Source organism: Xiphophorus hellerii, chromosome 2 (assembly GCF_003331165.1).
Source record: "Xiphophorus hellerii strain 12219 chromosome 2, Xiphophorus_hellerii-4.1, whole genome shotgun sequence".
Taxonomy (NCBI): Eukaryota; Metazoa; Chordata; class Actinopteri; order Cyprinodontiformes; family Poeciliidae; genus Xiphophorus; species Xiphophorus hellerii.
This window is the reverse complement of record NC_045673.1, coordinates 28,358,347-28,502,525: the sequence shown is the minus strand read 5'-3', so window position 1 is coordinate 28,502,525 and position 144,179 is coordinate 28,358,347. Positions and strand designations below refer to the sequence as shown.

General features: G+C 40.0%; 3 protein-coding genes across 4 annotated transcripts; 1 reads left to right on the top strand and 2 right to left on the bottom strand.

Annotated features, from left to right (window-relative positions):
* Nucleotides 1-48,726: 48,726 nt before the first annotated feature.
* Nucleotides 48,727-54,390, bottom strand: dusp6 (dual specificity phosphatase 6). Its single transcript, XM_032545745.1, has 3 exons — nt 53,413-54,390; nt 52,756-53,202; nt 48,727-50,350 (listed from the first exon to the last, which is right to left on the bottom strand). Exons 1-3 carry the CDS (start codon nt 53,813-53,815, stop codon nt 50,037-50,039), a joined length of 1,164 nt encoding a protein of 387 aa, XP_032401636.1. The 5' UTR covers nt 53,816-54,390; the 3' UTR covers nt 48,727-50,036.
* A 32,371-nt stretch (nt 54,391-86,761) lies between these two features.
* poc1b (POC1 centriolar protein B) lies at nt 86,762-131,643 on the bottom strand. The gene is made up of 12 exons (XM_032577329.1): nt 131,538-131,643; nt 130,521-130,605; nt 129,016-129,187; nt 128,698-128,877; nt 127,026-127,133; nt 126,818-126,933; nt 126,177-126,310; nt 125,491-125,559; nt 124,584-124,742; nt 124,366-124,443; nt 88,855-89,100; nt 86,762-88,076 (listed from the first exon to the last, which is right to left on the bottom strand). The coding sequence occupies exons 1-12, from the start codon at nt 131,550-131,552 to the stop codon at nt 87,918-87,920; spliced, it is 1,521 nt and encodes a 506-aa protein (XP_032433220.1). The 5' UTR covers nt 131,553-131,643; the 3' UTR covers nt 86,762-87,917.
* A 908-nt stretch (nt 131,644-132,551) lies between these two features.
* Nucleotides 132,552-143,822, top strand: cep41 (centrosomal protein 41). Of its 2 annotated transcripts, none has more exons than XM_032550674.1 (11): nt 132,552-132,663; nt 132,946-133,009; nt 134,492-134,539; nt 134,676-134,737; nt 135,012-135,075; nt 135,556-135,700; nt 139,820-139,983; nt 140,055-140,122; nt 140,217-140,331; nt 141,960-142,175; nt 142,882-143,822. In XM_032550674.1, the coding sequence occupies exons 1-11, from the start codon at nt 132,631-132,633 to the stop codon at nt 142,998-143,000; spliced, it is 1,098 nt and encodes a 365-aa protein (XP_032406565.1). In that variant the 5' UTR covers nt 132,552-132,630; the 3' UTR covers nt 143,001-143,822. The 2 variants fall into 2 exon arrangements, with proteins under 2 accessions (XP_032406565.1, XP_032406564.1); XM_032550673.1 differs by having other exon boundaries at nt 135,003-135,075.
* Nucleotides 143,823-144,179: the final 357 nt, after the last annotated feature.

Sequence of the window (144,179 nt, the reverse complement as noted above, 5' to 3'; positions counted from 1 at the left end):
CTTGGAATACCACTCAGATATACTGGTTTGAGAACTTTAGAAACTGTTGATAAACTTGGGTTTTTGGTTGGTGTTGTTTTTGTAGACAATTATCTCACTGGCTTATAGGAAAACACTCAGGAAATAGCAGCTGAGGGAACAGAAGTGCCTTGCTGCTGTTAGAGGTCAGCGGAGAATAGACAGACTGGATTCAGACGATACAAAAGCAACAGTAGCTTAAATAGCCGCTCATTACAACTAAGGAATGTGGAATATAATTTCTGAATGACCAGCATGCCAAACCTTAAAGCAGATAAACAGCAGCAGCAGCAGAGCACACCAGCTGCCATTTCTGTCAGTTAACAACAGGAAACAGAGATGCAATTCTCACGCACTCGACAATGTAAGACAAGAATAGATTAGAAAAACATCATCTGGTCTGATGAGTCTTTATATGAGCTGTAACATTTAGCTGGTAGAGTCAGTCAATTTGGCGCAACCAAAATAATTCTGTGCATCTGTCCTGCTTGCGTCAATGGTTCAGGCTGTCTGGCGGTGGTTTAATGATACGGGGCAGTGTTGTGAATGAATGTGTTAGCGTGGAGATCGCGTTTTGAGAATTTTGAACAGGGCAATGCTCTTGTTTTACATGACAAACTTGACGTGAGCACAGCTCATGTTGCATTGCTCTGCTTTGGCGTGAACATTTACGCTGTGTTTTTCACTGGTCAACTTTGGATATTTTAGGAAGAGAAAACCTAAAATTTCTCTTAGCATTTTTCCTCAAAGCAAGCCGGTTGACTGCTGAGCAGAGACGGGGAGTAACTATAGTTACATGTACTGAAATGTTCTAAGGCCAAGGAGATGGTCTGTTCACGTGATTTACATATAAAAAAAATATTAGAAATTGTTTTTCAAATGGACATGGAGACAGAAAAGCATGGGGAAAAGAAAAAAAATGAAAGGGAAAGAGGTCGGGCAAAAAGTTTAAAGGCAAAGAATGAGATAAAAGTTGAGGAGAGAAAGAAGGATGACGTGAATGCAAAATAACATCCTAGTAGTCTGCTTCCACACCTGCAGAAAGAGAGAAAAAAATAACAAAGAACCGAGAAGCCACAGTGACAACATCAACATCACTGAAAACTACATGTTACTAACTGTTAAAGAAGCCCAATATGGAGTGTATCTGTACCCACCTGAATCCAAACACCTGGCTCCCCCGCCTTCCATAAAAATTATACAAATGCATAATCATCACAATATTTACCAATATTATCAACATTGAAAGACTTTCTAATGTCATGAAGCCCTAATCTGGTGGGATTCACCCATATAAGATGCATTTGTTTTTGTCTGAGAGAGAATACAATTAGGGTTGTCCCAATTTATGCCTCATCACAAATCTGGATTTTCTTTGTTACATTTTACAGAAAATGTTAATAGATATGTTCTTCAGTTTTAATTGTTCATTCATTTTACTTGAACTTTTCAGCACTCTTTCATTTGTGCTAACTCAATTCAATTCATTTTGTTTTTATAGCGCCAATTCACAACAAATGTTGTCTGAAAGTACTTTAAAAAAAAAAATTTCAATTCAATCACTCAGAAACTTTTTAATCTGCTTTGAGTAATTAATTTAGCAGATAACCAAGATCAGTTGTCTAAAGAAAAGCAGTAGATTGCATTGCGTAATTCTAATATGACTATATACTGTAAGTTACACATTTTGAATCTAAATTTCACTTAAGCTTCACTTTTTGAATTTCATTACTGAAATAAACCGTAACTTTTGATCACTTTCTAATCTTTTGTTATTCCCCTGTAAACGGCTGTTTTTTCCTCATCTCTAAAGAACAGCTTACATTTCGAAACTTATGCAGGAAACCCTGCCTGGGTAGCCATCCACCAACAGAGCCTTTGCAGACGGACAGCACATGTTTGGAAACCAGTCGCGCTCATGTTCACGACAGATGTTGCACAGCATGTAGAGTAAATGAGGTCATTGCGATTCCTGTGATCACTTGCCATTCTGTAAGGTTTCTATTTCCTCCGTAACAGGATGTTCGAAACACAAACACACAAACTCAATAGTGATGCAAACAAACACATGGATCCAGGAGAGAAGTCAATTTACCTCCTACGCTGACACACGCATGCACTTCCCGACCCCAGCTTTGACCTCTTTGCAATCAGTGTGTGTCAGTGGATGACCGAGCAACTTGTCAGCACGGATGACCTCTGGAATTGATTACTTTGACTGACCCAAATGTGTCCACTTAGCAATGGTTAATTCACTCAGAAAGCCCTGATGAACAGAGCAAATGCTCTGTTCTTATAAAAATAAACAATAAAATACAATATATTTGTCCCCTCATTAGTATTGGCAGTCATCAGAATATTACAAAACTGATCAAATGTTCTGATTACAAGAAAAGGAAGCTCTGAGTGGAAAACTAAACCTTTTAAAATTATTTTCGCAAATTCTTCCGGCTGCTGAACTGCTTGCCTCTAAGAAAAAATAGACATTTAGAGCATTTCTAACATATTCATGTCCCTCAAACCTTTTCACATTTTCTAGTCTGAGGGCAAGCACCTGGTGGTTGCGTGCGGACTTTTAGGCGGTCTGTACCGGCAGACGTAGGCTAATCAATCAAGTTTATTTGTTCAGCACATTTCAGCAGCAAGGCAGTTCAAAGGCTTGTTGCTGAAAAGTGCTTTACAAGACAACTGGACTTGGCTTTGAAGAAGAAAAAAAATCTTCACATTTTCAAATCTGAAACTTTAATATTTGGATTTCTTACCTGGATTTTTGACAGAACAGCAAAAAGAATTGCAAGACTAAAGTGAATATATGAGCTGGCCCTGCTGTTACTATGATACCCCTAAATAAAAGCTAAAAACGAATTGCCTTCAGAAATCACCTATTAAAGAAATGGAGTCCGCTTGTGTGTAATTTAATGTCACTATAATCTATCTGTCATAAAATACATACAACAGATTGAGGTTTATGGTTTTAATGTGATAGTTTTGACATGTCTTGCAGGAGTTCATACTTTTGCAACACACTGCAGCTGCAACGGGAGTGCCCTCATTTTTCTATTTGTGAATGAACATGCACGTTTCCCCTGATGACAGCATCTCGCCCCTCCCTCCATGGCTCAACAGTCTCCCTTCCCCCACTTTCATACAGTGGCTGCTTTTTTTTTTTTTGTGAATGAGTGCCGACAGTGTCATCATCGACCGCCGCTGTTGCCGTGATGCAAGGCAAACAGAAATCATCTGGTCCCCTGCAAACACGTACGTGCACGCCCACTCACGCAGCCGCTTCCGCTCATTTTAGGATTACGGGATTTAATTTTTACTGCCGAACAACCGCCGGATGCTGCTGCAATCCGGAACCCATGGGTTAGGGCAACGGAGATGACAACAGGAGTGAAAGAAGCTGGAGCTTATTATGAGGGAAGAAATAAGCGCACCCACACAGAGAGGCTGCAGACTGTTTCATATTCATGATGACAGAGAAGTGTGGAATGCAGGGAGGTAGAGACAGGATTAAGAATGGCTGATTATGCATTCATAATTCTGTCCTCATTCAGATCGCCTGGCAGCCCAGTGAACAGTGTTATCACCCTCTTATGTAAGAGAGGGAGGGGGGTGGAGGGGTGGAGGCGTGTGGGGTCTACAGTAGCAGGAGGATTGGATGTGTGTGTGTGACGGGGTGAGGGGAAGGGACAGGAGGCTGCAGGGTCAGGTGGAGCAAGGTTGGACTTGTAAGAGAAACAAAAAAAATGTTATTAAAATCACAATATTCTGAAATCTCGGTATTTTTAAAGAGGCAGTAATTATGTGTTTTCCCAGCCACATAGTAGTGCCATTTTATAGCACAACTATGCTATAAAATTGTCTTTTTATTGTTATAAAAACGCTGCATATGTCAAGTATGACTTAAAGGAAATTTCACTCCGCACTTTATCATCTTGAAATTGGGCCTCTGTCTCTTTCTGAAACTCCGCCTTCAGGAAGTCATCGTGTCTCTCCTCTGTAAACCCTTTAACGTTTTTACCAGCGTTGCACTGAGAAGTAGCTCCTATAAAGAGCTCAGCTGATGCGCAGTACCACCAAGTGTTTGCTAATTGCTGCTGGCTAGTCTGAAGGAGCTGAGAGGGAGATCAGTGGGGGACGGGTGCTCTGTAATGCAGAGAATTGGAAGCCGCAGATCCAAGGAGGAGCTTCGTCCTCTAAGGAGGTGCTAGGTACCCCCACTTGATTTGCACAGCTGAATGGTTGCCACGGCAGATTATGGGATTTCTCAAACAGGCATGAAAGAATCAAAGCAATACTCTGGGTATGTTTCTGGTGAGTGGATGACATTATACCATAATGTAAAGTTCAAAAAAATGGATTTCACAAAGAACTGTCCCTTTAATATACTGTGAGAAAATGATTTCATATCTACACGGCGTCTTCCTTTATGAATCCCAATGAGTTGCCCACAAAATTTGAAGCTAAGGGCTAGTCAAGTCCAAAGCAAACTTCAATCATCTTAGTGTTAAAGAATGGAGTTTTTCAAACTTTGCTTGACATTTTTTTCGCATGTGTTTCATGTTTGCATTTTGGGGTTGTTACCTGGCATTTACTCTAGTCAAAGATGCTTTTTTACATGTTCTGTTCTTTTTACAAAGGAAAAGGCTTGGTGTGGCACCAACCTTCATTTCCTGTGTAAATAATCATTAGTTTCTGTGTGGATATACATGTATTTGAAGAATGGTATCATTAAAAAAATGCATTTTAATACATTTCTATAATCCTTTTAGAGATGGGAGTTGTTTTAAGAAGAGTATGCCCTTTTTTGATAGTAGTTAGCTTTAGCCTGTGGTGCTAGCTAAGCATGATGTATGCTAAGTGAAGAGCTTTTTGCCTCAGTCATCATGTCAGGTCATGTTAGGTAAAAGGAAACAGCGGTACTCAATTCTACATTCTGAAGGAGGCCTAAGAGGTGAATGTCTTGATTGCGAGCCACTAAAACAGGTCAAGCAAACATTAATGCAATAGTTTAAACAGGCTAAATTACTCTTTCTAGATCTCTAAAGAGTCAAGATGCAAGAAAGTTTGACCTGGAATTGTTTTGTGGCCTTTTTAGTGGGGCTCCGTAAACTACAGTTTCTGTTTAAGACTTGTGCTACGTAAACTCATCATTAATTGGGTTAGGGTGGACCTGCTTCTTTGCTGTTCTGTCTTAAAACACGCTTTTGACTTGGGTATGTTTCTAACCTTACCAAATTCTGAGTTTCTCTCTATATCTAAAGAGGGTCGTTCTGACTGACTCACAGCTTGTACCTCTACTGGAAAGAGTTCAGGTTGAGGAATTTTAGGGGGGAAATGAAAAAGGGTGAAGTAAGAGATGAATCACATCATAGTGACTAACCCCTTGCATAACAAAGTCTGTGAATCGTTGTGAATCGTCAGCAAGTGCCTACAAAAATAATGTTTTGTAAGCCACCCACGGTGCCTTCCTCAAAATGCTTTTCCTGCAGACACACTGATGCAGTTTGGGATCTTGCACTCAGACATGGGAAGTATTCAACACATGCTAGTTTGGTATAGCTTGAAAATGTAAGTTGGTAAACTATGGGTTGGCAGAATGAAACTCGGTAACACTTTATTTGGTAACATAAGATAGTCATGACATAAAAACATGACATAACACCTGTTGAAGATGAAAGAGTCTTTGTGACTGTCTATGTCTGTTGTCATGAAGTGTCATCCAGTAAATAATGACACTTTTAATGCAAAGTTGCTCTAAAGGTTGCCTTGAAAGTCCATTAAAAGGGCAATTTTGCATAATTTTGTAAATAATGACACTTTAATTAAATGTTCAAGTGAAACGGTTACTGTATCACAATAAGGGAAACTGCAAAAAATATTTCAGAGGTGTAACACTGAAGTTACTGAGAGAGAGTAAACTGAAATATTTAGTAATTAGAAAATGTATGTTAAAATCTGAATATTCTTTTGAAAGTATGTAGCTGAAATCAATTTAAACTACTAGCAGACACAGTACAGTGACTTGGAAATTTGCTCATTTCTAGCAGCGCAAACAGGATATTAAAAAGATTAAAATGAGAATTAACAGAGCTTCAAAATGGTCCAATAAGCCTTTAAGAAAGCCAAAGTGAAATGATTTATAGTTTTGCTTCAAACAGTGTTGAAAAATACAACAAATAAAAGGGTCAAAAATCAGTGGATGTGCAATATGTATAATACCATGAAAAACAATTTGCTGCTTCACAAATTTCTTTTGTTTTTACTTCTGCTTGTCACACATGAACGTTTCAAATCATCAAGCAAGGAACCACAGGAAAAACAAACAAAAATAATTTAAAAGATGACTTGAATCATAAAACGAAACTGTGTTATTTCTAAAACTCTTTCCTTGAGTTGTATCTGTTGCTTTCTGCTATTTTAAATCGTTGGCCTACTTGCGATGGAGGCATCCCTGTCTGCCTCCCTCCCAAACACACATATCCCTTTTGCGTCACACAGCAGAGCAATCCAAACTTGGACTGGATTTTGTAGTTCCGGCTAACCAAAATAAATTGCCTTTGGGAGAGGATGAATCAGAGCACCCCACCATCAGCAGCTAGCTCTGCCCCTTCCTCTTTTCCTCCATGTCGCTTTTATTATGCCCGTCTCCTTTCTCTTATATTCCACCCACATTTATTTTTCATTTATATATCCCCTCTTTTTGCATTTTGTCACCAGGCAGAAAGTTAGATCGCTAATTAAAAGATTATCATAATTCTATTTTTAATTGTTTTTTTCTATGGCATTTAAAAGAAAATATGAATTTGTTGCATTTTAGTGTGTTTAGTTGCAAAAATACAAATTCCATGCAACTCAAAGGATAAAAACAAAGTAAATCCTTTAAGAGTCTCTATGACATACTGTATGACGTACAGGAACTTCTGGAGACAGCCACACAAAGAAACGCCTAACTCATGATTCATGAAGTAAGAATGGAAGTGTCATCACTTCTTATGCAAGTCAATCAAAAACATTAAAAATGTCTAATCCCTGACAAATCAACTGGGTTTGACTGCACAAGTGCTAATGATGCAACATGGATGTTTGTGCAAATTCAGTGAAAGAACAAGAGCCTTAGGAGCAGGCAGAGCGTCATAATTAAAAAAAAACACTTTTGATTTCTCACTATGCAAATAAGTTCAATTAAGTTTATTAATTTAGAACCAATTTACAACAAATGTATCATAAAAAGTTGCATATCCAATCATAAATGATTCAAATTCAACTCCAGCACGAGAAGTCCTGCTGAAAGATCCTAGACCAGGATTTGAACCAAACACCTTCTTGTTGCAAGGCAACAGTGCCTGTTGTTTGAGATCCATGTTTGACTGGAAAATAAAAAAAAACAACAAAACACTGAGAATCTTGAAAACTGAAACTAAAAATAGAATCACACTTCAGCATCATCTCACACTTTCCTGTGAGGAAGCGGACAAGCTGTGAAAGCAGGAAGGAAAGAAAGGAGAAAAAATGTCAATGCTTTCCTGCACAAAAGAAATCGGCAAGTTGAACTGTTTCAGTTCATTACTCTCCAAACCTTTAATAAGCTCTGCATTTATTTAATCTAGTCCGAGCTAATTTATACTCGACTGAGAGTGTGCTGGTTGAACGATGGAACAATTAGTACCACTGATGCCTTGCAACAAGAAGGTCCTGGGTTCAAATCCACGGAGTCCGTGGAGTTTACATGTTCTCCCTGTTTTCTCCAGGTCCTCAGGCTTCCTCCTTCAGTTCAAAAACGTGACATTTGGGTTAATTGGTTGTTCTAAATGTTCCATGTCAGTTTGTGTGGACATTGCTGTGTGTCTCTCTGTAGCCCTGACAAAAAAATCCTGAGTGTACAAAACTTCTCAGCCAATGACTGCTGGAGACAGGCATCAGCAACAAACCCCCATAAGCTCGGCTTGTACTCACATCTAATTTTTTTTCTCTGGAAAAGAAGAGGGGGTTTTTTGGCACTAGTGGGTTTTCGTGAACAGTAGGTAGACAGGAAATATGGTTGAGAGAGCAGGGGGGAAGACATCCAGCAAATGATCCAAGATTGGGAATTGAAGTCAGGACAACTGTGTCGAGGTCTACAGCCCCTGCACATGGTACATGTGCCCTACCACCTGAGCCACCCAGTGTGCAATAAAAAGTAAATTACTGACGAGCAAACCACACAAAAATGTGCCTTTTTTCCAACCGGAAAAAGTTAGGACACCATGCCTCACAAAATGTGGCGTCAGGGCAAAGGTTTGATATAATTTCAGTCAGGGGCCTCTTGTAGCCTTCTACCAGTCTTGGAAATCAGCCGGAGGATGCTGGAAGATGTCTGTCGTGTTTCTTCTGCTTCAAGCCACCCCACAGCCTATCAGTGAAATCAAGATCTGGGCTTTGACTTGGCCCCAAGGCTTCCCACTTCTTATTTCCCAGCCAGCACTTGGTGGATTAGCTTGTTTTTTGGTTGACCTAGTGACTCTGAGTTGCAGGCAGATGCAAGCAATGCAAAGCAATGTGACCAAATTACTTCTTCTATGGTGTCTACAGGTTACCTTAAGATTTTTTTCTACTTTAGGATCCTTTGTAGTGCTGTAATAGTTGTTGGACTTTGTGTAGCATGCTAGCAGCAATGCTTAGGGTGTTTTCACAAGTGAGAGTCCGGTAACATGGTTTGATTGGGAACCAAAATTGCAACATTTGTAACATTTTCGGCTGCTACAGTTCACTTTCACACTGCACTGTCAAACAACAAAAACTAATTGAAAAGCCCCCCTGTGGAAACCACCGAAGAAGACATGAGAGGAAAAAAATGGAGTTATGTGGGATTTTAGTGGTTGTAGGATTTCTCTTTTGTTTTGGTAAAATACCACAAGTCATTTTTCCTGCTAGCTCTAGACTAGTTTGTCTTGTATTTAACCAGAATGCCCTATGCTATAATCCTCTATCTGCTTTTGGAGTGGTTTCCGGCCTAGATGTGTAGGTAGACCAGAGTTCACTTACTTTGGTTCGATTATGCATTCACACCTCCCCAAACGAACTGGACTTTCTAGGCAAACGAAGAAGAGTTCGACTAAAGCGGACCAAACAGGGCTGGTGTGAATGCACCCTTAGTTTTCCCAGGTAAAATTCACCAACCAAAAATATTAAATCCCTCATTTTTCCATTACACTCCTGCAGTATCAACGTCAGCATTAAAATGCGATCAAACTTTCTGCGTTACCGTAATTCAGTTTAGAAGCAGAAACTGAAATGAAGAAAAAATATTAGTAATATAACTGAGATATTTCTACTAATCCTTTTAAGGAGTTCGATACCCTGGAGCAGAGAACATAATGCCATGTACCCACTAAACTGTCAAGAATGAAAAATATGAGCCAAGCCTTACATAACATGTTCTTTTTGGAGCTGCATTTTACTGACAAATGCGCCAACATTCTGCTTGACAGCCTCATGACAAATACAAACATCCAAAATGAGAGAAGAGCCTGCACACATAAAATGAAACATCTGAAATATTGATGAGGACATCAGCATGTTGATATTTATCAGAAAAGTAAGGCTCAGCATGAACATGAAGCCAAGACAAGCTCATCTATTATTCCACTCTTTCTTTTCTTTTTTCTTTTTTTTTTGCTCATTCTTAAATCTTACATAAACATGAAGTCATGAAATCAGATTTGGAGCGATTATACAGTCATCCATCCTGAGTTCACAGCTTGTGGCAAACAGCAGACGAAACATGAATTCTTAATGTCTTCTGAGAATAAATGATGCTTCGTGCTGACTGCCAAACATAATGGAGAACGTTTCTTCAAAGTAGCTTTGAGCTTTAAGACCTAACCTTATAGCTTCGGTCTAAAGTCAAGCTTACCACTGGTTATAACCCAGCTGCCTTTTGTCATTCACAGAAAGAATCTGTGAGTAAACAGGAACTAACTCTGATTAAGTGACCAACAGCAGACCAGAAGCATCTGTTCATCACTGTGTTTTCTTTACCTCTGAAGTTGGACTTCAGATCTGGGTTTTGCGGGCTGCTACGTTCAGTGACCAGGCTTACGACTAAAAGCAATTTCTTTGCATTTTGTACATTTTTCAACATGTTCTCTTCATAAAGTTGTGTAATAACGTGAGTTACCAACAGTCAGAAATCCAAATAAGCTCACATAACTACACCGAGTCCTTGTACCAATCAAGCAGTGCCAGTGGACTTGCTGTTTTCATGAAAAGTTACAATTCAAGTCCCGTTGCATTGCTGTTTGCTATCAGGATGGTGGTATTTGAAAAAGTTATTATTTACTGTGGTGGTGCTTGTTGCAAAATATTAGAAAACCCACTTGCCTAAAGTAACTGGAGTATTGCAAAAATGTTACTGTTTTCCAGTAAAGCATCTTCAGATTAGGCTACATTTACACAAGACCGCTGTCAGGAAACTGACGGAATGTTTGGATGGGGAAAACGTTCATGTTTAGTCCAGACCGCCAAAACGCTTTGAATCCGCTGTAGTTGTTGTGACAAGTCACAAGATGGTGTTGTGATTTTAGCATGTTGTTGAAACCTACATGCGCTCTTGACCCTGACCGTTCACCTCATGTAGAAAACAGTATTCCGTCTCCGATGAACCAAGTCGTCATGTAGCATACATCTGTATCAGAACATGTGTTAAACAGGTCATGTCGCGCACGCAGCATAATGCTAGCCGCCATTTGTGTTGTTGTTAACTTCCTCCGTTTGCTATTCATTGACAAAGTAAGAGAAAGGAAAAGTTTCCGGTGATTGCTTCAAGTTTAGATGCCTATTGGTGATCAACTGGAAAATGATCCTACAGATTAAGGTGTGTCAGATCTCAGTACAGCAGAAAGTGTTATCTTGATCAGACATTTCCAAGCTTTGCAGGCACACCAGCTTCCTGCTTAGAGTGCTATCAAAAGAGGCAGCTCAATCAGATTAGCAGGCGAGGCAGCAAGCTAACTATCACGTTGCTCCGTAGACATGAAAGGAATGCAGCAATACAGAAAAAGTAAAAATATACAATAAATAGCTTCCTGCAATTAGATCAAATTCTCTTTGCCGGATAGCAAACTGAGACCCATGTTTTCAGAGCTCCCCTGATTAGTTTCGAGGAGCTTTCACATCTGCCCACATGAAGGTGACTGTCAAAGTAAGCAGCAGTGCCCTGTGCCAATATTTGCTATGTATCTCAGTCTTTTAGGCATAAGTGTAGAAGTGACTTTCATAATACACACCAATTGGGTTATTTACACTGAAACTGACTTTGCAGCAGGCGCTAATAAAGCTGCCTCAATGCCTCTTAGGTTTGGGCACCAATTTGTGAAAGCAGTTTAGCGACTTCTACAATATTACCGTAATACAATTAGTTTTTGTGCTCAAACTGGAAGTTTTCTCTTAGAAGGATTTCAGAAACCTGCGGCAAGCTGACATAATCCAATCAAAATTTGAGACATAATTCTCTGCATGACTCTTAAATGATATCATCCAACCTATACATCATTTATCCACCTTGCTGGCACTGAAGTTAGCATTTTGCTAAGACAGCTACTTGCTAACTAAAAAAATGCCCTTGAATTTTTAATGGCCCGATGTTGAGGTAACATGCTTTCTAAATGCTAAAGTGGGTGTGGGAGGTACAAAGAGAGAACTCTCCAACTACCTGGAGACCCTTGAAGTCACCAGTAAGACCGTCAAATCAGTACGCTTCCGTTTTTATGCAGTCTGACTAATCCAAGGTAAGACTTTGTAATATGTGTCTGAGTCAAGCTTGGTGTGCTTCCTGTATTCATCATTTGGCAACAAAAAGTGGTTTTAACCTTCTGTTACTGTTTTATGTTGGAAAATCTGGGCAGACTGTAATTATCTAAAAGTATCTTATCATACAGTAACACATCAGTGAAGATTTCAGGAAGGCCAATGGGAGACTCATGCCATTTAAGTCAGAGAATTATGTTAATTCTAGATTTACATACATTTTTTAAGGGACTCACTAGTCTGTCTATTGTTTTACCTCGTTAGGCTAATGATGTTCCTCGTTTTCACACAACCTCATCAGCACTTATTTCCTCAAATATTACAGTGACTCCCAAAAGACTACAGTGGTAAAGTTCTGGACTGTAACTTTTCCCCACTGATTCACCATCACTGAGCAACATTTCAATTTGAGTATCAAAGTCTCAGTTTTCACAACTTTGCCGTGTAATGAGAATAATTCGGAGCACCTTGGAAAGGAAGTGACTCATCTGACAAGTTAACAGCAGTGAGCAGTGATTCAGTCTATTAATTGTTATAAAAAAAAGAATCTTATTCAAATTTTAATGATTCACTGTTTCTAAAGATGCTGCGAGGCTCCATTTACGTAGTCTATAATTAGATGAATGCAGAACACTTTTGGAATACAGTAGATGGATTATTTTTGAAGCTTTCGCACTCGGCCTGCCGAATATCTCGGCCCGTGTTAAAAAAACGCTTCTGTTGCCGTCGGTGCCTGTTTATTCGTCCTCTGCATTTTAGGTGCTTAAAGTTTCAAAGTTCAGTCTGTACATGCACTGGTTCAACAGAGTGTGCGTGTCTTCAGACAAATACTAAACGTTTTCATTTTTCAAATTGAAGCTGGAAAACTGCAGACTACACAGACTGGTCCATTGAGACTTCTTGAAAAATCAACATTTCTAGGCTTCAATGCAAATACTGTTAGAAGTTATTCAGCTACTCCAATACCGACAAGAAGTATCTCTTGATATCTTTTAGGTCGCCTGCTAAGATGTCCAGATATATAAATAAATTTCCCACCAGGTGCACTGTGAAACTTCCCCCATAAATAGCTTTACCTTAACATACAAGGCAAAACTCCAGGTATGTTTTTAATGGGGGAATGTAATGTGATTTAAAGCTAAAAAATGTAGATTTTATTTACTGCTCCTTTAACAAAACACTGTACTTATAAATAAGTGATAGAAATCCCAATTTTTCAAACTTTAGAGATTCTGAAAATTTGGTTTTGCATTGTTTTCATAATCATCTCCTTTTTTCCCTCATGATAATTTTTTTTTAAACTTTGCAAATTAAGTTTCTTCTAAGAGTGAAAAGCACAAAAAAAAAACTAAACAGAAAGAGATTTTATGTCACTAGGGGCAAAATCACTGCATAAATGGACTTGAAAGTAGAATTTCTTTGGTTGTAGCAGAGCGTTGCCAAATCTCAGAACTTGGCGCGTTTCACAGCATCAATATTTGAGTCTTCTCCGAGCCAGGCTTCCGCTGAGCCGTGACACCACGTTGAGTCATCCGTTTGACTTTAACAGTCTTAGATCATTTCACAAGGGCTGTGAAGGAGGGTAAATGAGGGCAGCACAGAAAATACTGTCATCTTTACCTCACTCTGTTCGCGGCTTTAAACCCATTTGTCTCGGTGAGGGGAGGGGGGAGGGGTCAACACAGGAATGAGGTCCAGCTGTCTTATTTAAAGGCCGCAGGAAGCCGGCGTTTAACATTACAGCCACGAAGCATAGTTTCACACTGACAAGTGAGGAATTATGCCATGGACATTGGAAGCGATCGGTTTTATGACTGTTGGCGATGGAAATATGGTGTCACCATGCCTGCATTATTAAATTGGTAAGATTTGTATTTCAAACGTGCTAAAATCCACGTTAAATGGATGGAAGCGCATTTAATGTGCACTCAAATCTCTATTTGTTTTTAAATATGTATCGCAACAAAAATCAGAACCATTAGGTCCTATGCGTTATGACTTTGGTGTGTGGTCCCTGGCCTGTGTTTCAAGAGTTTAAAGGTCACAGAGATTCTCCCTGAGGGATGAGTCTGTAATCTGCCTCTTATCATGTGTGTGAGATGAGACTCCACCGCCCCTGTCAGCGGTGACCTCTTGAACTTCCAGCTAGGATGAGGTCAGACCCCTCAGTGTTTACCAGGATACTCACGAATTTTTTTGCCACTTTTAAAAGGACTGTTGGGAATTCCACAAGTGGCCCATCTTTAAAGAAGCTGCTCTGTCTCCCAGGGCCAGCAGGCTTGTGGCCCCCAGGCTGAAAGGTTAAATAAATAACGCTTTAGGGCAGCCCATGAGTGACGAGAATGTGAGCTTTGCAGGGACTTTGTGTTGCGCCGTCCAGCTAACAGCAGTCAGCAATGAGGACTACAGATCATCACCTTCCGATAAAGTTTTTTTGTTTGTTTTTTTTTTTTGCTAAAAGTGTTTTTGTTAAAAAACAAAACCAAAACAAACATCATAGCGTCTTGTTTGCCAAAAGATAATTTAGGCAAAATAAATCACTTTTCTCAAAAAAATGACTTAGTCCATTATTTTAGGAAGTTGCTTAAATTGATGCTGCTAAAGAATATACGGTACTTGCTCGGTCTTGCTGCCTTTTGTTGTCTCGTTAGCGAACATAAAACTAATTTATTTATTGGGTCCTAAAACGTTTCGCAGTGTTTTTGCAGGCGCAGTCTTAGTAAACGCTAAAACATTATAACATCTGGATGAAATGTCTTCAGAGTCATGTGTTTTGAGTAAAGTGTTTACTTTGTGGCTCTACCTCAAAAAGATTCTTAGCAACGAGCCATTTGTTGCTAAAGATTCGATTAGCAACGAATCTTTAGCTCGTTGCATATCTACTCACAGTTGCTCAAATTTGTTGAATCTGTACCATAATTAAACATGTTAACTGTCGATGGCTGTGTTTAAATTGAAATTTTTGAGCTACACTGAAAAAAAATGTCTCTAATATACGGTAAAATCCGTACTTATACGGTAAAATTCTGGCAAACCAGAGCTGTTGGTATTTTACCGTGGATTAGAGACGGTTTTTCTTACATTGTAGGATGACATGGTTTTTCGGCCGTATCAAGATACATGTATTTTGCAAAACTGCAACGGAAATTTGGTTTTTTCACATCACCCACACACGTGATCAACAGCTGGTTGTTACTGACGAATACGACAACGTGACGTGGTAGGAGGATGATGGTTTGGTTTTCTTTGTTTTTCTTTATTAGTAGCTATTTTAGCTGCTGTATAGATTTTACATAGATGCCACTTTTTCAAATTAGGTCTTACAATGAGTCAGAAAGAGGGACAAAGGAGAACATGAAATATTTTAAAAGGAAATCTGTAGATAAACAGGCAGAAGAGAAAACAGAAGGGGAGAAAATAAATTATTGTATGGACAAAAGTGAGGTAAATGAAAAAAATGACTAAATATATACAAATATAGAAAATGGAAAACAACTGAAAAAATAAATAATGAAATCATACATGGCAAATAATAAAAAAAGATAGAACATGAAAAAAATGACCAAAAAGTGAAAAAAAAAGATTGAAAGTAAAAAGTACATTTAAATAATAGTGATAATGTTAAATTAATACTGCTGAAAATCCTAATCAAATATTTTCATTGCACTAAATTAGAAAATGTATTTGTTATTTTCTGGATGCAATATTTGGCACATTATTTACTTTACCAATCCTTGTTCTTGTTTCCATAACTATTACCAATTTTGGCAGGACCCGTCCTCCATAGGTGTGAAAGCTACACAAATGTTCATGATGATGAACATTTGATCAGTGTATGTGAAAATATATGTGAACATATATTTCACACACACTGTGAAATATATTTAGCTTTGATTTACTAAAAGAGTGTTTGAATCGTTGTGTTTGTTTATTGGTCATGTGAGCATCTCTGGTTATTTTTGGCTTCACTGAATCTCGTGACATCAGAGCACAAACTCTGAGCTGACGGCGAAAATAATCACACCACAACCTCACTGAAAAACACAGATCAGTCCATTGAACTCATGGACCGGTGAGGAGCAAAGCCAGTGGCATGGCTACTATATACGGTCAATCATATATAAAATTAAACAAAAGGTCAGCATTTAAAACAGGGCCAAAGCTAGAATGGAATGAATTCAATTAAAGCTGCACTATGTAACTTTGATAAAGAATGTTGTTGTTTTTTGTTTTTTTTTTACATATTTGTTTTAAAGCTGTCACCATGTTGTGACTCTATGCTATGAGAAAGATAATCTGTGAAAAGATCAATATCCTCCATGTCCTCCCTGAGTTACTACTGCGGTCTGAAGAAATGCACCCACCAAAAACAACCAATCAGAACCGAAGGCGGGTCTCAGCGCTGTCAGTTAACCTCATGTACTCAATGTTCAATCTGCTAAAGGAGGAGAAACAACTTACAGTTACAGAAAAAACATTTATCTGCCATCATCGGTGGCTATGCTAACTAGCTTTACCCTTCACAACATGCCATGCTAGTGTATAGTGAAGTGCAAGGGGAAAGGTGGGATTACCAGCGCCACATGAGATTGTGATCGACAAAGCTAGTTCCCGCCTCCTGAGTCTGATTGGTTGTTTCTAGCTGGCAATTGGAGAAGGCAGAGGAGCAAATATTTTTCACAGATTATCTGTCTCCACACTGTCACCACATTGTGACAGTTTCAACAAATATGTCCAAAAATATGTACTTTTTTACCATAGTTACACACTGCTGCTTTGAAGCATAAAACTGGGAACAATTTCACTCTTTAGATGTGCAAAACTAAGAGAAGCATGCGAAAATTGCAGCAGTAGCTGTTGGTTTCTGTATAGGTGCATGCCAGACTTTTCAGATTCTTTTGAAAAACATTGGCAGAACTAAAAAAATTACAAATTACTGATCAATCGCATGAAAGTCCAATGACATATGTTGAAATTTGGTTGTAATGTGACAAGATGTCACATTACAACCAAATGTGCAAGACATTTGCAAAGCACTTTGAGCTTAATAAGGGAGCGAACAGTTAAGAATTTTCTAGACTCCTTGTGAAGTTGGTTCTCTCGGTTTCCGGATCACAAATCACAAATTTGAAGACGTCTATTGTTTCCTCCACTGGTGTCACGTTCCCCCCCCCCACCTCGGTGTGGCCCAGCGGCCCACGCAAACCCGACTCACTCTGTCCGGCGCAGCGGATGTAGCGGCTCCTTTTAGCAAGGTCTTGGCATTCTCTGGTTACTGAGAGTGCGAGCAGACAGGTCCCTGTGTGTATCCCTTACACTTGCTCAGGCAGGCAGGAAGTTCCTGTTGACATGAATGAACTGGCCTTTCAATAATGCAGGAGGAGCTCAGGGGAGAAGGGCTGCCTCTCTCTCAGGGCCATTACCTCAGAAGCTACCCTGCTTTGGCTGGTGTGGGTGTGTGTGTGTGGGTGGGCGTGTGTGTGTGGGCGTGCGCGTGTGTGTGCGTGTGTGTGTGTGTGTGTCAAGAAAGAAGAAAAAAGAGGAGGAAGAAGCTAAGTGACCTTTAATGTCATGTGGGTGCATCCTCACATGGAGAACATTAGAAACCATCTACAGCCTCAGAGATATTAGTTTGTTTCCATTTAAACTTAAATCAAAAGGTCTTTATTGGGCATGTTTTCAATTTCATATGCATCCAATAGGAAAATTAGAATATTTCATTTTACAACACCGTTCTTAATTTTACCTATTTGGAAATAAATCATTTGCTTACACATTTTCCATTATGGTTCCTGGTAAGTTAGTCCTTTTGACATTCCATACTTTAGTATTTTTGGTCGATTTCTATCCCAGCATTTCCCATCTAACACAAGACATTTCAGTTCATACCCACTTTGACAATTTATAATTTATTAAAATTTCCTTATGTCCACATTTCCTCACTCTGCTGTAAGGAAATGTGAACCCAACAGATAATATCTACCAGCAGAAAGTCACTTAGAGTTATTTAGATTTGATCGGGGATCAAATCCCAGATATAAGTAGCTGGTAAGGTTCAGCTGGGAGGAGAGCTCACCGCAGTGAGTTTGTTCATGCGATGCCCTATAAAAAAAACATGCCATGTCATCAACCTCCCACCACTTCAGTGCACTAACCTCACAAATGTACTTCTGGAATTATGGTCAAAGATTTCCATAAACACACTTAGAAACCTTCCCAGAAGAGTGGAGGGGTTGGAAAATCATATTAAGAACTGGATGTTACTCAATTCATACATATGTGAAGGCAGATGAGAGAATACCTTTGGCTTTGTAGAGCATTTGTATAGCTGATAAAGGCTTAAAGGGGCAGTATTGAGTAAAATTGACTTTTTTGAGCCTCCCTTCCCCCGCGACTCCCCCACTCAGCTCCTTCAGACTAGCCAGCAGCAATTAGCAAACACCTGGATTACTGGGCTTCTGCTGACCTCATTATACAATCTACTTCTCAGTGCAACTCTGGTAAAAAATAATAAATAAATAAAAAAACTTTCTTAAAGGGTTAATAGAGGGGTCATGTTGTGATCACTTCCTGAAGAAAGAGTTTCAAAAAAGAGCAAGAGTTTCTTAAAGAGACAGAGGCCCAATTTCAAGACTTTAAATATCAAAGTCAAAGTTCTTTTAAGTCAGATCTGATATATTCAGCATTTTTATAACAACTGAGGGCAACATAGTTACTTGTTTGTGCTATAAAATGGCACTATGTGCCTGGAAAGCACATAATGCTGTTCTTTCTAGAAACATTGCATTTGTTAGCTTATCTGCTGGTTCTCACGGTTACAGTAAGACAAAGACCTCTCACAGCAATCAAATTATTTCGAATTGGGTAACTTAAACCAAAGACTATTTCTCCTTACATTTTCTCAAGCAAGCCATGCATGAAGTACACAATGATACCAGGAGCCATGGGTAATGATCCCTGTTATATGACCAGACTAAACAAGGCCGACCATGTAAACATTCTTGTTTATGAGTGCATGCTCCCCTTCCTCTCCACTCCTTCATTTGAAGTTGGCCCCCACATCTCTCGCCTGTTAGCCAGCCTCCCGCCTGCCTGGGCAAAGCAAACTTCATTTCCATCCGCACAGCTGCTGCCATCATAGGTTGAAGGACAGCACAAATTGTAACGTCTTTTTTTTGTAGGTGTTTTTGAACAGAATCTTTTTCAGAGTTCTTTAGAAGGACGTTTAAATATTTTGCCAGCAGGCCTCAAAAGAAGAATTTGACCAAAAAGCATAGAATCTGGCAAAAGCCATCTTTAAAGCTTACAAAATTTAAGTAAGCTATGTGTTGATTGTGTTCTTTGTCCCGTCTGTCTCTGTGTTGCCCTGCGACAGACTGGCGACCTGTCCAGGGCGACCCCGCCTCTCGCCCGAAACATTCGCTGGAGGTAGGCACCAGCACCTCCCAACCCCATTAGGAGACAAGGGTGTTAGAAAATGGATTGATGGATGGATGTGTTGATTGTGTCTCTAGTTTAAAAAAATTACAAATTTCAATCAGATTATTTGCTCAGTTTTGAATTAATTGGGTTGTGGACACCAAGTCACATCACATATTGCATTAGATTTTACAGAAAATGTTCAAGCCCAGACAGATGCAACTTTCGCCACTATGCACGCTTATGCATTTTGCAGTAAAGTGAATTGCGGTTTGCAGGTGGAGGTGTTGTGTTGACTCGCGTTGGATGTGGTCTCGGTGTTGTCTGGACGGTGTGGCTCTGGAGATGGATGGGGAGGTTTTGTTTCTATAGCCGCGTTCCCACAACAAACTTGCGCAAAACTTTGTTGATGTTCCGCTAATGTTTAAGAAACACAATTTCGCATTTACTGTTTCCATTAAATGACAAATGCCGTTAAAAAACAAATGTGAATAAGTTTGTTCATGCGATAAGTCATTAAAAAAACATGCCACTTGCCCACTTTCTGTCTTCAGCTATTACACCAGTAGTAACATCCAGTCCCAGTCGATCATGCGACTCATGTAATGCGATAAAGGTATTTTCGTTGCAGTGTACTAATTTCAAAACAGCCAAAAAAAGAAAAACCTCATCCTAGAGCAGAAAATTTGTGTTTAAAAAGCTGAGTTTTTTTCTTAATTGACATCTTTCCATTGCATATTATAGTTTGTCTATTTTTTTTCTTGCTGTTGACTCTTCACTTGTGGAGAATGAATTTAAATGATTGTTTTTAAGTGGTTGTAGAGGTCATTTTCTCTGTAAGACGACATCCTTTGACCTAGAGTCAGCTAGATAACTGTAGACAGGAAACAGGACAACCGTGTTGAGGACTACAGCCTCTGTTAAATAAACCAATAAACCACTTGACGCCCCATGATTTTTTTTGTTGTTGTTTTTTTGACATCTGCTGGATGAAGAACAGAGGTTCAGCTGAAGGTACAGTACGCCTTGCTCATCTTCACCTGGGAAAGGAGGAGTGTGAAAGGGAACTTCAGCATCCCAGAGAACCAGAACTGAGAAAACGTGAGGAAGGAAAGAACTGGAAGCCAGAGTCGTAGAGATGCTCAGGTTCTCCTTCTCCTGGTGTCCAGATGACTACCTCCTCAAACTTTGGCGTAACAAAACGTATTCCTCCATTTTGTGACTGTGAGGTTAAGATTTACTTTAGTGCTTTTGAGCAAATTGCTGTGCAATTAAATTAGCCCATGGTTTATAGGCAGCATTTTGCTGCACTTGGAAAACCTCTAGGCCAAACCCGTGACTTCAATCGATGGTGTGCAGCTTGTAAAGTTAAAGACCGAGCGTTCCCATGCAAGTTACCTCAACATGTAGCAGTTTATCTTGCCAGCACCATGCAGGATGTTTCTGTTCTCTCACACATACAAATCTACTTTTGGTAAAGGTGATAGTCCCTTCCATCGTCAGTCTTCACAGAAAGCTGACCAGTCTTGACCTTGGCTTTCCTAACACTCGGTTTGTGTCAATATTCAGCCATTGAAGAGCACAAACACTATATCAATACTCTACTGCCAGTGGATGTTTTTCTTTTTCTTTTCTGGTTTTTAACAAAACAATGAGCACCATACGTAGACATTCAAGTCATACTTGAGACAGTACTTTGAAGAGTAAACACAAACTAATAAATGACAAAACAAGAACCAAAAATGAAACAAGACACACAAACAAAAACCCAGCAATTATTTCCATAAATGTGTGGATAAAAAGTAGTTGACTAAAAGATAAACAAACAGAGGTAACAGAAAGTAAATAAAATATAAATTAGACAGAAAACAACTAAAAAGGGGCACCTACAGGGCCTAATGTATTCTGTGCTACTAAAATTATTATAAGACTTATATGAAGGGTGTATGCCATTACAACTGGGAAGGAAGGGGAGCACCACTCATGGGGTCACATCGAGTGTCATAACATGGTCCAGAAACAGTGACCAGATTCTTGAAAATGTGATTTCAGAGCCTTAGAGAGTATGCCTAATTTTTTCCAGTTTCATGAACGAAAGGGCATCTTTTACCCAATGAGAATGTGAGGGTGGGACAGGATTCTTCCAATGCATCAGTATAATACGTTTAGCCAGTAGCGTGAGAAAGGCCACAAGGTCACCCTGATGGGGTGACAGTAACTGGTTTTTGGGGAGGACCCCAAATAAAGCAGTGAGTGGTGCCGGTGGATGTTTGACTGAACTTCTTATGTTCTGGTATTTTTTAAAATGGAGGTTACAGAGCCTCAACAAATGAAACAGTTTCATTCATTAAGGAGGCATATTGTGTGCTTCTCACCATTCAGGCCATTTCTTTCTTAAGCTGTAAAAATGTTATTCTCTATATATCCAAATTGCTTTTATAAACCAAATGAGTCCATAGCTCCATTTCAGGTTCAGTGGTTAATACGAGGGCTGGGAATCTTTGTGACTTGGCGAATCGATTCAGTCACGATTCAGAAGCCTAAGATGTGATTAGCCAATGGACTTTTGATTTACATTTTTCACTTCCAGCTCAGGGTTGAAGCCTGTGATATTATTTATTTTCTTTATTGCATTTCAGTAGATTTTCTCTCAGTTTCACACGTCCTGCAAAGCACAATGGGTCTGGCTCTACTTGAAATTCTCTTTGCCGTCACCATCGACCGTTCAGGTGCCGCTCTGACACTCTTCAGAGCTCCGCCTTATTAGTCCCTAAAAATGAGATCACAAGTTTTCCTTTTCTGCATTTTTACGCACCTGGGCGTTTGCTGAGTCCCAGCATTTTTGTCCTTTTTAGGGAATTTTTATTGCAAGTGCGCAACAGAGCTAGAGCCTTGCAGTCCTCATTAGAGTACTCAAAACATATGTTTATGCAGCAGAAAGCATTAATCCACCACTCAGCTATGCCGTGTCCAATATGCTGTATCTCTCTTTTGTGTTTTCATATGTGGGCTTGTAAACAGATGTGCTGCCCCTCACCTTTCCTTCATTTACTGACTTCCTCTCACTAAGCCAGTAAAAAGACTTCAGTCCTCATTATTCTTTCAGTTTGTAGTTATTCCAGACAGCAGGATCAATGGAAGTTCAGCCAGGATGCTGTTCGCACACGAGCTCAGGTTATTGGGCACATTTCCCATGTAGACTGCAAAGAACCGAGGTCTGAGTATTAGGGGTTTATATTCTTGGTTGATTCGGTGTTGAAGTGATAGCTATGAAATTAAAGCGGTCACTGCGATGTGAACTCTCGTGAAACTGAATTGCGTGGCTGATCACAAACATAATACGGCAGAAGAAAGTCAGAGTAGGTCATCTTTAATTCCACAGCTGGATGTGCCTGATTACAATGTTGTTGGACATTTTATTCAAAAACATCTCTAACCCATTTACAAGCATCGACTGCATTTCTAACCGCTTTCAAACTCTCACAAAAGTTTGAATTTTTTTATTCATATTTTGAGTTATTATTATTATTACTTTGTGCTGGTTATGGCTTTGAAATTCAAAGGAACAAATGGCAGACTGCCAACGTTTAGACTTTACTCTGCACTGCAATGTCACTTTTGCCATGCACTTGAATGCAGTTCAGGTTACTTTTAAAAAAAAAAATCTAGTTTAAATGTTATTTCAAATGACTTTTTATACAAAGAAACAGACCAATAAGTTTGCATTTAAAGATAATTAATTTGTAGCCATATTCATATTTCAGATTTGAGGTATTAATCTTTACATAAGTGTTTATCTTTGAGGTGCAATAATATTGTTTTCAGTTGCCTGAAGTGCGTATGGGTGAGTTAAACAGCTTGTAAATAAAGGAAAGCAGATATTTTGAAAACATAAGCTCCAGTTTGGCATTTTTATTCCTTCATATCCTGTGAGGAGCAAAAAACATCAAACATCTTGATTTGTGAAAAGCAAACGGTTTGGTTGGACAGACGCATTTTTGCATTAACAGTTCCTAAAATGGGGACAGAATTTCCTCCCGGACAGTAAATCTGCCTCTCCAAGCCTTCATGTGCTTTTATATAAAGACTCAAACAACTGTGGACAGATTTGCATGAAAATTGCCACTCATAAAACCCAAATCTGGTAGTATTTTTCCACCCCGTCATTGTAGATACATGCAATCATTTCTTGTTAGAAAAGAAAGAACTCTATAGATATGTGTGGCTTGTCGTGATGTGACTGAATGTAAACTGTCTTTCAGTGCCTTGCATCATTCCAGTTCCATCAGCAATATGTAATTGTAAATCTGTAACAGCTGATTTATTCCTTCATCTACTGCATTTATTTGGTTTAAATTGGTGGCTTTGATGCTTTAGAGTGGCTGGAGCTATAGTAAAACAAATCGTCTACAGATCTCGCTCAACGGCACCTTACATCATGTAGGTGTTTTTTTTTTTTTATCTTGACAAAAGTGACTGTAAAAAAAAATGACGTTTTCCACAAGAATGTGTTTCTGAGAGAAGTGCGAGAGCATCAAGCATGGTTCCTGTGTGAAAGTAGAAAAAACGAGTTTCCCACATTCCAATATTAGTCATTCAGCGCGGCCTTTCGACAGTTTTCATACCCTTTGAACAACTCCACATTTAGTCATGTTGCAACCACAGCTGTCAGTGTAATGTATTGTGGATTTCCTGTGAACGGATTTGATGTGGAATCTTGAAGTGACAGGGGAAAAAAAGCATGGTTTCATGTGTGTGTTCATTAGTCAATATTTGTTTTGGGGGTTATGTCTCTACCAGCTTTATGCATCTAGAGAGTCACTGACGATATGAGATTGACACCACATAGCTATTCTTTATTAGTAGTATTTTAATATAGTTGAACTTGACTGATTTCACAACATGTTTTTTAAGGCCAAGAAAATTTTTAATATCGATCTTCTTCCCTATTAGCACCACGTTGTTATTCTGAGGACTTTGTCACAGATTTAAAGCCAGACGTGATTTGGGTCATCTAGGCTACAACAGAGCAATTATCGCCCTTTACCTGCAGTTTCCTCAACTCTGTTTCTTTGTGAACTCAAAAGCTCACCTTTTAACCCCATGGTGACCTTTGCCTCCCCCACCAGCACAATAGAAATGCAAAGTAAAAAAACTATTTGCAGGAAGCCCTTAACCTTTAACCCCAGCACTTTTTGTCACAGAAAGGGCTGTGAGCTATTTCCACACCATTTGACCAGGTACTCCCATTAGCACCCTGACATTAGCAGAGTATTAACACTTCTGGCACCTTTTCCCTCTCACAGTTTAACAAGTTAGCAGTCTGTTTCAGTGAATGACTATATCATATTCAAAAGAAACTTGTTATGAGGAATTTGCTGTCACTATGTAGCAAACAAGCTATGTTGTGAGCTACTAGTTGTAGTTTTAAGCGCATTGATTCCTGACTGGAAATTAACTAAACGCGGTAAGATGTTTGAAAGTAACATTCTTTAACCATGTTGTCAGAAGTAGTTCCCTCATCTATTTTCTGTGGATAAATGTTGTTTTACAGAAGGTTTGTAAAAAAAAAAAAAAAAATTGTGGTAAAAGTACTTTCAGTTTGAGTTTTTTTTTTTTAAATGGCTAAAATTAGAAAAAAGAAGGATGCTAGCTGCTAGCTTCCCACAGTGGACCACTGCCTATTTGCAATGCAGTACTTGTGTTTTTGTCTGTGTATTCACGTTTCTATAACACATATCTAAAATATTCCAAAAGAAAATGTAGCTTAAGCTAGAATATTGGGGTTGACAGGCATTTGTAAAGCAGCCATTCCAGCCACTCCATTGTACTGTGAACTGTAGATATTAGCTTCTGCAGCAGTGCTAAGAGTTTCTATCGTGTTTGTTAATGCACATTAAGATGTATTTGGTGTGTGAACTATTAAAATAGACAGTTTTATGGGGGTCTCAATAAAAGTAATAGAAAATAGAAATAAAAACAAGCCTATATAGTTGCATCAAAAGTCCAACTTCCACTTCAAATGTTGATTCTTCACAATAGATAAGTAGCAGAAGAACAGCGGAAAAGTGAAGTAAAACTAATATTGCGAGGATTCAAATTCTACACCTTCAATAGCTCGTATACATCAGGTGTGCTTGAGATGTTACACCTAAAATTCCAGGACTGTTGATGGTAAAGTTTCTTTGCATGTTAGAAATATGACTAATTCCAGAAATTGTCCAAGAAGTTTAGATTGGAAATCTCTAACTTTCACAATTAAAAGGTCATTTAAAAAGAAAAAAAGACCTTTTAATTGTCACTGAAAACCTGCAGCATGTGAAGAGCATTATGGAATCAGTTAGGTATCAGAAAATCCTGAGAGAAAATGTCTTGCCATCCGTAAGGAAGCTGAAGCTGAAGACTGGACCTCCAAACAGGACAATGTTCCAATGTAGACATTCAACTTCATGGCAGCTGGTATCAGTGTCCTGGAAGACTCTGGTCCACCCATCTTAGTAATATCATATAGTAAAACAACAGACTTAATTTCTGTCAAACATTTTTTTGTGGATGGAGAACTACCACATGAGTCTAACAGAGTTTTAATCATTTCTATCCTCACTCGTAGAATAACTCTCATAAAATACCACTGAAATTCAATTGATAAACACTAACTGTGACTCAGACGCTGCTAAAAGTGCATGAATTTCAGAAGTTTCTTGTGATTCCCTACCGTTTTCTGTAATTTTCTTCCCAGTGTTGGTTAAACCACACATGGAGCTTTCCCTTAGATAACAATCTGCAGTTTTCTCCTGTAAAATCAACAATAACGTGCAATTTTACATTTATAGGATTCACCTTTGGAAATAAATAGACTTTATCTGAATAAGGAACGAAAATGTAATACTAATAGTGTGTCTGGGAATGAAAGGAAAAGATGAGAGAGAGCAGAAGGAACTGTCGGGTGGCAAGGAGAAGTAGGAATGAAAACTGGAGGATCTTCATTGTTCTGCTGTTAATCCTCCTCCTCTTCACACAGAAACCTTTCACACCTTTCTGTTGCTGAGAACAAGCACTTCCAGTTGCCGCCGCACACTCAAGGTTCGACGAGCTGACAGAATATCAAAGCACATGCTCCCACACTGAAGGTTTCTGAGTCTTTTCCCCTTAGAAAACTACTGGACCTCAAGTGGAAGTGCAAGATGAAGAATTATTCTCAGTAAAGCATTACCTCTGCCCCTTTCTTATGTCACCCACCTCCAACTTTGTGGCCCAGTTTTATATGTATATATAAAACCATAAACCGAAATGAATTCCAATGAAAGTAAAAAAAAAGGTCACGAATGGGAGATGGTATGATTACATTTTTTTTCATTTCCACTTCGTGATTTGGAAGGAGAGTGTTCAACATCCCATTTTATTTTAGCACTATAAATCAGCCATACCATTTTAAAACAGTCCGAGACGTTTACTTTCTTCTCACTACAACTGCAAGACAACTTTAAATCACAAATGTCTGTTTATATTTGTCTCCTTCATATTTTATATTTTAAGGTTTTGCATTCTTAGGCATAAATAAAAATACCCACAAGGTCTGAGGAACATTAAAGGATTTTTCAGAAACTTTGCTGCTGCATGTGTGTGTCTGTGTGTGTGTATATGCGGCCTTGCATTTGAAACACTTTAAGGACCATCTACCTAACACATACATTGTGGGGACCCACTGGTGCTTATGAGGCCCAAAGCCTGGACCCCATAAGACAAAGTGCTGTTATAGGGTTAGACTTAGAGTTATAGAAATGAATGAAAAATGAATGCCAATCAATGCAAAGTGCTTGTTAAAATAGAAAGACATACTATGTGTGTGTTTCTGTGAGTATTTTGTAAACTTCCTTTTTACTTTGAAGTGATTATGATTCCGTTTTAAAGTCTAAATACTGTGAATTAATGACATATTGTGGCAAAATCAAGAGTTTTGGCACTGACTGCATCTGTTTCTCCTCTTTTCTCCCTCTTGTTATTCCAACAGTGACAGAGCAAGTAAGTGAAATTTGTTGCAGTTACACCTTTCTATGTAGTTCTTAGCGACTCTACCACTCAGGTATTTTGCTGAACCAGCTGAATGGTTGTTGCGGGAGATTAAAGAATTTCTCAGACAAACATGAAAGAATCAAGGCAAAACTCCAGGTCTGTTTGTGATGAGTGAACAACATGACAACATGAAGTAAAGCTCAAAAAAGTGGATTTTACATAACATATCTGGATATCTGGGGTACGATTCTTGTCACTGGGACCTTATTGCATCTCGGCTTCTTCTCTTTCTTTCTCTTTTCTCTCTGATCACCGCGAATAAACACCAGAAAATTTCCAGAATAGCTTTTTTTGTTTTGTTCACAAGTTCTAGAGGACACACATCTTTGAATACCAGCTTTGCATTTGTGTTTACAGATTTTTGTGCAACTTTTTGAAGATGATGTCATAACTCCGCCTCTAAGAAAACCATTGGGCCCGACTGAGGTTCCTGTGCATGATCCACAGCTTCTTCTCTATTTTTCTTGTATTCCAGCACCACATAAAGGTCTGGCAATGCTAACCTTAGCACCTAAAGTTAAGGTCAACTGATGACAGTTTTTAGAAATGTTGCTGTCATTGTAGGGAACCTTTTTAGGAATGACAGACAGTTTTTGTTTACACATTGCCTAAGTCCAGACATGACTTCAAAAATAAAGTTTGTTCTGGAAACGATGGTCACTTCAACAATGTTTGAAGTGACCATTACTGGGAATTTATTCTCGCCTCGTTTTCTTTTCGCTGCCCTGTTTTTCACTCCTTCGATGACCCTCACCACCAGCCCCTCCCTCTCTGCTAGTTAGACCATAGCCCTTCCTCTCAGCTCGATGTTTTTTGGACCAGAGAGGAGAACAGGGCTGGACAGGGCACAGGAGAAATAAAGTGGGGAATAAAACAGAAGGAAAAAGCTGGGATAATGTTTTAGCTTTTCTGGGAAACTGTGGGTGTATTCCTAGATGATTTAAACAGGTGCTATCCAAAGCTTTTTTTTTCTGCCTCGATCCCATTGATTCCCCATGAAAACATCAAATTATAACATGACTCCTACACTCCTATTGAAAAACAGGAGTCATGCAACTTGGACTGAAAAGCCACATCTGGCACTTCACTAAAAGTTCCTTAAGAGCCCATACTATACACATGTTGATTGCAAAGGGTCATAATATGGTAACAACTTCTAGATTGTTTTTGGTATGTATTTTGTGTTTACCACACTTTGTAAAGTAATTCTGTGCCTTGCGAGCGTATTCAGCCTCCTTGAACATTTTCAGATTTAGTCAAGCAATCAAAAATTGCAACACATTTAATGGGATTTTATTTGACAGACCAAAACAAAGTTCCTGTGAAGTTTGTTTGAAGACAAATGAAAGTTTTCAAAATCTTTAATAAATCTCTCAAAAGTGTGTCTTGCATTTGTTCTCAGCCCCTGCAGCAAACCCGAAGAGTCCATTTCTGCCCCTGGGATTTTGTTCTGAGCCACAAATGTTTACGTGACGTTTTGGAAAAATAAAAGACTATAGGAATTTTGTTGTCACTTTTGAAGAGCCCCTGTTTTATTTCTATTTCTAGGTTTCAACATAAAGAAAAGGTAAACTTTGAGAAAAAAATGATGGATTTCCTTCTGTTGAATGTTGATGTTTGTGGAAAGTTGCGTTAAAGAAAAATTCAATAAAAATTCAGACTTTACAGACTGCAGTTAAGCCGCTCCTCCATGGGCGTGGCTTTAACCAGACTTGCCTCCATTTGCAGATCCCATTCGGTTCTGATGCTGGGAATTGCGCACAAGCGATTTGATTGGCAGCATTCCACATTCGTTGATCAGCTTGTGGATTTACATCAACAACGTCTCAACCACCATTATCAATAAGACTGTAGCAGTTGGCAAGATGCAAAGCGGTAACTCTATGATCAAACCCTGAGGTCCAAACTTTTTTATCAGTTGTGCACAGGAACACAACACCAATGGAGACACACCCAACTAAACATCTGGTTGGCGAAAACTGAACCAAAAGTTACTAGGCTACAGTGATGATTGACAGTAGAGAAGAGGCTTCAGAGACCCCCAGCTTAGGATGATTTGCAGAAGAGAAAGCATTTTACTTGTCAGTGAAAAACTTCTTCTTTTTTTTTACCAGAGTACATGTTTTTATTTGAGGAAAATGAAACTTCTTTTGACCTTGCAACAGTTTTGTAGGTGATAAAAGGTGTATGTGGATTGGACTGCTGAATGTTCCTTAGTTGCTTTGGAAGGAAAACAGGGAAGAGAAACAGAGTGACAAATGTTTCTATGTGATGGACATTCCCCTCACTAACAGCTGCTGTCCTCAATGTGTTTTAACAAGTGCAGGAGTACATAGTAGAGCTTTTACAACATTAATTCACTTTGCATCTCTTTGTATCTCTCGGACACATTAAATAAACACGGTAACAGCAGGTCAATGTGAGCAACATCCACCCCGCTAACCAGCTACCTTACCTTGACCAGAAGGGAACCACCATGAAAACTGAACTCTGTTTGGCCGACATCCTGTCGGCTACCCAGCCATCCTATCCATCTCACTCCTCAGGATCAATTTGGCCGAGTTGAATGTGGGGTCAAGGCAATTTAACACTCCTCCTGCATTGTAAAACAGGGGGAAGAGAGGGCCAGGGCCAGGCTGGTGGCAATCAACTGTGAGAGCGCACCCTACATTCCTCTTCGTGACTGTTGTGGAACAGAATGGTTAGGTGATGAAAGGAAGCTGAGCGCTACAACTGATCAACATCTTCAGAAAAAGCAGTCCCTTCAGGATGTGGAGACAGAGTTCATTTTGTCATTGATGTGGACTAAAATGAGTGACTTTACAGCACCTTTCTCACAAAGTTGAAACATTTTTTCAACCTTTAATTTTGCCATAAAATGTTCTTACAGAAATTACAGGTTGAAATTGCTGCTCATAACTTTCCCCAAAAAAAGCCAGTATTTGAACATAAGCTGTGTTTCCATTTCAAATGTGCTCAAAACTTTGTCTATGTTCCTCTAATGCAATGTTTCTCAACCTTTTTTTAGGCCAGTGCCCCCCTATCCATTATCCAGGTCCCTCACCGTGCCCTATCAAAGAATTAGTGGGCTACTTTGCACTGAATATTATTTTATTATTAATATTACTATCACTATTGTTTTAATTTTATGGTTGTTTCTGTATTTATCATCAAAAATAATTTCCCAGAGAACAAAAAAGCCATAGGAATAAAAATAATTTCTTGCATGTCCAGGTTTGTGACAGTAGTAACACTCACGGCTTTCTTTTGGAACTGTGGTTTTAACCATCTGGGACTGTGGCACAGAGCTAACATGTGACTTTTCATTAAGAATGAAGGATGACTTATGGGTAAGCACATACTCATCAGTAAGAACAGCAGCAGATGCCAGAGTGATCACCTTCTGTTCGTTTAAATATGACACCACCCGATCAGGAATGCACTTCTTAAAGTCTTCCAACAATATTAGCTCACGTAACGTGTCACAATTGTTGACCTTGGATGCAGCACACCACTTATCAAAGACAAAGCCTTTCTCTCTGGCAAACTCAACATGCGTTTGTCCAGCAGTTTTCTTTTGCTGTCGAAACTTTTGTCTATAAGCTTCTGGGACCAACTCATAAGCTTGTAAGACAGCAGCTTTAACCAGATCGTAATCTAAGCTGTCTTTTAAAGGAAGCGCTGCCAACACCTCTTGAGCTTTACCAGAGAACTTGCATTGTAACAAAAGAGGCCAGGTTTCCCTAGGCCACTGCAAAGCACCAGTAGCGCATTCAAATGCTGCAAAATATGAATCAACCTCAGATTCTCTGAAAGCAGGTACTAAAGAAATACTCTTACTGATGTCAAATGGCATAGCAGACATGGAGGTGGAATCTGGTGTGACAGAGGCAGAGGGCGCTCGAGTCTGGGCCTCCAGCTCAAGTTTGCGCAGCTGTATAGCTTTATCAACCTCTATTTCCAGCCTCCTGATCTCAAGCTCCAGCTGAGTTCTTCTGTCTTGGGCTTTTTCCTCAGCCTCCATTAGGAGACACCTTCAGACGAGCTCCATCTCGTCCTTCTGAACTCACAGAAGACAGTGGATCATAGCGAGGGAGTGTACAAGATGTCTTTCCCCGGTCACTCACTGTTGCCTCCACACTGGAACCATTTTTGAGGTCCTCCTTTTGGCTTGGCATTGCAACAGCCTCAGGCAGATCAGGCTCTTTGATCACACCAATCTCCATCAACTTATCCACTATTAGAGCCTTGAGGTCACCTTTAAGGACCTGTTTTGGGACCTGCAGCTTAAAATGCTCCACAATTTGCAGCAATTCACACTTGCGGCAGCTATCTACAAGCTCAAGAGAGGGGTCGGCTAAAACAGCTGAACCTGCATAACAAAAACAAGCCTCCACAGCCTCAAGAGGCCAGGGGCCATAATACTGATGTTTCTGTTGTTCTCTTGGTTTGTTGTACTTCATGTCAGATGGATTTCAGAATGACATAGTCGCTCTCTGTGGTGGTGAAACTTGGAAGCTGTTGCGGCCAAGTCTATGTTGTAAAGTTAAATTATCATGATATTATTTGGGTATAAAGGGCCCGATCATTAGCCCCGCCCCCCGGCCCAACGCCGACTTGTTCCGCTAGTGGTAGCAGGAGAATGGAGCTAACAAATACAGAAGCGAAAGAGAGCCAAGCATGTTTAAATGTTACACAATTCAGTTTTAGCAAGTTGCTCAAAGTCTAAACTGGTATTGTTGTGCATTTAAGATGTAAAGTTTACCTTCAAGCAAACGCCCCCCAAAGGAATCACAAAGCCCCCCTGTAGTAAAAATTTCCGTCAGCGCCCCCTGCCGTCCTCTGAATGCCCCCCCAGGGGGCGGTACCGCCCTCGTTGAGAAACTCTAATGTAAAAAGACACACAGTTTTGCAATTGCATCTCGTCCATTAAATAAATGGTAGAATAAGGTGGGGGGAGGGGGGTTAGCTTTATTCCTTTTGCAAAACTGCAATGGAAACGCTTTTTTTGCATCATGTGAGTCTCATGATCAACATCCAGATGTTGCCGCTGTTGCAAACCACAAAGAAGAAGACAACAGGATGTAGTTGAATCATCGTGGCATGATATGCTTTTTATAAGTTACCGAGTGAACAAACTACTTTAGTTCCAAAATTGTGTTGTTTTTTTTCTGTATTTTGACAAAATTTTGTAATGGAAGTGCATCTAGAGAGAAGAAGGGAGTCTAATTACCACTCGTGCACTAAGCAATCTTGCATCCACCTCAGGGAACCCACTCTTCTTTGGACTTCTCCTGATTGGCCTTAATGAGCTCCAGGTCACAATGACTTGCTGCAGCCACCGTAGCAAAAAGTAGATCTTCAAAACATTGACTCCATGAGGCTAAGCTGACATTTCATATTTCTTTTTTAAAAAAGTTTCAAGTATCCTTTCTTTTCCTCTTAACAGCTGTAGTCATTTTTTGTGTCTATTTATCACATAAATGCCTAATGAAACATTTGTGCAAATGAGCATCGATTTATGCGAAAAAGTTCAATTAGTGTCTTTCACACTTGCAACTGGAGATGCAAATGTTTTTAGTTACTGCTGCCCAAAATTATTTGAGTCTCAAAGTAGTTTGAAAAGTTCGAAGGTTTTTTGTAGGTTGAGAGATGTGCTCTCAGAGTTTGCAAAGTTTCAGAGCACGTAATTTAGTCAGCAAATGTCAGTCATTAGCGCCGGTCTCCATCAACAGAGAAGGAAGGAAGTAAAGCAGCAACAACCAGCCCTCACTGTGATTACAAGCACAAGAATGAGCAAGTATGATGACACACACACACAAATACACTTGCACACAAACACACCTCACCGGAGCTGGATTAAGGTTTAAGTCTGTTGTCATGACAGTGGGTTTCTCTTTATCTCTGCAATTTTCCTCCCACAGAGTCATCGGATGATGTGGTGTGAGAGTTTACAGAGACAACATGGAAGCTGCAGACAAAAACAGCGAGTCTGAACCACATGACAGATGGCTCAGCTTACTTACTTCCCTTTTACTACATATTTATTATACTGTCACATGGCCTATTGAGGGCTGAGTGTGTTTTTTTTTAGTTCTCCATTAAGCAGATATTAAACCAACAAATTGACATTTTGGGGACAGCTATACTTTTAAACGATAACATGCAGCACTAGCCAGATCTAGCCGGGGAATGCATGCAAGCGATTTGACTGGCAGCAGACCACATTCGTCGATTGGCCTGTGGATTTACGTCAACAACGTCTCAGCCACTTTCAGTCTGTGATGAGACCGTAAGTCCGTGGTCAAACACTGAGGTCCGAATCTTTCTGTCAGATGAGCGCAAATGGCGTCAACTGGACTGGGCAACCAGCTCACACTAGCTGCGTCTCTATTACAAATGTGTTCAAATGTTTGTCTCTGTTTAGTTAATGTTGGAGGGAAAAAAATACAATTTCACAATTGTGGTATGTCCATTAAATAAGAAATGAAATCAAAATCACATGTGAATAAGCTTGTTTACGCAATAAGTCATTAAAAATCAGCGTAGCGAAGGATGTAAACAGTTACAAGAGATATATTCCCAGCCCTCATCAAGTACATAAGAGAGCAATAAGAGGCGTTTTGAGGAAACTGTAGTCAGCAACTTTACAGAAGAGCTAAGAATTCAACATGTTGGAATGACAAACCTTTTATGAACTGTGTGATGCTGTGAGAGCTCTGGTGGAGCCAGCTGGATATTGTCAAAAACAAACCGTCATGCTCCTACCACTTCCTGTCGTCTTCTTTGTCATTTTCACCAGTAGTAATATCCGGCTGTTGATTTTGTGACTCGTGTGCTGTGAAAAATTGCGGTTTTGCAAAATACATCCATTTTGATGGAAAAACCAAATCGTAGCGCCACCACATTCATTTTTATAATTTCAATTTGCACAATTTCATGGTTAATGGAATCGCAACTACTGTTATGTATCCTCCCTCAGTTTCAATGCCACAAAAACACACTAAACCAGTAGAAAACAATTTCTATAGTTTTAAAACCTTAGCTTACCTAATGTGATCAGCTGGTAAGCTAGGCTATTTTGGACCAAACATTTAGAGATCTCAAATATATTTATGCATTATACATAACATATATGTACCAATAAGTGATGCAACTAAAATTGGGAAAACAACAACAATCAGTCATTAATAGCATTTCTTGGTCTCACTCTACGCTATACAGATGCCTAGCTCACCTTGGCATGCTGGATGCTTGAAAATGACAAACCGGGGGCAGGGGGTTAGCACGCCCCATGTTTGGAAGCCTTAGTCCTCGAAGTCGCTGGTTCGACTCCCGGTCCCGGCGACCTTTGCCGCGAGTCCTTCTCGCCCTCTTTCCTGTCTGCCTACTGTCGCAAAAAATACGAGCCACTAGTGTGACATAAACTCTTTGGAGAAAAAAATGGAAAAAATGACAAACTGATGGCTTGACCTACTTTCTAATTAATAAATAATTATAGTTCCCTTTTGGGGAAACTCAGAGCACTGAAATTTAATTCCCACTCGGTCATATGATACTTTAATATGAAAGAAAATACAGCAATGTTAACATCATGCCAAAAGTAACATGATGCAGCATAACACCATCTATTGTAAAACAGTCAGGCTCTCTTCAGAACCTGGCTGTTCCTTTGCACATCAAAGGCAGCACACATACTTAATGTCCCACAACTTTGATGACATACTAGGAAACTGTGACTGCCCTCCACCCATGTTTTTGTTAATTGAATTATTGCGTATTTTGTCATGGAAATGACTGATACCAAAATATCTTCGGAGAACTTCCAGAGACGGCTCGACTCCTGGGTTCTGGCACTCTGAGAGCTTGTACCGCAGTTTGAAAAGCTTTACAATTAAAGTAAAATAAACCATCTGAGTTAGGAACTATTAAAGCGAAGAAATATAGTCAAACAAACTCCTCAAAATCGAATGACTTGTTAAACATTACGTAGAGGTGTGACCTAAATTCTTTATAAAATCCTTTGAGGTTTAGCTCTTTCCAATGTGAGGAGGAGGAGTAAAGCTGAGCTAACTCTGAAGGAAATGAAGAAATTCTGTCCTCTAGTTACCCTTAACATAATTCTTGAAGGCCTAAGCTGTTTTGTGTGAACTCATGTTACCGAAAGCCTCCTTCCCTCAGCACACCACACAGCAGCGGTTTGCTAAATCTGCCTAATTCCATCATTGCTCAGGGGTTTAACGTGTCTGGATTCCGGCGGAAGAGGTGAGCTGTCGACACAAAGAGGATATTGATTTCAGTCGCCTTTCACCCAACTGTCAGTCCAGAAGACATAGGCACTCTGGTTTAGTGTTTTAAGTGTCACCACCATGATGAAGGAAAAAATTGAAGGATGAGAAGTTGGACTGTTTGTTCTCTATTTATAACCCAGAGTCAGCATGTCTGGTTGTTGTAGATTCAACCGAGGTATTTTTATGAGGTTTATTTGCACACAGGTCAGATTTTCTTCACCTCGGTCATCTTTCACATCACAGCGCAAAGAAAAACCGCGCTGTCTGTGAAACTGTTGTTCTGTTGGAGTCCTATTCCATGAAGGAGAATGTTAAATCTCACTACAAGTGGAACAGTCAAAGGCTCAAAACTAATGGGGGTTTTTAACCTCGATTGAAATTTAAAGGAACTCTTTCGGGATTTTTACTCTTTTCTGCAAGTTCGTTCGAGATTAGAGGAGTATAAAAGCTGAATGTTTCTTCATGTTTGATTCTAATTCTGGGAACTCAGCATAAATTTGAACCAGGAGACTGGAGTGGTCTGGATGGTTGATATGACAACAGATTTTTGATGCATTTTGATGCTAAACCATTCAGTGGTCTATGAACTAATGATAGCATTAGAGAAATTATTTTCTGTAATAATTTCTATAATACCGGAAATTTCAGAAAATAGATAATTTTCTGAAATAACATTAAGTTCTGAAGTCTGTAGAGACTTTAGAACTGGGGTGAAATGGTGAATTTTAGACGGTGAGCAGAAGCATTCTGGATCAGCTGCAGCTGTCTGATGTTTTTGCAGACCTGTGAAGATGATGTTACAGGAATAAACGCAACTAAAGATGAAGGAATGAAGAGTTCCTCTGGGCCTTATTGGGACATTAGTCGTCGATGAAAGGCCGACTTTGTAAACCATCTTTTGTAACCGTCTCAGACCCGACCTGACGGTTTGAGTCCATCACCACACCCAGAGCTAGAAACCAGCCTGACTGCTGGTTTATAGCCGACGCTGTAAGAAGAAACACTTTTCCAATTTCACCTTATTAAATATAGAATTTATTAAATTTATGCTTACAGTGAGTACTATAATGTAAAATTATGGTTTTTCAGCAGTAGGATTATAGACCAAGGAATATTGACGACATTTTGCATAAATTTGTAATGGAAATGCATCAACTGAGCCTTGTATACAAACAGGTTTTGTCTGCATTTTCTGTGTGTAGCCAGGAATTTTACTCACGTGGGAATATATTACTTCATATTAATGTCACTCTAGTAAAAGTAAAAAGTATGGCAACACTACCCATAGAAGTTTGTTTTATTCAAAAAGTTACTCAAGCAAACCAAGTAAATGTGACTATTGACCCATTTCTGCTAACATTTAAGAAGCATTTCACAAGCTAGCCTTATTGGGACTAGTGTCCCAATAAGGTTAAGGCTAATGCTGAACAGTCAAGTCCCAACTTACATGGAGATTTTGTTTTCTTCAGAAAGTCTTTGCCTTTTCTTTTGGGTCTGACATGCATATTTCCCCTCTAAAACACATTCATCCCTGGACACAGAACTCTTCTTCTTCTTGCTGATATTTGGAGATTTTCTTTGTGTTTCCACTCATATATAATTGTTGATGTCTGTGGCGCCCGTTGTCCTTGTTGTTGGAGCGAGGATTGCTGTGACTTTATTCAAAAATAGGTTTTCTTTGTTTGTAGCTTCTACATTTGATGGGGGTGTTTGCATTGCCAGGTCACCAGATTGTGCTTTCTTGTTTGCGAGGATGTTTGTGACTAAGAAAAACAACACTGTCTACAGAAATAAGTGTCACAGATTATATTTCGGTATTTAAGATTAATTGAGAAATGTACTGAGCCAGCAAAAGTTTAGAAAGTGCTTCATAAGAACGTGATCCAGTACATTTGGAAGTGGAAACAGATGTGGACATGTCCCAGCTTTTGCATTACAGTAACACTAAATCCCACTAACAGTTCACAGTCATTTCTCTCTTCCTCTTCGCACTTGGTGAGTGTGGGTGTTTTACAGAGCAAGGTCTGATCATTTCTATCACTGGTCTTTATGTGTTCTTTTGTTCCTTATGCAGTAATGGCTCATGGGTAAATGTGAGAGCTGTGTTGCCACCAGATGCTGCTATGCGGATAACAAAGCTGCACAGATTCAAAGGCGTCTATTTTTACAGCCTTTTCTCTAAATGAGGACAGCATAAAATAGCAAAGGTACTGAGGTGGTCAGAGTGGATGAAAACAGAAGCAAACCTGTTTTGGTCTGAACCAAAACATCCTTCAATGAGAAAAATTGTTAATGTGTCAACAAACAGCTTTTATAAGTCACTTTTCCTTATATCTAATACATTTTAGGTGTAATATGTTTGTGCATATGTACATTTCTTTACCTTGACAAACTCGGGTTTTTGTTTTTGCTAAGAATTCTGGGTACATAAAGAAATTGCTTTTTTTTTCAATTCTATTCCGTTCATACAAGTGCAGCTCCAAAACTTGAAATATTGTAAAAAAGTTTTATATTTTCACCACTCATTTTAGAAAGTGAACTCATATAACTCATATTCATTACGTATAGAACAAAAATATTCCAAGCCGTTATAGCTTGTTATTTCTATGATTGTGGCTTAGAGATAATTACAATCCAAAATTCTGTTTTTCAAAAAAGTTCAATATTATGTTAAAAAGATTTTTTTTTTTTTTTTTTTTAAATATCAGGTTTCTGAAACATATCCTTTGCAGCTACTGCATCTGTGCTTGGCTGGGGTTTCCTTTCCCAGGAGTTACTGTGTCAGTGCAACAGTACTAGAGCTACCTGCAGCGGACCAGAGAGCAGAGCAGCGCCGCATGAAGAGGTGATAGCGCTAAGGCTCGCCTCTTGGCTCTGATTGGTCGTTTCTTGTTAGCACTGGAAGCACAGAAGGCAAAGGAGCTTGAATTTTTTTGCACAAATTATCTGTCTCATACCATAGTGTCACTACAGCTTCAACAAATATAAAAAAAAACATTTTATATAAGTCACCTACTGCACCTTTAAGGCCTTATTGTTCCAAACGCCGGGTTTCATTATTATATGTCATATTTTATTGTGGTTTTGTGATTATTGCCCAGCATTTGATGCAGCTGCAAACTGTCTTTTAATGCGCTTTATAAATAAACTGGCATTTGACATTGACAAAAACAAACAATCTGACACTTTGGTCGCAATTAGCCATGAATGTCAACAGTTTTTCTAAGTAGTAGTAGGAGTAGAGTGGGAACACATTGGGTCTGTCAGTGACCCTGTGATTTTGTCTGTTGATCCCTAAATAGATTGTGAAATGTGGTGGAATCTTAACATGATGAAGCTCAACTTCCTCCCACTGTTTCCCTTATCAGCCCCCCTCGCCACACATGAAGTGGTACTGTTGTGTCAGCAGTATTACTCATCTATGTACTGAGTACAGCGGACAGCCTGGCCTGAAGCTGCCTTAATCACTTGCTCGCCCTTCCTGTTCCTCAACATGTCAGTAGCCTGTCGTGGGCGGACACTGATTACAGGAAGCAACATGGATAAATCGGAGTGGAAGAAAGACAAGGAAAGCCACCTGCAGGTTATTACACACGTCTTAAAGCAAAGACAAGTTAAAAACATCTTTGTTTGAAATCTGTAATGAAATGAAAAGAAAAACAAAGCAACCTCATCATAACTACTTTAACAAAAGTATCAGGCGATTATCAGTATTGATCTGATCTTTGCCAGAACCCCTGCTCGTTCTGAAACTCCGCCTTCAGGAAGTGATCACAACATGGCTCCTCTATCAACCCAACATTTTCACCAATGTAACACTGAGAAGCAGGTACTATAATGAGATCAGCAGATGTGCGGTTCCATCAAATGTTTGCTATTTGCTGCTGGCTAATCTGAAGGAGCTCACAGAGCATCCTTCCTCCACTAGGCGGAAACCAGGATGATCTGAGGAGGAGCTGTGTCTAAAAGGCGGAGCTAGGTCCAACCAGGCCTTTTCCTCAGCTGAATGGTTGCCATGGTAGATTACAGGATTTCTCAAACATGTAGGAAAGAATGAAAACAAGGGATAGGCCAAAATATTTGGATAAATATACTGGGTTGGTTTGATCCTGGTCCTTAGCCTTGTTAATTACGCTAGATTAATTAAAAATAAGGGATGCTGGATAACAAACCAAAAAACAGAATGGTGTTCCAATTTATTTTCAGAAAGATTTAACAGATAACATTCAGGACACGACGTTGTTTTCACACCTGGTAGTCCAGGTAGATTTGCAACGTTTGCTACATTTTCATCTTTCACATTGCTTTATGTCAAACCAACCAAACCCTTTGAAAACATGTCTGGAACTTGACTTTTCAAAACACTTTTTGATTTATGAAACCTTTACTGTATTTGAGACAAACATTTTTTTTTAAAGAGTTCATCTTTCCAAAATTCCAGCTAAAACCTCAGCCTCGACTCGCCCTGATGAGCCGGACGCATTGTCACATCTGAATTGTCTCTTACACTGCTGGCTGTTTACGAGCCTAAATTTTCCACCATGTCTGCCTTGTTTCTCATCACGCTGTTCATGTGTTCGACACATCCAGAAAGTGTAAACACTGCTCTGAATAGAGAAGTGAAAAACAAAATCTGCAGCAGTTACAGTAAGTGTTGGATAGCAGGTCGGGGTGTGTAGGCGGAATGCGATGTTCGCTCGCTTCGTCTCATTCTCTGTATTTTCTCTCTCTCTCTCTCTCTTTTTTTATACCCACTCTTCACTAATACTATTTATAAACCTGTAGAGCTGACTGCATGGGCCCGCTGATGATTCACGGCTGTTAGGACATCACCTTTTGTCAACACACTCCCCGGTTCTATACCCGTTTCTCTCTCTTTATTTCCTCTTCCTCCATCTTTCTTTTATCTGCACTGCAGTAATAGAAAGATTACTGAGCATTCTTTAGGTATGGGTTGAATGGCACAGAAGGACACGCTGACTTGAGGAGGAGCTGAAGATAGTTTCTGAAGGACAAGGTTTCATAAGTTTCTAGTCTGACTCACGATTTTCTTCAAAATGAAGCAGAGTGAAGCAGCAGCACTGGTTATTTCATCCAGGCAAAAGGGATCACAGCTATTTTTATTTCAGCTGTGATTTACTTGGAACAGATTTTTAATACAGTTTAGAACATTTCTTGGAACTCTGATGAGACATATGCCTGAAAAAAACATCTGAAAACTTTCATAGAAATGTAGTCTCTGTGTTTGAGTTGTAATGCTAGTAGAGTTCAGCAAACTGTATGACTTTGCAGGTGTGATGTTAGGAAGGAAAAGTTTTCCTTTTCTCTTTTGCACTCCAACTAGTCTGAGACCCAAAAACATCAACGATGGTGACAATGATCATTTCCACAGCCATAAAACGGTGCTTAAATAACATTAATTATTAGAGAGCATCTGTATTAGTTCAGATTAGCAATATTAATCAGTGTCTCTTCAGCAAAAACGTCACCATTAAAGCTGCAGATGAAACTATCTCTATGTTGTGACAAAATAAAATGAGACAAATAATTGTGGAAAAAATGGATCTCAGCAGTGCGGGCTATGCTATCAGCCTCTTCCTGATAGCCCAGCCTGTAGTGAATGCTAATAGGTGTTCGGTAGTGCAGAATTGTGAAGTGGGAGCAAAACCCCACAATTCTTCTATTGATGTGTGGATATAGAGGATGGATGGATGGATGTTCTAGAAAGGCTTGAAAATTGCTGTAAATTACAAAAATCTTCCGGAAAAATATGATTTGGAGCATCAACTAAGAGCACTCCAATGGTGCGTTGACACCAAAAGCGTTACGCTCATCAAATTGCTGCTGGCTCCTCTGAAGGAGCGTTGGAGGGGAGTTGTGGGGGTGGACTGCTCTGTGAGGCTGAAGCTCAGAAACTGCCACTCAGAGGAGGAGCTTCATCCTCGAAGGCGGAGCAAGATCCAACCAGGCGTGGTAGAATGGTAATTTAAAGCATTTCTCAAACATGCATGAAAGAATCAAAGCAACACTTAAAAATGTTTGAGATGAGGGAACAACATTATAGCACTGACGTAACGCTTTAAAAGTTGGTTTTGCTTGATATTGCCCCTTAAAAGTAGGTTGAACTACAATTTATTTTGAATAAGAAGCGATATATTAAGTGTTAGCGGCTAGCAGAAGCCACTTGCTGTATTGTGGCTGGTAATGTAAAGCGTATGGTTTCCGTCAACATTCCTCCCTGCTGTTAGTATTAGCCTTCGTGTCACTGGGATCTCTGAAGCCGCCCACACTCTCTGGAAGAATGTCTGGAGTCGGGGGTGAAGTCAGACTGAGGAGCCTTGTTCTGGGGCTTGGTGTGCTGCTCTTCTGCTCCATATGATAGTGTGTTCCTGTGTGAAACAGTATAATAATGTGCTCTGTGTCACGGGCTTTTCAGCCCACGCAGTTTCCATGGTAAGGCCGTTTTGTTCCTTTTTTTTGTAATTTTGTAATCCTGCTGAAACTGTTCCTCTGGAACATTCGGACATTTTAGCCAAAACCTTCAACTTGATCCGGGAAAAGGTGAAGGTATCAGAAGTGTCTTCTTCTTCAGTGTCAACAAAGAGGACAGACTGACTGTATGTAGATTTGTAACAAGATTCTAACTGTATAAGTTGTTGTAAAAATCAAGCTATTTCCTGGTTCTCAGCTAGCCTGCACTCCTATTCTATTCTTTAAAGCTGCAATATGTAACTTGTGTAGAGGAAAAAGGTTTTTGACATATTTAGTATAACTGTCTCCATGTTGTGACAGTGTCATGAGACAGATAATCTGTGAAAAGATCAATCTCCTCCATCTGCCTGAGCTACTATTTCAGTTTGAAGAAATCCCGACCAAAACCAACCAATCAGAGCCAGGGGAGGGTCTTATCGCTGTCAATCCGGCTTGTAAGTGCGGCAAGCTCTCACTAGTCTAGCCCCTTGAACGCGACACATTTCTTCTAAAAAAAAAACGAGGTCTTGAATCCGACGGTCATCTTTAAGTCTTTACTGAATTTAAAAGGAAAATAAAAAACAACAACCAGATTCAAAACAAATAGAAAGTGACGGTCAAAAGACTGTGTTACTCTCAAGGTGCCAGACTGCTACAATGAGCAAGTACTTTCAGCTTTCATAAACTAATTAGTCAATAACCAATCAAAAGACACCACGTCATAAGCTTAAGCACAATACAATTACAGTTGCTTATCTCTTTCAAATAGCAGAGTAAAAAATTAAACTCACGTAAACACAAAATAACATTTTGCATTAAGTTCCAAAAATGTATATATGGCTCCTCCACTGTTCATGTACTTGCTGCTCAATGTGCCAGTGATGGAGAAACAACTTCCCGTTATAGGAAAACTGTTTATCGGCCGTCAATGGTGGCTATGATTACTTATCTTGGGATAGGTAATCACCTGTAATTCCAAAAAAAAAAGGACAGTAAAGTTATTTAGTGTACTTGTGATCACTGAAAGTGTGATGGTGTAAGGAATAAATGGACTACAAATGATTGTCTGCTGTAATAGCAGAGTGTCTGCATGAATATGAGGGAGTATCTCGGCCTTCTTTGTCTGTGTGTTCTGAAAGTGAAATCACACTCACTCTTGCGTATGTGTGTGTCTATCTGTCTGCTTTTGCCGTTTTGGAACCTGTAACATGATCCACGGGGGCAACAGGAAATTACTGAGGAGGATGAGGGGGACGCAATGTGACATGAGACAGGTGGGTGGGGGGGTTGATGGACGGATGGATGGAGGAGGGAAGGATGAAGGGGCGGAGGCCGCTGTCAACACACTGTCGCTGCAGGGTGAGAGGGACAGGAGCCGTTAGCAGAGGATTAGCTGGCGCGCCGAGTTTAGCTCCACAACCGCAAGACGAGAGTCTTTAGTTTCTCAGCCAGAAATCCAGCGGAAAGTGGGGCAACAAGGTTGCACACTTGACCACACAGCCGGATGTCATTCATAAAACGGAGAGAACGTTTTCAACACGGGTGGTGGGAAAAAAATTAACCTATTCATCCTAAGTAGCAGAAAGAAACGAAAAAAAAAATCATTATATGCACTTGGTAGAACGTGTTGATCTCAAAGATATCCCACGCTTTGCTTTAAAAAAAATTAAATAAAATAAACAGGATTCCAAACAATTTGGCAAGATGGCCGCTCCAAATGGAAAGTGTAAATAGCTGCGTTTTCCATTCTAAATGTGCGCAGAACTTTTCCACCAATCTTTAAAAAAAATGCTTTTTGCAATTCAATAAAAAGCGCAATTAAAATCAAACATGAATATGTGTCTTCACCCGATAAATCATTAAAAAAAAACATGATGCCATCATCCTCCTACAACTTCCTGTCGTCTTCTTCGTCTTTCCTGTCAGTAGAAACATCCAGCTGTTGCTCACTTGACTCGAGTGATGCAAAAATGTTTTTCCATCGCAGTTTTGCAAAATATACTAATTTTCACAGAGTGAATATGATTTATTTGAACTGTAAGAGATATTTCTAATGTCAGCCACATAGAGAAAATGTGACTCCTGTCCCATCATTAACCCGACCGCATGTTTTGCGTTGCCATATAACATGGCAGCCCTCACTGTGACCCAGCCATATGCATTTCCAAATCCCTTTATGGCCCAGCTTATCACAGGGTCGCCACGCTGTGGTGATGAAGGTGCTGAAGGGGCCTGCCGAGCTCATCTGCACGCCTGTCCAAAATTAGCCCTGGTCGTTTCCTGTGCCCTCTAATCCCTGGGATTTAAAGCCACGCAACACTGAGCTATACAAACAGGAAGAAAAACCACGAGACCCTCTGGGATGCTTGCATACCTCTCATATCCTGGGCTTCATCTGTCAGTCTCAGTCCTGCCGTGACATCATCGCAGCCTCTTTCTGAGAACAGGATGGTTGGTTGTAGTCGGGTTGGAATTTGATTGATGATGTCCAGGTTGCTCAGGACACATGTGCTTTCGCTCTTAAGCTCACAGACTTGGTCACTGCAGGAGTCTTAGGTTCCATGTTTATCAGGGTGGCGTTATTAAGGAGAGTATTCCTTGCTGGGGGCTGGAGCGCTCTACTACTACAAGTCATGGTGGATGGATTTCATATGTCACAGCTGTGGTTTTGCAAATCTGTGTATTGCTCTGTTAATTAAGAGTCAAGCTGCTTCGAGGTTATAGGCTCCATTAGCACAAATCAGAACCCATTTCTACCTAGCTGATTAGCTACAGTGGCAGCAGGAGACAATGCCAGACTGGTGCCCTGGGCTGGGGAGTATTATTGAGGACTTAGGTGTATCAACAAAAAAATGATTGGTTAATTTGAACAAGTTTGTGATGCAAGTGTTGCATCTGTACCTTAAATGATTGAATTTGTGAATGTGACGGAGACTAGGAGCTCCATCCCTATTGATTATTCGTATTTATTTACAGAACAAATACTTTTTTTTGTTTCATTTCTTTATTTCAGTTTGTTTGGTGTTGGGTTAAGTGAGTCTTACCTTTCGGGTGCATCTCCTCATAAGGGTGGAGCAGAAAGGGAGACAAGTGCTCCAGGTGCAGTTAAAAAGCTCCTGGAACATACCATGTCAACTAAGAGGAGTAATGCTCTGAAAGTTATATTAAGTTTAATTTAATTTCTTGATTGACCTTAAGATTAGCTTGTTTCTAATTTGCATACATGTAAATATTTATTTGTACCCTTTATTTTGTGTTGGGTTTGTGCAAATTATTTCTTGCTTGTTTGTCGCCCCTTCACCTGGTGTGGGTGGGTGGAATTGGCCAAAGGATAAAGCCGGATTCTTTGTTTCGCAGTCAAAAATGGGTGTCGGTGTAATGGTGACCTGCAGCACCTAATAAAGCTACTCCAACTATATTTTGTTGCCTTGCCTCACCTCCTTTCGACGCAGTGCCTCCGTCGGTCAAAGTGACAGTGAACAAAGCGCAGACTTTTGCCAACACTGGGAATGACTGCTGATTAGATTTCCATGCCTGCACTGACTTCAAGACCTGTCGTCTAAGAACTGTTGCATTCAGATGGAAGCATCAAAATGGGTGTAAATAACGTAAAAAGCTTTGATCCATCCTGCTTTCTGTCAATGATTCAGGCTGCTGTTGGTGTAAAAGTTTGAGGTACATTTTCTTGACACACTTTGGGTCTCTTACTGCCAAGTGAGAATTAATTAAATGCCACAGCCTACTCGTCTATTACCCCCCCCATGGCCTATCCTATCCCACAGCACTTATAATAAGAGTTTACACTTACTTCACTAAAGTCACTTACTGACAACTGCTGGGTAGTGCTTAAAAAGTAACACTTTCTTTTGATGAGAATCTTAAGATCTCAACATATCACATATACTAAAGAGTCATTTTCTCTTTACTGAGCAATCCATCATGAAATGTAATTCTTTTTAAGCTTTTACTCTTGTCTTCTCCAACATTTTCATGTTTAACCATAAAAGAACGTGGTACCAGCGACTTTGACATAATTGATTTATTTCATTAACCTTTATTTGACCAGAAAAATCCCAAAGGCAGAAAAAAATATACATTTTGCAAGAGAGCCCTGGCCAAGACTGGCATAATAAAAACCAAATGGGAAGGACCGCTGGGATTTTGCTCCTGACAGTAATGGCCGTTAATGACACGTTGGGCACATTGCTACCTAGCAATACCGCCAATAAAAGTTCGATATTACATAATCAGTGTACTGGTTCTGTCCAGGTTCCCATGCTCAATGTTTGACAATGTAAATCAACCAGGAATTGCTTTATATTAGCCAGGCGGTAGATGGTGATATTATCATTCACCAGGTGGCACGGTTTCATAACTATGCCATAAATCTGACTGTTTATAGAGCGGCTTTTGTGGCACTATGGTAACCTACTCTGGTTGCATGGTTTCAGTTTTTGGTCAAATGCTGCTTTGAACCCTTTGTGTTCGAATATAATGTGAATAAGTAGGGAAATAAAATCCGTCGGTCATCAAGTGACTGAGAACTATAACTATGGATCAGTGGAAGCAGCAGGAGGAAACTGTCACCTAAACAAAGTTGGCATCAAGGGAAAGAACTGGTACCACTTGAGATAGAAGAGATTTTTTTAATAAATAATTCCTGTCAGAATTTTACTATGACAGGACTTACTGGACTTTTTAGTGATGTTACAATTGTTATTCCTGTAAATCCATATGTTGTTTGTTACTGTGGTTTCTCGGTTTAGTTATTTTTCTCTTTCTGCAGGTCTAGAGGCAGATTTTCAGGGAGCTGACTTGTGTTCTCTCTGTGGTTCTTTCTTTCCTCTACTGCTATCTCATTTCCCTTTAAAACTTTTCCCAACCAACCACATGAGGCACAGTATATTGGAGTTTGAGGTTTCGACAAGAGAAAATACAAAATTACTTAAACTTTTTGCTCACACAACTTGTTGTTTCTTTCTCTCCCTTTGGCTCGGACGCAATTGGGTAAGAAGACTTTTGTTCACTCAACTCCCTTATCCTTGAACTTTCAACAAGAAACTTTCAAATTGACTGAATTTCTCTCATTGAATCACAGCTGAATGTCCGGTGGACTCTGTTAGATTGAGAACAGAAATGTGCAATATTTGTCTCGTTTTCAGCTGGCACTCATACCATGCTGTGTCAAAACGATCCAAATTGAAAAACGTCCCTTTATCAGTGGTGGTGCTGCACTGAGAACCATTGAAGGAAACAACACAAAAACCTCTGAAGAAGAAATCTGGCACAACTTTCCATCCATCCATTTTCTTATACTCTTTTCCCCAGTGGGGTCAGGAGGGCTGCTGGTGCCGATCTCCAGCGAACGTTTCGGGCGAGAGGCGGGGTCACCCTGGACAGGTTGCCAGTCCATCGCAGGGCAACACAACTTTCCTTCTTCTCAAAATGTAAACAAATATGGAGTGGCATCAGATTTTATCAGTAGATTTCATTTTTGTCGTTGGTAAAAAGAAAACAAAAAAACAATCGAGCCATTTCTCCGCAAATACAACCAGCACAAACATGGGTTTTTTTCTGGTTGTATTTACCCAGAATTCCCTGCACTATAGTCTCCGGTTAGCTTGGTATTCACATTCAAGCCACATTAAGACCAAGGTTTTTAGGTGGACTAGAGCTCACCGTTTTGGAGTTACATTGCGCCTTCGCACCGCTCCAAACAAACCGGACTTTCCTCGCAAACCAACTAGAGTTCAATTAAAGTGAACTAAACACGGCTGATGTGAATACAGCACTAGTGTTTTCACAACCAAACAAAAAGAAATGAATGAAGCCAATTCAGTGACATGTACCAAGTTTTTTAAAGCTCTTAACTGTGCAACTTTTTGTTCCTGCCTCTTGACCAGGACTCCCTTGAAAAACCAAACAAACAAAAAAAAAGGTTTTTAATATCAATGGCATTCCATCCTGCTAAAGTGAAGAAAAAAAATTTAAAAAGTTGAAGGCCCTGCATGCACACACTGCAGTCATGTTTGGAAATGTGAAGCACGTGCAGCGACATGAGACGGGTGACTGCTGGTGTGAGAATGCAATCTCCTCGCCTGCACCGTGAATATCATCTTATCCAGACGCTCCAGGTCATCGCAGGTACACGCCGCAGCTCTCGCTATCGAATGACACAACATCTAGGTACTTTGTGCTCCCTTTCACGGCTGGACGCGCTTGGCCCTGCCCTCCGGGAGGAGGTGAACTCGCAGCAAACTGGCACCTGGAAAAACCAGATCGACTCAATTCACTTTGCACCTGTTCAGCAGCTCTGTGGTTTTTTGTTGTTGTTGTTTTGTTTGTTTTTTGGTGAACAGGGTGTTCACATCGACATGTCATGTCACAGGACATGCTTCTTCTCGAGCTGGGGAAGAAACAAACAAACAAACAAAAAAAAAAAAACAGGAAGCGTCTCAAGCGTCGCAGTTAATGGAAAGCCGGAGCTTGATGGAGGGCCTCGCGATTCGCTGCTACTGTTTGTGTTGTCGTGACCGGGCCTGCTGGTTAACACTCAGCTGTGAGGAAACACTTACATAAACGTGTGAGCGTGCGAGCAGACGAAACACCAACCACCATGTTGGTGGAAGAAGAAAAAAAAAAAAAAGGCAGAAGAGACAGAAACTATAGACAAAATAGCAATTTATTAATAACTTATCTTTCCTTTACATTCAGAATAGAGGAGCATGGTGGAGGGCAGGCGGAGGTCACCAACATGGCAACATCCTCCTGGAACAGATTTTTTTTTTTTGTCCTTTCTTATTTTATTTTAAGCTAAGAGAGTTTCACTTCTCTCATCCTGACAAATTCATAACTGCATTTCAAAGAGTTTTCCCTGAAGAAGCTTTGAACACCCAGCAGATTTAACCACCCGGACCACGCACGGTGGGTGGGCCCTCACGCAGCTCTGGCTATCTAAAAAGAAAAATCTGGCAAACTTGATCAGGGTCTCGGATGATTCTAAGATAGACAAAGCGGGGGGGGAAAAAATGTAATTCTCTTGAGGATAAAGTGAAGCAAACCCCGTGAGAGTAAGTAAGGCAAACGACAACTGTTTTGTGGGAGGGAGAGTGCAAAAGAAAATCCCCAAAAAACAAAAAAGGCCGGCTGGCTGAATTGATACATAAAGCAAATATGGAGTATATAAATATATTACAAATGTACACATTTCTGCACGATTCTTGGAAAGTCTATTGATTTTTGGCATAATTAACGCAAGAATAATGATCAATATGCGGTTGGTTTGCTTACAGGAAACTAGAATATGAAACAAATTCCTCAGTACACACTTCCAAAGGTATGTACTCTCTCTTACGTTTAAGGTATGAACACAATGTACAGTATAAATGTTTGAAAAGTGTAAAAATCAGTCCAGTACGTGGGGTGGCCTACGAAAGCTGAGGTGCTTCAACCCCACACAGGTGAGTCTTCACAGAAGATGAAGGGGGTCAACGCGCCCACAAGTCATGGGGGACGACCCCCAAAACAAACAGAGAACATTTTTCTGTCCAGTTTGAACGGTCGTGTCTCTTTGGCACACCAGCCTAGAATCTGTGAAGCAGAACGTACAGCTCTCCAGATCACCGTTCACCTTCACAAGAAAAACAGGAAATACCGCAAGAGTCCAACAGAAATATGATTGTAGAAAGTCTTTAAATGAGTCTGTTGCTTTATTTAACTGTCCGTCCTCATTCAGACAGCAGCAGGTGTGTACTGGCCAGGCCACTCTGGCAACTCCAGTAGTCACGCTCAGCAGCTGTCGAGCCCCCTCCAATAAAAACCGTCTGCATCGTCCAGAGCCAGGTCCGCACACCAGATGACGGGAAAACGAGAAACTTTTTGCAACTTTTTCAACAAGTAGAGGAGAATTCAGGGTGGTAGTCTTACACTCCCCCCTCACCCTCAGCGACAAGAGAGGCACTGATGTTCGGAACCTCACGTGGACTGCAGGGGGTCCAGCTGGAAGACGTTGTGGTTGGTGGGGGTGGTGAAGTACAGCTGCTGGCTCGGCGGATCCATGCGGTTGTCGCACGGGCTCTTCAGGCCCAGCGTGCGCTCAAAGTCCAGGAGCTGGCCCATGAAGTTGAAGTTGGGGGAGATGTTGGACTTCTTCATCTTGACGATGTCGTAGGCGTCATTCATGGACAGGTTGAGCTTCTGCATCAGGTAGGCCACGGTTACGGTCACCGAGCGGCTGATGCCGGCCAAGCAGTGGACCAGGACGCCGCACTTCTGACCCCGAGCTTCATCTGGTTACAAGGGAAAAAGAAGAGGAATTTTAGCCAATGTCCTGTGAACCTTTACTAGAACTTCTACTCAAAACCAAACAAACCAGCAGTACGATATCTTGAACTTCCATTGCCTTTGCTATGTCAGTGTACGCAACTGTCGCAATTGTGAGGAATTGCTTGGATGCAAAATTAGATGGGTGACTAAAATCTAGATTTTCTTAAACATCTTACAGTTCAGTGGTTCAAACCGTTGGGTGTTCTACCTTTTCTGGACAATGACGCTGATGATGTACAAAAGCTGTTATCTACCCTTTGAGACGCACCCAGCACAACGTGTGATAAAGATCCGCACTGTGTTTACAAGCTGGCCCACATCCAAGAATGGAAAAGTTTTTAATCCCCGACTATCTGTCAGCAGCGCCTGTCAACAACTGGGAGTCGCCGGAGAGAAACTGAATCAACGTTTTCCCTTGTTTTGTCCTGGAATAGCCGGCTGGGAAATTGACTATTAGTCTATTAAAGCATTCTTCCACTCGCCCAGGGTTGGTGTGACAATGGTGCCATTTGAGCGTGTAAATGTAAGAGTCATGAGGGCACCCTGTCAAGGCAAACAGGATGTCAACAGGCCCTGTAAATGGCTCCTTTTGTTATGCGGAGGAAGAAGAGGGATAGGGAGGGGGGGTAGGGTTGATGCCATGTCCTAGATTACTTTCAATGCCACTTCCTTCCTGTTGTGCTCGAATTACCGCCCTCCCTTTGCTCTCCCTCCCCCTCTCCCCTATTCTCCTGTTTCAACGCTGCTCTTTGTACTGCAATTACACAAGCCCCAGGACAACAGATAGGCCAGAACGCCTCCCATTGAAGTCAAATCATTTTGTACACAGTGCATTTTAGCCGTTGCGCCATCAGAGGCACACTCGCACTTCAACACAGTGGATTTAATCTGAGTGTCCCTGCTTGATTGCCTGATAAAGCCACAGTTGAGGACACCTCGTCTAATCTCAGTGGCCCAATATGAGCCTAAGTGATAAGACATATCATATTAATAGGATTATGCTGCCTTACTGTCAATTTCCACTTCCTCTGATGTGTTTACATCTATTTTGAATAATCAGTAGCTTTTCTTTTGCGTTTTTTTCCATGTCGTTGTTTAGCAAATGTGAGAATTGTCTTCTTCCCCCCCAGTCTTTATGGCTGGTTAAGTTTGGCTGTTCGTTGTCTTGAAATAAGGGTTGGTTGCCGACGACAAGCTTTCCCCAGGTTTTAAAATGTCAACATTATGTCGAGTTTAAAGGCCTGTTCAGATGCCATTTTTTGTTGTAGGTTTTTGCAGTAAAACCCTAAAATGCTGATGTGTTTTTACTCACTGTTGGAAGGTCATACCACCCCAACCCATCCCTTGTTAAAATGATGACTCTTTCAGCCTGCAGTCCTAACAGTTGCTCAAACAAGTGTGCTGAGAGTCAGATGTGGTTGGCCAATCTGGTCGACCTCAGCCACTTTTCACACACATTTGGACATCAGGAAATGTCTTTTCTTTGCCTTTTGCCATTGAAAAACAACTCCTTGTTGTATAAACAGGATTCAAATAATCTTTCCTGTCTATTCAAATACTTTTGCTCATTGAGAAAGTTGGCTAGTAAATTAGGTAAATGATCTATGAGTTGTTTATGTCACCAGTTGGCAACAGATTACTCTGCAACCTGTTGCCAACATGTTCTTTGGGAGAACCTTTCTGGTAAAACTGAGTGGCTTTTTTTTTTTTCTTTTTTGTCCCCCTAAAAAGAGTATGTAGGCTACTAGGGGACTTGCACTATATTACATAGATTTTAATGTGTTAAAAAAATTGTATTCAATTTTTGGCTTTAAGAAACAATATGATTGCATGTTGGGGGGGGGGGGAAGAGTACTGTTGAGTGCACATTGTACAAAAACAAGTTAGCCTATCACTGACAAGCCTGAAATAGCAACTCAATGCAAAACATGTGAAGTCCGATGCTAATGTCAGCATCCAGTTCACATTTTTGATTTTTTTTTTTTTCCCAAAGAAGTTACTTGAATATAAAGGATTCCTGAAACACCTGAAAGCTAAATGGAAATAATTTCACTTTGCACCAATATGATGGGTTTTTTAATCCTAAATAACAGACTGAAAACAGACTGTTATTTAGATGATAAATATCAATAAATATCTTTGTTGTCGAGCTCTTATGACTATTCAATAATTTAGCAGCAAAAAATGTTTTTTGATTTGAAAAAAGGTTGATTATTTTTTTCAGTATGTAGTTTTCCATTCAATTCGATTAATTGGGATTTATTACATACCCTGCGATATATATACTCGATTGAAAATGTTTAACCGAGCCCCACCACCACCAGCAGCAGCATGTGAACGAGCCAGATGTCCGCCGGGATTAACCTACCGATGAAGCTGATGGCCTCCGGGAAGAACTGCGAGAGGTTCTGGCTCCAGTGGTCGGAGATGGGGATCTGCTTGTACTTAAACTCCCCCGCGTTCTCGAACAGGTTGGGCAGGTTGGGCGTCACGTTGAGGATGTACTTGATGCCGTACTCCTCCAGCACGTCCAGGTTCGTGGAGTCCTTGGCGCAGCCCAAGTAGAGGTGCGGCAGGATCTCCACGGGGAAGGAGGGCTGCGGGTTGGACAGCGGGCTGCCGTCCGAGTCCGTGGCGCTGCTCGGGTCGAAGTCCGACTCGATGTCGGAGGAGTCCGAGCTGATGCGCAGGCCGCCGAGGCCCAGCACCTGGGCCGTGGTGGGAGAGCTGCTGCTGCTGCTGCTGCTGCTGCAGGAGCCGTCCAGGTTGGTTTCGCACAGGGCTGGAAACTCTGCCTGGAATTTACTGAAGCCGCCTGGAGAAACGAGGGGAAAAGGAATCCCAATGAACACCAGCTTCAAGTATTCATATTTACATGTTTTGCAAAAAAAAAAAAAAGGAAAGAAAAAAAAACTTGCACAAATATTTACACGCATTGAAAAACTTACAGTTTCCCCGTGTTTACACAAACAAATCAGCACAACTGTGTGTGTGTGTGTGGAAATGTGAATGAAGCTCAACTCACCCTCCAGGTAGAAGGCCTTGTACCCCTCGTCCTTCATCTTCCTCAGCAGCAGCCCCAACACAGACCCCCCGTCCACGTTCTCGTTCCACTCCCGGCTGTACTCGTCGTACAGCACGATGGTGTCCGTCTTGCAGCGGCGCACGAAGCTCTCGCGGTCCTCCCCGTCGGAGAGCAGCGAGCGCACGGGCAGGTTGCCCTTCTTGAGCCGGCGCAGCATCAGGCTCGGGATGGCCACGTTGATCGCCGTCTCGACGTGCGACGACTCGTACAGCTCCTGCGCCCGGCAGTCCATCACCAGCAGGCCGTCCCTGCGCGTCTCCAGCTGCTCCCGGAGCCAGCCCACCGTCTTGCTGATCGCCATAACCGAGTCGAGCTGGATGACGGGTTTCAGCTTGTCGAGCATTTATAAGCAGGAGTGCGAAACGCCGGGTTTGAAGGAGGGAAATAAGAGGGAAGTTTAGTGGTACAAAAAAAAAATTGAAAAAGAGAAGAAAATCTTTTTTTTTGTTTTTTGGTCCAAACCGCTGTTCAATGGAATAAATTAATGTGATGTAAAAAAAAAAAAAGTTTAAAAGAATAATAATATTCTTTCCACGCAGATATCCCTCTTGCGGAAAACGATCAGTCCGTCTTTCCCGACTGCGCGTTGCCTTCAGTGGCGCTTCATTCATGCATCAGCCTGGAGAGCCCGAGTTATTTCTCAATGAGTCACAGCCGCCCTGCAGCGAGCCCGACGCTTCCTCTGCGCTTATATAACTCCACCGTCGCGGGGCGCAGCAGCTTCCCCACCCGCCGTCTTTATTTGCAGAGATTCAGTCTGAAACTGCGGTTGATGTGGAGAGAGCTGCGAGCTTACGGTCAGCTCCAAGTCGACTGGCGGATGCGGCTCGTTTCCCCTCACTTCCTTTCTCCTCCGCTGCCGCCTCACCTCGGTGTGAATCGACGCCGCTCTGGCTGAGCTCTCTCTCTCTCTCTCTCTCTCTCTCTCTCTCTTTCTCTCTCTCTTTGCGGCGCCCGACTCCTCAATGACTGCACACACGGAGCGTCCTCATTGGATACGCTGCGCCGGCCGACCAATCGGAGGAGTGCTCAGCGGCGGTCGCCTTGGAAACGGGGGGCCGAATGGAGCGGCCCGGTGTTGATGAATTGTTAATGAGTTTGTCATTCACAAAAACGGAGAGGAATTTCGGCTCCGGATGGAGGCGAGTACAAACAAACAGCAGAACTGCAGGAAGGAGGGAGAGAGAGAGGGAGAGAGAGAGAGAGAGGAGGAAGAAAGACAGATTTTTTTTCCGGTTTAACCAGACCAGTACTAAATAAATAAATAAATAAATTTAAATACTTTTTTTTCACTTTCTGTTTCATTTGCTAAAATAAAAACAGTTGATATTATTTCTTGTGCATCTTGACAGAAAAAAAACAACAGAAATGTAGAATTTTTTTCCTAATTTTTATTATAAAACAAAAACCGAAATATCACAGACCCCCCCCCCCCCCCCCCCCCACCCCAACCCCCCCATATTGCTACAGCTGCTCCTTGGTTTCGACCTCTCTCCTGACTTACCGAAACAGAGTCAAAAGACCCTGAGTCCAAACTGACGACTCTGATGGCTCAAATTAGCATCCCTTCTTCAATTGTAAATGTGGCCGTTGACCGTCAGGCCAGAAGGTAGGAGTGTGAATAGTCCATGTTGGGGGTGGGCATCTATGATACCTACAGGAGATCAGATCTCCTGTAGGTAATGCTCTTCAGTTTAGTTTTGAAGCATACATGAAGTGTTTTTGGAGAGATGTGACCTTTTGCAGCTGATCCATGATGTTGTGCTGCATTATCCAGGTCATTTTGCCAAATGTACATAGAGTTTGCAAAACATACAATCTGTGTCAAGAAATATGCAAAGGTTTTTCTAAAAGAAATTAGTAATGTTTTTCTTTTAAATAAAGCTAAGTGGGTTTAAAATGACAGTTTAGAAATAAACTAACCAAATTAATTGTGTTGATCCACCTCAAAAAAATCATGCAAAAAGTGTAAGCAAAAGAAATCTGGGAGACTTTGCACATGCAAATTTGCATGCAGCCTTTTGTGCTGTGGAGGATAAATAGGTGACTGCTTCACCTATTTAGTTCACAAGAACTAATGGCATTTATTTCAGTCATAATCTTGCGGGGGGTGACCAAGGTTCCATCACTATGTGACAGCTGGTCAGCAAACCTGGCAAACATGATTGACATGGCAGCACTGAATGCACATGTGCTTTATCAGGCATGCATTGGGGTGCAGGAGAGACGGGTGGACTTCCTGGTTGAGCTTGCAAAAGAGTTGGGTAACTCTCATGTGAGTGAGAAGAAGGCACACAAGGAGAAACTGCTTCGGCAACAACCTTCCACACCCAGCTCAGGCAAAAGGGCGAAGTGTCAGGTCAACCATCGATGCAGGATGCGTGTCCTGAGGCCGAAACATCATCAGTGACCCCTCACACCCCCACCATGGACTGTTCTCCCTGCTGCCCTCTGGAAAGAGGTTCCGCAGCATCCGGTGCAGGTCCACCTGGTTCTGAAACAGCTTTTTCCCACTTGCCACCAGACTGGTGAACTCTTAACTGGACTGCACTCAAAAACTGGTCTCCACTTTATACCTTGCACATGTACAGAGCTAAATAACTTCTATTTTACTGTCAGTCCTGCACTTTATATTTTATATTTAGATTCATATTTTATACTGTATTTTATTTTACTCACAACATTGGAACCTCAAACATTGTCCTGAGCCGTATGCAACGAAATTTCGTTCTGTATACACCCTGTGCATGAAAAATGACAACAAAGTCAGTCTAAGTCTAAGTCTAAGTCTAAGGAACAATTGTGCAACTGTGAGATGTGTTTAGGCCATTACCAGGGTACTTATAAGGTAATGGCCTTATTTACAGAACAAAAGCACCTGCTAGATAAAATCCTTCAGGTCAGTTGGCCCATCTCTGGACTCCAAAGGTAGAAATACAAAATGGCCTTTCTCTGGTACTTGCAGTGTTAAGGAAATCTGTCCAACAGCTGAGTCATGACTCAAGCAGTACAATTATCTCAAAAACAGCAGAAAATTCCCAACAAAATGGCTGAGAAAGAATGAAGATGCATTGAAATGCCATAGAGGACTTCAGACCTGTCCAAAAATGAACAGCCCAAATCTCCATGAACTGAAACAATGTTAGAAAGAGTTGGCAAAAAAATTACCATGACAATGTGAGAGACTGACAAATCCATATACACAAACCCAAAAAGATCAATTCAAGTAAGTGGCATGCTGCCAAAGGCATCTATATGTGACACAATCGATAGGTGCACTTACCATTTTTTCCCCCATTTTACATAAATATTTCTATTTTAGCTTTGTATGGCCACACTCACCATTTTAGTGAGAGTGGAAAATGAAGCAAACAAACAGTTTAGGGACAAACTAAAGAATGAAGAAAAGCATTCACCTGGACTCTCAGGCTTTTCAGTGACAGCTACAAAAACAAAACAAAAAAAAAGCTGGACAAAATATGAACTAAGAGGCCAATTCTAAATGTTAAAAGTGTCAAACCAGCTCCACCGTATCCAGACACATTCAACAGTTTCTGAACTGAGGCGGGACTGCTGTGTCGTGCAACCGGGCTGGAGGCTTAGCCGTTCGTTAGCACATGAAGTGTGCAGCGGCTCCAGAGTTAACATTGGCCTTTGGGCCCCCGTCTCGTCGCCCCCACCTCCTCCGTCTCCTCAGGCATGACAGAAGTCGCTCTGAATGAAACCAAGCTGCTTCTATTCACCTTCAAATGAATTCTGGTCTCTTTCAGACCCCCATGGCTCCCGCTCCGCTTTTCACTCTCATCTCTACCTTCTCCCTCCTCCCTGCCACTCACCCTATTCTTCTACGTCTGCCCGTCTTGTTTTGCCCTCTGCCCCCTCTTTCTCGTCCTCTTTCATCCTTTGTTTCTCATCCCCACACCCTCACCACCCTCTGTCCTCTGGGCCTCTGCTAAGAAATCTGGTGCCTGAAAATTCACCATAGAAGTCTGATGAGAAGTCTGATGCTGTCCAAATAAAACACCCGCCATGTTGCATAGATCACAAGCTGCGTTCACCTTAAGCCATAAAATTGCGCAAATTGAAAAAAGCCAATTTTGAAAAATCTAGTTTTTCGCACTAGGATGAGGTGTGTGTTTTTTGGGGGCCATGTAAAAATAGATATATTTCACAAAACTGCAACACTATTTTTTTTTTTGCATCACGTGAATCATGTGATCAACAGCCGGATATTACTACTGGTGAAAACGACAAAGAAGACGACAGGAAGTAGTTGGAGGATGATGGATTGTTTTTTTGTGTGTGTGTGTTTTTTTTAATCTCTCCACCAGAGCTCCAACAGCATCACACAGTTCATAAAAAGTTGTGTTTCATTCCAACATGTTGACTCCATCGCTCTCCTGTAAAGTCGTTGACTACAATTTCCCAAAGCTTGTTTGTTTGTTTTTTTTTCTTTAGGGAAGTCTGGTTATGTGGGTCTGAGAAACATTCCCCATCAGCATGAGGTTAATCAGAGCTATTGTGAATAATATCAGGGGCCATAATCTTATATATTCCATGAGAATCATTGGAAACAGAGAATAATAAAAAGTCTTCCATTATCTGGTAGAAACTCAGTGTTACCGTGTGCTTTTGATCGTTTTCTTGGTAAAGGCAAAACAAAAAAAACACACGTTACCTTCCATCTATAGGTTGCCGCGACGGTAATAGACAAAAAAAATCTTTGCTCAGCGACTTTAACAGAGCACATCCATTTTCACCGTGTACTTTTTGGCACATTGTTCGGCTTCCGGTGAACGTCCCACGTCTCTCACCCCGCGCCGCCCCCGCCCCTCGTCACAGCACCAGCTGTGAAACGACTTGTCCAGAACAAAATCTCAAGCTGTGAAACGAATGTGTGACGAGCAACTGAAAGAGTTCAAACCAAACCAAACATTTCCACCAACGGTTCCTAAACATTTCCTGAACCGACGTAAAGATCAGTTGTTTTTGCATGAAGGTTGTGTGAAATATTGGTGGGCAACTCGATTGGTCCTTATACCTTCGTGTTGTACTCTAAACTGAATTTGTGATGTGAAGTCATACATTTAAAGGAATTCCTTTAGACTTTTTGTCACACAACACAAAGCAGTGCATCACTAGCTGCGTTTCCACTATAAATGTGCGCAAAACTTTGTCAGTATTCCACTCAATATCGACAAAAAGAATCGGGGAAAAAATTCTCAATTGCTTTGTTTCCATTAAATGAGACACGTAATTAAAATCACTCATGAATAAGTTTAATAAATATGCCGCACCATACTCCTCTTACCACTGTCGTCTTCTTTGTCTTTGAATGTTTTTTTTTTTTTTATTTCGTTGTGCTGTCTTGCACATTGACAGTAAAGGAATTCTGATTCTGAACTGGTTCTGTTTGGACATTGCCTTAATCCCACAGTCAGACTGTTCCATAGTTCCACACCACATCCTGAATCGCAAAAAGCTTCTTCATGTGGCTGTTCTTACAAGCTTTGAATTTGCATTTCCCTCTGAGATTATAAAGTCCTTCTTTCAACAGATTCTTCATGCAACTTTCTTTCCCGTTCCTAATTATGCACTACTTTGTGTTGGTTCATCACAGAAAATCCCAATAAACTCCACTGAGGGTTGTGGTCGAAGTGTGACAAAAGTTGAAGTTAGCAAATCTCTGCTGTTGTCATATGTTGTAGCCTCAAATGAAGACCGTCTCTCCTTTAATCCATCTTTTTCCATCACTGATCTACTCCACACTTTACCCACAAAGAGCCCTTTGACCCCCCCCTCCCTGTCCTTGCTTCCTTGCTACCAGCTGCTCATTTCAGATGGGAAAAGCCTTTGTCCTCAAACAAAGACTCCCAAACATGCACTAATCATGATCTGGAGCGAGGCCTTCCAGTGGGGGGGTGTGCGTGCGTGTGTGTGTCTGTGTCATGATGCGCATGACACACGCTCAGGAAGTGGATGCGGCTTCTCATGGTGTTCCTCGTCGGAGACAGACAGAGGCGGACAATGAGAGAGCGTCTGGATACGTGGACAGGTTTCAAAACACTAAAAGTCAGACACACGATGCACAGGAAGTCTGTGTTTGCACTTGAAAGAGGAACTAGGTATTAAATGTACTTGCAAGTCATTGCAGAAGAAGGAAAAGCGATCGCACAACACCCACGCTAAAGGCGCCGGGCAGAACCTGAGCCGGCTTTTTGGAAAAGTCGCTTGGATCTGCAGGAACAATAAGCGCACTCATAGACCGAAGCACCGACTCAGAGTAACGAGAACATGACTGACCACTGCTTCAAGCTTTAAGTTTCCTTTTTACATCTTAAACATTCTCACACCAGTTTTGTACAAAAAGTACAGACTAAAATCCCTTCGCTGTGATGTAAAGAGAGTCTCTGTCGGTGGCAGCTGCTCCTGCTGAGGCCGGTAAAGTTATTAGTTTGAGCAGGTGATTACTTTTTCACCAGCAGCTTTGGAGAGCTTCTCCATGATATAAATAAATTCATAATGTCCAAACTTCTTTGTGTTTGCTCAGATTAGCTTTGTTTGGAAATCTTAACTATTAGTTTGATTTTTTTTTTAAAAAGGAAAAAAAAAATATATCCCAAACGCATCCATCAGGGGCAAACACTTTTTATGCCACTGTATTCTTAGGTAATGAATTCATTCATCATATTAATTTACAGGAATACATCATATTTGTGTAAATACTTACAATATTGCAGTATTGCAAGCATACATCAGAATCAAATTACCTACCATGATCTCAGTTTTAAAGGCACAGTATGCGTTTTTCAGGCACATCATGCCATTTTATAGCATAATCGAGTAGCTGTGTTACCTTCAGTTGTTATAAAAATGCTGTTTACGTCAAATATGACTTTAAAGAAATTTGACTTCCTAATTTAGAGCCTTGAAATTGGGCCTTTGTCTCTTTAAGAAACTCTTGCTCCTCCTGATACTTTGTGTTCAGGACGTCATCACAACATGGCTCCTCTATAAACCTCTTAGCAATGTTTTTACATGTGTTGTGCTGAGAAGCAGCTCATATAACGAGATCAGCAGATGTGCAGTTCATTCAGGTGTTTGCCAATTGCTGCTGGCTAGTCTGAAGGAGCTGACTGGAGGCCCTGTGAGGGGGAAGGTCGGAAGCGTGGAAACTGGAGCTCCGAGAAGGAGATACGTCTCGAAGCCGGTGCTAGGTCCACCCAAGCTTTTTGGACAGTTGAATGGTTGCCATGGAGATTAAAGGACTGGCCAAACATGCATGAAAGAATGAAGGTAACACCGCAGGTTTTCAAAAATGTCAATTCTATACAACACTGCCCCTTTTACGAATTTAAAGGAGACAAGGAGACAGATAGAGAGATTTTTTTTCAAGTCTTTAATCAGCAGGGACAAAGCAGAAGCAGGTTCTAGATAACAAGTGCATGGATGCTTCTTTATCACATCGATTTTATCTGGACAGGGCACCACAGCAACACACATTCAGCAGCACCGGTCCCGTAATGACTCATTCCTTGGCCTCGGGTTTTCGTTTGGAGGTCAGCGCACAGACACGTGCAGAAACAGGAAGCAGAATGTCCATGTTGGGGTTGTTGTTGTTGTTGTACAGTGAACTTACAAACAGCGCTCCACTGATTGAATTATAAGAAGAAGCACACACACACGCACACACATGTGTAAGCTCTCATTTCCAGGCAGCCTTCTTCAAGTTTGTTTCGTGACAACACCAGACACACACACCCCCGCACACACAAACACACGTACAAACCAGACTCGGCTCTGTAGAGACAATGGCGGCTCCAGTGTTATCACGTCCGTCGCTTTGTCTCTGCTCTGGATCTGCTCACCGTATCTGTGTGTGTGGGAGACCTGGAGCAGAAAGGAGGGGTCAGGGGCCGCTGCGACGGCTCACTCAGCTTCATTAAAGTACCACACAGGCATTCTTTATCTGTGTGACACCCACTAAGACTACTTCCCCTTCCTCACAGGGTGTCCACGTTCCTCCAACACACACACACACACGCACACACGTCTTTTAACTCTCAGGATGTCATTGTTAGCCAAACTAACATCTGAAAAGTCGTCCTTGATGGGTCTCTTGCAATCAATGGTCAAAAGGCAGGGAACACACTCGACTGGTCTCCAGTCTATCACATGTAACACTGAGACGCACAGGACCAGCAACCAGCAACACACACTCATACCCAAGGACAATTTAGAGTACGTACTCAATTAAGAGTCAAGTTTTTGGACTGGGGGAAGAAGCCAGAGTATCCAGAGAAAACCCGCCCAGGCGTGGGGAGAAATTGCAAACACCATGTGGGAAGACACCATGCCGGGATTCAAACCCATGACCTTCTTGTTGCAAGACAGTAGGCTCAACCGCATTTCTTGAGGGCCAGAGTCCTGCGATTTTTAGATGTGTTCCTTGTCCTACACACTTGAATTTATTGGTGAAACTGCCTCATTAGCGTGCAGTCAACCTCTACAGAGCTCTGCTAATGAGCGCATATTAGAGCCAGGTGTGTTGAAGCAGAGAGACATCTAAAAGGTGCAGGACAACCGGACCTTGAAGAATGCAGTTTGAGACCCCAGCAGCAAGGCAACGTCACCACTGTGCATCACATCTGTGTGTCTTTGAAAGAGAAATGGGTTTAAATACACCCAAAGATTAAAAAAATAACATTATTTTAAGTGTTAAACAACAGTTGTTGATAGATATAGATAAGGTATGTGTTTTATGATTGGGCGAAAGGTTAGAACATCCTTCTCTCTAGAAACCCTTTGGTTTAAAATAATTTCTAAGAGTGTTAGAATTAAGTGTTACAAATTTGGACTTCTGTAAATTATATAATAAACACTGATAAGGGTAAGTACATGTAAATTGAACATTACGTCTTCATTGTGTAAAATTCTCCGTCTCTTTTCTGTCCTGATGGAATCTCTCCTCCTGCTTATTATTCATTGATCAGATTCTCAGGAAACCGATCCTGATGTGAGAACAAGTCCTGCATTTCGATGCTCATGTTGCTCCACAGTTCAGAAAGTTGATCTGATTGAGCAAAACCAATGTGATTTTTGAATTCAGCTCATCAAAATAACCCTAAAGCAGTTGAAAAATCCCAGACAAGTTTTTTGGCCGTTGACCAGTTATTAAGAATGAATACAGCTCAGTCAGGTTTCTGTGGATCGGACTTCTCTGGATATTAGATGCACGGCTTCTTTTAAGGTTCTGTGTGTCTCTGGTCAGTCCAACATTCTCTTGTCCAGCTGACTCTGCATCCACCAGGACACAGAAGACAGAGTCAATGTCTGAGAGTAAAGTGGTGTAAAATAAAAAAAAGTGGATCAGACAGTAACAGTTAACCCGACCAAAACTGCTTTATGTATCTTGTTGTTACTATCCAGCAGGTTCACTCAGAAAAGTCATTTCCTTTTTGAATAATTAAGGGTTTTACTTTAAACTGCCCCAAAAACAAACATGACAACCGTTTAAAGGTTAGCGAAGTAGCGCTTTCACAAACCTGTGACAGACTGTTGTTTGACAGGCAACAGGTAGCGACACCAACAACAAGCCTCAGCGTGTTTTGGTAACAGAGGCGTGTCGACCCGTCACTCAGTGTTGTTATGAAACAGAATCGGATGTTTAGAAAGTGAACAATGATCCTCCTGAGTTACATAACCCTATTAGCAGGCCACCCTGGAAACGCCTGAGAAAAGTTTTTACTGCATCGAGGGTTGATCAACAGGTCCAAAAAGACAACTTGAGTACCTGCAGTTACGAATATTTTCCATGAGACGTTTAGAGGCTGCATCCCGTTTGAAACTATGTTTTCAGGCAAACTGGTGAATAACTAATAACTGACATGGAAGAGCAGAAGAGGGAAATGTCAAAGTGTTTAGCTGCCGAACGGAGCGAACAGAGAATTTCTGCGGTCTTGCACTTTAACATTCCGAGGCGAGTGAAAACAGGAAGCGCCACACTGACGGGCGTCCTTAGAGAGCAGCTCCGCAAACAAACAGAAGCACATGAGTCCGAGCCTGAAGAAAACAGGAAACGCTGGTGGGGAGGACGCGGATGGAGACAGTTTCACAATGATGGGGGCCCCATCGTTGTGCCTCGGTGTTGTTAGTAGTTCCATTCATTTCTGTTAGGATATTTTTACTCTGCACAGCTACAGCAACCAGGACTGCAGCAATAAAAAAATGTTGCTGCACAAAAACGTATTAAGTTATCGCGATAAATGATAATATTGGTGTTTCAAAACCATTTTCAAGTAATGTACTGGTAATGGTATAATAACGCAGGAACGCATTCTGAAAGATTAATGAACTTTCAATTAAAATGGGCATTTAACCCTGGAACTGGAAGACATTTTGAATATCCAAAATAAATACAAAAAACAACATAAACAATAGATAAAATGAATAATGAAGTCTAATTAACAAAATTGTCTTTAAAAACAGGGACTAGTTGAGGCCAATAAACCACCCTGAAGAATTTTATCATCCAGGTTTTGGTAGAAAGAGAGAGAAAAGAGAAAAATTATAAATCATGCAAAAGTAAATTATTGAGTTTGCTTTAATTTATCATGCAATTAATTGATTCATTGGTTAACTGTTAAACTAAAAACATTTGGATGATATACAAGCTTCATTTAAAAAAAAAAAAGTCTGTTGAGCAGTTAAAACTAAAATAAAAGAGAGAACATTTTGGCAAAAGGTTTGGAGACTTTTGCACACTGTCATGTGGATGCAGAGTGAAGGAAATGAAGTGGTGAAAGGGGAAAATTGGAGCATTCTGCAGCACAAACAATGTTCAACAGCAGGGTGAGGTCATAGTATTAGTCTCTAGGCTTCCTGAAAAACATTCAGGAAGACATAAACACAGGAACACTGTTGTTGAAGGGCTTGTCTCTCAAATCCCAAGAGCGCCAAAACATCCTCCCTGTAAGCTCCGACATACTGACAGGACTGCATTGGTGTTTTTATGACTTCCTGTTTGTGTGTTTGGAATGAGCAAAACTCCTCTCAAACAGAAGGTTGAAGTCTCATTAAACCCAACTGGTCCTGGTAAATATACTCCTGATCTACCGCTCACTATGTAATCGCCCCTTAATTTCTACTGAAACACCAAGATGTTTAAGAAAGATGGGCAGTGTGTCGTCCACCAAACCCACTTGCGAAGGATTTTCTTGCTGTAAAAGCCATGAGAACAAACATTCGGCTCCTTAAAAAGGCATTGATCTGTTCTCCTTGAAAACCCCCAACGAGGAAAGCAGTTCAGAAGTGCATGTTCAGGCACGACCCGTTTTACTCGGCTGCAGCTGTTTCGGTCCTGCATGCCAACAGAGACATGCAGCCACCCATGTTTGGGGTCTGGAGCCCCCCATGCGAGGAGGGCTGAAGAATTAAAGGAATGTGGTAAAGCGCTGGGAAAGGAAAGAGGCCCAGAAGCATCATGGGTAATGACACCCCTCTTCCAGGGGCCGGAGATGATGGGATATCAAGCAGGATGAGGGTAATTATGTGGTTGTTTGTTGGAGATTTGCTGGCTGTTGTGTGAAGCGTGGAGGCCCCCCCTGTGTAATTAAGCCACTATTGCAGTTATTACTATCGGCATCTGGTTGCTGGCATAAACCACAAGGAGCAAACTTCTAGGAACTCTGGGTAGAGATAAAAGCTACTGCGTGTGTGGATGAATTCATACAGAAATCTGCCTTGCAGATAACAACCAATGTTTAGACTTTAGACTTATCAGTCATTGTCAAGTTACAATCAATATATCAAGTTATCAATAATATATAAAAAAATAAATACAACAATTTTTTTCTTTTTTTCTCGTCTTGAAATGTTAAATGCACATTCAATTATGGAATCATGTAAATATGTTCTTTAATAAAACACTGTGAAAGTGTGTGTCTGTTCATCAATGTCAATATAAAAATGATCAGGATCATTTCTATCAAATAAAAACATTGTGCTCTTTATTCAGAAATCCCCCAAAACAATTAAATAATCATATCAAAAGTTAGAAACTCTGTCTTTAGTCATTCATTTGATCACCAAATATGCTAGTGTGTGTGAGAAAATGTGACAAGTATTAACTTAAAATACTTTGTAGAACGGCATTTTCTGAAGTTCGGTCCATTTACTTGTATTAGCTTACTGGCACATAGGCCACATTCAATATGGCGGACGCTGTGACGTATCGCAGCAACGGGACGACCCGCTCAATGAGGCGTCTACGTATTCATGTCAGGTTGGAGCAACAAGCCCTGCCTACTTGGGAGAGGTTACATGTGCAGCGTTTTGGGAAATTTTGGTTGGTGATTTTACAGAACTATGAATTCAACATGTTGGAATAAAACATAACTTTTTCTGAACTGTGTGATGCTGTGAGACCTCTGGTGGAGTCAACTGGACATTGTCTGGAAAAAAAAAAAAAAGCAAAAACACTCCATCATCCTCCGTCCTACCACTTCCTGTCGTCTTCTTTGATGTTTTCTTTCTGGTAGTAACACCCGGCTGTTGACCACGTGACTCGTGTGATGTCAAAAAAGTGTTTTCATAGAGGTTTCGCGAAATACATCCATTTCCATAAGGCTGAAAAACCACCGCGTCCTAGCGCAAAAAAAAACTGTTTATTGAAAAACGGCAGCTGTTTTCAAAATTGGTGTGTTCCATTAAGCAAATTTATTTTCGGAAGCTAACAAAAAGACAAAACCTTATTTATTTATTTGGTAACTTCTGTCTAAATTCTGGTTCCTGGAAGTTATCCCGAGTGTCTACTTGTCTACTAATTTATGTTTTAACTACTCTTTGCTCCGCAAACAGAGGCTATCCAAATATCTCTCTAGTGTGCTTGACATGGATCTGCGGAGTATTTCTAGTACTCTCCAAATGTTAGGAAAAGGTTAAGGATTTGCTCTGTACACCAAAACAAGAACTGTCTGCACTGGGTTTAACCCCGGCAGCCCCGGTGTAGGGCAGCTATGGACCACCCAGGCTGTCACTCGGTCGCACAGAAACACACAGTGGCCCAGTATTGTTCTGACGTCTGGAGTCAGTCCATGAGAACAAGACAGTCAGAACAAGGGACGACCTTTGACCGACTGAGCGGAGGGGAAGAAATGAACTTCAAGGAATTCAGTCGACACAAAGCGACTCCTAAAAGCGAGCAATGAGCGTGCTCTTAAAGAGAGCGGTTAATTAGCTTCAGCAAAGCCAACGGCTGGTTTCCGTTTAGCTGTTCCGACGCCGGGATCGGTCGGAACAGCTAACCTAAAGGTTAGCCGTTCCAAAAGCCAACCTTTGGAACAACGCGGTGAAGGAAATCCTGTTATAAACCACCGAATGTCCTCTAACACCCACTTTTATGAGCTGGCAGTTTAATCATAAACCTTTTTATTAGCGCCTTCCAAACAAAACGGAACTCTGTTGTTGGAATTCATTCATGGTTTTGAATTTCCGTGTGGCTGCACAAAAGCTCGTGTAATCTTTAACATGAAGAGCCAAACGAGTTTCGTTATTGAACCAGACAACTGAGCGAAGTACTGGCTTCTGTATAAAACATATTTATTTGGCGAACAAATATTAATGTATATTGATTAATGAATGTATGTATTTGACAACATTCATTGGGAGGTTTGATTTCTGTTCTTAAACGTAGACGTTACAAAGATCAGAACAATGACATATCTGCCATATGTCAGTGGGTCCCTCTCTTACTGCCACTCCTGACCCGTTTGTTGCCGGGGCTCCCTCATACTGCATCTGAGGAGCTGAGCTCAGCTCTCATTGATCTAAAGGCTGGACAAATATTGTATCATTTTGTTGGCAATTAGGCCCTTCATGACACCAGGCCCGGGTGGAGCCATTTCCACAGAGAGCTGTGCAAAGAGTTGTGTGATTGGTCAGAAGTTTGTCGCCGTTTTTTTTTATGCTGAAATTTTCTTGGACAGAAACGTCGACATCTCTCCTGAACTGGTCCACTATGCAGTTCTTATGGCTGCAGAAGACATGTATGCCTTTGAGGAGTGTTTGTCTGACACAGTGAGGAATTTGTACGATTCTTCACTAAATAACTACCAGGACTTCAACAGTTAGTTGAAGTTCTGATTAATTACAGAGCTGCAAAGCAATGAATTGCAATCATCAATTCAATAACGGCGTGTAAACGCAAAGGACTGCTTGGATGTCGTATTTCATGGGCTATATTTCCTGTGCCAAAGCTTAGCATAGTGAAGGAACAGTGAGTTAATAGTAATTTAATACCGTCATCACGATATTCAACAATAATATACTAGTGTCATAAAATGCGTCGTAGCTTCTCCATGATGCAGACATCTTTGTCTTCTCCATCTAACAGATGAGCAGCAGTAATGCATTCTGAGAGCATAGAGTTACTGCTTGAAATACATTTTAACCTCTGATGTATGTCACTGCTCAGCCAGCTGTTTGATTCAGAAGAAAATGTCCTTCATCTAACCAGGTCACCTATTTTTATTTATGTTTTTCTCTACAGTCTCGCTCTGATGCTTTTGCCTCCTTTTTATAGCGTCCTCCATGTTTATTGACATGGTAAGGATGTACACTAAAGTAAAATACAAAGGGAGTTTAAATAATCCCCAAAAAGCTCACTGGACTGACTTCAGCCCGTTTCCATAACAACCACTTTACAATATCTAAATGCCTATCAGTTGATTGTAAGGCATACCAGAGAAAGGTTAAAAGAATTTGCTAAACACTCCTGAGACTCTGAATTGGTCAGATGAGAATAAAATGATCTTTTTGACAACGAACATTCCTGATGGGCCTGGAACGAATGAACAGGTGAAGTAGACATGTCTTGACACAAAATCAACTTTCTCCGATGGCGATTTCAGATTTAAAAAATGAGATTTAAAAAGAAACCCTATTGAGGAGTCGAACATGAGAGGACACAGAACTCAGGAGAACCGTCTCTGTTGCAGAGGGACTATTGCAGCTGACAAAAGAAAAATAAAGTATGCCTTTATTTCTTATTTTCAATGTAGAGCCTTTAAGACCTCAAAATAAAATCTGAATATTTTTCTAGAAAACTCTGGTGCTGAGCCTCCAGTTTAAGTTGTGATACTTCCCATATAGTCAATTTCTACATATTTATAGATTCTCAGTCATCCAGGACATGAACAAACAAAACAACAACAAAAATTAAAGTTTAAAGCAACTTAAGTTCTAATTTAAATAACATATAACTTGTATTGAGAACCACTGCAATAAATCAATATTTATGAGGCATCTTATTAAGTAGAGTAACTCATTAAAACTTGTCTTTTGTCAGAGCCTTAAATCTTTGTAAAGGTGTAGCAGAGATTAGATCAGTGACACTGAACCAAACTCGTATCTGCATATCGGTATTTGGATCTTAGTTTGACTTCTACAGGTGTCAACAGGTTGTTCACTGAGAAAAACACATTTGATATGCATTGCTACATACTAGTCAATTTTGGTGATGCAGCTTGAACACAATAAAAACCATTTTTAAACCACATTTTACGTTACATTTGACAGGAGCTTTGCCGCCCCCTGCCCCAAAATTACTCTTAAAAAAATTCCCTGTTTATGGTCTCTCCCAAAAATGAGATGGGATTTGCGCCCTTGGTTCAACACCCTGCTACTTCCTCAGCATGCCAATGATCTGCGGAGGCCTGCTGATGAGCCAGTATTTGATTTGGTTGTGTTGAACCAGGAAGAAAACTAGAACATTCAGGAGGCCGGCTCTTACAAATAACATTACATCTCCAGAGATTACAATAATTCTGGAGAAAATATTCCAATTCTCTGCAAAGAATGATCAAAGATCCCTTTTCTCTGTATTCCAGTTTTGTCAAAGGTTACTAGAGTAGTGCATAGTGCATGGGCGCCAACATTGCCTAGTAGAAGAAGGGAATTAAAACAAACAAACAAAAAATCCCCCAAACAACATGAGATTCCTTCTTTCATTGTAAAGGTTAGTCCAAAAACAGATGCTATTATTCATTCCTATGTTATTTTCACATGTTTTTCAAGGTCTTAAATTGAAATTTTGGTGACCTTCAACAAATTCCCTTCTTGTCACTTTCATTAGTTAAAGTCTCTCCCAGCGAATGTATGCCATGGATTTAAATCCACGGCCAGATTTTCCTTCAGCTCTTCAGCAGCTGTGACAGTGACACACTGTGACAGTGAGCAGACGGCCGCAAGACGCTAAGAGTCGCCGGCGTTCGGAGCCAACTGCCTGAGATGCAGCGATTATCACCGTCACCGCCCCGCAACCTGCACCGCCAACTGTCACCGCACTCGTCCACCTCCCATATGATGGAGCGACAGCAGGACACACGGAAAATATGTTCCGCGAGCATTCCAGGAGGGACATTGGAAATATTTACCGAGCTCTTGTCACCTTCATATTAAACATTTAAAATGAAAAACGTCTGTATGCAACTACCTCTAGTCTATCAATAGCTGTGCTTCCAGTACAAATGGCCCCAAATCTTGGCCTATATTCTGCTAAGGTCAGAATTTCACAATTGTAGTGTTTCTATTAAATAAGAAATTAAATTAAATTCACATGTGAAGAACCTTGTTCACTCAATAAGTGATTAAAACCCATGGCAGCCACGTATGTAAACAGATATATTCGTAATTCAGCAATGGCGTCTATCAGCCATCAGAGGAGAGGTATGGGAGCGGCTACGTATGCGGCGTTTTGGGGACATTGAAGTCGGTGATTTTACAGAAGAGTTGTGGATTCAACATGTTGGAATGAAACAACTTTTTATGAACTGTGTTTTGCTGTGAGAGTTCTGGTGGAATCAGCTCGATATTGTCTGAAAAAGCAAAAACAAATCATCATCCTCCTGCCACTTGCTGTCGCCCTATTCAGTGTTTTTGGCAGTGATGACGTCTGGCTGCTGATCACGTGACTGCTATGTTGTATAAAAAAAAATTTTTTTAAACTGTTTACATTGCAATTTTCGATACGGCTGAAAAACCACCTCATCCCAGCACAAAAACTTTTTATTGAAAAAACGTCTTTTTTTTTTTAGAAATCAGCTTGTCACTTGTTTTTTTGTTTGTGTTCTTTTAATTGCTCCACATACTGATGATGTCATTCATACCACCATCTTTGCTCGTACACGCCCACACACACACACACACACACACACACCCACGCACGCACGTATGGTTAATAATACTCATTCTTTAAAACACAATATATTATGTACCACACCAGGCATTTTCTACTTTGATATTAAATACATTTCTATTAAATAAAAAAAAGAAGAAATTGGCTTGTTTCCATTAAGCAAATACATTTTTGTACTTTCAATTTGCTCAATTTTAAGGCTAACGGAAACGCAGCTAGAGACATCACAGGAGCTAATCAGAGCTGGTCTTGTCAGTGCATCCCACCCGCCTCAGTCCCCATTCTCTGACCTTCTCGACCTTCCTTATTTCCACCCGCCCAACCCCCCCACTATCCGTCTATCTGTAGCCTTGGTCGACATTTCCTGGCTTCTACAATCCAATCAGCCCTGCAGAGGGCCAGGTGCCAATGGGTCTCGTGCCTGGCTGCACAGCCTTAGTTGCACTAATGCCGCTTAAGCACAAAGCTCTTGGGATGCGGAAGGCTCAGTGCTGACAGTATCTTCCACTGAAGATCAGACGTCACCGTCACACAGACAGATGCCTACAAGGCAGCAGAAGACTAATACGTCAGGATGGATTGGAGAAGTGTTGCAGGGGTATATGTCCAATGACAAGTTTTTATAAGTTTAAGAGTTTAGATGGAGATTTCACATCTAATCGTTTATTTCTATTTGGAAAATCCAGCGGTTACTTTAAATAAAAAAAATTAAAGAGTGCTGCCTATTTTGAAACCAACAGTGACCAGTAAGTGGAGTTGGATAGAGTAAATGATGCGGGTCTCAGAGTGCTTGGTGTTGGCCCGTTTGACTCATGGGCCAACTGCGACTCTGTGTACTTCTCCATGATGCTGTTTACCAGTAATTGTTAGGAGTCATGTAGTTTGTATGGTAATCTCAGCAGACACATTTTCACCAGGTGTTTGCTAAATGCTGCTGGAACTAGTCTGGTGGAGCTGTGTGAGGCAGACATTGAGGCATCCCAGAGATTCAAGGATTTACCAAACATGCAAGAATGAGTCAAAGCAACACCAAGGCTACGCTTTTGATGAAGGAACGACACATGACAAATCCCCAAAAAAGAAGATTTTGCATAACACCACCCCTTTAAGATGGAGCGGTTGGGTTACAGTATTCACTTATCGCGGCAACAGCTGGAAGAAAAAGTGACCTAGCTCGTGTTTATACGAAGCAAAAGGATTGATCTGTTCATTTGGTCTTTTACATTTTTGCCTTCCAAAAACAGCCCATCGCTAACTTGACTGGCTGTTATCATCTCATGAGTTTTATGTGAACCACCTGTTGCGCAACGTCCATCGAAAATACTGAGTTTGTAGTGTATTATGTGAACAATTCACTTCCTGCCTTCGTGGCGCCTGAGTATGACTTAGCCAAAACAAAAACCTTCCTTCCCATTTCCCATCCTTTCTGTTCAGGAAGCCTGGCGACAGCGTCTTGGGGCTACAACCTGTTTAGCTAATAAGTCCTCCACTACATCAAAGGCAAGAACAACACCTGGTTTATGCTGAAGTTTGCTCGACCCATCCCTTCTCGACTCTTTAGTTTACAGCACAGGAGCCTTTTTAATCTGCTTTAATACTTCCAACCTTTTAAGTTGGCGCTCCAATCTCTTTTTTTGAAACAGCAGCGTTTCACTTTGTGAATTGCTACTCACTTTAACATATTGCTGAAGTTTTTTTTGTTGTTTTTTTTTTTTTTTTGCAATATTCTAATTTCTGGTATGTACTGGTATTTGTAGGAACTACAAAAACTTTAAAACACAAACATACTGTAGCTGTACCACTTTGTATTATATATTAGACTAAATGCAGACACTAGTGAGAAGACCAAAGTAACATGGAAAACAGATATTTTGGTGGCCACGCGAATTAGTGAATAGCAGAGGGAGAAAATAGCTGCCTTAAAACTCAGAAATGAAGAACTGAAATCCAGTCCAGGGATTCCCCTCCTTTAGACACGGTATCGATGGATACCCGAGCGGATGGAAACCTTTTTCTCTATCAGTTGCTGATTGATCTCTGGTCTAGGGATTTCTTTCATGTGGAGAACAAAGGGCTCCTGTTGGGTTACACAGGTCACGATTGATGATGCGTAAAATGGAGGAAAACAGGAGTAGACAGATAGTTGGCTTCACGTGGGAAGTTTTGCTTTTCCCTAATGCTACAAAAATGTTGACATCTGAAAAAGCTGATGAACAGAGACAGAAAAAAACTGAAGATGGATGTTCTTATAAAAAAGGCCTCATGTGTGGAAGAGGATTAGGATTTTCTCAGAATTCTCACTTTTGATCTCAGAGGGTTAAAGTCAGAATTCTGAGAAGAAAAAAAAAATCAGATTTCTGTGATTTAAGTCAGAATTTTTTTTTTCAGTGGCCCTAATCCTGTTCCATACTCGCATCATGAGTTTAAAAAACCCCCATAATATATCTTTCCAGGAAGCTCATTGCACAGTGTGGACTGACCCAGACTCTGCTCTTGTCTCTTGTCTGTCACCTTATCGTTCGTCTCCCTTCCCTCCTTTTCCGCTGTCTGGGGAACAGGCATGCTGACAGATGAGGCTCGAACATTTGGAAGTAGCAGCAGGGAAAGTGAAAGGAGTGCAAGGAAGATGTGAAGATGTAAACCTCAAGAGAAGAAAGGCAATAACGGAAAGAATCATTGCAAAACAGAAAATGTTTTTTGTGACGTTGCGGACTAAGAACGATGTTCAGACTGTTGATAACCGCCTTTGACACATTGCAGATTAAAGTCTAATGCAATCAAAGATCCTCGCTTTAAAGGCTGCACATTTCTAAAAACAAGAAAACGCAAGATATTTTTAAATCTTAATGCATTAGTGTACTGATTTACTAAAAGATTTAAGAACTTACTCTGGAAGAAGTTTTTAAAAGTCAAACAAAAAGCCTATCAGCAGAGTGAGAGCTAGCAGGTGTCTCGGAGATTCTCTTAATTCCACTTTAAGAGGATGATGGGATAAAAGACGGTGAAAGAGATGAAGGGTCAGAGAGTGGACGTCAGGAAGACGCTGCTGTAGTAGGAAGTGGGCTTCACTAAGGGCGACTTGTTGGAGCTGACCCAGACACCGAAAATGCTAAACAAAGACTGAAAGTTCTTGAATGGTGATGATGCATTTTTACTTGACCCACATAAATAGAGGTAGGAGTACAAAGCAAAGTTATTAAAGGCGCAGCCACCAAACTACAGTCAGAGATGTGATTTATCAATAAAAAAATGTTTGCCGAGATGTCATGGCTGAAGATATCTCAACCAACATTGTCCACAAAATGGCCACTCCCCATCTGCCCGACCTTCAGATGGAACTTCTCACAATGGATGGTTTTACTGGCCCCTGAATAAATGTGAGAGTTTAAATACCTGAACTCACTGGTCTGAGAGACGATAGATTCAACAGTCCAGATTGACAGCTTTGGTGAATCAAGTCCTTTGAGTAGTCCATACTATTTCCCTACATCTTCTACACACTGATATTGCTTGTCTTTCTTTACATCTTAAAGACCAACAACACGCTTGATCAAACTGCAACATACCCAAGGTTTTAGAGGTAATGTCCGTCTGATTGGTGGGGTTCCTCTACATCACTTGTTCCCAAACCTGGTCCACAAGTCAAGTGCCCCAGTCCGGCATGTTTTAGGCGTCTCCTTGCTTCCAAACATCCAACTTAAATGGAAGGGAGATTAACAGGCTTCTGTGGCATTTGGTGGCTGCAGAGGAGGTCAAGCAATAATTTGAACCAGGTGTGTTGGAGCAGAGACACATTTGAATCATGTAGGGCAGGACTACTTGAGGGCCGCTGTTCTACATGATGAAACTACCAAAGAAATCAAGAACAACAAAAGGAGCAACCAATGCCTGAAAATGCCACAAGATACAATGGTTCTGCAAAGTCGCAGAAAGTTTTGTGTCAGTAGTGACCTGCACACTGGAGAGTCCAATGCACCAAATATGTCTTGATCTAAATCAAGCAAAGCAAACAACTGTTGACAGTGAGTGGAAAAATATCACAGGCAGCATCTGATGCCCTGCCAATATGATTTAGTCTTGTCCTCATTGGGCTTTGGTTGAGACGCTGTCCATCTCATTCACTTCCACTCTGCGGTGAACATCACATATGAGACAAGTGTGACTGAAGTCAGATCTTTACATCTTCTTCGGCACACAGCCGTACTTGAAGAAAGCGACTGGCTTACAGGTACGTTTGAGGAGTCTGCTGTGTGAGAAGGCACAGCCTGTTACAACAAGCCATGTGTGATGTCCTGGCATCCTACTAGACCGGTTGTGACAACAGGCTTACGGGGAAAACTATTAACTAGAAGCTCCTGAGGTTTGAAGCCAAACACATGACTGTACGCACACATGGAGACCCAGTGAGAGACGGAGCCAATGACTCAGTGACTCATTTCTTAGAGGGAGTCGCGTTCTCTCTGGATAAGCCGGGGATCTTGTCAAGGCACCCGGCTGGAGTGTGAGAGCGTTTACACCGGACATCAAGCAAGAAACCAACTGAGACTATGAAGTAGTTTAGAAACTCAGCCAGGCTGGAAGTGTGGGCTTTAATGTTGTTGAAGACAAACAGCAATTTCTCTATGAACCCTGAGTTTAAGCTGATAAGAATGTTTACCTGACTCTGTAAGCCTCTTAGTCAAACCATCTTAAAGAAAGTATTCCCAGATCTGTGAATCACTCGTTCTATGTGATTCTTCTCATCCTCCATTCAGTATGTACAGTATTGGCCTCACTGGCACGAACCCCTGGTAAATGTGAGGACTCTTTCTATAAAGAAGGGAAATTATCCCAGAGAAAGTAAACAATAAATTCTTAATCAAATTAACAGTGGAATATTACTGGCACTCCTGCTTTCAATGCTTTACATACGTCCTTCTACCAATAAGACAACTCTTATCCTCTCTTTAATATTATACAATGCTAAACTAAATTTTATGTTCTTAAATATTCTCTATTCTTTTCAGCTCACACCACAGGCATTCTACTGAGTGTACTGTAAGTCTGTGGATTGAGTCGGCCATGGACGAAGTTGATTTTGTGTCTGGTGAACCATTTCTGAGTTGATTAAGCCACATGTTTTACACCATTGCCCAGTTGAGCAACCCAGTGGCTGAATTTCATCAGACTTTTGTTTACATTTTGAGAAAGGGTTCACAAAGCTCTGCACTCTCTAAACTTTGGATGAAAAACTTGCTCACTGAATCTCACATCATCCACCAGATTTCAAAATGGGTAGGAGAAGATGCAGTTTTCATAAACATAAGACATTTTTAATGCACCTTTACCAAGGGTGCTACTAAATGTGGTGGGCACTATAAACATATAGATATATTTTAGGGAAATGACAAATGTTTCAGCTAGACTTTTGGCAAACGTTTTCATTAACAGAAAACAGCTGACGGTATTATTGAACGTTATGGGAAATTTTCTTGAGTTGGGAGTTCAAACACAACATTGTTTTTAATCAGCATGCTTGTTGACATTTAATGAGATTTTAATATTTTTTTTCTCTTCCTTTCTAATTTTGATAATAATGCACAGTTTTTTTTGTGGAAAAAAACTCAATCATTTATTATTCATCTATTTCAAAATTATGTTAGCGGGAGGGAAAACCTAAAATAATGCTACATTAAAAAGAACAGTTATCATGTCGACAGGTCCAACATAATAATAACCTGTTTAGTAATAGATGGCTCACATATTCAGAATTTGGTGAAATATTACAGTCTGGTGTCATAGAAGCTGCTGAGTCTTTATTTGCCATAAGATAACAAGCTAGCTAGGCTTCTTCTGGTACCGGTGTTCTGTTGGAGGGCTTGTAGTGATTTTCACAACAGTCTTTTTTAAAAATGTTTTTGTTATTTTGACTTTTGAAACTTTGAGATTCATGAAAATATTCTAGTACAGAGACACTATCAGACACCAAAGTTTTGATAAATGTTTGGATGCAGTTTGAAAACCAAATAAATTTATGTCAGACGTTGATATGCTAAATATTAACTCACAAAAGGAAGGATAGCAGCCAGGAAGGATGGGTGACCCTTGACTGACATGGGCCACTAACAGTCCAGGATGTCAGGAAGTCCATTGCTTCCTCAACTAAAGAACAGAGATGACCTGCCAAGATGTTCGGCCCCTTATTCCACTGAAAAAGGAACCGGATGTAAGATCCGTAAGCAAAGTCCCATAGGAAGCAGAGAACTGTCAGTGGCACTGTGTGTGTGGGGGCGTGCGCGCGTGTGTGTGTGGTGTCTACACTTTTTTCAGCTTTTCAGCATATGGACAACAGATCAGCTCTTATGGGTCAATGCAAGTCAGCAAACAGGCTTTTGCAACGCTGACCATCACACTTTCAGAGTCCTGGAAAATTTCATAATGCTTCCTGTTTGTACTAATCCCTTTAAATAACTTGTCGTGCCTTGTTAATACATTTATTGAACCTCCAGTCCTGAGAACGAAAAATAGTTCATGGTTACACTCATTATTGTGATCCTAAGACCAGGAAAAAGTTCTAGAAGATTTTGCTGCTAGATTGCAATGAGGTCCTACATAGAGCTTCCAAATGCAAAAAAAAAGAAGGAAGAAGGGTAATTCATTCAATACAATATTTAAATTCAGACATGGTTATTCATCAGCTGATCAAATTAACATTAAAACAGAACCGAAAGAGTCAATGATTTTGGTTTACTAAAAATAAACAATATTTAGACATACTTGATATGTTTCCAACAGACTCCATGTGGTTAATGTGACTTAGTGAAATACATCTTCAGTTCAGAATTGGCATTCATTCCAATCCAATCCATATTTCAATGTTTCCAATGAGATTTTTAGATCAGAACGTGCAGGAAGGTCAAAAACTAGGAGGTTATTCTCCTGGAAAGAGTTTTTTTCCCAGACAGGAGTTGTAAACTACATCCTTCTCAGATGCCTATGCTCTATAGACTTCATATTTCACGTTTCTATAATAGTTAGCATGGAGTTGTCCATGTACCACAAACAGACAGAAGGAACATTTTTTTTCCCCAAACCATTCATGTTTCCAGGGATTTTGATAAGGAATCGAGCCTCTTTTCCTCGCCAGTCCATATAAGTATATGTAACTTTGAATAACTATTATTATTATTATTATTATTGCACTTTATGGGATTGCACTTTTACTTGTACTTTTGAGATTTTATTCACTACGTCTATGTCAGATGTTGCGTAATTGTTTGTTGTTACCATATCAACAACAAACATGAATGATAAGAGGATGATGGGATAAATCGATTTATGAATTGATTTACGGATTGATACACCAAGGAAACGGGACAATATGGGTTAAAAATTTGTCAACACTAGGATAACAAAATAAGTAAAGTAGAAATTTAAAAAAGTAATTTGCTCTGGATATGGCATTTCCCCCCTCATTACATACAGTACGTGTATTCAAATTAAAAATCTGGATTTTGCTCTGTTATGTTTTTCTAATGGGGGAGCCTAGAAATATGGAGGGGTTGTCTTTATACTTCACCAGACTCTGCTGCACAGCATGGAGGATTGCTTGAAGAAAAAACTTTTCAGGTCAGATGAGAAAAGGTTGAACATGTGGTCAGAGGCCTTGGGTACATGCATGTCTGTTTCCTGTGAACAGGAGAGAGGAACAGGAAGGATTAAACAAAAACGGAGAGACAAAAAAAAAAAAAAACAGCCCAGAGATCAAACGAAAACAAACATGTTATGCAGTTGGACGGATGTCCCTTTCAGTCTACGCGTTGAGGGAGTCGATCTTTCTTCCCCTTTTTCACTCATGCCGATCCACTCCGCCTCCCCGTCCACCGGAGATAAGCTTTCAATGGACTAAGCCCTGAAAAAACAGGCCACGAGTGTTTACACTGACACCAGTCTGCAAAAGTCTGTTGTTCTAATATGCTGCATGACGCTGCTGCTGCTGCTGCTCCGGACCATGTGCCTCATGTGCTTCTTTTGTTCTGTGACCCAGACTTGCTTTCACTGCACGTCCTGGTAAAGCAGTGTTTAGCATACGGTGAACAAATACATGCAAAGTTGCAGGGTTGAAGGTTTAACTAGGATTCAAAGTGTTATTGAAGACTAGAATTCAATCTGTCTCTGAAAAACTCACTGCACTTTCCAGCCAAACTGCACACAGAAACACATCAAACAGTATTATGTGCGCAATTTTTATAGCTATTAAATAAACAAAGAAAAAACATGCTTTGAACATGGACAAAATATTTAGTTGTAAATTTGATTGCGTCACTTTTTTTTGTCCTTTAGAGGGCGCCATTTTTGAAAATGGATGTGTGTGTCTGACCCACTTCTTAGCCCCATCCCTCGCAGAGTTAGCGGAGTTCACCATCTTGCTTTCACTTTGTACGTTTTGTAAGTTGTGTTTTGTAAGTTCCATGTCAAAAATAGAAACAATTTTGACTCGAAAAGTCGGAGTTTGCCAAAGTATCTCCATCTTGTCTCAGACTGGAAGTCGCTGCGAAGAGGACAGAGGATCACTGGGACTCCTCTACCCCCTATGGCACCATGGCACAAAGACGCTGCTAAGCCAGAGCAAACCAGATCCTCTCTGATTCCACCCATCCTCTCCATGGTCTGTTCATCTGGTTGGCGTATGGCAGGAGACTCCGCTGTAGAACAGCCAGACTCAGACATAGTTGCCTCCCATTGGCCATCAGATAGATCAATAATCTCATCACTAAGACTGTTTGAAAATACTAAGTTACATATAATTAGCAATATATTATTATTACTTGTATATTTATGTATTTATAGACACACTTGTGATTTCTGTGGGGGTTTTTCTGTGTGCTGAGATGGCCAAGCGATGACGTTTCATTGCCAGTTTCACTGTTGTGTCTTTGTGCAACGACAATAAAATAAATCTAAGTCTAAGAATTCAGATTTTTTCCTTCCTGGTTGTTGAATATGTTGTGAAATGTGTCAGTTACCATTTCTGACAGTTTATATTTCTTTAAACTCTTGCCACATTCTCTTCAGAGAATGATTGATGATGTTAGAGTCTGTGACATCACCAAATCATCATTATGCACAGTACAATTCTAGCACAGAACTCATTCGCAAATATTCTTTGTGAGTAACAGACGTGTCTGTAGTTAGCAAGCTCGAAATGGAGACAAAACCCAAGAAGTGGACGTCCTTAAGGAAAATATGCACAAATCAATTCCAAAAGATTTGTTCCATGAGGATTCCTGATTATTTGAAAAGGGACTTTCTCAGTGACCTTCTGTGGCAGGTTATTGAGAAAGTTGCAGATGAACCAACCCTGCCCCTCGTCAGAGAAACGTTTGAGAACGCCCAGAATAAGCTCTTATGCCAAATTATGGCGGAAACTGGGAAATTAGATCTGGACATCCTGTCAGGAATGTCAGAAGAGTTGAGTGAAAGAATCTTTCAGAGCATCGCCAGTGATTCTTTCCACCTCGCAAGCGAATTGCATTTGTTTGCAATCCTTTTATATCCAGAGTCGTATCCAAGGATAGTTCAAGAATTCAAGCATCACCTGGAGAATCCCATTCCTGAAGAACCCACCAACACGGATAAATTTTTATCATCTGTAAGAACAAAGCTTAAAGACGCTTTGTTTGATGCAGAAGGCTTGTATGCAGAAGAGAACTGCCTGAGTGAGGACTGTTTGAAGTCTACTTATCCTAATGGAAAAAGATTGGTGGAAAACGACAGAGAGATGGAAATGAGACATGGAACAGATGAACGGAGAAAAATGATAAATCTAACTCTTTGGAAACTGATTCGTAAGGCTAGTCACAGATCTACCACAAATTATAGACAGACGGACATTATCCCCGTCTACAAGAGGCTTTCTGGAGTTCTGTGGGAAGAACTGAAGGATCTAGATTTTATCATTTTCCCAGAGATGGACAGAAAAGTTGGCTCAGACATCTTCCAACTTCTAAGTGGAAACGAGGATGTGGTAAGAGATAGGCTTTTCCATCTCATGAAAATTAACCATCCAATTGTTGACTACAAACTTGTAGCTTGTTTCAAAAGAACCTTCACACATCCCAGAAAAGTTCATCTCCCAAAAAGCTATCTGAGAAGTGCTCTGAAAAGCACCTGTAAAGATGTCAGTTCTGTTATGTTCCGTCATAAACAAGTTCATCCAGGCCTGTCAAGCCCAACCAACTGTGAAAGCAAGGACAAAGGTGAAGCCCCTACAGATGTGATGCCTTGTGATCTTGTTTTGGAAGATCATGAATCAGTAAATCCTGAAAACCAGAACACAATTGAATCTCATGTAAGTTACGATAGAAGCAGAGGCTTTGAGGATTCCCCAAAACCTCAAAACGTAGGAGTGGAGTGTGAAAACCAAACACTCGTAGAAAGTGTAGTCTCTGGGACTGTGTGCAGAGAGTATCCTGACCTTGCTTCGTCACTAAGCAAGTGTTGTCCGATTTTTATACAAGTGCGTCCGTATAAGCCTGCTTTGGAAGATCCCGAACAAGAAACCCCTGAAAGTCAACAGAACACAAAACAAGATGCTGCAAATGTGAACCTTGGTGATCTTGCTTTGAAAGACCTTGAATCACTTAACTCTGAAGGCCAGTACAGACATGAAAACCCTATATATGTGAATGAAGGTGATCTTGTTTTGGAAGATCTTGAATTAGTCAATCCTGAAAACCAGAACACAATTGAATCTCCTGTAAGTTCTAATAGAAGCAGAGGCTTTGAGGATTCCCCAAAGCCTCAAAACGTAGGCATAACAACAGTGGAGTGTGAAAAACAAACACTCGTAGAAAATGTCGTCTCTGGGACTGTGTGCAGAGTGTATCCTGACCTTGCTTCGTCAATGAGCAAGTGTCATCCGATTTTCATACAAGTGCGTCCATATAAGCCTGCTTTGGAAGATCCCGAACAAGAAACCCCTGAAAGTCAACAGAATACAAAAGATGCTACAAATGTGAACCTTGGTGATCTTGCTTTGAAAAACCTTGAATCAGTCAACTCTGAAGGCGAGGACATATATGAAGACTCTATGTATGTGAATAAAGGTGGTCTTGTTTTGGAAGACCATGAAGGCCAGTACAGACATGAAAACCCTATATATGTGAATGAAGGTGATCTTGTTTTAGAAGATCTTGAATCAGTCAACTGTGAAAGGCCAGGACAGAAATGAAGGCACCGTATATATGGCCGTTGCTGATCTTGTTTTGGAAGATCTGGAATGATGAGAAAACATACCATCCTAATCCTCTGAAGGTTTTATGTTAGGATGATAATGTCCCTGATAGCAAGGGATGGTGTCTGAATGTTCGTTGCTAGCAGGGACCAAAATTACAAACATGAGTTCAATTGATTAATCTAAATTTTTCCTGCAAGAATTATTTGATTTTTAAAAAAAAGTATGGCTGCATAGCGGGGTCTTTCTGCATTAAGTCTGCATTTTGTCCCCTATGCATGTGTGGGTTCCCTCCAGGTGCTCTGGCTTCCCCCACTTGGTCCAAAAATCACAAAAGTTATCTTTTTTTAGGGGATCTGGAAAGATAAGGAAGTACATAATCCTAATCCTCTCAATGTTTTAAGGTGTTTCATTTCAGGACTACGTTCAAGGGACGTTGTCTGAAAGTTCCTTGTAAATCACAAAAGTGAGTTCAATTGATTACTCATAATTCCTCTTACAAGAGTAGATGGATGAAGAGCTGCACGGTGTGCATGCGTTGTTTCCGTGCTCCGGGTTGCCCCATAACCCAGGTAGCAGATGATGTTCAGTGAACAGATAATGTTCAGTGAACATTACCTCAAAGACAAATGTTAAGAGTTCACAAATGAACGTTTACCAAATGTTGATTGAACATTTGATCACTATAGAAAAACATGCTTTTTATATTTAATCCATTTCCTTTCTCTTAAACCTTTACGACTGTTATTATTTTTCACTTTATTACTATCTTATGAAGAGATTCAACATCTTTTGGAAACTGTTGATCAAAGTCAAGATAGCAGCTAAGCAATTGTAGAAATTAATTAATTAATTAATTAATTAGCTAATTAATTAACCAATTAATTAATTACAATTAATGTATCAATCATTTTTAATCACTTAATCAAATAATCGATTAACCATTAGTTATTAATCATTAGTGATTAGTAATTAATCATTAAGTGTTGTATTTCATTAATTAATGATTAACTAATTATTAGAAATTAATCATTAAAAATTAATGATTAATAGTTAAAGATTTACTATTAATCATTAATAATAAAATTAATGGATGAAAAATCATTGCTCATTAATAATGAATGATTATTTATTAACAGTGATGAATCATCAATTAACTATTACTAATTGGCAAAACTAATAGGAAAGAAGAGTCAAACCAAAAGCTAATAGGGTCAAGCTAATATCTCATATAAGTCAAGCCAAAGCTAATAAAAATAAAACTAAAAGCTAATTAAAGTCAAGATAAATCCTAATTTCAGTCAGTCTAATAAAACAGCTAAGAGGTAAACCAAAACTCTATTATTATTATTATTGACTATTAACTCTTATCAGCTGTTAGTTAATAAGTCACAAGGTAAAAGCTAACTAGCAATTAGCTTCACCACATTAACTATTGCTTAGACATTCATAGCTTTTGTTTACACTTTTGTTTACGTTTTAAGTTTGACTCTTATTAGTTGTTAGCTGGTCTCATTAGCTGTTTGGCCCTTATAAGCATTTGGCTTACTCTTGTTATCTATTAGCTTGGCCATCCTTAGCTGATAGCTCAACCATTTATTGGCTATCAAGCTATTAACTAACAGCAGTCAAGCTAAAATCTTTTAAAAGTCAACCCAAAAGCTAAAATTCGTCAAGCTAATAGTTAATGATGGTCAAGTTAAAAGCAAATAAGAATTGAGCCAAGAATTAAAAACGATCAAACTCATGGACAAGCTAATAGTTAGCAAGACTAAAACCAATGCTAGTAAGAGTCTAGCTAACAGCTCATAGTCCAGCTAAAAACTAATGGAAGTTTGTCAAGTGTTTGTATTTCTAAACAGAATTGCATAAAATATATTTTGCATCCCAATCCGGATTCCATATTGACCTTTTCGCTTTCCCATTCTGGTACTGTCCCGCCATCTTTCTTCCTTTATCAACTGTGTCCAGATGAGGATGACCAGTGGCACCTTCTTCTGGTTGGTGGGCACACTACAACACTGAAAAACAGTCTTAGCGGACATGATTAGTTAAAAGATAGGAAATCATTTTAACCTAACAAACATTAATTGACAATCACAAGTCGATTAATGGTTCACATCCCTAATTCAATCTGATCCATGATTCATGGTGTGTAATAAAATAGGCTTGAGCCAACTGCTTCACAGTTCAACTGGCCCTAATCCAGTTCTTTGGCATTGTTTGTCAAACTGGGTGGTCCATAGGCCCAAAAAGGGCCTATTTTTAATTTTTTTAAATTAGTCCACAAAATGTCACAGCATTTGTCCTCAGGCCCGTTAATGTGTTCTTTGGCAAACTGTAACTTCTTCGGTCCATGTTGTTTTCAACATTGGGAATTTGTGGCGGCTTCTTTCCACACAAGTTATGTTATCATCCACTTGTCATGTAAATTCTGAGCGAACTTTTGAAAAGCTGCAAAAAAAGTTAGCTTTTTTTTACATTTCGTCACTTCGCAGCTACACATTTCAGTGTATTTATTTATTAACTTTTTATTAATTAAAATCATTAGGAGTAGGAAAGAAAATAATTGTTTTCTTTTGTAAAATCTTTTTTTTTTCTTTATGAAAAATACATACATGAAGTATGTGGCACAATTTTTTCTTCATCCCTCTTTACATTGAGACACAAGAAGATATTATAGTACAACATATTACACTAAGCAGTCACCAATCAAAGGTTAGACCTAAATCCAATTGAAAATCTGTGGTAATTGTTGAAAATCACACTTAATTTAAAAAAAAAAATCCTCCCACTTTACCTTGATGCACTACTTTGATCTATTACAGAAAATACCAATAAAATACAATCGAGGTTGCGGTTGTAATGTCACAAAATTAGGAAAAGTTTAATACTTTCGTTAGACACCATATCTGGCTGATCTAACAAGCACTGAGAAAAACAGTTCCCTAAATACATCCACAACTTATAACTGTCGGGACAAACACACGACCTATAACTCAGCAATAAACTGCCACCATGCACAAGCCCACTAACTTGTCTAACAATGGGGAACCCCTCCTTGAGGAAGCTATTAACATGTTATAGGGTCATGTTCACGATGCACTTAAGGTAGTCCCATACACACACACACACACACCCACACTTTACTTGTGTTTGCAGTAAAGCAAGACCTGTGTGCACTTAATGAGATCTGAGTGGAAGTGAAGGTGGAAATTGGTCATTAACCATCTGCTTGTGGCTCTCCTGCTTCTGGATACACGAAGTTTTGCGACTAATGTTGTTTGTGTGTGCACTCGTTCGCAGTGAATGAGTGTGAGGGCCTCCAGAAGGAAAACGTCTGCCTGGTGAAATGGCATTGGCCAACAGTGAAAAGCTAAGAAAATCTGATCATATCGACATGCAGCATGTTCTGATTTAAGTTTAAATTACACTTTTAACTTGTGAACATCACACTATTTGTGCTCTTGTTGCTTTGGCAGAGTTGAACTCTGGGCTTTTCTCAGCTGGCAGAAGAACTTTCATCTGGCGGGAAAAAACGAAAAAGAAGGAACATGCAAAAAGAAAAACAGCAAAGCCAGGGAGGACATGAAGGATGTGGTGGGCAAGATAAGCAGCAGTCGGTGGAGAGCTCTCCATTCGTGTGGCTTTTGTTTTTACAGCTTCCTCCCACTTCAGCCACACAGCTCACCACACCTCAGTCGCCGGAAAACATAAACATCTCAAAGATGGAGTGTTTGATATGAAGCAAGAAGGAACATGTCAAAGTGTGAAGGGTGCTATACAGCAAACCAAATGAAGAGATTTGGCCCAATATAAAACGGAGCTATGCACAGTGGAAGCATGGTGGTCCACTACCAGTGAAAGAAACAAATTGATGATTTGTGATGACTTCTCGCAACATTAAAACATCTCCGTTTTTGTCAATGGCTAAAAATAGCCAAGTGTGACTTAGTAATTGCCAGAATGTGACTCCATCTGGTGAAATAAGTGTAAATTCTTATTATGCCCAATGATATGAAGGTGTGCGCTAATGTTACCTTATGCTGTATATCTAAGACAGGATGTAGCTCCTGAAATAAACCATATTTGGCTGGCTGATAATACTGTTACAACAGCACTAAACAAGCCTCCACAATTTGTGTTAAAATGTGACACAATACAAATGACTTGTTAGCATAGGGAACATACTGGCTAACTATTAGTGACTAACAGCAAACAATTTGTTAGCACTGTGAAAATACTGACTAACTATTAGCAGCTAACAGCAAATGATTTGTTAGCATTCTGAGAATACTGGCTAACTATTAGTGAAATGCTAATAGAAACGATTTGTTAGCACTGTGAATATACCGGTAAACTATTAATGGCTAACAGCAAATGATTTGTTACCACTGTGAATATACTGGCTAACTATTAGTGGCTAACAGGAAACGATTTGTTCGCATTGTGAAAATACAGGCTAACCATTAGCAGCTAAGAGCAACTGATTTGTCAGCACTGTTGAAATACTGTCTAACCATTAGCAGCTAACAGCAAATGTTTTGTCAACACTGTGAAGACACTGGCTAACCATTAGCAGCTAACAGCAAATGTTTTGTCAACACTGTGAAGACACTGGCTAACCATTAGCAGCTAACAGCAAACAATTTGTTAGCACTGAAGGTACTGGATAACCATTAGCTGCTAACAGTACAGTTAGCATCTGCTTTGTGCATTAGAATTGGTGTCAGATGTGAAGAATGTACACTTACCAAGGACTTATCTTCTTAAAACTATCACTGTTGCGTAAGAGATTTAAAAAAAAAATATTGTAAAAGACCAACATTCTTTCTTACTTATTTTAGAAAGTAAAAATCATGTAGGATAATTACACAGAGTTAAATATTCCAAGCCTTTATTTCATGTAATTTTGGTGACTATGCCTTACAGATGATAAAAACACATGTTCCATTTCATCTGCCGTTATTGGTTCACTGGGTTTTCAGCCGTCTAGCAGGAAATCTTAGAGCACTTCATGCTTCCTGCTTCGTGGAGATCATGATTTCATATTTCAGCAGGACTTGGTATTTCCCACGCAGCCAAAGGCACCTAAATGGCTGGTTCAATGACCGTGGTGTTCCTGCGCTTGATTGGCCAGCAAACTAGTCTGACCTGAATCCCACTGAGACACTATAGACTAGTACTGTCAATGAGAAGATGAGAAACACCACACCCAAAAATACAGATAAACTGAGGGCCGCTATCAAAGCAACCTGAGCTTCCTCAACACCTCTGGTATGCAATCATCCTAATCTTTAGTTTTCTAAAAAAGACTCTACATGAGAATCGAGTCACAACTTCATGAAACATAATAATATTACGACCAGTCAGAGGAAACATGTTTGCAAAATAAAAATATTATGCAAAACCAAAGTCTATTTTGGTCTTGATAGCCTTAAAAAAAGTGCAATATCACATTTTATCTATCAACATATAAATAATCATCAAAGGTTAATTTGAGGCGAAATGTGCCCAGTTTGATGCTTCTATATATCAGAATTTTACAACAACAGATACAAAACAGATTGATATATAAAAAATAGTAATAAAAATTTTTGCAGCTGCAAACTGCTAAAAGCACTGGCTTATTTACAAGTACCCACATGCAAATGCTGGGAGGCGCTGTGGCAGATGGCCTGTTGTCACAGCAGGTTACTCCTCAGCCTGTCGGCTCAGACACAGATGGATGCTGGGCCGTACAGCTAGATGTCAGTCAGACGTGATGATAGAAACACGGGGAAACATGTCGGTCGCTCGTACGCACAAGGAGATGCACCGTAAATCACTGACTGCCGTCAGAATCCTGATTAACTCTCTGACCCCAGATAAGGACCACCGTGGTGTTGGTTTTAAAAAAAAAAAAAACCAAAAGACAAAAATAAATAAATCACTCACACATATACCCGTACCCATACATTCTTAACAGTTACGAGAGAAGCCAGAGAGCCACTCTGGGTGTTTATGCCTGAGAGATGAGGGGGCAGAAGACGATCCTTAAGTGAAATGAAAAATGGACTCATCCATCTCTTCGCTCGCCGTCCTGGATCTCTGTCCCGATGTCTTCAGGTCCTTCAGGATCTGAGACTGATGCTGGAGACACTCCTTCATCTTGTCCTCTGTTAGGGTGAGACGCTCCTCCAACACGGAAACGGTCTGCATGGAGAGCAGGGGGGATTAGGACGCACAATAATTACACAGCAGTCGCAGAATAATTACAGAGGCCAAAGCAAGTCGGACGGCCTGTGGAGTTGGTTCCGTCATCGCTCTGGAAACATAAAGTGGGAGACGCAGAAGAGGCTCTGTGAATGGATGACCTGGTTTCTCATTTACTTTTCTGAAAAATGACATTTCCTTTGCGGCAGCATTTTAAGGCATTGAGACTAGGGATGCAACGATCTGCTTTGTTCACTTCCGATACCGATACAGATATCTGAGGTTTAGCACAGGCCGATGTTGATATGATACAGAAAAACAGGCAAAATTTAACTGACTGTAATGGATAGGGGGAGCTGGCCCAAAAAAGGTTGAGATCCACTGGCTTAGAAGAAGCTAGCTAGGTAGCAAGCAAAGGTATATGAGCAGCTAGTTATCAGTAGCCTCAACAGCTTCGAGTCACAGAACGCAGTGAAGATGTCTACACACAACTCAAAATTTTGCCTGACAAAAAAGTCCCAAGAGAAAAATTATATATGAGAATATATGAGATGAAATAGAAAGACGCTTATTTAACTGACAACGAAGGACTGCGCAGCTACGTATAATATTGCTTTAGCAGGGTCCACTATTTCTGATTCATTTCTGAGTAGTAATAAGACAGCTAAATTTGGAAGAAAAAAAATCTGACAGTATTAAAACTATTCCACTGAAATGAGTCACAAATGTAGCTAAGAAGCTGCTTCTCAGCAGCTTTCAGATTTCCCCTCCAGCTGACCTGCGTGAGAACGTCCAGCTGTCGAACAATGTGCTGCAGGGTGAAGTCCAGACTTGATGGACGACCGGGGAGAACGTTCAGTGGGCGGGTCTGCGCCATGTCCTCTTCCTCCGCCTTTCCTTTTCCTCTTCTCGGGCCATCTGAGCCGGTCTGGTTCCCAGAAGTCGACCCCGCCCTGCTGGCACTTTCACCTCGGGTCCACACTTCCGCTCTCGATCCGGTGACACGACGTGCCAGGAAGTCTGCCTGTGTGGGCGTCAAAAGTGGGAAAAACTAAAAGCTTTCAACTATTCAAGGACAGAAACACTTTTTGTGGTGGGTGTTCAGCTTGCTTATGACTCAGAATCAACTCATCTAAGACACCTTTTCCAGCAATCAGTACTGGGACATCTACAGAGGTGTGAAGAAGTGTTTGCACTCTTCCTGATTTCCTTTTTTTTTTTTTTTTTGCTTGTTTGTCTTACTTAAGTGTTTCTGAACTTCAAACCAATTTAAATATTAGTCAAAGACAACACAAGTAAACTTCAAATGCAATTTTTAAATTAAAGTTGCTAATTACTGAGGAGAAAAAAAAAAAATCAAACCATGCAATCCTTTCAAGAAGCCAATACGCCATCAGCAGCTGTTATCTTCTTTCATACTAGTATAATTACCAAATCAATCACACCTTTCTCATCCAGACTTGGGCTGCGCCGATCCACTTTTTTTCACTTCCAATACAATACAAATATTTTTGGTTCAGTATCAACCAATACCAATCTGATATAGAAAACCAGCGCTCAATTGACTTAAAACATTTTAGTTTTTTAAACACGGGCAAATGTCCTGAATTGTAAACTTGATAACTCTACACCAGTGCGACACACTTAAATACAAGCTTGGTCAGACATGTAATAACAAACACAACCTTTATTTCTTCAGTCAGCGTAATTAGGAGAATAGCAGCCAATGTAAAAGAAATAATAAAGAAAATGATAGAGATATTAATATCAGACCGGTTCATCTCTAATCTGGGCCAAAACCCAGCACAAGTTGGAAACGGTCAGAAAACACACCTGCATCCTTCAGCACAGGTTTGACATTTTACCACGCTGTTCACTCTGTCTGTTGACCACCGGTACTAGTTAGGAGGCTTTTACTGATCCAGTGGACAATTTAAAATCTTGCGTTTTCCTTTATAAGACATACACAAGAGTCGGCAAAAACATGTTGGTTTTAATACGCCACACACACATAAAAACTGCTTCCTGTCTTGACATGCAAGATACCTTGAGCTCATTGCAATCTGATAGACTGGAGTGATTGCATGCTAGACGTTGCTGTGTCACAGAGCGGTACTGAATATCTGATGCCGTCTTTATACAACACTTGCTTACAAAATACCGATAAGATCATGCACTGGCATCGGCAAGAAAAGCTAGTTAAAGGCTCAAACTTTAAGTTGATGCATTACTTTTTATAAGCTCAAGAAATGTGACAAAACCAATTAAATACCGGAACTTTGTATTCTGTTTAACTGGAGCGTTGTTTTCGTATTCACAGAAAAGACGTCTTATTGTAGCACATGCAGCTCTTCCAACTGCATTTATCAGAAATCACAAACTATTCTCAGGGAAATTTGACTTTTTTTATTATTATTATTGTTGAGTGTTCTCACAAATGCAACAGACTGACAGATCTACTTTTTTTTTAAAAATGCTGTGTGAGAAGAGGAGCGGATCTGTAAACGTGATGCCTAGTTGCTTCAAATGTTTCTGCCAGCAGATCTTTAGAGGAACAGAAGGAGAAGAAGAATTCTGCTTCTTCGCCAAGTTTGTTCCATCCATCTCCATCTTCTTCCGCTTATCCGAGGTCGGGTCGCGGGGGTAGCAGCTTCAGAAGGGAGGCCCAGACTTCCCTCTCCCCGGCCACTTCTTCTAGCTCTTCCAGGGGAATCCCGAGGCGTTCCCAGGCCAGCCGAGAGACATAGTCCCTCGAGCGTGTCCTGGGTCTTCCCCGGGGCCTCCTCCCGGTGGGACGTACCCGGAACACCTCACCAGGGAGGCGTCCAGGAGGCATCCTGACCAGATGCCCGAGCCACCTCAACTGGCTCCTCTCGATGTGAAGGAGCAGCGGCTCTACTCTGAGTCCCTCCCGGATGACTGAGCTTCTCACCTTATCTCTAAGGGAGAGCCCAGCCACCCTACGGAGAAAACCCATTTCGGCCGCTTGTTTCCGCGATCTCGTTCGTTCGGTCATGACCCAAAGCTCATGACCATAGATGAGGGTGGGAACGTAGATCGACCGGTAAATCGAGAGCCTCGCTTTATGGCTCAGCTCTCTTCACCACGACGGACCAGTACAGCGCCCGCTTGACGGCAGACGCTGCGCCAATCCGCCTGTCGATCTCCCGCCCAAATCCGCCAAGTTTGTTCATACCCCTTAAATTTTCCCCAAGTATGAGCAGAATACAGACATAATACAGTACTTTATCTGAATGATCAATAAAGTAGATCATTCAACATCACAATGCATGACTGTAATGTTGAAGGAAGCATATTCGTGTGTTTTTTTTTACGGCATTTCATTTCTGTGTAAATATCTCGTTACAACGCAGACACCCACGACTTATAGAAAAGTTTGGCCTAGTTGTTTTCTTGTTAAAGATGGTGGGTGTGGCTTATTACCAGGTACAAGCAATAGTCCAGAAATTACTGTATCTGAAAAGTGTGTTGAGCATTTTCTTTGAATGCCTCTTTACTGACATTAGCCTAACATTTAAGATTTTTAATTGTAAGTAATTTAGAAGACAGTGTTTCTGTTCCCTCTACATCATCATTATGACCCATGCGCTACGTGTGTTTTCAGTTCGCTTCAAATTGTATAAAATAAGAAGCAAAGAAGAAACGAGGGGTTAAAGCTAAAAAGATTCTGTAAGACTTTCAACCTCCAGTTCATTCTATGCTTAAATCTAGAATATCACTGCTCTGTTTATGAAGGCATACTGTAGTAAAATGGAAAAAAAAAAACTCATCAATTTATATTGATGACTGAGCAGCAGTTAGCTTAACCATCTATTTGATGAAAAAAAAACTGTCTTTATTACAAACTGAAAAGTTGACAGGTCGAAAAGGTTGAAATTGAAAGACATTCAATTCTCAAGGTTGTTCTGCAGACTGAGAAGAGAAAGGCAAGAAATGATTTGATGGAATTAAGTTTAGTAACGACAATAAGTGAAATTTTATTCAAAACCTCCTTCCAAAAGTTCTCAATCTCAGGACATTCCCAAAGGCAGTGACTCAAATTGCCTTTATCTCCACATTTAGCACATGTATCCAGAATGTTGGAATTAAATGTATTTAGTAATGTTGGAGTAACATATGTTCTCATCAACCATTTGTATTGGATTAACTTAAATTGAGTATTAATAGATTGTGTCTGTGCCTTCAGACAGGCTCTCTGCCATTCCTCTACTGATATATTACATTTCAAGTCGTCACACCAGGCCAGTCTTTTGTGTTCTGAGGATGTCTGGGAGCTGTTTTTGATGGTGCTGTAAAAGCAGGATATTAGGCCCTTCTTCAAATGGTCATTTGTTGCCAGCTCTTCTATAGAAGTAAGCGTAGGTAAAGTTAGAGACTTTTGAGTACCCAAGACAAAACTTTTGATTTGCATAAACTTAAAAACATGTTTAATTGGAATGTCAAATTTCTGTTTCAAATCATCAAAACTCATCATAATCCCTTTATCAAATAAATCAGAAATTTTGCATAAACCTTTAGCATACCATGTTTTAAAACCCATGTCTTTCCTAATTGGTTCAAATGTCATATTGCCTCAGATCGGGGAGAATTGGGATAGTGTTGGTATTTCATTTTTGTATTTATGTACATCATACCATACTCGGATAGTGTTTTTAACAAATGGGTTTGAAGTATTTTTTAATAACTCTTTGCTTTTCCTTGAGTATAGATATGAATTTAGGGATAAGGGAGTGATGTTTATATTTTCTATATTTACCCACGACAGAACAGTTGCTGAAAACCAGCAGGATGCACTAGAGAGCTGAGCAGCCCAATAATACCATTTGACATTTGGCACACCTGGCCCTCCTCTGTCATATGGAAGATATAATAATGATAAACGTAATCTGTCTCGTCGGTTGTTCCAAATTAAGTTATTGAGGATTGTTGGAATTTTTGTAAAAAAAAAAAAAAAACGTCGGAATGATTAAGAGGGATAGCCTGGAAAAGATATAGAAATTTAGGGAGTACATTCATTTTGAGAATATTTATACGGCCAATCATAGATATAGGCAAGGTACATGTAGACCATCTATCAAGTGATTCCATTATTGAATTAACCACCGGCGTGTAGTTTGCCTGAACCAGATTGTCTATTTTTGGAGTAATTTTTGTGCCTAAGTAAGTAAGGCTGTCTTTTGCCACCTGAAATGTTGTGTGAACTGGTGGATTGTTTCTTTCAGCCCGTTTTAAAAATAGCTTTGGTAGCTAATAGCTAAACTCATTGATAGTTTTAAGTAGTTGGGGGATTGAGCAATTTAGATTGGATAACATTAAAATTATGTCATCGGCAAATAGTCCAATTTTAGATTCAATATTTTGTATTCTGACACCATGTATGTTTTGATTATTCCTTATGGCAATAGCCAGTGGCTCAATTCCCAGAACAAAGAGGAGAGGTGAGAGGGGACAGCCTTGACGCATGCCCCTAGGTAGATTAAATGATTTAGATACAATGTTATTAGTTATAACTGAGGCAGTGGGTTTATTATAAAGTATTTTAATCCAGTTTATGAAATAACTACCAAAACCAAATTGAGAGAACTTGGTAGAGATAATTATGTTCCACTCTATCAAATGCTTTTTCTGCATCAAGTGAAATCAAAGCTGTATCGGGATGTTCATATTTTGCATGAATTATATTCAGTATACGACGGTTACCGTGGTGAACTTGCCGCCCCTTTATAAATCCGTTCTGATCAGGGTCAGAAAGGGATGGTAAAAATTTCTCAAGCCTGATTGCTAGAACTTTAGACATTATTTTGGCATCAGAATTTATAAGTGAGATTAGTCAGAAGGATTTGCATCTAGTGGGAGATTTCCCAGGTTTAGGTAGAACTGTTATGATCGCATTTCGCAAGGAAGAAGGTAATTCTTTAATGGTATAATGTTCCAATAGCATTTTATAGAGGGGCTGCAGTAGTTTGTTTTTAAATATTTTATATAGGTCCAAAGGAATCCCATCTGGACCGGGTGATTTTAATTTATCTATTGCATTTGAGAGTTCATCTATAGATATTGGCATATCCAGTTCTGATTTAGCTTTTCACTAAGTGTGGGGATGTTTATAGAATCAAGAAAGGAGTCAAGTGATGCTTGTGGTTTGTGCCCTTTAGACGTATATATCTTTGAGTAATAATCTTTAAAGAGATCATAACGTTTTTGAGGATCAGTAGTGTTTTCATTTGCAGTTATAATTTCATTTATTGCCCTCTCATTCTGCAAAGCTTTAATGCGACACGCTAGAAGTTCTCCTGCCCTCTCTCCCTGATCGCAGTAGGATTGTTTCAATCTGAATATCTCTGATGAAGCTTTGTTAGTAGATAGTTTGTCATATTTTGCTCTCAATATTAGCAGTACTCAATGCTTTTCTTTAGAACCCTTTAGATTTATCTCCAGCTCAGTCTCTTATTTGTTCTTCATGTTTTAGTATCTCCATGATAGTTTTATTAGCTTTATTTTTTGTGTACCTTATCATCTGACCCCGTATAAAAGCCTTAAAGGCTTCCCATCTAATAGGTGCTGTAGTCTCAGATTTATTAAGGCTGAAGTAATCATCAATATTTTCCTCAATATATTTCAGAAATTTGGGCATTTGCAACCAGTGGGGTTTTAATTGCCAAATAGAATTAGGTCTAATTAAGGGTGAAAATTTAAGCATGCATAGTGAGTGGTCGGAGATCAATATGCTTTTGTAGGCACAACTCTTAATTCTGGCAACCAAAGAATTTGAAATTAGGAAATAATCTATACAGCTATAGCTATTATGGGTAGTTGAGTGACAAGAATATTCTTTCTTTGTTGGATTCTGTACTCTCCATATATCTCTTAAGTTTAGTTCAGACATAAAATGTTGTATAATCCGTCTACTTTTAGGGTGGGACAAATCTAAACCCGATGATCGGTCGAGATTAGGATCTAAAGTACAGTTAAAATCTCCACCAAAGATCACATCACCGTGGAAAGCTATAATAGAGAGAAACAAATTATTGTAGAAATCAGGGTCATCTACTGTATATTAGGACCATACAGGTTAACCAAAATTAAGTTGTGGTTCATCAGTGAGGCTTGGATTATTATGAATCTCCCAGCAGGATCTATGATAGCTTTTTTTATATACAAATAGGTAAAGATTTATGAATAAGAATTGCCACCCCCCTGGCATGTGGAGAAAATACTTGACCTGGCCATCTTCTTCTTAGTCGTGCAACTTCGTTTGTAAGTAAGTGTGTTTCTTGGATAGAAACCACTTTTGGATGTTATTGTTTAAGTCTATTCATTACTGTTTTGAGTTTGATCAATTTCCTAAGGCCTCTTACATTCCAGGAGATTACATCAACAAAGAGCTCAGTACTCGTTCGCTTAATGCCCATATGTCAGCTCTTGCGATTTACAATTTGAAGAAAATTGCACCTTGAGAACACTGAACATTTACAAACACCAAAGACTTTCCTGAGATTTCCCACCAGTGCGAATCTCCGACTCCCATTCCCCTCTATTCTGTGACTTGGCTATGCTACTGATCCCAGAAAAACAGGAGTAGATAAAACTCCTGTTTAAGTTGTCTACTTAAACAACTTGCACCACAACCTTAAACTGCAAACCCCGACCATGCTACCTAGAAATTATGCCCCTAATGTGCAATTAGAAATAGAACAGTCGATGTACAATAAATAATAAGTGACAAAAACAATAAATTGACTAGCTTGGTCTAACACGTAAAAACAAACTGAAACAAATCTTCTTTCAAATGATTCAAAAAGTGTAATTAGCATTTGTAAATATAATCCAAAAAATAAAGCACATCGCTCAGAGCACTAAGCATAAAATTAGACTGATACCAGATCTAGAATTTTCTTCCATATCAGGACTGATACCGATATTAATATCGGATCGGTGCATCTCCAATTGGGCTTGCACTAGTAAGGCCATACTGCAAATGACGACACTTTTCCGAAACAACTCTTCAACAAAACCTTCCAAAATACTGCAGAACGAAACTCAGAGTAAGCATCAAATCTGAAATTTTATCGTTGTGACGACCCCTAGGTAGGGTTAATATAAAAAAAATGATTGATTTTGAAATGAGGAACAATCGGGGCCGGTCATCCATGTTTAAACTCCAGAAAGTGAGGCGAAGTTGGGCGATAATAGTGACTTTTGGTGGTGCAACAGGAGGAACAGAAGGGGGCAAATTAATGAGGGATGTGTCTGAGGGATGGGAGAGGAAGGAAGAGGAAAAGGAGGGGGTGTCACACATTCCTGGCCTAATGCACGGAGCAATCGATTCCAGCTTGCTTCCTGCACGCTGTCCTCACTTCAAAGGGAGACTTGTGAGGAAGCAGGAGAAGGAGGCCAATGGAGGGAGGAGATGGAGGCTGATGGAGGGAGAAGAAGGCAGGAGGAATGTGTTTTAAAGAAAGGAAGAGGCGGAAGGCTACACTTAGAGGGAAGAGGAGAACAAATCTGTCCGTGTGTGGCAGAGAGTCTACTTTGCTATCTCAGTTCATGTTTTCCCCCTTTTCCCCTCTTTCTTCTTTTCATCCTTCATGAACTCCCTCCCCCTCTTCTCTCCTTGGCCACATCTGGCCAACATCTGCTCTGCTCATTTATGCCTAGCAGACCCGGGCCTTCATACCCACACTCCCCCATCCCTTTTCCAGGAAGTTTGGGTGTAATCAAACGTTTAACAGGCAAGGCACCCCAGCTGTTTTTTGTGTCAATTGATGCACAAAAAAAAACAAGTCAATGTTCAAACACACGTAGACAATCAGTGTGTGCGGTATTAAATGGGCGGTGGAAAACGCACGCAACTGAAATGCAAATTTGTCAAAAGAACATCTGAATTAAAAAGCACGTCGGCTAATTGGGGCGGACGGATGTGGATGAGGTGCACCACGGAAACAACGTGAAGCAAACACCGCTTTACTGCGCACTCAACCGAGCTCAAGCCTGACATTGTCAACGGAACCCAAGAGGTTTTAGGGGAGGTAAGAATCGAGCCTTCGAGGCTCCGCAGGAAGTCCGGAGTCATGGTTTACTGTAACAGCAGGTAATCGTGGCAGGAATGTCGTGTTGGCGTTGCTGCAAGGCAGGTTTCAAATGCAAAGGTGGGTAGAATGAGCTGCTGTAATTACAAAGGGGGAAGGAAGTGGGAGTGACATGCAGAACCAACAGATTCGACACTCGTTCTGGTGCAACAGAAAAAAAAATGCAATTTTTCAAATAAATTAATAAGAAATACGCTGAAAAGCTCAGCGGGAAAATTAGTTTATAATTAGAGGAGTGGTGGTTTGACACCTAGCTGATCTATTTTCCCTTTTAGGATCCCCAACACTGATATTTAGTTTAAATGTACAACAAAGATCATCACAAAAGTTTGGTTAGATGGGGAAATATGAAAAATTATGTAAAAAAAACTAAACAAAACTCTGTGGCATCTGTGTAGGCTTAAACGTTACCATGGACAGTCCCTTGCAAAAGTGTCCCATTCGCAGAAACGTTTGTTCACATTTTGTCACGTTGCAACCACAAACCTCAGTGTAATGTCATGCGGCAGACCAACCCAAAGCAGTGCATGATTCTTAAGAGGAAGGAAAGAATACATGGTTCTCATAATTGTTTACAACTAAAACTCTAAAAATGTGTGGTATCAACTTGTAGAGTGGCATTCCTTAGTCAGGTCACATCACTAGTTTGGCAGTATAGATATAAAAAAAAGAGAAAATCTATTATCAATATCGACTAGGGGCGTAACAATCCCTAAAACGTATGAGACGAGACACAATACTGATTTTACAAGAATGATACAGGACGAGATTTTAATATTACTTCAAAGATAACATTTCTGCTTCAAAAAGGTCTTTATGCAGCATTTTTACAGATTTTGCCACAAATTCAACAAACTAATCCTTCATTTTCTGATTTGTTTTTATCTCTTCAGACCTTAGGACAATTCTCTCACTGTGCATGGTCTGCTATACGACGTTTCCCAGTTGCTACTGATAGAGTGAGATGTGACTGTTATGTAGCTTTAATGTATCCTTAGACATCCATCCAATGGTTGTTATAGCGATGCTTTCTGTCACTTTTTGCATCTAAACAACATGGAGTACTTACACAATTTCCCTGTCTCGTATGTCACACCGTCACAATTTCGGGTTTCCACTTGGAACTTTAAATGCAACAAAGAAATGATTTAGTGTAGTTGAAGTATCTTCTATTTCAATTTCTTCAGGCAAAGCCATAGTGACCCGAACTGGCTGGTGCTCACAAGAAAGCATTAACCTCAACAAGACATAGTGTGCTGTTATAATGTCACAAGATTTTGCTACATCCCCAATACCGACTAATATAAAATGTGTATATATAAGATATAAGCATTTCTTATCAATACATATCAGCGATTCAGTAACATCACCCATCCTTAATTTGTCCGCTCTGACTCTAATGAGAGTCTGCATAAGACTTTCTTGCCTTTGATTGATGTTGGTTTGACCAATCGTTAAGTCTTTAATTTAATTCCTTATCATGGAGAATTTTTAAGTGTGCAGAGTGCATGGTATGAAACATGGTGTGTTTTAGAGCTTCAGAGCTCTGAAACACACCATCAAAAAGTGTGTGTGGGGGCGGGGGGGGATGTTAGTAAACTTGACATAAACGGTGGTATGTTGTACCTCCAACATAAGTTCACACATTTTGCAACAGTATCCACAGCTGCAGTTAAATGCTAATCAGTGATGCGCTGATGTCGTTAAAAGCGCGATTGCAGCAGTATTACCTAAAATGGAATGGCTGTCAAAAGGCCTGTTCATGTTAGAACCTTAATGGGGACTGTTTGAATGTTTTATGATCAAAAGAATTGTGAATAGCTTGCCCTCCGAGCCTAAATTAAGTCGCAGCTGTCCGATCAAAAAAGTAATTACCATGAGGATGAGATTTAGCTGAAACCTCCGGTACTCTGACTCCTCGAAGAAGTTCTTTGATCTTAAGTGAGGAGGTTTGTGAATGCAGTGCCTCCTCTCACTAACCTGGCGCCTCAACCACAACAAATTTACAGTCTTGTTGTTCTCAATGAAAATCTATATTGTGATGCTTAATACTATTACAAATAACATGTCAATTTGAATAATTGAACACAATTTCCCGAATAATCTCGTAAATATCTGTAACTTAAAATATGGTGGATAATTACCACTGAAACTCTCAGATAAACACCTGATTAAACAAAATGAACCCAGCACTCTTCAGCCTTATGATGCTGGTATTTCTACAGTGATGCGCAACTGATCCTTGCATGCTGATCAAACTAAACGTGGGAAGCATTTTGCACATTTTTAAGACCATTATGAATAGAATGTAAGACCTAAATGTCCACAGAAATGTGCAAACTTAGTCCAGTCAACTGCTGATAAATTTGATGCACGTAAAAAAAAAAGCCAGCAAAGTAGCAAGGGTGTGTTAGCGGCGAGTTACTGGTGGCCTCAACTGCTCGAGTCAGAGAACGCAATGAACGATGTGTCTGAGTGTGACTCAAACGTTTGGCTGATTAAAAAAAAGTCCTGCAAGGGCAAAAAACAAAATAAAAAAATCATAATATACAGAATTAAATAATCCTGTCAAGACAAAATTTAAGATCTGCGGTTAACATATTGTCACCTCTTCACGTAATGTTTTGCCAAAGGACGTGCAGACACCCTGTTATAAGTTAGATGGGAGAATATTAAACCATTTTAAATGTAAGTGATAGCATAATGACAAACAATGTTTTTGTTTTAATTAGATGACAAATCTATGGATATGTGTTTGACTGCAGCAGGAAAAAAGAAAAAAAAAATCACTTAATGGCAGTCCACTGCTGAGCAGGACATTTTGATTTTACCGTGTGGGTGGCTATCATGCGGATGTGAGAAGCAGACAGATAGCGGCGAATGAAGGCGGGTGGCAACAGAAGTGGATGTATTCACTTCCTCAAAACCACATGAAACTCCTCTGTGTTCGCCAACAGTCTCTGAGCTCTTGCCATTGAAAAGCAACAGTGCCGCTTCACCACGATCTTTAGATATGGGTTCAAGTCTCGTTGTATAATCAGCTGCATTAGCAGATACTGTGTACTGGCAGATAACAATTAGGGCACAGACGAGTGAAAGACAAATCCTCTGATGTGGTGTTTTGGTGGGACTGGGAGGAAATTGAAGCTTTAGATCTCACCCCAACCTTCCTTCTGACTTCCTTTTAAGGATCTTTTATTCATCCATTTTAAATACCTGCTTTGTCCTGGCCTGGATTGCAGGGGAGGGATATTTACTCTTTATGCAGCTTCCTTTTTCCCCCATGCAAGCTCTACAAGATGAGCAAATCACAATGACAGATTTACAGGTATGTTCAGGACAGCTTCTCTTTGCAGATCCAATTGATTGCATGTGGATAAATGTAATATGGGAGCCACATTAGACTCAGGCACACCTGAAAACTACGAGTCAAACCTGGAAGAAACTGTTCAACAATTACAGATTTTTTAAAACCCATTCCTAAAAACGAGTGTTTATACCTTGTCTTGCTCTCTGAACCTAATACGCAGCCAAATGTTTGTCACTTTCTTCATAGCTATGCTGATGACACTCAGATATACATGCAATCAAAGTGCAACTCTAGCTGCGTTTCCATTGCACAATTTGACATTTTGAAAATACATTTGCTTAATGGAAACACGGAAATTTTGAAGAAACACATTGAGCCGGAAAAGGGTAGAGTGCCTTCTCCGGGTCAGGGGGGGTGTCCTGCCCCAAGTGGAGGAGTTCAAGTATCTCGGGATCTTGTTCACGAATGGGGGAAGAAGGGAGCGGGAGATCGACAAGCGGATTAGCACAGCGTCTGCCGTCAAGCGGGCGCTGTACCGGTCCGTCGTGGTGAAGAGAGAGCTGAGCCAAAAAGCGAAGCTCTCGATTTACCGGTCGATCTACGTTCCCACCCTCATGAGCTTTGGGTCATGACCGAAAGAATGAGATCGCGGATACAAGCGGCCGAAATGGGTTTTCTCCGTAGGGTGTCTGGGCTCTCCCTTAGAGATAGGGTGAGAAGCTCAGTCATCCGGGAGGGACTCAGAGTACAACCGCTGTTCCTTCACATCGAGAGGAGCCAGTTGAGGTGGCTCGGGCATCTGGTCAGGATGCCTCCTGGATGCCTCCCTGGTGAGGTGTTCCGGGCACGTCCCACCGGGAGGAGGCCCCGGGGAAGACCCAGGACATGCTGGAGGGACTATGTCTCTCGGCTGGCCTGGGAATGCCTCGGGATTCCCCAGGAAGAGCTGGAAGAAGTGGCAGGGGAGAGGGAAGTCTGGGCCTCCCTTCTGAAGCTGCTACCCCCGCGACCCGACCCCGGATAAGCGGAAGAAGATGGATAGATGGATGGATGGACATTTTTTGATAAAAGGTTTAGGCCGCAACAAAATTGGTTTATTTCGCAAAACTGCAATGGAAACACTTTTTTCGAAACACACGAGTCACGTGAGCAACAACTGGATGTTGCCACCGACACAAACCACGAAGAAGAAGACGACAGGAAGTAGCTGGAGGATCACGGCGTGGCAAGGTTTTTAATGACTAATTGCGTAAATATACTCGTTCACAAGTAATTTTAAATTGGGTTAATTGTATTTTTTCGACAGTAGTGGAATATTGACAAAGTTTTGCTCACATTTGTAATGGAAATGCAGCTACTTATAACAACTCAATAATGCAGGAAGAAGCTGGACCATCCAGGGCAGCAAAAAATTAAAGTGGGGATTTTAAATGAAACGAACCAGAAATTAAAAACACGACTGGTGTGGTCCAGTTAAGTCTTGGTGCAGGGTGATGGTGGTCAAGGGGGTTTTGTTTAAACATGAGAAATGAGCTTTCATGAGAAGAAATAAAAACCCAAATACATCTGGATATATTCACAAATGATAAAAAACAGTTTCAGGTAAGATGTATTGAGTAATCTTCAAGAGACACCTAAGTTCCATAAGACAGTCTTGATAGACAAATAAATTTGATTTGATTTGATGAACGTATTTGCTACAACACAGTCCAGAAAAAAGGCTGCTGCATATTTTCTACAAAATGACTAAGCAAAGGTTTGGTTCATACATGCCATGTAACAACAGATGGGAGTGGAGAGAACAGCTAGTATATCACAAGTAGTAATTAGAACACTGGGTACTGTTACTCATCAAGGGAGGATTTGTTGAGAGAGCTTCCAGCTGGGGGAAGTGAGTTTGGGTTGTCAGTGGTAGTTGCTGAGTGAGGACTCAAGATATGTGCCTGTGGGTTTCTGCTGATTATAACTGGCAACCAGTACCAGCTGTAACTTGGTGTTCTTGGGAAAAACTATTACCTTGTGCAAGTTTGTTTTAGGATTAAAAAAAACAAAAACAACATCACACCAACAACTGGGGTTTGAAACTCGGGTCCAGATGCTCTGATGTCAATGCACAAAGTCCACATGCACAGCATCCAGCAGCCAGACATCACTAAAGTGGTCCAATGGCTTTCTAGCATCGGTACACACATAAGCTCGCATGCACACACAGTGACTAACGCCACCCACCCAAACGCTCCTCATGCTGAGACCTATTGCAACAGTGTTCCACACTGTTGCATAACAGCGTCAGCTTCTGTTCAGAATTTATGCAAAAATGCTGCTTCTGCCTCAAAGTGAGGAACTGACCCTGATGGCAGGCAGCACCGATTCCTGAAAGATGTGTGAAGCATGGCAGATGGGGAAAGAGGAAGACAATTCAATCATATAAAGGGTATATGTTAAACGTATTACATACCTCTAAGCTAAAGTCGTACAGTCAGATCTAGTGGAGAAGTGATGATGTTATGTATCTACAATAAAAATTGTACACCTGGTGGATTCTATTTGGAGTCACAACTAGGAAATTCTGAGTTTTCAGTTGGGGGGGGGGAAAGATTATCTGGAACGCTCTCCCGAAGTCGGATTTCCCTCGGGAAGTCGACGATTGTTCTTAGGGCCAACAATATGGCCGCTCCTCGCATCCATAAGTTGTGGTGGAAACAGGTTTATTTTACAAGACACACTTGTAAGAGGGAGTCTAAAATGTTACATGATGCACCTGCAACTTTAAACTAAACAAATTAAAAGTGATGTTTGCTTAAAATGATGTTCGCAACAGGTACCCTGGTAGCAGCGACGTGCGGTAAGGTTCATAGCTGGTGAGGCACCGACTTAATCATAATCAGATTTACAAATATAGACCTCCTGCATGGTATTGTTTACATAAGGAAATTTCGCGCATGCGGACAACGATGGAGGGCAAAAAGACTATTCTTTTACATGCGTAGCCGCGCTGCCGCCGCAGAATAATTTTGTTAACTCAATCAAACTTGGACATGTAGATATTATTAATTTCAGTCATTTTGGTGAATCAGATTCTAGCAAAAATTTAGAAAACACTCCTCTTCTAAATGAACAATATTAAGTCGAGGCAAACATATATAACCACACTATTTGTTGTACATGTGCTAATTTGAACTGTGGAAGTGGACCAATAACGGTAAGCACACAATAACTGCATCGACAGGGTTACAGTTACCATTTATGCTAAAAGTAGAGGCAATTTGGGCCACAAAGGGCTTGGATGAGAGCACACTCCAAAAGGAGGTTGCTCAGCATTCACTGCTTTTACAAGGCCCTTAGTGTGTAGGTGTAGAAAGACACTTTGTTGGCCATGAAGTGGAATTATAACCGTCCTGTAATCTGGAAACACATTCAGTTCATCCACTTCTTCAAAGAGGATGAGTCACAGGCAAAAAGTCATGAACTGGCAAAAAATACCCCCATCATCGTTATCCATTGTGTGGTTTAAAAGCAATGGTCTAATGTCCACAAAGAACAAGGTATAAGCTAACATTAGTCTGATCCAACGTTAACAGCAACTGCAAAGGACTAAACAAAGATAACGTTGCTTGAAGAGCATTTAAAGCCAAGTGGAGATTCTAAATAAACTGTGTGTGTCTCTTTGTTTTAGCCCTATAATTTACTCCCAGGATGCCATGTGCTCACCTGTTGCCCAGAGGCAAAAGTTAACATGTCCTCGTCTAACCTGGACAGGATGAAAGGAAAACAAAATTACTGTGACTATGCAAGACCAACTGCTACCAACAGAAACCAACAGCTCAGGTTGTCAGGTTTGTTTGGAATCTGAAACAGAGGGGGCTGACAACCCACTTGAATATCTTAGAGTATGGTATTTACATTCAGCCCTGTCAAATTTCTTTTAAGTCATATTTAATATACAAAGTATTTATATAACAACTGAAGGTAACATAGTCACTTGATTGTGCTATAATACTATATGGCTGGAAAAGACATAATACAGTCCCTTTAAGCAAACCCACCATTTAGCAACTGTAACTATTTGTAAAATAAATAGCTCTCTGCATGTTTGCTATTGGACAGATGCTTAGTCTAATAGACCAACAATACCTCGTCAGGCTTCCAAAATTACAACGGGGAAAATGACACAAAAAAGTATACTTTAAAAGATTTTCTTAATGAAAATTTGAAAAAAAAGAAAAAATCCAGCAAAAAAGAAAAAAATTGCATTCTGATATTCCTCCACTGATGCTCAGAAATTGCATTTTTACTGTCCCCTTTAAAGGGTTGAGCAATTGTTTGATTGCAAGTCTGCCTTGAACCAAGTAGATGTACATTCATCACTTAGAGGATGGCCCTTTTTTGGGTTAAACTAGTTAGGGCCAATATGTATTGTATTGTGTGTCTCTGTACTTTGAAGAAGTTCTTCAGCTTCAGCGGTACGTACATCTCTCCAACTAAACTGGTTCCAACTAAATATTGCATGAGAAAACTTGTGAATCATTAACATGGAACATACCAAGGTCCTGTCAAGGCTTTCTTCAAACAAAAGATAAGAGAGCAAATAAAAGGCAGCCTGCAGCCACTGGGATTAAGGTTTTACACCAAAGGTTAGGGTTAACTAATTACTTGATTAAAAAAGATAAAGTTCTACATATTGATTCTTTTATGGGCAAAAACCTCATCATCCTCAGTCTTCACTTTGATCTTCGTTGCAAGGAACACGTTTACCTCTGTGGGCTATAATTTACCAGCCGTCCACATGACAAATACAATTACTGTGGAGTGAGCATATGGGAGTAATAAAACCCCCATCATTTAGACCACTGGTGTCAAACTCCAGTGCTCCAGGGCCGCTGTCCTGCAGTTTTTAGATGTGCCACAGGTACAAAACACTGGAATGAAATGGCTTAATTGCCTCCTTCTTGTGTAGATAAGTTTTCCAGAGCCTTGCTAATGACCTAATTATTCTATTCAGGTGTGGTGCAGCAGAGGCACATCTAAAAGTTGCAGGACACCGGCCCTTGAGGCCTGGAGTTTGACACCCCTGATTTAGGCCTAAGCATCAGTGCACACGCTTAGACATTATAACCCCACTGCAAATACGCCCACACACAAATCCAGCTCAGAAGGCCAGTTATTGCTAACTATAACTTTATTATAGTAAATGAAGGTTTTTACAATTTCTTCATGCCATGTTTGAGAGAAATTAACTTCCTTATATAAAAAGGTTAATGTATGGATGGATGGATTATGGTGGCCCTGAAGCGCAAACCACTTAAAAAATCATTAAACAATTACAAATTTTAAATCGCAACATAATCGATGTTCATATAACCAAAAAATGTGCCAAAGCCAGAATAACTTCTTGTACTAAAGCCAAAAGTGAAAATGTCCAATCAGCGGAGGCACACCAAACGTGTTTTACATTCAAAGTCTTTGTGCGATTTGAAGCACTTGGAGCGTTTGAGTCAAACGCGTCTGACAAATAAGTCGGCAACGAAAAACAACGCGTAGAGCAATTTTGACACGCTGCCACGTAGACTTAGGCACCATATTGAATGAATGAATGAATGAATGAATGAAAGAAAGTACGGACAGACAAATCTGCCAGCAGAGCTTATTGCCACATGCAATTAAAGACAGAAACCACTTGACAAAAATTTCAACAGGCAAATGTCTACAGCTCTGCAGGATTGCTATGTGAAATATGCTTTGAATGGATTAATGTCCTGCTGCAGGGTTTCGTAAAACATGTTTCTTCTAGAGAGGAAATAAGGATTTCACTTTAATTTTCAAAGGCCTCTTTCTCAGCCGTTTCTTTCCCACCAACACCTCAGGTGAAGGCAAATTCTTTCACAGTGAGGAAGTGAATCGGCATCATTGTGGCTTTGAGAGGGATTGACCTATTTTAAAGCCCCTTACAAAGATTTACTGACATTATTCACATTTTATTAGACATTCTCACCTACACATACACACATTGGCTAAAATCAAAATCCTTGAGCCATGAAATAAGGAATAAATCTTAAGCTGGAGAAAATTTCAAAAGCGGTTGGCCTCGCTCACGTGTAAGTGTTGGGAAATGGAAACAATAAGGGTACAGAAATGATCTAAAGCAGGGGTTTCCAAACTTTTTGTCACATGGTCCAAAAAGAAATTTTGCAAATTTTGTAATTATCTACTGCAAAGAAAAACAAAAACAAAAAAATATATATCGTCAGTTTTGAGCAATAAAGTTAGGATTTAGGTTACTCTTTTTTTTTTTTTAAATCCTTACCGTATTTAACCAAGTTTAATAAAATCATTAAAACATATCTGGATGCAGAAAATACAGCTTTTGACTCAAAGTCATCTATCAGTGACTTTGAGTAAAAGTCATTGATAGATGAGGTCCTAGCAAGACAATGCATGAAGCCTGGTTATTTAAATATGAATAATTAGTGCTGTTGACAACATTTTCGGTTGCAAGAAGATTTTACTTTGTCTATGCTAATTTTGTCGTAATTAGAAATAGAAAATTTGCATTTGATGTATTTTGGGCAAATTGTATCATTCTTGAATTGAAGTTAAGGGCCACACACACAATCAGTCCAGTGGCCACAAATGGACCCCAGGCAACACTTTGGCCAATTTATTTTTGAAAATTTAAATTGTCTTCCATTTCCAGTGTTAAATGTTCATTAGAATTTAAAGTTTATTCATTTTTGAGAATATGTTCCTGCATTATTATTATTATTCCATTAGCTTTATATAACATGAAGATGGTCATAAACAATATTATTATCAGTTATCACAATAACTTCTGGGACAATTTATTGTCCAGCAAAACTTGTTATTGTCACAGGCTCGTTGGAAAAAATCTCCACAATCATTTTGACAAATTATTGTAGTAATTCTGAGAGTTTTAATTAGTATGTTGGTCCACCACACTAGAGCCGTTTCAGATGAGCACAGTAGGTAATGCTGCAACTCAAAACACCTTTTTTCTTCATGTAAGCAGCAACAGTTTTACACGCTGGCCTCACAAACTCAAATGTCCCCAGCAGTACACAGAGCTAAGTGGCAGCAGGTGGCTGGAACAACGTCTGACAGGATTAAACAGGATGCAATTAGTGCATCCATCATTGAGGCGCAATCACAGAGCAAAAGACTAAAGGAATTGCTAAAGGTTGTCTGCTTGATTGACAGTACTGGTGGCGGGGGGGATGTCGGAGGTCATGCTGAGCCTTTGCCCTTCTCTTTGCAGGCGGGAGGGAGCTAGGAAAGCTGCTCCAGGCCCCAGCAGCCACAGGTGGGCTTTTGTCATCGTGCTTTATGTGCCGCCAAGATTTCGCCATCACACAAGCAAGAAGCTAACTTTTTTTTTTTTTAATGCATGTGCCCTTTATTGATGTTGTCTTCACTATTGTGTTTGTACAATCGGCGACTTTTGCAACGGTGTAGACGGTCAATATGCCAGCATTATGCATTGAGCAGCAGTAAGGAGCAACAGGAAAACGGTCTGGTGGAATCAGGGGAAAGGACTTTTAAATAACAGAATGTCATAAGCACTAGAAAGATGAAATATAAATGGATATCCATTGATATGCAAAGGATGATCAATTTGAGACACAATGTGCCTCTATATTAAAATCAAATCTCAGCTTCATGAAGGTTAGGTAAGGTCTCTGCAGTTGGATACTAATCCCTGTCTACCAACCTTCAAGCCTGTATACTGTGTGTTTTACATCGCTGCCGAAAACAAAGATTAACAATTATATTGACAGTGCTCAACTATGCTTTACTGTCGATCTAAAGCAGAAAGTTTGTCCAACATAATTCCCACCATCCGCACTGGGGGCTCAGCAATCCATGTTGCACTGACAGATCACAAACTGTCAGTGTGATCTGTCACATGCACATTCCATGTCTCATACTTTCCATCTGGGACATGTACTGATGATTCATAAGTTTCAACAGTATTGGGATATTGTACACCAAGACTGTCTATGGATAAGCTTAATGCAAGCATAAGTTGGAGTGGGTGTTGGATATGTGGGTAGTTTGAAAAAACAAAAATCTCCTTCAGCCTTTTTAAAAAAAAAAAACAGGATTAGTTGGCAGACGGTGTTGATTTGGTAACCCTAGTGAAATACCCACACTAACTCAAGTCCTCACACACAAGACAGGTTTTAATGTAGGCGTTCAGCCTAACCAGCACAAAGATCTTTAATGTTAGATCCAGGGTGTGCTGCTAAAATATATTATTTGCTTTCTATGTTGTGCTGCAGACAAATAAGGTACTTAACTTCAGCAAGGTTATTAAAATCCATTTAAGACATTCTAAAATGAGAATATTAATTCATCTGTTGTTCAAATTATGCTAACAGTTATATTTTTATTAAAGAAGCACCAATCTGATACCAATATCTGTATCAGGACCGATGTTGAAAGAAATTCTAGATTGGATATCAGTAGCAGTATGCCTGATCCATAAGAGCAGATCTACTTTTTTTTCCATTTCTGATACCAATAGAGATATTTGAGGTTAAGTATCAGCCGACACCGATCCGATGCAGAAAAACACTACTGAGCTCATTTAAAATGTTAGTTTTTTTTCTTAAACACAGATGTAAATATAGTGAATTATGAATTATTTGTTAAGTCTGTTGCTAATACAACAATAAATTCACAAGATTGGTCAACCATGTAAAAACACACAACTTTAATTTGTTCAGTCAGTGCACTTATGAGTAGAACAGCCAAAAAGAAACTGAAACTGATAAAAAGAATGTGTTGACTACTTTGGTCAAACTTGTAAAAAACATAAACTGCAACAAACCTTCTTTGAAATGGTTCAGAAAGCAATTAGGAATTCTAAATAGAATATAAAATAAATAATAAAGCATGACGTCGCTCAGAGCACAAAGCATAGAATTAGACTGAATAGATCTGGGCACGTTGTCACTGATACCCCATCTAAAATTTTTGTCAATATCAGGACCGTTAGAGATATTAATATCAGATCGGTACATCTCTAAATTGGTGAGAGTGAACTGGAATCAAACACACATTTCCCTTCTTTTCCTATTGTGCCACAGCGGCTTTGTTGGTTAATGCAGCAACAGTCTCCTTACAAAGGCCAGCCGTGTCAAACTGACAGTGATTCATGTTGGTGAATGTTGCCTCTAAGGATTTCTCTTGCACAAAAACTGAGATGACCCTGGCGCATTCGGTACGTAGTTCGCCCAATGAAAACAGGTCAAGGCCCAAAAGGCATAATGTCAACCAGATGTTGGTCTTATTTAACCAACAAACGAAACCAAATGAACCAAACGGAAAGTCACAGTAATTACATTCTGCTCCCTAATCCATTTTGCCCAAGCAAAATTCAGAGATCCCTTGTTGGCCAGGCTTGTTTCAATCATGAGCTGTTCCAAACATAGCAGCTGCTGTGTGTCAAAAGATCAGAGTTTTCTAACGCAGGACATGGATGTCAGTTCAGACTGAGGCTTCTGAAGAAGTGTAATAATTTTATTAAAGCAGCACAGGGACTTTCTAGAGTGCTTTACTGCAGAGAAAGAAATTAATGGGTGACTTCCTTTCATTAGGCCCACTGAAATGATCGAATGCAGTTGATCACAAGGGAAGTTCTCCTTCACATTCATAGTTCTCTTTATTTTTGTTCAAAGGCACCATTTACATATTGTAAATGGTTTAAATATTTCACTCATCTTAAGCGAGTACGGTCGATTTTTAGCAACCTTAGCCCAATTCTTTTGTTTTGAGATAAATGTTAGAAAGTTTATGGAAATGACCTTGAATCTAGAGTATATGGTCATTCAGTGTGGCAGGCTGCCAGACAGCAGAATGGCACACACAGCCGAAACAGACTGAAACTTTCCACCGAAACCTGCAGTGCCAACTTCTACATTTTAGAACCCATCACAAAGCACTGGTGGATATGAAAACTTTCTTCAATCAATTGGTGTGGCTGACATTAGAAAATTTGTTGAAGGGCAAAAAATGTTGCAATCCACTTTTTGTTTCAAACATATTGTTGACCAAGATCTGTCTCAGTTACAAAAAATAGGTAAAAGTTAAAAGATCTTGTCCCAGCTACTTTTTTTTTTTTAACCACAAAGCAAAATATCTGAAGAGGAATATATAAAATTAACAAATGTGGAAAACGTTTTTCGAATTAAAGTAGTAATTTTAGCGTTTACTTTTATCATTTCATTTTTATTCTCTTGTTACTGTTTTTTTTTTTGTTTTTTTTTTTGCATTTTAAAGATCAGCTATGGTAATGCTTTACTAGCCACATTTGGTTACATTTAAGTTGAATTTATTATGATGTGAACCTCGCTGATACCTCAATTAAAGTCCCAGATGACTAAACAACTAAAAAAAAAGTTTGTAAAGCTATTATTTTCTTTTCTTTGTTTTAATATAAATGTATTTAATGTCAAAGTAGAAAATACATGGTGTGCTACATTACATTAATGAGAGAGAAAATAAAAATTAAAAAGCTATAATTTTCTGCCTCCAATGATTATATTTGTACTTTTTCTCTAAAGAACATCTACATTATGTACTTTAAGGCAAATCATGAAATTGCTGTTTTGTAACTAAGAGCAAAAATAAAAAACAACTGCTGGAATACAAAGAAAGACATTGACATAGCAGGAATAAGTCATTAACGTTGGATGTTTGTTTTTTTCTTAGAAATGTCACATTAGTCTGAAAGAAACTGAATCTACAGATCAGCATGGCATACGTAACTATATTGCCTGCACATGGAGGTCAGCAGGAAGGAAATCCTATGTAATCTTCACACATATCCAACAATTAACGTGACTCAGTAAACCTGCGAGAAAGCCAAGCAGCAGATTGCTGGGCAGGTAAACAACTCATAGGGAGACAAAAATGAAAGAGTGTCAACAAGAAGAATGCACATGCTGAGGAAAATCAGAGAAAGTATGTAAATATTAGATTTTCACATGTAAATCAACTCAAATAATACTGTTTTATTAAAGCCCAAAGTAATCGTATCCATGAGAAATATTGGAGTGAGCTGCGCCGCCGCACATGCCTGCTAATCGCTCGTGGCATTCAAGCTAATGCCAATAAGTCTGCAGAGAACCTGTGGGAAACTCATTCGCCATTGAGAACAACTTTTTCTTAATTGCTAGCAGTCGAGTTTTAAAATCACATAAGCTCTCGCACTATGCTAACAACCCAACCTTTCCGTTCCCACGGAGACCGCACTAAAGGCCACCCCAAAAGCCTTCAGGCATCTTTTAGCCAAGGTCCTTACTTCTGAACCTTGAAAAACAATCAAACAAAACTCATAATCACCCAACAAAAACGTTCCTGTGCTCCGGGTCTTTTACGAATATAAAAATAACTGAGTGTGGTGGACATAATCACAGCTTTTGGCGTAAACGTCAGCATTTCTTGGCTGAATTGATTTTAGATCTGATTAAAGCCGAACGTGAGATATTCAAAAGTCCAGAAACTTCAGAGCAAAAAATGTGACAAAAACATGTTTGGTGGAAGCTGTAATATAATCCCTAAGTATTTCATAAAGTGGGTATGCCAGCATATAATCCACAGAACGCAGTGTGTGTACAGGTTAGAGTACATGAACAATAACAGCCTAGGGTCAAGAGGTCAATTAACTCTTTCAGCTACTGCACAAGATTAACAGAATGCAAAAAGATACTGAAATAAAGTCTAACCAAATTATAAGAATTTGACAAAGATTCCACAAAAACATAGAAGAAAGCAAAATGAAACTAGTCTGTATAGCAAACATTCAGGTCAGATGGGTTTCAAACGCTCTGAAAGCTGGAGGCTTAACAGCGAAGTGTCACGTTTTAGGTTGGTGAACTAAACACAGCTGCTTATAACAGGTTCCAGTTTGGATTCAGAAGTATTTTCATCCAATCAGACAAACTTTTCACCAGAGGAATACAGTTAGAGGTTCCTGTTGATCATGACAGAGGGCAGCCTGGGTGCAGAGGCTATAAGAAGTACACGGAGAGAGTCTTACTTAAACTTGAACTCATATTTGAACTTAAGCCAGTTTCAATCTATTAATATCCCAATTTGATACATTTTCACACTCATAGTCACTGCATTCTGTTGTTCTTTCATCATCATGTAGCATGCAAGCTCAGCAGCAATATTATATTATGGATTGGAATTTGGCTTACTGAAAAATTCCAAATACTGGACAATATTGCCAGAAAAAAACCTTAAACAAGAAAGCTGAGGATCAAGAAGAATTTTTAATTTTATAATAATAGTGAAGAGATGAATGCATCCAAGTCAACAAAAGATTAGACTGAGCAGAAGAAAATCACAGTTTGGAGAACTAAATATGAAAATATCTGTGGAGTGACCTAAAGCGAAACGAGGGGTAAACTAGAAATATTTTCACAATCTGGTATATTTGGAGAAACTTTGCGAAGCAAAATGATGTGGTGAGATGTGCTGACTGACTTTTACTCAAGAAGCCTAAATTTTGAAATTAGATCATAAAATGGTTCAAAAGGGACAGACTTACAAACAACTTACTGAACTTTTTTTTTATTTTAAACATCTTAGTCTTAATTTTTACTTGACAAAATATGGCACTTTAACTGGAATGTGCAGTTTTCTACATCCACTCCACAGGAAGAAAAGAGCAGAACATCTTCCAGTATTTTGGCTAAGATCACTCAGTAAAACTCTCCTTTCATTTACATAAATTCCTCAGAGCTTAATTTACAGAGGATAACGCGAGGTTGAGTTTGTGTTTAATCTGGAGCTCAGTGTTGGTCCAATTTGAAAGAAGGAGGTTTTCTCTACTCCCATAATATTGGTTTTCTTGGTTCTTTCTTAGTAGAATTGCTGGTAAAGAATTAAACACTACAATCTATCCTCATCTAATCATGGTGGTTTACAGCAAGAGTCTTCAAGAAACAGAAAAATTAACCCAACACAGATGATTAAGACATGATTGTTCTCTATGCACTCAAGTACAAAATGCCAGTGGAGGAAAATAAATACATTTCTACAAGTTGATTAAAGGTACAGCACGCCTCTGCTTTCCTTTGTCCACATAGAATCAATGCTTACAGGTGAATCCCTCTCAGTGTTGGGGAAGGAAAAAATAGAGAGCTCAGAAAAATCAATTGCATATTTTTTCTGCAAACCTAGATGAGGCGTACAGAAATAAACCCGGCAAGCAGCGGAGCCATGAGGCGTCTGATCTGCCTACGCGGTTCACCGGGCCACATCCTCTCTGCCTCCACTAAGGCAGAAAATAGCATCAGCCAGCAGCCCTGCCAGACATTAAGGTAGTCTGTTATTTCCACAGGCAGCACACACACACATACACACACCCCTACACATGCAGTTTCTCTAACACTGGCTTTAGCAGCAGCCTTTCAAAGTCATTCTGTGTAGGTTATCATGGACCTCATACCTGTAGAAATATGTAATAAATAATAAGCTGCTTCTTGAACTGCAACTAAACTCAATTGGTTTTTTTCACCCCAAAATGTACAAAAATGAAATTAATAAAAAATAAATTCTCTAATTTAGGTTTGGGTAATTTGGGATTAGAGGCATTTATCTTATTGTTTATCGTAAGTTGTTTCAATTAATGTAAAAAAAAAACAGCCTGACATTAGCTTTAATGCTATTTTTGCGTTACAATAAATGCCTACCTCTAATCCAAACCATTACTAGGCTTTGGATTAGAGGTAGGCATTTACTGTATAGTTTATTGTAAATTGTTCCGATCAATTTCAATTAATAATGTTAAAAAAAAAAAAGCGCAACAGGATTGTGGCAAAGTGGCCTGGATTTACGTCCGATTCTAATGAACAGCACAGTAGCAGGGTATGGTGTGAGATGGATGGCTTCATTATCAAATAAATTTACTTAATTTTGTTAATATAAATATAGTTGACCCAAAACACCAGCCTGTGTTCATGGCATAATTCCTGCTAAGTGACTGACTTCCTGCTTTCTGCTGGTTATGCTCCAGTTGTCTTCGCCAAACTGTTTGAACTTCACTCTTTTCCTGACAGTATCATTCATTGGAATTTAATGTGACAACGATAAATCAACATTCTTATAAGCAATTTTTACAAAAAAATGATAAACAATATAATTAATTCTTCCCAGGTCTATTTTTATCCCTCGACGCCGAACCAAAACCACGTCTCAGAGCAAAAAGAGGAAAAGCAACACAACATGGCTTGCCTTTCAGGTGTCCCGGTAATACCTGTAAATAAACCTGCCTGCCTATTTTTAGCCCAGTGCATGTACTGACTGTCAGCACGTTCTCCCTCACACGTCCCCCAGGATACACGCTGTACCCTTGACAAAGCACAAGCACAGGATCCTTGTGGCTGATGGCATGGACAACCATGGCAGATGACAAGATGGCAATATTAGTAACCAAATTAATTATAAGGTACATTCTTATCTGCTTTCGACAAGAAGTGAGAAGTTGTTTAAAAAAAATGGCTTTTTTTAAAAAAAAGTTTTCTCTAGAAATGCATTACATGCAGTGTGCTTTGATACATTTTTCTATTACAATTACAAGCAGATGCATCTGTGGAGAAAACTTAAAAAGTAGTATTTATTGGCCAGCAGTTGGTAGCAGAATGGAAGCATCTCAAACAAAACAGAGAAAAACTACTATGTGTAAAATGAGAAGAGTGATTGGATAAAGAAAGTAAAGTTACAAGACAGAAGAAGAACAAATATAAGAAATAAGAATGAATAAGATGATAGATTAGTGATGCAACTATCCCTTCCAATTAAGAGTCTCAAAACAAAATGTTTTACACTTGATTTCACATTTACAGAAACCGACTGAATTAACCTGCACTACAATAACTCCTGTATTGAGACAATTCTGAAAATTTCCCAAAATGTGACTGGAACATTCATTTAATAGTCATGCAGCTATAAAGCAGAACAACTGTAAAAATGTGTTTCAATCCTCAGCTTCATGTTGGAGTAATGTGCCAAAAACTGTTTCTCTACTGGTTTGGCTGGTACCACTTAAGCTTTTAATGTGTTGCTGGGTGGTCCGTGGTTTTCTCCAGCTCAGTCAACTTGAAATTATGAAAGAGTGAAGGTAATTCCCCAAAAACATTTCCTCTTGGAAGCACAAAGACAGCTATGGCTCGCAAGCAAAGGACTGTCCTAAAACAACAAGCTACAACATGTAACATGTCTGTTGCTAAAATAATGTTTAACAGCTGCTGATGCTGGGGTTTTGTTGTTGTTTTGTTTTGTTTTTTTTTAAACTTGTGAGACTGGCACAAAGGAAAAGCCAAAGAATGTAGAGGCCTGCGTTTATGGAACAGTTAGCATCTTAAAGTCGTATATTCGCCATTTAAACAGCTCAGTAACATTTCCGCTTCTCCAACAGCAACGTTGCACAAGCTAACGGAATCTGTTTAATTATTACCAATTTACCGTTAGTCAAAATTCACACACACACACCAACGTAATAGATACGACAGAAAACATCCAGTCAGAACGTAAGCTGAAGAGGAAAAAGAAGAAGAAGAAATGCTAGTGGGGAGAGATGTGCAGATTTCCTTCTGTGAATAATTTATCCTTCAGAGAAAACAAGGACACAAAAACGGCATTGACATTCTGGTGAGAAAACACTTAACTCTTTCTTTCTAATGCTTTTCTTCTGATTCATTTAAGTAGATGCCTATGAACCAGTGCATTAAAAAACATATATCTGAACGGGTATTCAGCTGCGCTAAGAATAGCATGAAGAGAGGCACGTGGTTGTCGATGAGGGTCAGCCAGCTCGAGAACATTGAGAGGAATGTCACAATATTAATGGAGACTTAATAGCAATGCATGCCACAGCTTTTGGGTATGCGTTTGTGAAATGTTTTGAAAACGAAAAATCGCTTTTCTTTCGCTTCACATGTGCCTGGTGCTTTCCATGTTTACATTTTGTGAAGAATTTGCGCTCATCGTTTTCTTCAGAGGTTGCCATTTCCTTCAATGGTTCTCAGTGTAGTGCCACCACAGGCAAGGAGGAATACAGGTTGTCCAAAGGGTTTGTTTCATTTGGCACAACGCAGTATGAAAGCAAACCGCACCTGCTGAACATGTAACAAATATTGCGATTTTGGTCCCAATTCGAACAGAGTCTGCTGGACTGTGAAGTGTGAAAACACTCTAAATCACATTAAATATGGAGTCAAAACTTGACAAAATATGAAAAAGAAACTGTTAAGGTGGGGCTGGGCGATACAGCTGAATAATGAATTGCAACATAAGCATTCATATCAGTCGATATCAATAATTAGTTATTAGTTTTATGCATATGAAATTCTGCCATACTAGTGACGTGATCTTTCCTGTTTCATCCAGTTTTCACTCCATTGTTGTTTATTTTTAAGCAGTTATGAGGCACAGTGGCAAAACTTAAACTGCTGCTGCACAAGTTACTTAGCCAGTTGTTGCTAGGTAACCTGTTAGTTGATGCCACCAACCTTGCTAAGCTGGCCGTGAGAGTTGGAGCAGCTGAAGTCTTTGCTCCAACTACATTTTCCAAAATGCTAATGGTGCGTTCACACCAAACGCGTTATGTGCATCAAAAACGAGTCTGTCGCTTCAACTTCGACGCGTGTGCACTTTGAATACATTTTGCTCTACACCTAGCGTTGCACGCGTCAGGCGCAAAACGTGTTTGCTGCTGGCGCACCTTTAGGGGTTCTTGATCGGAATTCAGTGAAATTACTGAATACTCTATCAATCATATTATCTATGCGTCTATTGCGTTATCCATTTATTGTCCAGCCCTATGTTAGGGTGTGAGAAGAAGTTAACACAGTACTATATTGGAACTTAGATCATTAAAAATTTAACTGTGTTATTTTTGCAGACAACAGCTCCAATAACAGAATCACAGCCTTTTGGGTTTGTTTCAATACATTCCATATTTAGATATGAAATCATCCGACTCACTCCCATTGTAACATCACATTTCACATGTAACGCAGTAAAAACATCATGTGAAGTGCCTACATGTTCCCGTCTATTTTTAAACTGCTAAAAATAAAAAATGCACAGCAGGCTGTTTGTGTGTGTAAGCGACAGTGAGATTAAGAGTATATAAGAATATATAGTGAGAATAAATTTGCAACACTGTAGGCATTTTGTTTGTTTTTGTTGTTTTTGGGGGGAGAGGGTTTTGCATGAATGAAAGCAGTGAGTGCGCCACAGCTTGGTGGGGTGTGTGTGTGTGGGGGTGTGCGTGTGTGTGCAGAGGGGTGGGTGTGAGGGTGTTATGCAGCCTCTGGGAGTTCGTGTCCTGGTGGAAAGTGAGCCCTCCCTCTCCCCTGTAGCTGTTGCTATCTTTATCTCGTTTCCGTCGTGTCTTCTCACTCGTGATACCCTCCACAGCACTTAAACCTGGCGTCTCAACCCCTCAGTCGTCAAGTATTCAATACTTCCGCTGCACAGGAAGCTGACGAGGAGCAGGGTCATCCGTGCTAATGTAGCGCCACACACAAACATTGGCTTGATCTCACATTTGATGATGCACCTGAGTGCAGTCATTAATATAATAACACTTTAAATTTGACAATAAATCTAACACATTAGATTTTACTTGCGCCTTGTTTTTCTTTTTCTCTGAGCATTGCTTTGTCTACCTTTGAGGACAATTTGAAAGACCCCTTTATGCTTTGCATTATATATTCAGATCTAGCACGGTTAGCATCGCTCTAACCCTGTTAGGTGACATATAAATATACATCTCACCAAAACCCACTGAAGTACTTTTGCACTTATTGTATCCCTTGTTGACAAGTAGCTTGTACTTCGACTTAAAATCGTTTTCCAAACAGCACTTTCTCTTTTATATGAACATTTTTCTTATATTACTGATGACCAAATGTTCCTAAAGCAAATATTTGTGTGTGTTCATGTGTGTGTTTAAGAGGTGATTAGATAGCAGACGGTTAGATATGGTTACTTGTGCCGTCTCTTGTGTCGTTGCAGACGTTAGCAGTGACGCCAGTTAGACCAGATGAAGTATTCTCTACCAATGTGCTTCTTATCAACCTCTGTGTGTTCATGTGTGTGTGTGTGTAAAATGTTATCACTTACCCCATAAATGTGATTATTGCACATTCCTAATTGTAACAAGTTTGGGGTAAATTAAGTGTTTGCTCATGCTTAAGAAGGGAAGACAGCTGTGCAGTGTTTGATTGCGTCGAACCAACCACACTCTGTCTTGCCCACAACCTGTTGCCCCCCTCACCTGTGGTGGCGCTGCACCAAGAACCACTAAAGGAAACGACCTGAAAACCTTTTAAGAAGACAATGAGCACAACTTCCTTCGTCATAAAATGTAAACAAACATTTAGTGGCATCAAAGTTTGGTGATTGTAGGATTTCTCTTTAATTGTTGGTAGAAGACCATGAGCCAATTCTCCCACTGGCACTAGACTCATCGTTTGTTTTAGTTGTATTTACCCAGAATGTCCTGTTCTACTTCGCTTCCTGCTTTTGGAGCGGTCTCTGGTCTGCACATATGCAGTCGAACCGCACCAGAGTTCACTTTAGCCAAGCACATTGGCTGGTCTGCCTCACAGTTTGTTTTTTAGGCAGACCAGAGTTCACGTTTTTAGTCCGCATCAGAGTTTGATTGCGCAGTCACACCTCCACAAATGAACCAGACTTTCTAGACAAACAAACTAGAGTTTGATGAAAACGGACTAAACAAGTTTGGTGTGAAGACCAAGTTACACTTTGGTGAAGCACCACTTATTTAATGGTAAAAAAAAAAAACTGTCCTTCCTGGACATTTTTAAGAACATTTCATCATCTGTCTCAAGTGAGTGAATTCTTTGCCTCTCTACACAATGGGATGATTCAGTCGGTTCAAGAGAAGTATTTTTCCCTTTAATGTGGTGTTTGAGTTCCAGAAAGTAATGAAATTTTACACATAAAAACATTTCATGCGCTAAAGTGAAGGGAAAATCCCCCAAATAAGAATCATGTGTTTTGCTCAAGAGGTCACTGACAGTTGGAGAATTTCCTTAGACAGGAACATCCCAGTCTAACCACCCACACAACCACCTCAGGACTTTCTGCAATTCCTAGCCCCCTCTTTCTCTCTCTCTCTCACCAGCTAGCTGTCAGGCTCTCTCAGGCCTCATCTTCATGCTTCCGCCTACACATGAACCCATTAGGGTGATGTTTCAGGAGGGTGTGTGGGGGAGGGAGACAAGGATGCCGAGCGGAAGGGAAAGCACTCCAAGTACATGTAGAACGGTGGGAGGGGGAAAGAAAAGACCAGAGGGAAGGACGAGGAGGAAAGAGAGGAAGAGAATGGAACGTTCCCTGATGATGGATTTCACCTGATAGGAGCTGACTGGAGGGGCTGGGGCTCCCCGCTCAGAACCAATCTGAACATGAATGACCGTCGCTCACATTCACATGACCCATACCCGATGAGTCATGCCCAAACAACCTACATGTACACACACACGTCGCACATTTTTGATCTGGATTAAAACACTTAAGTGACTTCAGATCATTATGTTCAGTTAAACTATGACAGTAGCTTCTTTTCCACTACAAATGTGCTTAAAACTTTATCAATATTCCGCTAATGCCGAAAAAAAAACGCAATTCAGCAATTACGTTGTTTCTATTAAACAAGAAATGCAATTAAAATCACATTCTTTTTTTTCTGACCCAGCTAACCTGCTGTTTACACTCCAGTCCAATAGGTGGCAACAATGTGTCATTAAGTTGGAAGTCAGTCAACAGCTGCCCAATCTCTCCAGCTGTCTGAATAGAAGATGAGTAAAACTTTGTCAATATTCCACTAATGTCTAAAAAAAAGAAAAGAAAAAACACAATATCGTAGTTGCAGTGTTTCCATTAATTAACTTTGTTCATGTCATTAAAAACATTGTCCTCCTTCCACTTCCTATCATCTTCTTCGTCGTTTTCGCCGGTTCGAAAAAATCGTGATCCGAAAAAAAAGAGTTTCCATTGCAGTTTTTACAGCAGGAAAACCATCTCATCCTGGAGCAAAAACGTTTTCATCTAAACACGTGGGTATTTTCCAAAGAGCCATTTTTCCACTGAGCAAATTTATTTTTGTAAATCCAATTTACGCAAATTGGATTTACGAAAATAAATTTGCGCAATTTTATGGCCTGTGGAAACACAGATACTATCCTCCATTAGGACTGGCATTTTCATAAACTCACCGTCCCTCTGTCTCTAATAGATTCTAATAGATTGTATATAAAATAGCATGACGATCATCAGCACAAACAGAGAAAATGCAGACAAAACATATTAGTAATAAGCTAAAGGTGGTAAACACTTTAACATCACCACAGTTCATGGAGGTATTCAGAGTTAGAACACGCTGCCCTAAAGGGACCAACGTTCTACTGCTATTTTTAGCAAGGAGAAAACTGATGCATGTGCAACAACTGAGCTAAACGAGAAGGCAACTCTCCTGCTCCACTATTATTAGAACTGCTGCTCGCTGTGAAGGGCCCCTGGGGGCCCAGGAGCTGGCACGTGGATGTCTACCCTCCCACCCCCATGGATGGGAAAAGAAACAGGGTTTTTTTTTTAACACAAAGAGAAGAGAGATAACTAACTGAAACACAAAATAAACTACAGATGCACCCTAACCATCGCTCAGAGATAGCAACTGTCTTATTTTCTCAATGATCTGAAGCATCACACACAGAATGGAGGCCTGCATTTGGTAACAAACGTTTGTTTCAGCTCTTACAGAATAGACCTGGACTTGGGAAGAAGGACTTGTGCTCATCTTTATCCTCTATATGCCAAATATTTTACAGTGAAGTCTGAGACCATCTGATAAGTTTTATGATCCCATTTTAGTCAAACTTCATCGGTCAGACAATTATGCCACACAGCAAAACTATTGACCCTTTGCATGTGACATCACACTCTTCAGAAAGCGGCCAACAACGCTAAGACGAACGTCAAAATAACTCTTGTAAAACTAACAGCTGGTAGCCTAAAATCACTTTTACGTAGCTGATTTCACTGTAAAAAATGATCACAGGGCACTGCGCAGTCAGCAGGACAAAGAGACAAGGATCCAAAACCAAACTGGTCATTCTGTCATAAACCTCTTGATGAGGAAAGAAAACTGCTGTTGACAGCAGCCATCAATCATCAGTGTAGATTTCACAAGGTAAGAAGATTAACGTTCATTTACGTCATGCATAAGTTTAATTAGAAAGATGCAATCAAATATTGCATCATGGAAAAGGTACATTTCTAATTACTGACAACCATGGAGAAAATGCCCCATCGTCCTGTAGCCTACCATGCACGACAAAAACTGGTAAACATCTAGACTTTAATACATGCTTGCATCTGCTCTGGTGTAACGGGATCACCCTTTATGACATAGTGGTATAAACCATGTGGCGTGAAGTCGGGCAAAGTCAACATTTTAATCCTACCAACAAACATGTCAGGAGGGGAGAGGTTTGGGTCGGTTTCTAAGCTAGTTGTTTCCAACTTTTGCAAATATCACCGTCTATGAGCCCCAACTAGATGTGCTACTTGCACAGTCAAATTAGCTGGACATGAACAAGAAGGAACCATGGCTATACTGGCATAAATAACTTTGGAAAACAACCACAGTGGCAGCGTTTAATGCTCCCACCCCTCACTTCTGACGTCCATCACAGCGCTTCGACGTGACTAGGTGGCGTAGTTGCAAAAGGTCAATAGAAGAATGGCTGAAACTAGACGTGTCTCAAAGGCATCAGAGTCCAGACCTGATGCAAACCTCAATTATCTGAAGTTAACACAGTCAGATGTCTAAGAGTTATTTTACCTAAAAGTGGCAAATGAATAATGCACGATTCAACAGCCGATACAAAACTGCATTCAGACACAGTTTTCCCTTTCTTGCTTTGCTTTCATAAACAACAACAGTGTGGAATCTATTGTACATTTGAGGCAAGTTTTCAACAACTTAAGAACCGGATAATTACCAGATAGCATAAAACTATGACCGTCTACTGACACAAAAAGATTAAGACTTGTTATGAGTGGATTATTTCCTTAAAACCGACATCTGCAAACAAACAGAACTCGTATCCTAAAACTCACGTCTTTGTTGGCTCATTCATGCACTGCTCAGAGTTCTCCTTAACCTCACAGCTGTCCAAATCGTGAGCGGCTGATTTACGGATGTGTCCTTAATGGAGGCTTGAAGTAAAACCACATATCCGACTTGGCCATCCTCATCATAAATGACTTCCACTTGGCTCGGTTCATTCACCATTTTCCTCCCACACAGGAGGTAATTGCAGGGAACAAGTTACAATTAGATGTAGGGCAACACACTGCTCCTAAGTGAACAAACCGACATGACTGTAAATGTCAGGTTCGGATCTAAGACCTGGATAAAAAGAGCGACTAATCTCCGATCACTTTTGAGCCCATGAAGACGGAGAGATGATGTGGAATCACTGGCGTCCATTTCTCTCAAGTCAAAGCAAGGAATTACCACTTCAGTCTTATCCATTTCAAATACGGTGCTATGGAAGTATGAAGCAACTTGGCTTTTTACTGAATAGTCAGTATTATTAAAAATACTCTAACTCTAACTGGTCTTGCATTTATGAGAAAATAGTTGCAATAAAATAGGTATTTTAAACTTAGAAAAATATGATCTTTGATACAATGGTCTTTAACTGAATCCCCACATACGACTGCTGTAGAAAGAAGACTTCTCTAAAATAATGAAACCCTATGATATGTGCATCTGTACAGCTATTAAAATAAAATTAGGATTGCACCAACATGGGGTACTGTGGTGGCGCAGGGGTAAAGCACAACCCACGTATGGCAGCCTTAGTCCTCGATGTGGCCATCACAGGTTCAAGTCCCGCCCTGATGACCTTTCCTGCATGTCTTTTCTCTCTCTCTCATTACCCACTTTCCTGTCTGAGCACTCTCAAATAAAGGCCACTAGAGCTAAGAAAACCTTTTAAAAATATGAATATATAAATATTTGTGGCCGGTAACATTATCCATTATTAATATTGATGTCATGGCCAATAACCAATATAAACCAATATCATATATTCTAAAATGACCATGTTGCTGACATTGCCTCTCTGTTTTCAGTTGTTGCAATCATTGTTACATACAATAAATCTGAAACTCTTTCCTTGGATCAGGACTCGGCAGCCACGACAGATCTTCTGAACTTGAATAAACCTTAGCCCCGGATAAGATGAACCTCTTACCTATAACTTCCACTAAACCAAGCAGCCAGCTCTTCTAAGAAACTGCAGCGTTTACACTAATGCTCGTTCAACCTGAACATTCTGACTAAACCACATCCTCCTCATGTTTCCAGCCTTTATCCGGGATCAACATTTGTAGAGTAAGCGGATAAGACCGATTCACATCCAGAGTTTTAGAGCTGGCAGAACTGTGAGAAACTGCTTTCTGCAAGTCAAAGTCAGGACACACTGACCAGCTGCCTCTGATTGGTCTCCATTATGGAGCGATCACATTAGACAGGTCGACATGTAGACAAAACGTGCACCGTTCTGTGCGAATTAAAACAAGACACACTGACATAAGACATACACCATTACTCTACACTGGTCTCCACTGCCACCTAGTGGCAGAATTGGCATGCCCTGCCTTACTATGTTACAATTTGAGGCACTTCATAGAGTTGGCAGAGAAAGAAGAAGCAATAAGTAGATCAGAGACAGTGATGATTTCTTGTTTTGCTGTAATTGTGCAGATTTCCTCTTGCTGGTCGCCTTACCTTGTTGTCATGGAGATATCGGCTGACCTCTACGACCTGAGGATCAGAGGACATCATGTTTGTCACGACTGGATTGATCTGTGAACAAAGAAGAATTGGTATGACGGGGCTGCACATGGAAAACCAACAGCCTGGAATGAAACCGCATATTTTTTTTCCCAATTTAAAACAGAAACAATTCATTGGGTTTCAATGCTGGGAGGTGAAGCAGGAGATACCTGAATGCCCGTGGGCTGTGAGCGGTGGAGGTGGGCGTGGGGTGCCCTGGGGTGGATGTCAGACAGGTGGGGCGGAGGATCGGGGGTGGACCTCTGGCTGTGTTGTAGCAGAACGTCCCGGTAACGTTTACGGTCAAAGTTCGTCCTCCACAGCAGAACCTGAGGCGGGAAATCCAATGCATGGAACCCAAAGTTTAAAATGTTTACAGACAGACTAACAGTTCTGTGTGTGTGTGTGCTTTTTATTATTGTATAACAGACAACGATTACATTATGCTCAAAGCACAAACCTGTTGCGATTGTTTTGCCAGCAACATCAATGTTGTTGTTTGACAAATGCATTTATTTTTCAGCTAGTTTTAAGAATACTCTATTAACATCAGAACAGATGAAGCTGCAATAGCTGCAATTTGCAGAAAGCCTTGCAACAGAGAGACACGTGTGACAGAAATTTTTGTCCTCTCATGTTAGCAACAGTTTCTACATCAGAAAAATGTTCTGTCATTACGGCTTTCCGCCAAAATGACGTCACTTGCAAGAAATCGCTACTACGACTGCAAATAAATTATCCGGAAGATACAGCCAGAGCTACAATAAGATGGTTTACGTCTATTAGCATGTTCATATGTTAGAATAGCCTAGTCAAAGCACAGAATCAAATCAAGAATTCACTTTCTGTCTCCTGAAATCCTGTTGAAAGACATTAAGGTTTGTAGTTAGAAAGTAGGACAAATGTGGAAAATTGAGAAGTTAAAAATTCAACTGCAAGACAATATTCTATTTTATAAAAAATATACATTTTGAAGTTAAATAAGTTCCTCTAACAGTGTTGAACAACAGAATAAATTAGTAACATTGTGGAGAACGACTATCAAACTATTAGGAAAGAAAGCCATGTCATACCAACCTGGCAATCAGTTCCGCCTGAGGCAAAGTGATCTCCAAGCCTGGAAAAGGCCACAGCGATTACGGCTCCCTGAGAACAAAGATAATTCAAATAAACATCATAAACCATAATTCAAATAACTGCCACAAAGAAATGAAAATAACTTAATGTTCAAAATGTCCTCATTGAATTATAACAGCCAAGTGATGCACAGAAATGGGACATTTTGGCAGAGACATGGATAGTGACTTTTCCAAATTTTGTGGTTTCAGGTTAACACTGTCACCATGGTTACGACACATTTGTCATGTAAACAAAACAAGACTTTAAAAGACTTTTCGTCCCATTATGCTCCAGAATGCTATGAGAGATTACCAAGAGATTTGTAAAGCAGGTGGCCTTTGTACATCGTCACCTTATTAAAATAATGTTTTAGACAAAAAAATAAACCACTTTCAGAAAAAATGACTCAGGCCATTATCTTAGAAACAGGATGAAATGGAACTTGGGGGGGGGGGGGGGGGGGAGGGAATAAAACAGGAAGAAGTGAAAGGGAGGAAGAGTGAAAGAGTGAAATAGAAAAGGTAAAAGAAAGAACAAAAAAGACAAAAGAAAGGACGAAAGAGCAAAAGAAAAAAAATAAACAAAAAAAAAAGCAAAAGAAAAGGACAAAGGCAGATTTTTTTCCCCCTCTGCTGCAACGCCACCTTGTGTCCATGCAGGGTATAGATGAGCCGGCCCTCCAGCAGGTCCAGGATCTTCACCGTCCGGTCACTGGAGCCACTGATTAGGTAGTTATTGGACGGATGGAAGGAGAAACTATTGATTCCTCCACTGTGGACTGAAAACACAGCAAAACAAAAAATAGGAATAAATCTCAAAGCAAAACACTGTATTAGAACGACAAGGCCATTGGTACACGGCTATTGAAACACAATGGGAGAATGAGCTTCTGGAACAGCAGCCTACCTCAGCTCTAAGGAAAATTCAATGACTACAATTCAAAGCTGAAACCGTACCAGAACAAACAGGAACAAACAGAAACAAGCTGCATTACGTTTGGTAAGAGTGGTCAAATATTCAGCCAGAGGTTCGACAGAAGCTTGTTCACGACTACAAAAAGAGTTTGGTTTCTCCGCAATTTGCCAAAAACATTTAGCCAGAAATTAGTGCCGGTGTGTGAGTCTGAATGTAAAATTTGCTTCAAAAGCCCAAAATGAGTGTGATGTTCATGCAGTGAGTCTGGTGGTGTGTGAAAATCTCACTAAATGTGCGGAAACATGTTTGAAAATTTGTTTGAGAGGAGACGCAGAGCCTTTTCAGCCCCGGCTAAGTGGTTCTTCCATACCTTGATAGTGCTGAATCAGCTTATTGGTTCGCAAATCCCAGATTTTAAGACACCTGTCGTCTCCGGACGAGGCGATGCAGGTGCCGCTGGAGTTGAAGTCGACAAACGTGAGCGAGCTGGAACAGATGTAATGATTACTCCACCGAAACCAATTACTCTGCCAACTCCACCCACTGAGAAGTAACAGGAAACAGGCCGACAGAATTACCCTCCGCAGTTGGTGAAAGTGTTGATGCAGCATTTGGTGGACGTGTCCCAGAGACGGACGGTGCGGTCGTCCCCACAGGACACTATGAGCCTCCCGTCTGGAGAAAATCTGAACAGAAACATGCAAAAAGTTTATGCTCCATTATAGTGGAACAAACTTTCAGAAAACTGAAAAATTGCAGTATTCCTTAAATCAAGGCCAACCACCCCCACTCCTCCACCTGTTTAGAGTTACCTTTGAGTCATAATAACTGGAATATTAATCAATATATTGGATGATTTTTATGATGAAATTTGACTAAGTGAAATGTTTATTGCTTGTTCCATAAACAGTTAGCATATCATGGTTTTAAGGGGTAAAGCGCATTGTACTGCCTTGGTGCTGACATGTGCTATACAAATAAACTAGAGTTAGCATGTAACGTGTTCAACACGCAGACTAAAACCTAATTAAACTGTTTCTACCTGCCTCTACTAAATGTTACTTTAAAGTAGCTGGGAGTCCAATGCTTTCATGCATCCTTGTGGGTTTTCCGTACAGCAATTTATCAAAATATTACAGACTTTTTGCATTTTCTAACAGTACAACACACAAAGTTTAAGTTTAAAAATCAGAATTTTATGTGGATTTTTACATAGACCAACCCAAAGTAGTGTGCAACCACAAAATGGAAGAAAAACGATACATGAAAAAGGAAATTGGTATTCCTTCTATATTCCTCTAAAGGCCATTCAAGTGTAAGAATACGATACCAGTAAAGAGGAAATGGTTCATGGGGTGTAAATACTTTTGGAAGGCACCGTAAAGCCCTTTCTCCACAGGCATGACTTTAGCCAGTTCTTCGCCGATCAGCCCGGCCAAATTTGTCTCCATTTGCAGATTCTGAGTGGGTTTCGGTCTGTTTTTTGGAACCACCTGAGGGTCGAGAATTACTGGATTTGATTGGCAGCAGTCTGATTGGTTGATTGGCCCATGGAATCCGCAATGAGACCGTGGTAATTGGTCAAATGTAGATCAATAAGTCTTGAAGTCCAAACAGTTTTGTTTTTTTGTTTAAATTTTGGCAGAAGAGCGTCAACTGGGCAGGGAAACCCACAACAAGCAATATATTGATAGATTTCGGAGAAACAAAGTTGCCAAGGGCAGCACCCGCAAAATGACATCATCAATGTGTTGACCTCAACTCCTGCATGCACAGCCTGCGTTTCCATTGACCATGAAATTGCACAAGTTGGAATTACCAAAGGAAATTCTCTTACTGGAAACACGCCAATTTTAAAAAACAGTCTCACGTTTTTGTGCTGGGATGAGGTGGGTTTTTCAGCTGTATCCAATGTATTTTGCAAAAGTGCATTGGAAAAACTTTTTTTACATCACGAGTCAATAACTAGATGTTACTGCTGGCAGAAACAACAAAGAAGAAAACAGGAAGTGGTAGGAGGATGATGGCACGGCACAACTTATTCACATGTGATTTTAACTGCGTAATTGTAAAACAGTTGGGGGGGGTTTCAACATTAGCAGAATATTGACAAAGTTGCGCACATTTGTAATGGAAACACAGCTATGAAATGTGAGGAACACACCGTCAATGGAGACACACTCAACTCGGCTAAAACCCAGCCAGGCATGAACAACGGAGAAGGGGCTTAAGAGGTCAACACTTCCATACCTGGCACAGCGAACCCAGTTAGTGTGCTGGCTGAGGGAGTAGACGTAACACCGCCGTGGGACGCTCCACACTATAACCGACTTGTCATCAGACGCAGTGACCAGGCTGTAGCCATCATGGGAGAAAGACACACTGCGCACCGCGCCGGTGTGGCCTTTCAACACCGAAGACTCTCCTTTTCTATCCCAAACACACAAACAGTTCAAGTCAAATCTGCTTTAAAGTCCAAATTGAATACCAAGTACCAAGACTTTAGATCCCCCTTTCTAAATGTGAGAAACAAACTGTGCAGATAAAATCGTCAGCTATCTGGCTTACAAGGAAAGTGTCCACAATCGAACCGTTCTGTCTTTGGACGAAGAAGCCAGCAGACGCCCGGATGGGGAGAACTGCAGCCCCGTGACGGTGTCCTGGTGCCCGACAAAACGAAAGGCCCTCGCCTTCGGGGCCAGGTTCCAGATCATCAGGGTTCTATCCACTGATCCTGTAGCTAGAGGAAGAACGACAGAAAACATAATCAGGAAAATACTGGCATATATATATACACAGCTTTGAAGAAAACAGTCCGCATTATAACCTGGATATGTTCTGAGATTTCATGGAAAATTAACCCTAAAACTTTTTTTAAGCTGGGGAATTTAACTCTGCTTTAAAAATATAAGACACAGCTGACAAAAGAAATGAACCACTGACCACCACAGGTGGCCGCTTTAGACCTGCAAACTGATAAAAGCAAATTTCATACTTTTCCAGAATATCCAGAACTATGTGGGAAATGTAGAAAAACTCCATCATTTATACTGGTGACCGAACTAACTGATGATCAGTTAATTAAAGGGGCAGTACTAAGTATTTTCCAGGCTTATAATGCTACATTGTAGCACAATCAAATAACTATGTTACCTTCAGTTATAAAAATACTATATATATGTAAAATATGACTTTAAAATATGTTGCTGGCCAGACTGAAGGAGGTGAGTGGGGGAGTCTTTAATATTTTGATTTTTTCTTTTAAACAACTTCTCATCATCGTTTCATTCCACACATGAAGATGCGTTAAAGAATTTCAGAACGTGGTAAACCAGGGACAGTTTGCTACATAGAGCTGTGGTGTCCAGACTATTCGTCATGGGGAATGAAAACGTCAAGCTGAAAGTAAAAACAACATTGCAGAAGCTATATTTTTTTCTTTTCACCTTCTCAACAATAAACTAAAAACACTATATTTTAACAAAACAAAGCAGTCTGATTTCTGTAGAAAATGTAAGTCGTCAGAAAAATGAAAAGGCTCTTTCTCACCATTATTTCATTTAGCCATGTTTAATAAATGGGAGTGCCCAAGTCTGTTTATGGTCCTATTTATTGTCAAATTACATTAAAAGGAAAAATGTGATTGATAATAGACTACTATTTACATTTCATATTTTAGGAATTTTTAAGTTCGTCTATCTTTTTTTGAAAAGTCTCCCATCCTTAAAACTGCACCTTAACATTTTTGTGTCTCCATAAGCCATCGGAGCTCCCATCAAATTTATGCCATTCTTGAACTGTGGTTGAGGGCCACACAAAATCATTCCGAGGGACACAAATGGCCCCCGGGCCACACTGTGGACAACCATTATGTAAAATACTATTGAATAGTACTTGAATATAATTTAATTAGATTAATTGAACACCACTTGAGTGGTCATTAGCCATGATATACTGTGGTAAGTTATTTTACATCAACCAGGCTATAGACAGAGATAAAAAAAAAAAATGAATTAAACTTGAATACAGTAAAGCATGTAATGGATTGCAAGTCTATTAGTACTAGCATTTACCCAGCTGGTTTTGGTTTGGATTGAAGTCTGCACAGGTGACAACATCTTTATGTCCCCTGAAGTGTCTCTCTAGAGACGGATCATCCTGTGAAGACAAAGACCAGGGGCAGAAATATCAAATTCTCACGTTTTTTTCCTTTCTTTATTAAAATTTGCATTTCCCCGGTTCAGCGTTGAACCGTTTCACTCAAAAGTGTACACACCGGTGTTCAAAATCCAGTTTCAGGGACTTAAAAAATGACAACATAGAAAATGTACTTTGGCCCAGATTTTCACTGAATAATTCAACAGAAAAACAAACAAACAAACAAAAACCTTAATTCTAAAACAGCAATAATCTGATTGGGTAAGTATTCACAACTTTAAACCAATACTGAGTCCAGACCTGGCTGATATCTCCCAAAACTTTGTATAAAAACGTGTTACGGACTTAAACTTCTAGCTCACAATTCCAAAATAGGTTTGGCACATCAGACACACCAAAGTGTAAACACCCTGCCCTCACTGAAGCATGGCGGTGGTGGCATCATACTCTATGATTGGCATTCTTAACATTAAACTATTCTGAACACCTGACAGTTCTATGTGTAGATCTCAAATCTGTAGAGAAGGTGTTATTCAAGGATTGATCAAATATCTGCAGCTCATAGCTAAACCGTCAGGCCAAATATAAACCAATTATAGTTTGCTTTACTTCCCACCTGTGCTGTTCAGCCTTCTTGTGTTAACACCATTTTTAATTCATAACATGGTGTTTGTTTCTATTTGAATACATAGTGGAGGCTTTCACGTCGGCCCCATTAAAGTGATTATCGTGCACGAGAAAGTAAAAGCGGAGTTCCATGGACTTATAAAGATGTTTGTGACATCTTTCTCCTTTCTGGAAATCGTCTTAGCGCTGACAGAGCTAAGACGAGTCCATAGCGATTTCCGTGCCCGCCACCGGCGAGAGTTCTCCGTGTCTGCGCCAACTGCTCGCTAACCCGACAAAAACACGCCCAAAACAGGGCCACTCACCAGAACAGATCCCATTTTAGACAACCGCAGAGCGAACTGACGTTATCTGGCGATTTGAACAGACCCGCTGCACCGCTCCTCCATGACTGTCAACGCAGCGCCCACAATGACCGCGTCAGACCTGACAGGTCGAGCCCAGAGAAGGAGGAACGTGATGCTTTTAATGGCGAGTCAAGGAATCTCCGCACTGATCGATTTAGAGTGCAAAGAATTTTCATGTGCTACAAAATTCTTGCTTTCCCTCTCGAATCATAGATTTAAATCCAAAATTAGTGTCTGGCACCGGGCTGCTTTATGTCGAGTTAGTTGAACAGATTCGTTCGCAGAATCTGTTTGAAAGTGGGAAGTTTCCGTGCCCGAGCAAAACGTTTAATTGCACAAAACTGAAGTCATTAGTTTTACTTAAAACCACTATGACAGCTCTTGTATTGTCACTTAATTGTACTAATATTTTTAACACTGTTTATTAGGTTCTTTCGATGAAAAAAAAACCCAATTCACTTCAAATATATTTTATTAATCCCAAAGGGAAATTAAATGTTGTTCCAACTCATTAATTTAGATTCTTCAAATAGTTGTTGAGGGTCGAAAGACATCTAAAGATATATCAAAAGATGTATTTAATACTTTTTTTTAGTTCTCTGGTGATTTAACTGGAATACACGCACGTGTATATTTTCATTAAACAACATATACATTCAAAAATGAGTTTTCTAACAAAGAAAAAAAGGCTCCCTATCCTCCTAATGCTTCGTGTTCCTTGGTTGAAATAAGAGCGATACATAATGTTATGATAATATTTTTATTGATTTTATCATGGTACCAAGTTACAAAGTTAATTAAATAGTTGTGAAAATATTAATTGTGTGTAAATATTATGTGTAAAATTATGGTTAAAAACTATTAACCTTACAGACCGAGGGGACCTGAATGCCGCACGTCATAAAGGTAGAGCGTCTTTCGCTGCTTAGCAACTGGTCAGACTGCTCCGCGGAGAAAGAGATGCTGCGATTGGCTTCTGGAAGATTTGTAGCGAATCAACGTTGGCTTTACTGAAGGTGGAAGCTGCTGTTTAGTATTTCGATTTGAAAATATGTCGCTGACTCGGGGCATCGGCAAAAACGAGGTAAAGTCAGAAAATACAAGGTTACTTATGTTTTCTTATCAAACAAACAAGCCTAGTTAAATCTCTCTCCCACGCTGCAAACATAGCGGCGAACTGGAAAAAACATAACGTAGCGAAGCAAGCATGCTAACAAGTTAGCTAGGTTGTTTCCATATCAACGGTAGCCCACCGTTAGCTTGATCATATTTAACAGGCAGCTGGGGTTTTCCCCCAAAATGCTCTGATTTCATGTTTTGTCGCTAATATAAAGCATTAAACTGCTCGCTTCTCTCCTTTACGCAGTACATGAAGAAAAGGATACCCAGAAATGAAAAGTATGCCCATGTCAAAACCAGGCTGGACACAGGTACGTATGTCAACCATTTCAGAAGCAGAATGATATGTTGTGGTAAAAAATAAAATTCGCTATCACATTTAGGGTTCAATGAATAATGACAACATAAAAAATGTATTTATAGGATACTTTGAATTATTGTACTCCAACTTTAACACAACATATCCGTATTATATTTTATTTGTTAGCACAACAAACAAAATGATAAATCTGCAGTGCAGCAACACTAACTAGATGGTGTTCAGTGTTCTGGCAGAATTGTGGGATTTTTCTGTCTTTGCGGTTTGCAGATATAAATATTAGTCCTTTACTTTGACTGGGCCGCCGTGAACCCCTGATTCTTTTCTTTTTAGGCGTCATGTTGTGAATATGGTGATGTGAATGGAATCATTGGCTTTATAATAAGAGCAGTTCTGGTCAGCATTCAGTTTCTAGGCAGATTGTCTTTCATCTGCTTCTCTATACTTTTGACATCTAGCGCTTGTCCTTTTTTGCTATATTTTGAGCACTGCACCTTCTGACCCTGCAGTGAATCGGCCTGCATGTTCTTCCCTGGACTTTGTGTTAACACACCTGCTTGCTCCAGACCTTCTGCTTTCATAGGGGTTGTCACACACATTGAGGATCAGTAAATCTGATGTATTTCTTACGCCTTTCTGCTACTTTGCCACTTATATGGAACCGAGGATGTACTTAATTTAACTTTCCGTCCAGCTTTAGACTTTGTCTTCGTTTTCTTTGATTAAAAGAAGTGTCACAAATTTGTGGTGTGGTTCTTGCTCTTATTGTTAAATTGAAAAGAGATCGTGAGCCCGATAAAGACCAGATCATTGTCATCATTTCCTGATATATAAAACTATGGAAGCAGGTTTCTCTCACGAAGGAAAAAATAAAAGTCTAACAGGAAGTCAAAATTAAGAGCTTTAAAGTCATATTAACAAGAATAAATGATAATAATAATTAATTAATTAAATTTCTTATGATGTGCTTTATATTGCATATTTAAACAAGTCATAATTTAGACTTATTTCAGAAATAAATAATTAAAAATGATTCAAATTTGAAATAATTTCCAGCAGAAATGCGTCATCATCACATAATTATCACCATAATTATGTAATGATGCTGAATCTTCTAATTATGACTTTCTCTCTCAAAATCCTTATATTGAATCTCATAATTATGATGTTCAATTTCTTAATAATGAGTTTCTGTCATTTTGTTTTGGAATTTCATAATTATTTCTTCCTCAAAATTATGGCTTTGTATGAGATATTTAAGACATTGAAATTTGATTGTGACTTTTATTCTTGCAATTATGACTTTCTGTTGGACTTATTTTTTCTTTCATGGCGGGAATGGCCTTCCATATCAAACCCTAGAATTGAAAGAGAGGCTTCTTTGTAAAGCAACTGCATTTTTGTTGCTCCTCCTCTCAGAAACATTGATGGTTTTCTTCCTTTATTCTCTCCATTGTGCTGCTGTCATCTGTAGGATCGAGCAAAACAAAGTACATGGAAAGACTGGAGGAGATGAGAAAAAGTAAGAAACCACATCCAAAAACATGATTTTTTTTTTTGTTTTCTTTTTTGTTTATTTTAAAGTTGAGTTACTAAAGCATTATGATTTATTAGACAAATTTTTTTTTATTATGTTTCTTTGTCCTCTTCTATTTAAGACTACAGGTATCGAAAAGGCGAAATCTTCAAGAGGTTAAAGGTGACGACCTTTGCTCAGCTGGTGAGTATCAATGCAACAACAGCTGGCACACAGACCCAGCAAAGACTGTTTTTTTATTTATTTATTTATAGATAGAATTGAATTTTTTTATTATTATTATTTATTTTTGGACCTTAATAATCGATCAGATCAGTTGATTGATGATCTCCAGACTGATGGCTGTATATTATTATTTCCTCATAGGGTATGATCTAGTTTATCTGTGTGTGTGTGTGGGCTTGTGTGTGTGTGGGCTTGTGTGTGTGTGTGTGTGTTTTCCACCTAGGTACTTCAGGTGGCTTCTGTTTCAGACGGGGATCAAAGCAAGGTCAATGATGAATCAATCAACACCCAACAAGGTAACGCTTTAGGCTACCTGCGTAGGGATGAGCATTTAATTGTATCATTTATCACTTATTGTGAAAATGTTCTTATCACGATGCAAATTATAATTTATCATTGTCTCGATAAATTTCAACGAATAACTTAAAGAAACAAAACAAAACTGGCACTATTATCCATAAGAGTGTTAGTAAATTTCAGTAAACTTGAAAATCTGATGAAGTACAGTTATAGTGTAGTGATATAAATCACACTACTTTTTTAACTAAACAGTGTCATGAAGAAGCCTGTTTCAAATGGAAACATTTTTCTAGAACAGTTCTTGTTTGTGGTGCTGTGACGGCTTTTCCATGCGGTCACAGCCCCCTAAAAAAGAAGTAGTAAATGGCCCTTGAAACTTAATTTTTATTCTTATCGCAGTAGTACCAAAAGATAGATTATTAGTAGACATCGGCCACCCCTAAGTTAGCGCCATGATGTCTCAAACTGCCTTGCAGACGGTCTGTCAGTCATCTCTGAGGCAGACCTGGAGTGTGAGTCTGAGCGGGTCAACGGCTTGTCGCTGGAGCTGCCTCTGTCGCAACAACACGACGCAGGAGACCGCAGGGATGGCTGCCACACCGCCAGGTCAACACTCCTCAGGTAATGAGCAGCCTATGGGGTTGCTCCGAACTTTACCAAACCCTGCTGTGATTGGTCAAGCCACGGCAGACCCACAGGTTAGCACTGTAGAGGATGCTTAAATACTGCTCAGTATGTGTTGTTCTTTCAGCAGATGGATTTTTTCGAGTCTGCATACTGCAGTTAGAGAATAATCGATTACTAAATTAGTTGACTCTTTTTTTTAAAAAATACTCAGTTAATTACAATTAATCGTTTCAGCTCTAGCCTGCTCTCTATACACTTAACATTGTTTTGGTTTTTTGTGTCCATTTTTTTCTCCGAAGAGTTTTTGCGGCGCTAGTGGCTCGTATTTTTTCTACAGTAGGCAGACAGGAAGGAGGGTGAGGAGAGGGGGGAGGACATGCGGCAAAGGTCGCCGGGACCGGGAGTCGAACCCGCGACGTCCGCGTCGAGGACTAAGGCCTCCAAACGTGGGGCTTGCTAACCCCCTGCGCCACCACAGCACGCCCCCACTTAACATTGTTAATAGACTTTTCACCACTGCAGCCAGTGAATTGATGAGCAGGTGTTAAGTTGTTGGTTCGATCTTATAGAATTATGTAAAATTGACCTTTTTTAGCTTTACATCATGTTATAAAGTTATTACCTCATCAAAAATATAACTGGAGTCTTGTCCTGATTCTTTTATGCATGTTTAAAAGAATCCTAAATCCTTTGATTTAGAAATCAAAGGATTTAGAAATCCTTTGATCTCCCGTGGCAACCATTCAGCTGTGCAAAACTCCTAGGTGGGCGTAGCTCCACCTTCGACAACGAAGCTCCTCCTCTGAGCTGCAGTTTTCCAAACTTCCTCCTCACAGAGCAGCTCTGCCCTGCTGCTCCCCCATTCAGCTCCTTCAGACTAGCCAGCAGCAATTAGCAAACACTTGGTGGAACTGTGCATCTAGTGACCTCATTATAGGAGTTACTTCTCAGTGAAATGTTGATAAAAACTTTGTTAACGGGTTAATACAGGAGCCATGTTGTAATGACTTCCTGAGGGTGGAGTTTTGGAGTTTCAGAAAAAGCAGCAGTTTTTAAAGAGACAGAGACCCAATTTCAAGGTGGTAAATTACAAAGTAAAATTTATTTTATGTAATAATTGATACATACAGCATTTTATAACTTTAATTTTATTAGGTAACACAGTTACGTTATTGGGATAGAAAATTATACCATGTGGCTGGAATATACATAATATTGCCCCTTTAATAAACATATCTTTTAGGTTTGGCTACATTTTGGAAAAGATGATTAAAAGTCCTACTAGTATCATGTCTGCAAAGTGGGCAAACATTGTCATAAAACCCAAATATTCAGTGTCACACAGCCTCCCCTGTGTGATTGAGGTTTAAGCCACCATATGTCTGTAGCTTTTGTGCAGCTCTCTTTCTAACAACAGAATTCGCCAGCGGACAGACATAAACCTTTCTCAAAAGCTTCCTCACCTGTATCTCTACCCCATTCAGCTAGAAACTGTGTCCCAGGTGAGTAACTCTATCTGACACCTGAGAGGGTGACAGACGGGGCCGTTGTAATGATAGAGCTGTTAGGTCAGCGTCACCTTGTGGGGAGAACAGATGGAGACGGGAAGTAGAGCCGTTAAGGGGTAAACATGCATAAAGGGGGAGGCGGGGTGATCTTCTGTTTCATCCTATGACTCACTTCTACAATAAAGTTTCAAAAGGTACAATAACACCTGCGTGCACTCTCTAAACAGTGCCCTCTGCTGGCTAGAATTTATATGGGAAGCAGATTCTATAATTACACCGTGTTCCAAATTATTATGCAAGTGAGATTTTCCTAAATGGTCAATGCAAATGATGGTCAGTATAATTTTCCAGTCATGAACTATTACAGTATAAATCAAATTTTACTGAACAAAGCTCCCCATGAGAACAGTATTTCTTTCAAAAATAAAAAACTCAAAATGAACTGTTCCAAATTATTATCCACAGCAGATTTTCTAAACATTTTATGGATTATAAAGAACTGCAAAAGGTCATTCTTTCAATGTGCAGCATTAAGTGGTCACATGTACTAAAATCAAAAGCTATTTCAATCAAAAACATCTTAACAGACCGAGTTCCATGTTAACATTGGACCTTCTTTGATATCACAGCACAATTCTTGATCCATTGAACTTGTGAGTTTGTGGAAAGTTTCTGCTTGAATTTCTTTGCAGGATGTCAGAATATCTTCCCAGAGCTGCTGGTTGGATATGAACTGCATTCCACCCTCTGATCTTCTGCTAGAGGAAACTCCAAAGGTTCTCAGTAGGGTTGAGGTCAGAGGAGGATGGTCACCACACCATGAGTTTCTCCCCTTTCATGCCCATAGCAGCCAATGATACAGTGGTATTCCTTGCAGCATGAGATGGTGCATTGTCATGCATGAACATGATTTTGCTACTGAAGGTACGGCTCTTCTTTTTGAACCATGAAAGAAAGTGATCAGTCAGAAAGTCCATATTCTTTGCTGAGGTCATTTTCACCTTCATGGACTCTGAAGGGGCCGACCAGCTCTCTCTCTCTGTCTCCCTCCTCTCTCTCTCTCCATGATTTCAGCCCAAAGCATGACTCCACCACCTCCTTGCTGATGTCACAGCCATGTTAGGATGTGGTGGCCATCCACCACCAATCCACTACTGTGTCCATCTGGACCATCCAGGGTTGCACAGCAGTCATCAGTGAACAAGTCTGTTTGAAAATGAATCTTCATGTACGGCTGGGCCCACTGCCACCGTTTCTGCTTGTGAGATCTGGTTAGGGGAGGCTGAATAGTAGGTTGATGCACAAGCCTCTGGAGGATCCTCCACCTTGAGGCTCCAGCAGCTTCAAATAACTGTTTGCTGCTTTGTAAGGGCATTTTAACAGCTGCTCTCTTAATCCGATGAATTTATCTAACAGAAACTTTCCTCATTCTGCCTTTATCTGTACAAACCCATCTTTGTTCAGAATCAGCCACAAATCTCTTCACAGTACGATGATAAAGCTTCAGTTTTTGTTAAATATCTAATGTTTTCATATCTTGTTATACGGCACTACACTATCTAATGATTTTCATCAGTAGAGATCCTTTCTCTTTCCCATATTGCTTGAAACCTGCGGCCTGCTTAATAATGTGGAACATCCTTCTTAAGTAGATTTCCTTTCATTGAGCTCACCAGACAAACTAATCAACCAGCTCTCTGAAATTAATTATAGTGATTCAAAGAGCCCTGACACACAAAACCATCTATAAATTTAATAGCACAACAAAAAAAGTAATCTTTATGACACTTAAATCCAATTTGCATAATAGTTTGGAACACAGTGTAAAATTTCTTGTAAATACTAATCTGTAAGCAATGATGCAGATGTGGAAGATCAAAGCTTTTCTTTGGGTTTTATGCAACTTTTCTTAGGTCTGTTGCAATAAATAAATTAATTGCATTATTATTTAAAACAAGCGCAATAATTTTCCATTTGCATAATTTCCTCTTTTCTCTCTCTTTTCTACCAAAGACCTGACGACAAAGGTCTTCAGTGGGATGCTTTGGTCTCAACTAGAAACCATCTTTTAAGGACAATTATGTTGAAAGAAAATGTCTAATTCATGTTATTTGTTGTTTCTGCTGTTTGTTTATTGTGGATATTTAAAATTAATTCTAGTTCTGTTGTTAAATGTTCATTAGAATTTAAAATGTATTGATCTTTGAGAATGTCCTGACATTGTTATGCCATTGGGAAATCATCTCAAAATAACAATATTATTGTTTTTTGCAATATGCTTTGGGACAATCTATGGTCCTTCAAAATTTGTTATCGGGACAGCTCTTTTTGTTTTTTTTACTTCAAATTTTCCACCTTTTTATTATATTATAACCACAACCATCAATGTGTTTTATTGGGATTTTCTGTGATTGACTGACATAAAGCTCATCAAAATGGAGAAGTGGAAGGAAAATATAGCTGAATTTCTGTCATATAACCTGGAAAGTACCTGACAGACATTTCTATCTGGATTCATGTCTGGGCCGTTTCAACTCGGCCCAGACACTCTCTGGTCTGAACCTGAAAAGCCTGAAAAGCTTTTGCCTGGGTTGTTTCCTCCCAGCGTTATCAGCGGCGTTGGAGAGCTGAACGTGGAAGGGGCCAATCGGAAGACGGCAGAGTCCGTGTCACGCCCCTCCTCTGCCGACACTCCCTACCCGGACTGCCCCTACCTGCTGCTGGACGTACGCGACCGCGACCAGTACGACCGCTGCCACATCATCAGTGGTGGGTGGTGGAAACATCCTCTGTGGTCAGTAAAACCTTTTTCTATTTCTGATCCTCTGCCTTTCCTACAGCTCACAGTTTTCCCATCGCCATGCTGTCTCGAACTATGAATCCCTACACCAAGGAAGTGCTGGAATATGTATCCTAAAAAAAAACAGACATGCATATTTATTTTTTATTTTCTTCTTTATGTTATGATGTATTTCCACTTGACACCTTAACAGAGTTTGTAGAAAAATGCTGTGGGGAAAATCATCGTCATCTACGATGATGATGAGAGAATAGCCAGCCTGGCGGCTACCACCATGTGTGAGCGGGGCTTTGAAAATCTCTTCATGCTCTGTGGGGGTAAGAGCTGGCAATCTTTTTATCTTTCACAAAACCAAACTTAGCCTCAGAATTCCTGGTACACTGCAAAATCTTACCAAGTATTTGTGGTCTAGTTTCATGTGCAAATGCCCTACCACGTTGGAGATGTGACTAAGCTAACTTACAAGTAACTTTTCAGCAAGATGTAGGAGCTTGTTTGAACTCAACAATTCCGAAATATTGATGAAAAGGTTCTAGTTCCACTGGCAGATCATTTCACTTATAATATGGAGAAAAATGTCTTGCTGTAAGTGAAATAGTTTACCAGTGGAACTAGAACTTTTCAAGTTATAAAAGCAACTTTTGAATCAGTTTCAGTAATGACAGTTCTTTTCTGGGAGTCTGTCAGGCGGCTACACCTTACATACAGTACAGACCAAAAGTTTGGACACACCTTTTAATTCAATGAGTTTCCTTTATTTTTATGACTATTGACATTGTAGATTCACACTGAAGGCATCAAAACTATAAATAACACATGTGAAAATATGCACTAAACAAAAAAGTGTAAAACAACTGAAAATAGCCCTTATATTCTAGTTTCTTCAAAGTAGCAACCTTTTGCTGTGGTTACTGCTTTGCACACACTCTGCATTTTCTTGATGAGCTTCAAGAGGTAGTCACCTGAAATGGTTTTCACTTCATAGGTGTGCCCTGTCAGGTTAATAAGTGGGATTTCTTGCCTTATAAATAGTCATGAAAATAAAGAAAACCCATTGAATTAGAAAGGTGTGTCCAAACTTTTGGAATGTACTGTACATTTTTTTGTACTTTTTCCATAAGGACTTTGATTTTCATTCATTTTTTATTTATTTCTATAGCCTAGCCCTAAGCCTAATCTAATCCACTCACCTTAGTCCAAAACCTAACTGCTAACCCCAAAATACCAATTGTTACGTCCCACAAGGAGCTGGTGGGCCCCACAACATGGGAAGTGTTAGGAAAATAGCCCTTACAATGTATCAAATGCAAAGACACACACACACACACTTTTCTTTTCTCTCTCATCTTTAGCAGTTTATCAAGTAATTCTTTTTTCTAACTGCATGTCCAGCTACACGATAAACATTCTGTAAATTTTTCTTACACATTTTCGTCACTGAACAGCGAGTTTGCAAAAGCGTCTCTTCAGGAAATGATCGTGCAGTTTTCCCAACCAAACAGACGCACATTTAGTCTCTTAGTAAATAAAAGTCTTTTGTAAAGACTTGGTTCAGACATGTGGTGGCTGTTCATGTGAGATCCTGCTATCAGTGTCAGGCTGCCTGACATTAGTCAGTTAAACTTAAATATGAATAATTACCAAGCAAAAAAAAGGAGTTACGTCTGCATCATCTTTTATGCGATAAAACACAATGTTCGTTAGCTTGACTGTGCGTAATGTGACCAATAACCAGCAGCTGCTTCTCAAGTTCCTGTTTTCATAAACATGCAGCATTTAAGCGATTCATGAGCAGGCATTTCCTTAAAGTTTTTTTTTTCATTCCATTTCTCAGATTGCACCTCTTTCATCTAATTATTGGATTCCCCCGATCCTAAACCAATATTGTAGTTGAGCAATGTTCATGTTCAAGGGGCCAACGCTTTTCTCTTTCCTCTTCTCCAAGGTCTCAAGGTAATCGCCCAGAAGTTTCCGAGTGGAATGACAACCGGCTCCTTTCCAGAGTCGTACCTGTCCACTTCCAAACCCTCCAAGGCGAGGAAATCGTCTGTGGCCCGGCAGTTGGCGCAGGATGCCGAGAAACGCTGGAGGTTCACGTTGGACGAGCTGGATAAGATCCAGGAGCAGATGGAGGAGCTGATCATCTCCAATTACTCAACCAGTAAGACCGAAACCAGTCAGAAACTAAAAAAATCTATAATAAAGAAACTGAAGGTAAACTTAGAAATGTGAGAGTCGGTGGAAAGCATTTAGAAAGACTTACTTAAGGTCTCTTGTATAAAAATAATTTCTTATGCAGAGTTTCAGTTTATTTAAAGTTTTTGAGTCACTAATTATGTGTGCACCCATTTCGATTTTAGCTGATACCGATTAATATTATTTTTCATTATTTTTTTTCTTTTTGGCTAAAATGTTGATGAATGCAGCCTTCGCGTATTCTCACCTTCCTAAAACAAATGGTCTAAGTCATTTTTGCCAAAAGTGTATGTTTTTTTTGTTTGTTTGTTTGTTTGTTTGTTTTTTTTGCCAAAATCTCTTTTGGCATAAAATGACTTAAGCCATTATTTTAGGATGGTGACTATGTGTAGATAAGATCAGTGTATAAGATCAAACCATTCTCCCAAAATTACAGAAATTGGGACCAATTTCTTGTCTAAATGATTTATTGATGCATCCCTCTCTATAGTGGTTAGATAAAAATGAACTTATGCATCTATTCATTCATTAAAAAGCCTTGTCTGCTGTAAAATTTTGCAGCACATTCTCTATAAAATTCAGATTAAAGGTAAAATTTGTAGGGCATAAAACAACTTTTTGACTAAAGGAACTTCAATTTATTTTTTTAAATTTTTTTTTTCGTCCTGCAGGTCAGCTGTCCAGTCGCACATCATCCAGCAGCGGCCGGTCCACGGCCTCCAGCCATCAGAGTTCCTCCACAGCCGAGAGAAAGAGCTCCAGAGTTCAGAACAGCAGACCCTGGAAATGACCCTCCACCCCTCTGCCCCGCCTCTCCTCTCCCCCTCAAACAACAAGCGTACCTCCATCAGAAAGCCTCCTCAGGATTTGTGTTGATGCTTCTGGCTGCAGTGAGCAAACCAATTCCAAGAGGCGGACATTGGCTTCCAATGTTGCTGCGTTTTCATCACTACTGCTCATTTTATCCGCAGGTAAATGAGCTTTTTTTTGCAATTTTGGAACAAACCATTCTACCAACCACAACTGATAAGGTAGAGTACTCATATGTAGACTTAAAAATGAAATTTGCTGTCAAACTATAACCAAAATGTTCCTTGATGTCTTTTACCTGTTTAAGTTGCTATTCTGTATTTAATTATTTTATGTTTTGCATTGTGCCTCATCTGTGAAAAAGGCCTGTTTGCACTCTAATCTGTTAAGATTCTAACAGTTTTTTTTTTGTTTGTTTGTTTTTTTTTGGCCTTTCTATAACAGTTTCACTAACGAGTGTTGAAAATGCTGTGAATTATTGTATCATATGAGGTGTATATATGTTTTAATAGAGCCTGACTTGGTTGCTTAGAAACGTTTAGCTGTTCTTTTAGAGGTTTATAGCACACTTCCATAAACATACACCACTAGCCGTGAGCTGCAGCTGTTTTTGTGGTTGGAGTAACACTGACTGACTGACTGAGAATCAGGATGACAAAAGTTTTTTTTCCCCGTCATGCAGTATTCATTGTCTGGGGCCTTTGTGCGTTTGTTCTCTTTTGTCTTTAGTTCTCTTCTCTGTAAATACATCCACATTCATTCTTTGCAGAGCGCATTTGATTAAAAATCTGAATTTCTTCAAGCCTTTGTTGCAACAAGTGATGCTTACCTTAAATGAAGTGGTTGCTTAATTTTATTCATGAATAATGAATTTGACTTTTTTTTTTTTTTTTTTTTTTGCTGGAACATAATTGTTTCGTTGCATAATAAACACAATGTGGGAAAAAAAAATCTTTTAGACTGTTATTTCAGCATTGAGCAGACTTATCTTGCTTTGATGTTGACCTTATAAGTATAAGTTTGAATTAGTGAGATCCATCAAAAGTTAATACCTTACGACTTGGATTTATTTATTAGACTTACCTTATTGTCATTGCACCAAGACACAAATGCATTGACGACGAAATGTCGTTGCTTGGCTACCGGAGTACGCAGAAAG

Excerpts from the sequence above, each read along its gene's own strand:
- dusp6 (XM_032545745.1), bottom strand. The coding sequence starts at position 53,815 with ATGCTCGACAAGCTGAAACCCGTCATCCAGCTCGACTCGGTTATGGCG. Across the intron at positions 53,203-53,412 it reads CAAGGCCTTCTACCTGGAGG|GCGGCTTCAGTAAATTCCAG; the intron begins GTGAGTTGAGCT and ends TCGTTTCTCCAG. Across the intron at positions 50,351-52,755 it reads GGAGGCCATCAGCTTCATCG|ATGAAGCTCGGGGTCAGAAG; the intron begins GTAGGTTAATCC and ends CCTTGTAACCAG.
- poc1b (XM_032577329.1), bottom strand. Across the intron at positions 127,134-128,697 it reads AACTGGGTTCGCTGTGCCAG|ATTTTCTCCAGACGGGAGGC; the intron begins GTATGGAAGTGT and ends GTTTCTGTTCAG. Across the intron at positions 126,934-127,025 it reads ACTTTCACCAACTGCGGAGG|CTCGCTCACGTTTGTCGACT; the intron begins GTAATTCTGTCG and ends CATCTGTTCCAG.
- cep41 (XM_032550673.1), top strand. The coding sequence starts at position 132,631 with ATGTCGCTGACTCGGGGCATCGGCAAAAACGAG. Across the intron at positions 133,010-134,491 it reads CAAAACCAGGCTGGACACAG|GATCGAGCAAAACAAAGTAC; the intron begins GTACGTATGTCA and ends TGTCATCTGTAG. Across the intron at positions 135,076-135,555 it reads ATCAATCAACACCCAACAAG|ACGGTCTGTCAGTCATCTCT; the intron begins GTAACGCTTTAG and ends ACTGCCTTGCAG.